Genomic DNA, 142202 nt, shown 5'->3' with positions numbered 1-142202 from the left:
GATGAGTCTCTACAACCAAAGTGGAGGTACAGTATGTAACATGTTACAGCCTGTTCTAATTTTTTACTGTCCTGCATCTTAGTTGTAAAGTGACCCAGGGCCTCAAGATACCAATCAGTTCAAACTATAACATCATTTTACACATAAGCTGAAATAGAGATTCATGTAAAGCAAACCATCATATCAGTTTGTCTTCAGTGGTCCAGCCACTACCTGTCATTCATCATGTCAACATTAATCAGCTGCTAGTTAGACTTGTTGCTGAAGCTGTTAAACACAAACTACTGATAATAATCTGATGATTCATGAACGCACACGACTAAAAAAATAGCAGTCGTCACACAATGTACAATGTTTTTAAGATCATCTTTCCACTGAATGTTTCATCTGCGAATCAGTGTTAATTACAGTCTCTGTCTCTGTCTCAGGTGTCCATGTTTTACAAGAGGCAGGAGGCTGTGAGTGGGATGATGAGACTGAAGAGGTCAAAGGTTTCGTTCAGTTTGGTTATGATGGAGACGACTTCTTGGCATTGGATCTGAATACATTGACATGGATCGCTCTGAGACCTGAGGCTGACATCGCCAAACCGATATGGGACGCTGATAAAAATTTAATCAAAGAATATAAGTCTGCTTTGACTCAAATTTTTCCAGAGTTGCTGAAGACATATGTGAAATATGGGAGGAGCTTTCCGCTGATAACAGGTAGAATCACCTGACCTGATGTAGTTTATTAAACAGTGATCTTCATATAGGCTGCTCAGACTGAACTGTCATTGTATTATTAATCCAACCTGTCTGACATCACCTTTTTTTGTAGTGGTTACATTTGTTTTAGTCCTGACCAATCACAGACATCTTTGAGTGACATTAGGAAAGGTTTTAGGGAAGTGAAGTTTACACAGTTTCAGTGTTTCAAAATAGAAATATTTCCCCTGAACATTGACACTGTGATTGACGACCTTACTGTGAATCATAAGAACAGACAGACATTGTTCTTCTCTGACTGTAGTGAGTGTCTTTAGTGGTGGTGTAGCTCCCTCCTCTGTCTGTATACAGATCATGTGGAGGCTGTGTAGCAGATGTGTTGTTATGTACCCTGTCATTATTACACTGTGGTCTGGATACATGGATCACATTACTTGGCCACCATCAACACTGTCCTTCTGCTTTTTAAAACATCAATATTTAGTCGGCCGACGCTATCACAAACTGTTGCAGGTGTAAATTTTAATTACAAAGTACAAAAAATATGAATACAGTTCAAGAAAAAGAGAAGATACAAACAAGATAAACTTTCCAAAATGTTGGTATTTATAGGCAAAATTCAAAGTATTCTGCTCTCATATCCTCATATTCTTCACATTTTAAGAGGAAGTGTATCTCTCTCTCCTCGCCTGTGGTGCAGTGACCACAGACTCTTTCCTCTGTTGGCAGCCACGACTTCTTGTGTCGTCCTTCCTCTGTGGTTGGACTGTGGTCACTGAGTCTGTTTGGTCAGGATCTGTCTCTGCTTTGTACCTCTGACAGTAAAGAGATTATCTGCTCATTTGTATTCATGGTTTAGCGACTGATAGCAATTAAGTTTGTTCTGAGTTTTAGTTGATTTGTCCAATGTTCAGAAGGCATCTTTTGTTAATTGAATAAGTTGATTTGCTCTGATTGGTGGCTGGAAAGCAGTGCTGGTCTGAGGTTGAACAGTGTTGGTTGATCAGTAAGTCTCTGGACCAGCTGACAGAAGGGGATCTTTTCTGGACTCAGTTCTTGGGTTTGGAGCCCTCAACACTGAAAGCTCAGTGCTGAGGGTCGGTTTAAAATGTGACCAAAATTCACAAGTTTTAATGTTAATAATCAATTGGTAACGGCCTAATTCTGCCCTGCATGAAATGGTTGGTGTTTTTCTGTGGAGGTTTAATTTGTCCCTACAGCATGTAGTTCTAGTGTCATCCTGATAACTGAGCAGAACCCAGAAGTCCCATTTAACTTAAAATGTGACCAGAGACAGGAGAGTTGACTGACGAGGACACGCATGCACATGGGCGACATGATTCACATCATGCTGCTGGTTTCACACTATTCCCCTGATCAACAGTTTGCAGCAGTGATGCCAAGAAACATAGTATTGTAACATAATAGTCAGTGCAGACGAAGCCTGCTAGCAAGTAAAAAAGGATGTATATGATGCATCATTTTTAATATTTTAAAAGGTTTGCAGATGTTTCTTGAGGAACAAAATGTATCCAATACATTTGTTCAACATTTGCTTGGAAGCACTTTCACACCTCCTGTTATTGATTCCAAATTGAATTTCTTCATCTTTCTTTTACCTTGTTTCTTTTCCTCTCTCTCCTCTTTAATATCTCTCTCTTTACTCTCCAGAGCTTCCCTCAGTGTCTCTCCTCCAGAAGACTCCCTCCTCTCCAGTCAGCTGCCACGCTACAGGTTTCTACCCTCACAGTGCCTCACTCTTCTGGAGGAAAGATGAAGAGGAGCTTCATGAGGAGGTGGACCACGGAGAGATCCTCCCCAACCACGATGGAACCTTCCAGATGAGTGTTGACCTGAACCTTTCATCAGTCACACCTGAAGACTGGACGAGGTACGACTGTGTGTTTCAGCTCTCTGGTGTGAAGGAGGACATTATCACCAAACTGGAGAAAGATCGGATCAGGACCAACTGGGGTAAGAGTGAGATCAGAGGGTGCTGAAGGGGAGTGCATGGGAATTCATCTTGAAAAAAACAATAACAGTAATAATAAACTATTATTGTATTCAACAGTGAAGCCCAGTGACATGACCGTCCTCGTCACTGCTGCAGTGGTTGTTGTTGCTCTCATTCTCATCGGTGCTGCTGGATTCATTGTTTACAAAAAGAAGAAAGGTGAGAGAGAAAAAGGAAAGATTTCACTACTTTGATTTCAGTCTGTGAGTTGATTTTTTTATTCAGGTTGCAAAATTAAAACAAGCATCAGGGAAAGTAAATACAGTCAGCACTAAACAGACTGAGTATAAACAGATACTCAGTCTGAGTGAGTAGAAGAGAGGAATAAAGTGACTAAAGATAATCTGGCATTTACAACTGTGACTGAAATGATTTGTCTTTTGTTTTGATTTCAGCCATTAGCCCTCCATCTTGTAAGTAAAACTTACTTTGGTTCTATTTCAGCTGATCTGACTCACACTTCGTGTTTTAGATTAACAAATGTTTCACATTATTGTGCAGATGAACCTTTTCAACACTGTTTCCTGTATTTATTGTTTCTAAAAGTTCAATATGGGATGTTTGTGTCTGACCTGCAGCTCCTGACAACAGCGCAGAGTTCTCTGAGCAGCTGAATCCAGAGACCTGAATGACAAACACACTCAGTGACTCTCCTGGTGTCACTTTATTTAGCTTTGCAGAACTAAAGACAGTAAAAGATGGCTTCTTGCACTTTAAGTACAGCTATATAAAAAGTACTGATTGAAGAGGTGGGACTGTTCTATGTTCTATGACTCTGATTGGTTGTTTTATTAATTGTCGTTTTCTGTCGAATTCATATTTCAAAACAATCAGGGGACATCCTATGACCAGACTTTAGTTACAAACTATTCTAACTCTAACTTTACAACTTGTATTAGCTTTTTACTAATAGAGATTTAATTTAATCACAAAAGTTGTGTTCATCTGTGAAGATTATATTGACGAACAAAACATTTAAGAATCATAAACTTGTGTTTGACACAGATTTCTTTTTGGCGATATTCCAAAATTAAATTCAAAAAACTCAGACTTCTTGTGGAGGGAACCAGGTCGATCCTAACTTCAGGGTTAGCCTCCAAAAATGTGTTATTGCTGCACCGCTCTATACATGGAGAATATGGAGTTTGGTCTCTGGAGTCATGCTATGCAGGGTCGAGGTGAAGTCTGAACAAGTGAGTCTTGAGTCTTTTGCCGAAGATAGCAAGTGACTCTGCTGTCCTGACATTGGTTGGGAGTTTGTTTCACCACTGAGGCGCCAGAACAGAGAAGAGCCATGACTTCGCTGAGCGACCTTTGTTAGCTCTCAGCAATGGCGGTACCAGCCGGCCAGCTGATGTAGTGGAGCAAAGTGCTAGTGCTGGGGCGTGTGGTCTGACCAGCGTTTGGAGGTAGATGGATGCGGATGCGGGCTGCAACAGGAAGCCAGTGGAGGTCACGGAGGAGGGGGTCACATGGGAGAATTTGGGTAGATTGAAAACAAGGCTTGCTGCAGCGTTCTGGATATGCTGCAGCGGTTTAGTCGCAGTGGTAAGAGAATCCATGTGATGTGATTGCAGGGCCTAGTGATCTAGTGTATAGTGAAAACAGAAGTGGTCCTAGTACTGAGCCTTGAGGGACACCAGTTTCCAGAAAGCAGGGTTTGGACAAGGAGCCATTGCATATGACCTGAAAGGTGCGATTTGTCAGGTATGATGTGAACCAGGTTGGAGCAGAGTCAGCGATGCCAAGTTCAGCCAGAGTGGAGAGGAGGATTTGGTGGTTGACTGTCAAACACAGAAGATAAGTCGAGGAGAATGAGGACTGACGAGTGGGACGAGGCTCTGGCGGCACAGAGCGACTCGGTCACTGTGAGGAGGGCCGTCTCAGTGGAGTGAGCAGTCCTGAAGCCTGACTGATTGGGGTCAAGGAGGTCGTTTTGTGAAAGATAGGAGGACAGTTGGTTGTAGACTGCACGTTCCAGGGTTTTAGAGAGGAACGAGAGAAGAGATACAGGTCTGTAGTTTTGGATGTCAGCTGAGTCTAGGGTGGGTTTCTTTAGGAGTGGCTTTACTGTAGCTGTCTTGAAAGGAGATGGAATAAAGCCTGAAGTGAGGGAGGAGTTGATCAGGGTGGTGAGGAATGGCAAATTTACTATGAACTATGAATTAACTATGAACTTATGAGACTAAACATGTAAATTACATTAATGAACATGAATAAATGTTAAACTCAAATGTATTGTTCTTTCTTTTTGTGCTGATGTTTGTCTTTTCAATAAAACCCTCACATTTTAAAAAGTTTGGTCCACATGCTCATTTGTGACGACACTTCAGTATATTACCTGAACATTCAGTATTCTCACAGAAGATTTGAATGAGGAGCTTGATATCAATGTTAACTCTGAGCAGAGTTAGCTCCCAGACAAGGTTAGCTTAGCTTAGCATGAACACTGAAATTAGAGATTAAACAGAGAGCCAGTATCTCTGTTAAAGGAGCCTCTGACAACTAAAAAGCTGACTGACTGATGTCCTGCAACGCTTCACCTCTGAGGAGGTCATAAGATACGTTTAGAAAGAAAGAGAAACAAACTGAGACTGAGAGACTCAGAGTGAGATACATGTTGAAACATGTTTATTCACAGTAGTGATTTGATCTGATGGTTAACACAGATGAAATGTTCAAGCAACATACAACAATAATAGAAATGACTTAAATACAGAGGTACCCTGAGAGAAAATGATTCAATGTTACTATATAATACTGTTTATATGGGTTTATTACATTTATTTCAGCTGGTAAAGTGTTCTGATGTGGGCCTTTAAATGTATTGCTGCTGTTAATATTTGTATGGTTAATGTGGCGAATGACACCAGAATGTCCTATGTTTTGAAAGGCCTTTGAACGCCTCAGGTTTCTGTGACTCGGGTTCTCATTTGTTTGGGCAGCTGTCAATCATTTTCTCTGTTATTGGGGATTAACCTGTCGGATTGTTAGAGGGGCGGGACTGGAGGGAAAGCGAGGGAAACGAGGAGAGAAAGAGCTGCGGAGAGAAGCGGAAAGACGTTAAGTCCGAGCAAACTGTCAAATAACTTCATGGAAAAGTGTTATTTACCGTCATCAAGCGGAAGTTTATGCGAGTGTTTGCTTATTTTGTTAAGAGTGTAACCGAGCGTGTTGTAGAAGTGACGGCTCGTTACTGGCGCAAGCTGAAGACCGCGATGGGACTGTTGCTAGCTGTTAGCATCGCTAGCTGCTAATCAGGAGACGCCGCGGACGAGGTTGGACATTGGACGTTGCCGCGGCTGCTGCAGGACGGAGGAGTCGGTGACGGACCGAGCCTCGGGACAGGACCGAGCCTCTGGACGGGTCTGTGGTCACGTCGCTGCCTCTGGGAAGAGGTGTTGGAGGAAATTGCTGGACCGCTTCTCCGTGGTTCGGGTGAGTATCCTGACCTGCGGTTTCAAGGTGGATTTCTATATGAGCTCCAGCTGCCGCCATCACTGGTACCGACTGAAACACTACACAAACCCCGGGCTGTTACTATGTAGAAGGTTCCTCATGTGAGTCATCATATATACATATTACATCAATTCAAACAAAGGCAGTGAGTCGCTGTAGGTGTATGATGCTATAAGACCAGAGCTGTGTTAAAATATGTTCAGATGAGTTTAAGTGAAGTCCGTCTGTGTTAGAATATAAGTTGATATATCCAATGTAAAGTTTGTCTGGACTTGAACGTGAAAAAGCCTGTTTTTACAGTTTGACACTGGTCCAGTGTTAAAGTCCTCCTCAGCCACTGAAACAGATTTACATTGTGTTTTGATACTGTACCTGTCAAAGACAAAGCCGGGCCAGTCCAAACCGGCACTGATGCTTCTCTGTTTCACTGTTAGGCTGTTTGATATTATGAAACTCTGTCAACATAAAGTGGAAAATGTGACTGTTCACTGTGGAGTGAGGCAGATTTTGAATGCATACGGGTAACAAAATGTCAGGTAATATAAAAAAAATAAGACAAACCATTATTTCTTTTACATTTTAAAGAAAAGCTTTTCTACCAGCCAATTTCCATTCTGAACTCACTCAGTTAATTCAGTTGATCTCATGCTACAACTGAAGGGTGGCGTAATAAAGACAAAGTTCAGACACACACGTACATTAATGTGTTAAGTTGTCCTTCATGAAGTTGAACTGACATCAAATAATATTTAGCACCTCTATCTATATCTATATCTATATACACCTCTATATCTGAAACTACATTATTTGAGTACAAGAACTTCAATTTATTTTGAGTTTACAAAGACCAGAGACCACAGGAAAACCTTCTGAAGAAGTTTTACCCGTCTAAACCTCTCATCCCCGCTGGGGGGAGCTAAAGACACAGTGAGGGAAGGAAGGAGGCGTGTTATCCAAATAGAAAACACTTCCTCCCTTTCGTCGCACCATGAAGACTCAACTCCACTGACTCAACTCAGCTGTTAAGTGGATGAAACTTACTTCTCATCAGAACATGAAGATCTTCATTCTCTTGCTTCTCTCGAGCCACTTTGCATCTTCAGGTAAGATAACTTTCCTTGAATTACTTCCTGAAAGCAGTTTATGAAACACAGAACAGTTCAGCAGTAAACTAGTGACCTGAAGATGGAGGCTGCCTATCTTTATATTTCAGATCAACGAGTCTGCCCAGCTCAGGGTTCAGATAATATGAAAATGAATTAGGATGTGCCTCTATAGCTCCTAAATAACTCTGATTTGTGTTTAACTTTGGAACAAGCACAGATCCAAGTCTATTGTCAGGAACATACTGTAGTCCTCAAGCCTGTATTACTGTGCTGTGTTACTGGAGGCTGTATGTTGTAAGTGTGGGGTAAAACATAGGAGACAGAGGACTTCAGAAGCCTACAGGCCTTAAGATAGTGCCACAATATTTTTACGCTTTTTCACTGTACACAATATATTATATATAAAGGATATTGTGATGACGTGGGTGAAGACAAGTATTAGAACAAGTAGAACAGTCTGGTAATTTCAGAAAATGACATCAAGTAATGTCGCCTTTAAAACCAGGATCATGATATAACAATATCCACAATCTAAGATGACATATAGTCTCTTATCAGAGGAAACGGTGTAATATCAATATGTTGCAGCCATAAAGGATGCTCATGTTCATCTTAGAAGGGGTACCTGATAGTTAAAAGTACTTTGAGTGTAACTTCTCTTTAAAGTCTGTCCAAACACCAAAATGCTTCTCAGTAGTTGGTGGGCCGTACTGAACCCTGTAATGATAGAATAGGTAATAGATAAGTTAGATAAGAAGATTCATGCTGTAGATGGCAGGCCATAACCTTAAGTGTTACCATGACATCATATTTATGATGAGTGTGATGATGATGTGTGTATTTATACTGAATGTATGAACCTCTTCTGTCCTGCAGTGAGACACTCCCTGAAGTATATCTACACTGGCTCTTCTGGACTCCCAGACTTCCCGGAGTTTGTTGCAGCTACAGTGGTTGATGATAATCTGGTGGGCTACTGCGACAGCAGCAAAAAGATAATCGAACCAAAACAAGACTGGGTGAAAAAATTATTGGAAGATGATCCTGACCACTTGGAGCTGTACAAAGGATTATGTTTTGAGCGGGAGCCAACTAATTTCGAAGCCACAATCAATAGTTTGAAACAGCGCTTCAACCAAAGTGGAGGTACAGTATGTACGATGTTATGTATCACCTTTTACTTCATGAGCTGTTCTTTATAATTATAGAAATAATTTTGTAAGATTTGTATCAGAAATCTTTGGAATTTATGTTATCGACCTCCCTCTGTCATAGTACTGTAAACACGGGGTGTTTCCACTGAGGTGGAGCAGCTGTATTTGGAGTTGGATCAATATTGAAGAGCAAATGCTTATATTGTAAATGTTAAAGCGCAGGCGACAGAGAAGACGTTTGCGGAGGTGGTCTGTACGACCAGAAAAAGCAACTGCCGGAAATTACGTTCTGAGCGGACCAATCACAGCGCTTGCGGTCCGCGTCAACGCGACGCGTAGTTAGGATTTTTTGGAGGTGCACGTCAGGCTACGGCGTAGGGGTCTGCGTCAACGGCGTAGCTACGGCGTAGGTACACCGTCGACCTGACGCAGAACCATAAATTAAGCTTGAGCCTCACCTTGGATTGCGCAATCCCTCACAAACTGTTCTCTGCCATGCAATGAGAGCGTGTCACTGTCTCTCTGTATGTCGCCAATCAAATGTTTCAAACACTTTTAATATATGCCCCCCCTGACTTCCCATAGTTTAGCTGATGTATATAATATATATGTATAACCTGTTCTATGTCGTCCCTACTGACCGGCAGAGGCGGTGCTTTAAGTACTGGATAACTCCGCCCGCGCTAGCGCATGTCGAGTACGAATAACAACAGTGTCACCTGTGACCCCTGCATGACCCCCGGGAGGCTATATCTTCCGGTGTCAGCAGGCAATCGGCTCCTTCATTCTTCTCGCGACCGCGCGTCGAGGTGTACGTAAGTAAAGCATGGCCATTTAAATGGCTCGGTACAATTGTTACTGACGTACTGCTGGCTTTGTGCAGTCTCGTGCCTCCGTGGCAGGAGTAACGGGCTGACGCTTGTCCTCCGAGAGGCTGTCACCAGCGTTTTGCGCGTTGTATGTTGTTACCTGCTCTGGTAGGGTGGCTTTGCTGGTTTGGTGGCGTCTCCGCCCCTCACCTTCCAGCATTGCACACAGCTGCTGAGGGCTGTGTTACTAGCAGGTTGATGCTGCTTTGAATGCTAATAACTGTTTTTTTGTGTGTGTTTCTATGTTTAGTGTTCAAAGTATTATTGAAGGATTCAACTGTGTTGTTGAGGTAGGGTTCCAGTCCCTCTTCAAGCTCAGTTGTGTGTTTTGTCAAACTAATAACCTTGTTGGCGAAGGTTGTGCACCTGCCCCCTCTCCCAACTTGACATTGTGTTTCAAAGAGTTGGCGTTCCCGTCCCGGCGGTGTCACACTTTGTTTTGTTTTTTTGGCTACCTCTCCACCTGGTTCCGGATGGAGCATGCCTGTGGCAGTTGTATGGCGTCCCTGGAGCCTGAGGATGGCCATGACCGGTGTGTGTCCTGTCTTGGCGTGGATCACCTGCGGGAGGCCATCACCGATGAAGCCTGCATAAATTGTAGCATCATGCCTCATTGTGGCAGACCGCTTCTGTGCACTGATGAACCATGTCGCATGCTCGTGCATCGTCCACCCATCTCCAGTATGAGAGCAAGTGGAGGAGGTTCTCTGCCTGGTGTGCTGACAGGGGGAAGGACCCCACTTCTTGTCTGGTGGCCACCGTTCTGGACTTTCTTCAGTCTCTCCTGGATGATGGCCGTGCACCTTCCTCTTTGAAGGTGCATGTGGCAGCCATTTCATGGCAGCATGACCTGATAGACAATGCTGCCATAGGGCACCAGCAGCTGGTGTCTCTATTTCTAAGGGGGGCATTGAGGCTGCGTCCCTAGGTGTCCCCCAGGGTTCCAGCGTGGGATCTCTCCCTGGTGCTGAAGGCCCTGTCTTTTTCACCTATCACCCAGGCTGACCTCAAGTGGCTGTCATTGAAGACAGCCTTTCTTCTGGCCATCACCTCAGCGAAACGGGTGGGGGAGTTGCATGCTTTGTCTGTCAGCGAGTCCTGCCTGCGTTGGGGGCCTAATGGTTCAGGGGTGACCCTGTGGCCTAATGATGCGTTTCTGGCCATGTCAACCGCCCTAGTCACCTGGTGTGGTTTGATCCCCAGCGGCTGATGATGAGTTGCGTACTTTGTGCCCTGTGCGGGCCCTGGTTGCCTATATCAGTGCCACTGCACATGTGTGGCAGACGGAACAGTTGTTTGTTTGCTATGGGGGTCATAACAGGGGTTGGGCCCTCTCCAAACAGTGCCTTTCTCATTGGATTGTGGACACCATCTCTTGTGCTTACAGGGTCAATGGTCAAGCATTGCCGATGGGGGTCAGATGCCATTCAACACGGGGTGTCTCCACATCCTGGGCTGCCCTGAGAGGCGTACCCCTGGATGACATCTGTGCTGCAGCCTCTTGGTCATCGCTGGGTACTTTCCATCAGTTTTACCGGCTTAATGTTGCTGCTCCCCACCCGTTGGGTGTGGTCCTTTTCCCTGGGTCTTCAATCTCTCATCAGTAAGGTGGGTTGTGGGATTCTTCATGACACTGTTGGTATATGTCATCCAGTGCTTAAAGCACCGCCTCTGGCGGTCAGTAGGGACGAAATAGAAGGAAAGTTACAGTTGTAACTACGATTCTATGAGTCCCGGATGACCGCCAGAGCGCTCTGTCACTCAGAATCCTTGCGCGTTCACGAGCAGATTTTGGGAGCCGATTGCCTGCTGACACTGGAAGATATAGCGTCCAGGCGGTCATGCAGGGGTCACAGGTGACGTTGTTGTTATTCGTGCTCGACATGCGCTAGCGTGGGCGGAGTTTTCCAGTGCTTAAAGCACCGCCTCTGGCGGTCATCCTGGACTCATAGAACCGTAGTTACAACTGTAACTTTATTTTCGTGTGCTCAGCGATCTTACAACGGCAGTGAAGAGGCACTGGGTGAGGCAGGCAGTTCTCTTGCCTCAAGGTAGGGGGCACTTGTGAGCCCAGAAGTTCTAAATGCTACCCCGCAGCTGCAGAGTAAGTGACAGCGAGCTAGCAACAATCTTAGAGGCCATGGTTACGAGCGAGTCAATTGCAGTGATATTTTTTTCCCCCCTCTCCCCCCGCCTGGATTTAAATGGAGGATTTTATATCCAAGCTCAAACAATTTTCCAAACTGGACTTTCAATCGAAACAGGAGGTAATAAATAAAGGAAGACCAACAGCGGTAACAGCAGCAGTTGACGTGGCAGGGCAGTGACTGCCTCAGACACCGGCAACTGGAGTGAAAGGCAGGAAGTGCCACTACTAGCTGCCACTGCCACGAATTGAGCCAGCCCTTGCTGTCAAATGGTGAAAAATCTACTCTGTTGGGTTCATATATTTGTAAATCTGATTCTGATGGAGTCAGTGCCTCACCAGCCATGAACCTCACTGCACGTCACTGGTGTCAACCCTATATGTACATTGTCCTAAATAAAAAATACACAATTATTATATGTTATTAACTAATGCTTTGTCACTCTGAAAAACTGCATCCTTCAGTACTAATGAATTAACAGTTAAAATGTTAAAAATAAATAGTGTTTTATTTAACATACTTTTGTCAGATGTATGAAGAGGCTGTTTCTGTGTGGATTCACTGTTTGGATTGTGTGACTGCTTTTCAGTACATAAGAGGCAGCTGACAATTATTTTAACCAATTCTGAGGGATACATCATCAATACAACATCAATATATCATCAATAGACATTAATACAATCAGGAAATAGTTCAATATAATATTGATTCATGATTTCATCAAAAAACAACTTGGATAGAAAGAAGAATCAATAAAAAAATACTATTAAATTCACACTGTTTATTGTAATATAGCAGGTTTTTCCTCACTTGAATCACCAAAACTAAGTCACACAAAAAGTGCATGAGAACAAAGGTAGCTTACATTATTAATGCATCCATGAAGGATGAGTCTTCTGTAATCCTTCACTGTGATTCTATTATTCAAAACAAAAAGTAAATCCAGAATAACAATACACAATGATTGTAAATCTAAATATACGCCGTGAGCCATATTTACAGGGTTAAGCTTCTCACAGGAGAGGAAGTAGGAATCAAACAACTCCAGATAATACACCACAGTCTGGTGGGAAGGCAGATACACATTATAAATACTGGCTGCATTTAAACATCACTTAAAAGATATAAACAACACGTCATCTGGATGCATGTACACATAACTTAAAGGACACAACAACAGCGTATCAGGAACATGTTGGCAGAATAAGTTCAAACAAACTAACATGTGGCAGCATGGTCTCACACAGAGAAACATACAGGACACACCCAGCATATATGTCCTCCCCTTACTAAACTCCTTCCCTGCACACAGGTAGGTGAATCTCTTCACCAGTCAAAGCCTCACACAACTGATGCTCGACTTGACATTTTTTAACCCACAGAATATAACTATTATACTACACAACTAGAGAAAACTGTTTTTGTGTTAGTCCTCTCTACAATAGTTTGGACTCAAACCAGGGACGCTGCATCACTGTTCATTGTTGGCATCTTAAACCTTAAAGTGATGAGGTGAGGTGTTTCTCTCTCTGTCTCTGTTTCAGGTGTCCACATTTTACAGAGGATGAGTGGCTGTGAGTGGGATGATGAGACCGGAGAGGTTAATGGTTATATTCAGTTTGGTTACGATGGAGAAGACTTCATATCAATGGACCTGAAGACAGAGACATGGATCGCTCCAAAACCACAGGCTGTCATCACCAAACTGAAATGGGATGCTGACAAAGCTGAAATTAAATTCTATCAGAATTTCCTCACTGTGATTTACCCTGAGTGGCTGAAGAGGTATTTGGCCTCTGGGAGGAGCTCTCTGCTGAGAACAGGTAGACTCACATGACCTGATGTAGTTTAATGGACACAATCATGTTCATACAGTCTGCTCAGACTGAACTGCTGTTGTGTTATCACTGCAGTCAGTCTGACATTACATTGTTTTCTCTGTTTATTTTCTGTAGCTGTAAGATTCGATGTTGTCCTAACCAATCAGTACACACTGACATTTTGGCTGTTCTGAAATTTCTTTCCATCGATGCTCAGACTGTGATAGCCAGTGTACACTTAGCATGAGTTCAGTAAGTTTGCTCAGTCTCAGTGTTTCAAAATAGAAATGGTTTCATTGAACTCTCTCCAGAGCTTCCCTCAGTGTCTCTCCTCCAGAAGACTCCCTCCTCTCCAGTCAGCTGCCACGCTACAGGTTTCTACCCTCACAGAGCCTCACTCGTCTGGAGGAAAGATGGAGAGGAGCTTCATGAGGAGGTGGACCACGGAGAGATCCTCCCCAACCACGATGGAACCTTCCAGATGAGTGTTGACCTGAACCTTTCATCAGTCAAACCTGAAGACTGGACGAGGTACGACTGTGTGTTTCAGTTCTCTGGTGTGAAGGAGGACATCATCACCAAACTGGAGAAAGATCGGATCAGGACCAACTGGGGTAAGAGTGAGATCAGAGAGTGCTGAAGGGGAGTGCATGTATGTGGTCTTTTGGGGGGTATTTTAGCTTTTGTGCTCCAGTTAAGCTGTGAAGTCACCTTCAAAATAACAAATGGTAACGCCAGAAAAAAAAACATTTAAATCAACCAATGTATGCTGCTCACCTGAGGATCACCGGCCAGAATACTTTGATTTTGTTAAAGGAGCACTATTTTGTTTTGTGGAAGAAATTTTAATCGGAAGAGAAAGTTCTTCATAGACTGATTTTTTTCATGTCTTAACAAACTAAATAAACAAACTTTGTTTTCATGACTGAATAAACTGATCTTAAAGGTGTTATGGTCCGGCTCCGAGGCCATAACAAAATAAGGGAAAAGCACGTGGGGAGTTACATCAAAAGTATATATTTATTTTAACAAAGGGCAACTCTCCAAAAGCAATCAATATAACAAGTTATACCACATTCAACAAAAGTAAAACTACCAACCTAGGAGAATGCAAACCAAATTTATACAACAACTTAAAAGAACTCAAAACAATGCAGCATGATGCCAGGGATCGAGAGAGAGTGGACTTCTATGAGGGAGGGGTTTTATAGTTCTGGAGACAGTAGCCAGCTGCCTCCAATCCCCTGATGGCCAACCAGCTACCAGCACCCTGAAAGACAGACAGACAGACACACAAACCCTGGCAGAGGCCCTGGGGCCATCACAAAGGACAACACAATATCATGCTGTTTCACTTTGTTTATATGTGGCGGACCCTGCCACCTTTCTTCTTCTAACAGTGTTCCTTGGACCTTATTTTCCTCTAAACAGCATGTTTATTCAGTTATGGAAAGAATAAATATTACTGAGATTGTTTTATTACATCATTTTTAGTGAGTTTGAATTTCTTCTCCAAAACTACAAAGTGCCACTTTAAAGTTTAAAAAAAAGGTTTGAAGCATTTTACAGACTGTATTTTTTTGTTTGTTTGTTTGTTTGTTTGTTTTACCACACATGACAGGTTTGTGCTGCCTGTCCACTTTTTACTCAACTCAGAATAATATAGAACAATGATAAAACAATAGGAACAGGGTTTTATTCTAATTAATCTACTTTTCTCCTTCAAACCCAACACATACAGGTATTACATTATTCACTCACCGCACCAGTCTTATTGTATTTTATTGAACAGTGAAGCCCAGTGACAAGACCGTCCTCGTCATTGCTGCAGTGGTTGTTGTTGCTCTCATTCTCATCGGTGCTGCTGGATTCATCGTTTGCAAAAAGAAGAAAGGTGAGAGAGAAAAAGGAAAGATTTCACTACTTTGATTTCAGTCTTTGAGTTGATTTCTTAATCAGAGAAAGTAAATACAGTCAGCACTAAACAGACTGAGTATAAACAGATACTCAGTCTGAGTGAGTAGAAGAGAGGAATAAAGTGACTAAAGATAATCTGGCATTTACAACTGTGACTGAAATGATTTGTCTTTTGTTTTGATTTCAGCCATTAGCCCTCCATCTTGTAAGTAAAACTTACTTTGGTTCTATTTCAGCTGATCTGACTCACACTTCATGTTTTAGATTAACAAATGTTTCACATTATTGTGCAGATGAACCTTTTCAACACTGTTTCCTGTATGTATTGTTTATAAAAGTTCAATATGGGATGTTTGTTTCTGACCTGCAGCTCCTGACAACAGCACAGAGCTCTCTGAGCAGCTGAATCCAGAGACCTGAATGACAAACACACTCAGTGACTCTCCTGGTGTCACTTTATTTAGCTTTGCAGAACTAAAGACAGTAAAAGATGGCTTCTTGCACTATAAGTACACTTATATAAAAAGAGCTGATTGAAAAGGTGGGACTGTTCTATGTTCTATGACTCTGATTGGTTGTTTTATTAAGAAGACACTTAGTGGTGCTGACGTTTAAATCATGTGACTGTGATGTCGTCTGTTTATAGTCTAACATCAGCTTTTTACTAATAGAGATTTAATTTAATCACAAAAGTTGTGTTCATCTGTGAAGATTATCTTGATGAACAAAACATGTAAGAATCATAAACTTGTGTTTGTCACAGAGATTATTTTTGGCTATTCCAAAATTAAATAAAAAAATCCCATAGACTTCTTGTGGAGGGAACCAGGTCGATGCTAACTTCAGGGTTATCCTCCAAAAATATTTTATTGCTGCACCACTCTATAGATGAGTGTGTCTCTCGTATGAGCGTTGAGCATAGTGGGAGATGTATATCGACAAATTTACAACTATGAACTTATGAGACTAAACATGTAAAATCCTTTACATTGATGAACATGACTGAATGTTAAACTCAAATGTATTGTTCTTTCTTTTTGTGCTGATGTTTGTCTTTTCAATAAAATCCTCACATTTTAAAAAGTTTGGTCCACATGCTCATTTGTGACGACACTTCAATATATTACCTGAACATTCAGTATTCTCAGAGGATTTGAATGAGGAGATTGATATCAATGTTAACTGTGAGTAGAGTTAGCTCCCAGACAAGGTTAGCTTAGCTTAGCATGGACACTGAAGTTAGAGATTAAACAGCGAGTATCTCTGTTAAAGGAGCCTTCTGACAATTAAAAAGCTGACTGACTGATGTCCTGTAATGCTTCACCTGTTGAAACATGTTTATTCACAGTAGTGATTTGAGCTGACGGTTAACACAGATGAAATGTACAAGCAACATACAACAATAATAGAAATGACTTAAATACAGAGGTAACCTGAGAGAAAATGATTAAATGTTACTATATAATACTCTAAATAATCAATATCACCCTTTCCTGTATGATTCCTGACTGTGTGGTGCTCATCCTTCACTAACATCTACATGGTAATTGCACTATAATTCTATAGAAAGATCCTTCTGACCGGTTGATAACTGGCTATTTGAATAAAAACGTGGAGTCTACTGATGTTGCTGAACAGGGTGTAACAATTGTGCCCAGTCGAATGAGGTCAAGCAGTTTAACACGAATACAAACAGCTGATGTGGGACTGACAGAGGTCGTCATCTGATCTGGAACACATGCTCAGTCTGTGTGAGAGGTTAAACGACTGTGTTGAGGGCAGGTCCCTCGGACAGCTCCAGGATCAGCACACTGGACAGCAGTCATGAGAGTCTGCCATGTTGAAACACCTCAGCTGTACATGTATGTAAAAATGAAAAACAAAGATCATGTTTGTCTATCCATTGCTAAAGCTATTAGAAAGCTGTTGCACAAGAATGGCAAAGGAAGTGCAGACAAAATTTCCCAATGCTAACATGCTAGTTTGACAGTGGTGAGCACCAACAGTAGCCATGTTTGTTACGTTACGTTCATCTAACTGTAGAGCAATGAATCTCTGTCTGTATGTAGGCTAGGCTATATGTTATTCACATCATCTACTTCATACTTGGCAGGTTTGTTGCTGAGGACTGAAGGAAGTGCAGTGTCAATTGTGTAACAATTTGGACAAAACACGTTCAATATCAATACGTTTTGAATAAACGGCAAACATCGCTCTGTGCAGCAGTGGGGGCGTGGATTCAGATCTCTGGCTTCATTGTTCTGCAGACTGATCTGATCTTTCTCAGGTGATCTCATGGGGAAGCAGATTTAAAAAGATGAGATGACAACTTCCTGGAGTGACACATTCCAGAAACAAAACATAACAAAGCAGAATGTTTGAGAGTCTGAATGAGTGGGGAGGTGCGGTGAGTGCAGGTTTTCTATCCTTCAGTGAGAACTGGTGGTGAGATTTTACGTTAAAGTAACAACAATAGCTGGCTAGCTAACATTAGCCTCGTGGGCCAGAATGTTTGTGGTTGTTTAGTAGATTAGAATTGATGGTGAGATTTTACATTACATTCGCACCATCAGCTGCTCGGGATGCCTCTCTCATTGATTGTTGTCCGGCTCAGAAAGTACAGATTGTAACTCGTGACCATCAAACATGTTTGATCTTATCGGAGTGGCCCTGATGAGTCTGTGAGCAGTTCAGTACAGCACATTATCAGATCATCTGTGTGGAACAGCTGGTTTATATAACTACTTTTGATAATGTTTCTTACATGTGAGCGAGACATGAGGTAGTTGTATGAGAAGCAGCTGAGGCCAATATTGAAAACTTAAAGGTGCAGTGTGAAGAATTGGCCATCTTTCGAATTCATACCCAAAACAACCAGGGGACAGCATATGACCAGAGTAACCGCTAACTTCTATTAGCTAGCTAGTTAGGTAGCAGTGCAACGAGCGGTTCGGACTGTGAACTCAGACCACTGGGGGAGTGTTGGTGTGTGTCTGGGGCTTTCTGGTTAGCGAGCTAACTCAACAAAGAGATCATAATGTCAAATCTGTCATTTCTTTACATCCTGTTGGTCATTTTATTTAGGTGTCTTTTTAAAAATGTTTCCAACAACAATTCTTACACATTGCACCTTTAACCTGGATACTGGTGGTATGAGTAACATTTCATAGATCATCATGAAAGGTTCCTCATACCACCAGGGCTCTTATCTATGGTAAGACTAGTTGAACCAGACAGACAGTGATGGTGGTTGGACTGCTCAGCGGGCCGAGGCATTCATGGGAAGTTGCCGATGAAAACAGTTGAGCCAGGCAATGTAGTTTAGACTGAGCAGTTCCAGTGTAGATATAAGGCCGGGTCATACTGCAGAGTTTCTGCTGTTTGTTGTTTGTTTGGCTGAGTGAAGGATTTAAAGGCAGCTTACAGATGTTTAGGTCAGGGTTAGAGAATAGTGTCTCCTGTGAGAGGGCTCAGTAGATTTGTAGTGGACCAGTCTGATACCCACTGCAGTTCAATGATGGGTCGAAACGTCATTTAACATGAATACTGTGCAACCAACTGTTGGTACATTTTACTGAGTATTGATTGTTGATGAATTTTCATTAATCTGATTAACCCAGGTGAAGAAGGAGATTCAGGAGATTCCCTGTCTGTGATTATTTAACCTGCCACAGAATACTCTGTGGAAATGTGCTTACCTGAGTCATGTTGTTACTGATGGGAGAATATGGAGTTTGATCTATCACAGAGCCAGTGCATCTGTCTTATGAGATATACTGATATATATATCTGCCCAGCTGCTTAATACAACCGTTTCTTCCACTACTAACAAGATCTAGTGTAGGGAGAGGAAAAGGACCCTCTGAGAATCAAGAACATGCAGAAAAGTAGCAGGCAATGCATTAGGTCCCAAACTCTTCACCAGGTCAGCAGCTGGGGGAAGTAAACTTTCCAGAATGCGTCTTGTGATATGTAATGGTGCAAGGCTTGGATCTGCATTCAAAAGTTCAATTTGAGACCTCCAGGAATCATAATCTGCTTCATGTTGTGGTTTTGGAAGCTTCCCTGAGAAGGTGCGTAGTCGGAGTGAAGACAGAGGTTGAATATTTACATCATCTCTGCGCACAATATGCTCAACTACAACTCTTTGTACCTCAGGGGGGTTCAAGTCATTTCCAGAGAGCGAAATTCTCGGTCCCAGATTTACAGGTGGGTTTGGCTGGGATTGAGGTTCTTGCTGGTCAGTGGAGGAATGACCTGCTTGCTGTGAGGAAAGTACCTCAACAGTGTCTTCCTATTCATACTCCTCTCCAGTAGCCGCTATTCCCAAATGTGCACTTATTTGATCAAAGACTCCCTTCAAGACGTTGTCAAAGGATTGGCCACTCTGCTTGGAAAGACGTCTCAGCACTTGGAGGTAGTCAGGGGATAGGGTAGTCCCCACTGTGACTGTGGCAGCGCGCTCACTTGAAAGTAATGAAATAACAAATTCAACGTCTGCAGGTACACGAGATGTGTAAGTATATAGCAAATGCGGTTTTAGCTGTGCCAAGGCAGCAGCGTTAATAAATTCGACGGCCAGGTTTTTGTTAAATGGACTTTCACGTTCTGTAACAGTAAATGATGTTTTAAGTTCACCGTAACTACGTAAATGATCAATAATCTCATTTTCTGCTTGAGTGTTTGTTACACCAGCAATGATAACAGAATGAGCAACATTGATACCAAGTTCCTCAAAGGGATCCATATTTCAACTCACCCTTTTTTTCTTAAGTGTAACACAACACAGACACAAAAACATTCACAATAACAGTCTCCTGGCTAGCTCGCCACACATGTAACGCATAGGGGCTAGGCGGTTGACTACGGCTACAATAGCGGCAACAGAAGTCTGTTCTTTAAAGGAGCCTGGATTGTGAATGAATGGATGAGACAGTAGTGCAGATTGAGTGTCTGTATTCAGAGAAATATTTACAAAAAAACAACCAATACAAACAATACACCATTCCAATATTCAAAAAATGGATTACCCACAATAAATCAAATGTTCTGTTGTTCACAATAAAGTTCTCAAGGAAAAAACGTTCAGTTCATATCCTTTTAATCCAAAAGGGTTTGTCCAGATCGGTAGGTGTGAGACTTTGTTCTACCGGTTCATTGATCTAGCTCGCCATGTAAGTTGAGATGAATGGATCAAGGTCCATGAGAAGAAAATCCAAAGTTGGTCCAAAAAAAACAACATGACCTAAAAAGGCCAAAAATACACATCAGTATTCCATTTGAAATAACCAAGTCAGTATCAAAAATAAAATCAATGTATGCTTAAACATTAGCAGCAGCAGAATTAATTATTTAATTCATTAATTGTCTTTAATAAATCAAAGTTACAATAGTAACCAAACCACCTTAACCTAGTACCCCAGTACCATGTTAATATTCAAGGTCAAAGTCAAAAATCAAAATCAAAGTCAAAATGCACCTTTTATAATTCATCAAAAACATTCAATATTAAATTTCAAACAAATCAAGCAGAGTAAGACTCAAGTGTTTCAATAATTGTGCAATACTCATTCATTCATTAAATACGTAGTTACGTTCACATAAATGTGTCAATGATGAACAAACCTCATAGCAGTTGTAGCGTCAATCAAAAAAGTGACATAACTGTTCAAAACAAGAATAACGCTCTAAACTACATGAGCGAGTAATTAAACTAAAATATCATCTACAATTCGGCTGTCTTATTTTAAACAAAAATAATTGTTTACTTTCGAACTGAGGGGTCAGAGCTTAGCTTCCATGCGCGGCCCAACGGGAAATCCACAGCGTTTTCCAGATGGATTAGTGAACGGGTTGAGTTCAATAACGACTCTGGTGAAACAGCGTGTTAGTGAGCAATTACACGGACACGGTTTCAAACGATCGATTCAGAGAGCTCCAGTCAAATGTTTGCGACGCTGACAATAGCATGCCACACTTACAGTGGAGACAGAGGAGGAAGTGAACTCCGTGACCCGTGATTAAAGGAAGTTTGAGGTCACGGGAAGTGGGCCCGCAAAATAAATTAATTAATTAATTAAATGAATAACTAAATGCGGGTTACATTTGCTTAGCATTGAAGTTAGAGATTAGACAGCGAGCCAGTATCTCTGTTAAAGGAGCCTTCTGACAGTTTAAGCAACATTATGTAACTTTTTCAGCTTCAAAATCATTTTGATGGTACAGTGTCTTGTAACAGGGTGAATGGTATCTCTGTCACTTGTTTCTGCACTATGTAACTTCAGTGAGAGGGTCGGATCACAGCGTTGTATACACGTTTACTTTAACATGCAAGTTTTCAACACACAACATTGTTATGACGTAATGACTTTTGTTTGTAGTTAGCACCCACATTACATCTGACAGATTGTTACAGACCTGAGATTTGTTATCGTTCTTTTGTACTTTCTGGGTTTTAATTACCGTATTCCTGTTTCAAGACTACATTGTCATTAATGTATTTATTTCTTACCACTGATATTTATGTTATTGGGTTTTGTCCTCTAATTTGTATTTACTAAGTTCTCCTTGTGGTTATAATAATCTCATTTCATTCATTACTGTTCTGCATATTGCCTGTTGCTCTTGCATTAATAAAGTCTAATGGTATTTTTCACATTAAAGGTGTTTTAATGTTTTCTTTGAACAGGAAGTAGATTTTGGAAGAAAAAAAAAGATGTCCTCATGTGGGGACGATGGTCTTGTTTTACTGTATAACATAATAAAGTCACCAGTGTGAAGCAAAGAATAAGAATTGCTTCCGACTCATCTTCTCATGGATGAAGACCTTCAGCTGCAGTGTTACCTGCGCTGATGAGGATTAGGGATGTGTAAAGTGAAGTTCTGTGTAGGGTTTCTTTAGCAGGATTTTCTGAGCCTCTGGGGAGTTGTGCTATGAAAACCCACATAGATCTTCAGAGGGCAGCACGGTGGCTCAGGGGTTAACACTGTGGCTTCACAGTAGAGGGTACTGGGTTTTTTCGGTCCTCTTTCTGTTCGTGTGAAGTCGCTCATTCTCCCCGTGTCTGCGTGGGTTTTCTCCGGGTGCTCCGGTTTTTCCCAAATTTAAAAAAATATGCAGCTCATTCAGGGAACATCTAATTTCAGTTGCTTGTAAAAGCCCCCATATCATCTGAATGCCCCATTACAGCACATTCCCTCCCATCAGGTGAGATTATTTCCTCTGGTTATAAAACTGATCCCTCAGATCGAAGGGAGACATTTCATATAAGATGTCAAGACAAAATTAGGAAAATGACCCTGTTTGTGTGTGTTTAGTTCGCAGATGAACGTCAGTGAGTCGTCAAGTGATGAAGCCTCGGCTTCTACAAGTGACGACTTTATCGACGAGACGGTCTACTGCACTCGAGAACTGAGATCACACTGCTGCTGGAAGATCAGGAGAGCGCAGTAAGGTGAGATGTCTTCCTCTGGTCTCAACAATCAGTTCTCAGATGAGAGAATACTTCAGTTCACCAGAATAACAGCAGATCTGAGAGGAAGTTTATATGATTCTTTCAGACTGATGTGGTCAACACATCAAGAAGTCGAGGATTCACATCTTCAAATCAGACTTTCAATATGAACCTCCTGCCGCTCCTCTGAAGAATGAAGACAGCATTAACATCCAACCTGCATGAAGTCTGCTCACTCTCTCTGTGTTTTTGTGTTGGTTTTCTCCGGGTGCTCCGGTTTCCTCCCACACTCATTCAGTCAATAAACAATCAGAATACATTTTAGGAAACTGTGTTATGACTTTCATTAGGCTAAGTAATACCACTAGTATTAAGTATTTCTTCAGTGTTGGTTTCAGGTTTAGTATTTAAAAATGAACTACTCAGTACTTTTATATTAATGATGGATCAAATCATGTGAAATCTGTCCGTTGTAGAGACAAGCTCACAGAGAAATAACAGCTTTCTTCAGCAAATAAAAGCCTAAAAAAACAAACAAACCACTGTACACTACCTGCTCCGCACCAAACAGCAGACAGACACCGTTAGAGACTAGCTGGTGAACATAGTGAAGCATTCAAACTTTAATATGATTACACACTCTTTCAAGTTTTGTCCTACAAATGCATTAAACAATCTGTCTGCTCTTGACAGAGAAATATGCCCTGTAGGTGTATCATATAAGGATAAAAACATAAAAATCAATATAGACTCATTTGTTCTATGTGCAAAAATGATTTAATCTTCTGTAAACTGTTCATTCCTTCTCAGATCTTCCCAAGCAGTCATCCTTCTTTAATTTGAACCATAATAAAATCCCAATGTCCTCAAACGAGTACCTTCCATTTAGATCCATCCTAGCTTGTTATTATTGCTCAGATTCATCCAATTTTCATCCCACACCAAACTACAGATGTTATTAAGCAAAAATTGGCAAGTTTCTATCACTAAAGGTAACAGTATCAGACACCTCGGGCAATGACCACTAACCAGCGACATCCAAAAAAGGAGCCATCAAAGACTATCAGTCATCCCAAAACTGAAAGGACTACATGTTGCCCCCCATCTCCTCCTGCTGTTGTACCTGGATACAACCAGGCCAAACTCACACACATAACCAACACAGCTGCCAGGATGATTGGTCTCCCCACACCCAACCTCACAGAGCTGAGCAATATGCCCATTACAACCTCAACTCAACCGGCTGGCATTGCTTTTAAACACATTAATGTATTGTGTTTTTTCGACCACTAGATGGCAGAAACAGGTGTCCAAGAATGAGAACAACAGGTCTAAGTAAAGCAGAATGAAGTGTAAGGTGCAGAAAACCCAAAATGTAATGTCCCTTATATGAGGACGCAGGGTCACAGGAGGTGAATCAAGTCTCAACACAGCAAATGTTACTATTAATGTGTGTTGTCTGTACTCGTGTTTTTCTGTTACAGGATTATCTTCAGCCTTGTGTATCAAACCAGCCGTACGACATGAATGTGGAAATTCTCAGGTCCTATTCATGTCACAGTAACTACAGACACAGATAGAGGATCTACGTGTATTTACATAAAGAGCCGAAGCTTTTTATTAAAAAACAAACATCAGTACAAAAGAAATGGAGTGCAAGTGAATCAGACTTTATATACATTCAGTATTCACAGAAATTCAACAGAGAAGAAACAGAAAAAGTAACTTTGCTTTCCCCTTCGTGTAGTTAATCAAAAATATGTATTCTAATATATTCTAATTCTGATATTTCTGTAGCCATAGTTAGAAGAATATTATATTGATGCACTGAGAGTTTGAAGAGAAAAGACATAGTCCATCATGAAATAGCAGAACATATTGTAAATCACTCTAAAATATTGTTGTATAGAAAATTAAATATCTTTCATAATCAGATGATTATTTCACACCAAATATAACATACTTGGCTGTGATTTCAACAAAAGCTGCTATCACAGATTAAATAAAACAAACACACAACAAAATACTTTGTTAAATGTATTCATGATTTGATCACAAAAAAAATGAAATGTCTTTTAAATTAAGCTTTACAGGCATGAATACTTCACATCAGAGCATTTTGTTTTCTTGTCATTGGATTGATTGTTCCACATGACGTCCCTGTGAGCAGGGCGGTGTATTTGTCAGTCATGTTTCTGGATCCAGTCTCTTAGAGAGCTCAGAGCTGTTGACAGCAGCTGAAAGGTCCGAAACATACTGTTAGTTCTCTCATCCTGCACCGAACCATCTCAAGCACGCACATTTAATAAGGTAAAAAGAGTTGGTTACATCACTGAGAAGTTGGAGGTGTTCAGCCTGTCGCCTTCAGCTCTTCATCTAACAACTCACTGAGGCTCCTTCTTGTTCCATTACTCCCTCCAATAATTCAGACTGATCAACTGATGACAGTGATGTTAAGCTAGCTGACAAAACCAGAGCCAATTCTTTCTTCTTTTCATCCCACAATAAAATGATACTTCATACACTAATGTTGCAAGATAGTGATATGATTACAGTAATAATAATGCTGATTTCTCCGGGGAGTGCCAAATTCCTGGATGGCGCGCCCATAACGCTGGGTCTGCAGGATGTACTGAATCAGAGCTCTTCGCAGGTGAGAGAAAAAATGTGGGAATCATCCGCCCACCTCCAGTCAAGACAGCCATCAAGTGTAGCTCACTTGAACTCAAAGATAGGCTCAGACAAAACAAATTGACCCAATCTCAGACTCGCATCTGTTTAGTCCTGTCTGGGCTCTGTGGTCGGGTCTGTTTTAAGAGAAGGACTTTTTTACGAACTAACTGTATTATTCACTGTTAACACTTTACTGTATGTGAGGTGTTGATGAGGACTGGACTACTTGGAGAGAGTCTGGACTATTTTTGTTCTCAGGACAGAAACACTCTCTCCTCCCTCTGCCCGGATAAACAACAGTAAACAGTTGAGCCTGAGTGAAGGACCAGCTTGGTCCTTCACTCAGGCGTCTTCATCAAATCAAGATGAGAACGTTATTGTTGTTGCTTCTCTTCTGTCACGTTTCATCACCAGTTAAGATCACATTTTAAATCTTTAAACTCTTTAAACTTCACAGTCCACTTGACTCTTTCCTCCGAGTTTAGTTTTACTTTCAGTGGAGTAGCAAGAAACTGTACTTTAGGTGGGCCAGTGCAGAATGAAGTGGGACATCTTTTCCCAGAACAAAAAAAGACTTACAAAAACTTAGAAGTCACAAAAAGGACAAACTGCGACAAATTAACTTTGCAACATTCTGCATCACAAAGACAATGAGAGCAAAACATTGCCTGTACAACATGATACAACCAAAAGAGCTCAGTCTATAAAGGCTGTACACAACAAAAACCTGTCTGAAAAAACAACAACACTAAAACATATTTGCACTGACAGAAAGAGCAGCACATCGTCTCTACAGCACACGGCACTGTTCATTAACCACTTTATTGCACAAAGTGATGAAGACAAAACCAAACAGCAGGGAAGGTGTTAACATGCTGCAGGACATAGCATACATCAGACAGAAATCACACATGTAACTTGCATTCATTACAGTTACTGTAAATCATGAATGATATTATCAATATAATATTGAACTATTTCCTGATTGTATTGATGATATGTTGATGTTGTATTGATGATATATTGATGTCATATTGATGATATATTGATGTCATATTGATGATATATTGATGTCGTATTGATGATATATTGATGTTGTATTGATGGCATATTGATGTTGTATTGATGTTGTATCCCTCAGAATTGGCTAAAATAATTGTCAGCTGCCTCTTATGTACTGAAAAGTAGTCACACAATCCAAACAGTGAATCCACACAGAAACAGCCTCTTCATACATGTGAGAAAAGTATAGTAAATAAAACACTATTTATTTTTAACATTTTAACTGTTAATTCATTAGTACTGAAGGATGCAGTTTTTCAGAGTAATAAAGCATTAGTTAATAACATAATAATTGTGTATTTTCTTCACATCGAGGGCAATACATTTATATTGATTCATATTTAAATGAATCAGTGTTTATGCATCACATAGTCTACTACTGAGGCCAGTCCACATGAGGGCACGGCCACCTCAGGGACTGAGATGTAACCAGGAAATCAGCCCCTTGTATGTTATGTGATAAATTTATTTGCTAGTAAATACAGCCAGAGATGAAATATAATCTGAATAGAAGGACATGTCCCATCATAGAAGTGATTAAGAAACTTACTGTAGCAGCTTCAGGAGACGCTTGGGATACGAAGAGCTCTGAGACTGCTGTTTGGTTTTTGTTGGTCCTGACACTGCAGGAAAGCCAAGCATCTTCCCCCTCACATCTGTATTTCTGCATCCGTTTTCATTTGAGTGGTGTACATGTTGGAGTATTGGGCACAGCCCGATGTAATATAACTACCTTGGGGCAGCTGCAGACATGTCCCAACTGGCTTCCTGTGAGGAGACCCGCCGCTGCAAGGCCCCCACTCTCTTGTCCTATCTCTGTCGATCTCTCATTCCTCATGCCTAAAACTACAAACTACAAACAAATATCCAATATTTCCGTGGGGGATGGAAATACAAGCCCGCTGGGTACTTTCCGATGCAGTTGCTAAATGAATAGTGCTGTTAATTCAGCATCCTGAACCGAGATGAGATAGTGATCACACGGGTCCACAGAGACTCCTACTGTGTAAATGTCTTCGACTGTACTGATCCTCCTGGAAACAAGTGTCCAGCTCTGTCAGCTGCCTGTCAAGGATATCATTCCAGATGTGTTTGAGTTCATCATTATTTCACACACTTGTTGCTTTTCCCAAACTAGTTGTGGGCACAGATCCATCAAGCCTTCTCTCTCTGGTCGCAGCTCTTGATTTCATTTTTCTGCATCAGCTGTTCTGTTGGCTTCATAACTTGTTCAAAATCACACTCTGAATTGTCTCTAAACTGAGCATGGCTCTCTTTTAGTCCCTCAACTAGGTCAATGCACTCAGAAACTGATAATGTTGGGCTTTGTAAACCCTGTGTGTCAAAATGGTTCAACTTAAATAATTTCTCAAATGTGACGCTGCTTTCAACACACTCTGCAAACACTTCTAATATTACATCGAGTAAGGTCAGTATTTTGCTCACTGCTCCAGATTTGGAGCTCCAGTTTGTGTCCACGTAGGGAGATGTGTGGTGATGCTTAATAGATTTTTTTAAATAATAACATATAGCTATTAGCTATATGTTATTATATTATTATATATATATTATTGTGATTAATATATAATTAATATTATATATATATATATATCGACCTCCAATCCAAATAGAAAACACCTCCTCCCTTTAGTCGCACCGTGAAGACTCAACTCCACTGACTCAACTCAGCTGTTAAGTGCATGAAACTTACTTCTCATCAGAACATGAAGATCTTCATTCTCTTGCTTCTCTCGAGCCACTTTGCATTTTCAGGTGAGATAACTTTCCTTAAACATTATTTGTGCAAAACTGAGGCGTCTCTAAAATATCTGATATCTTTATCATCATGGTTAATGTGTAAAATTAGGCAATTATTGATGTATGGTTCAGTGCTGAGGGTGATTTATAACTAATTCACTTTTAAAAGATGCCAGCATGAATGTAAGTCTTACCATCAAGTGTCCCTCACTTGAACTCAAAGACAGGCTCAGACAAATCAAATTCTTTAGTCTGATTCAATCTCTGACTCGCATCTGTTTAGTCCTGTTTTCTTTGGGTTTTTTGTCATCATAGTTATGTGCAAAACAAAGTCAGAGATTTCACTGCAGAAGCTGATCCCCGGGCTCTGTGGTCGGGTCTATTTTAAGAGAAGGACTTTGCCAAACTAACTGTATTATTCACTGTTAACACTTTACTGTATGTGAGGGATGTTGGTGAGGACTGGATCACTTGTAGGCGGTCTGGACTATTTTTGTTCTCAGGACAGAAACACTCTCACTTCCCTCTGCAAGGACAAATAACAGTAAACAGCTGATCCAGCTCGGTCCTTCACTCACTCGTCTTCATCAAATCAAGATGAGAACGTTATTGTTGTTGCTTCTCTTCTGTCACGTTTCATCACCAGGTAAGATCACATTTTAAATCTTTAAACTGTTTAAACTTCACAGTCCACTCGACTCTTTTGCTCCAATTTTAGTTTCACTTCTGGTTCAACTTGATCAGACTGTTTTAACTGAATCATACTGATTTCATCATATTTCTGAGTGTGTATTCATACTGAATGGAGGCTGTTTGTCCTGCACATTTAAAACTTTTGCATTTTGTTCCTTCAGAGCAAACACACACACTTCATATCATATTTATATTTTCACTTAACATTATATTTATGATTAGTGTTATTTATAAGCTCCTTTGTTTGTCCTGCAGTGCTACACTCACTGAAGGTTTTCATAACTGTATCAACTGTAATCCCAAACATCCCAGAACTTGTGGCAACACTACAAGTGGATGAACTTCTCACGGGGTCCTGTGACAGCAACAAAAGGCCACAATATTTGTATGCTGCTTTACTACACAAAATATATCTTGATATTTAAAAAAATGTCCTCAAAAGCACATTAATGTGAGGACTGGATAACAAAATGAAGTATCACAGTATATTTCACTAAATGCCTTGATATCAATATTGCAACAATATTTTTAAAAAATAAACACAATGAGATTTGTGATCAATAATCAGCAGTAATGTGGATATAATGACGACGTGGGTGAAGACAAGTATTAGAACAAGTAGAACAGTCTGGTAAGTTCAGAAAATGACATCAAGTAATGTCGCCTTTAAAACCAGGAAAAGACAACACTTATATCATGATATAACAATATCCACAATCTAAGATGACATATAGTCTCTTATCATAGTAACGGTGTAATATCAATATGTTGCAGCCATAAAGGATGCTCACGTTCATATTAGAAGGGGTACCTGATAGTTAAAAGTACTTTGAGTGTAACTTCTCTTTAAAGTCTGTCCAAACACCAAAATGCTTCTCAGTAGTTGGTGGGCCGTACTGAACCCTGTAATGATAGAATAGGTAATAGATAAGTTAGATAAGATTCATGCTGTAGATGGCAGGCCATAACCTTAAGTGTTATCATGACATCATATTTATGATGAGTGTGATGATGATGTGTGTATTTATACTGAATGTATGAACCTCTTCTGTCCTGCAGTGAGACACTCCCTGAGGTTTATCTTAACTGGCTCTTCTGGACTCCCAGACCTCCCGGAGTTTGTTGCAGCTACAGTGGTTGATGAAAATCTGTTGGGCTACTGCGACGGCAGCAAAAAGATAATCGATCCAAAACACGACTGGGTGAAAAAATTATTGGAAGATGATCCGAACCAGTTGGAGAACTACAAAGGATTATGTTTTGAGTTAGGCCCAACTTTGTTTAAAGCCACAATCAATAGTTTGAAACAGCGCTTCAACCAAAGTGGAGGTACAGTATGTACGATGTTATATTTCACCTTTTACTTCATGAACTGTTCTTTATAATTATAAAAATAATTTGGTAATATTTGTATCAGAAATATTTGGAATTGATGTCATCAGCCTCCCTGGGCTGAAAGAAAGTTTTCATCATGCACAGTGAAAAAGACTGAACACTTTACTGACTAATACTGCTTCAGGGGATGACTGGACCACAGAACATCTGATTGGTGTGCACATTGAAACACGAGGATCCAAGAACCTTTAAATCATTTATTGAGTTGGGAATGCTCCATCAGATGGATGGATGAATGACAGGATGGATGATTTCTGTACAACAGCAAATATAGATCAATATATATGAATACATGCCAAAACTAAGTAACACAAAAAGTGCATGAGAACAAAGGTAGCTTACATTATTAATGCATCCATGAAGGATGAGTCTTCTGTAATCCTTCACTGTGATTCTGTTATTCAAAACAAAAAGTAAATACACAATAACAATACACAATGATTGTAAATCTAAATATGCGCCGTGAGCCATATTTACAGGGTTAAGCTTCTCACAGGAGAGGAAGTAGGAATCAAACAACTCCAGATAATACACCACGGTCTGGTGGGAAGGCAGATACACATTATAAATACTGGCTGCATTTAAACATCACTTAAAAGATATAAACAATACGTCATCTGGATGCATGTACACATAACTTAAAGGATACAACAACCAGAGGTGTCAAGTAACAAAGTACAAATACTTCGTTACCTTACTTAAGTAGAAATTTTGGGTATCTATACTTTACTGGAGTAATTATTTTTCAGCCAACTTTTTACTTCTACTCCTTACATTTTAAAAATAGCCTAGTTACTCGTGAAATTTCGCTGCACCTCTGATGCGCCTCCGGAGAGGCACAGTATTGGCGAACCGAATCAGTGTGAACGGATGAGCCGGCGGCGCGGAGCGGGGGTGTGTCGGTCTGGTGTTCACTGTCTGATAACTGTACAGATCCTTCACTCAACAAAATATAGATACAAAGCAACATTACATGACCATACAACAGTAACGTAGTAACTGGTTGTGTCTTTGGAACTTATATGAGGAAAAAAATACCGCAGTTATTCGTGGAGAAGTCCGACCGACTCTTTGTTACATTTCTGCCCGAAAAACAGCGTCCCAAGCAAAAAACTTTAACTCGCCAACTGTTTGTTGCGGTGAAGACTTAAGTGAACTTTCCCCATAAACAGCCTCCCTCCCCGCAAGTGATAGAGTCAGACAGCATCCCGTTTACTGATGGCGATTATGTAATTAAGAGAAAAACGTAACTTTGTCATTTTCCAGGATGTTTGGTGGGTCAGGATCCCAACCACAACACATTATAACAGCATACATATGATTATAAACAGTCAGCAGATACATGTTTAGATTAACAGGAGGACACCGGGGAAAACACGTTGAAAAAAACCCACACGTCATCATCATGACGTGTACCGTCACGCCTCTTTTGGAGCCGCGGCGCCGACTTTCTGTGTGAATTACACTCTTTTACACTCTTTTTTGTATGTACTTTAGAAAAACTGTTTTCTAATGTAACATTAACTTGATATTGACATTAAAAAATGTTTTAATACATAATCCATGTCTTATTATAAATTAGGTTGTTATGGTATCAATCTGAAAGGTAAAACCATGGAATTTTACTCAATGGCCTTGGTGCCCCTAAAATGACGAAATTCCAACCCTGTCCGACACCCTATTGGTTTGTACGCGATCCATCGCCCCATAACATTATAGTCATTATGGCCTTTAGAAAAATGTTTTTCTGGGGAGGTGGGGTAGTATAGGCTCCTGTGGCGCGGCCTAAGCTTTTGTCCTTAATGGCATTTTTTCCCCTTACATTACTTTTACTTTTATACTTTAAGTAGTTTTGAAACCAGTACTTTTACACTTTTACTTGAGTGAAAAGCTTGAGTTGATACTTCAACTTCTACAGAAGTATTTTTAAACCCTAGTATCTATACTTCTACCTGAGTAATGAATGTGAATACTTTTGACACCTCTGACAACAACAGCGTATCAGGAACATGTTGGCAGAATAAGTTCAAACAAACTAACATGTGGCAGCATGGTCTCACACAGAGAAACATACAGGACACACCCAGCATATATGTCCTCCCCTTACTAAACTCCTTCCCTGCACACAGGTAGGTGAATCTCTTCACCAGTCAAAGCCTCACACAACTGACGCTCGACTTGACTTTTTTTAACACACAGAATATAACTATTATACTACACAACTAGAGAAAACTGTTTTTGTGTCAGTCCTCTCTACAATAGTTTGGACTCAAACCAGGGACGCTGCATCACTGTTCATTGTTGGCATCTTAAACCTTAAAGTGATGAGGTGAGGTGTTTCTCTCTCTGTCTCTGTCTCAGGTGTCCACATTTTGCAGAATATGAATGGCTGTGAGTGGGATGATGAGACCAGAGAGGTTATTGGTTTTAGTCAGTTTGGTTATGATGGAGAAGACTTCCTATCAATCGACTTGAAGACAGAGACATGGATCGCTCCAAAACCACAGGCTGTCATCACCAAACTGAGATGGGATGCTGACAAAGCTAGAATAAAAAACATTCAGAATTACCTCACAGTGATTTTCCCTCAGTGGCTGAAGAAGATTCTGGACTATGGGAGGAGCTTTCTGCTGAGAACAGGTAGAATCACATGACCTGATGTAGTTTAATGGACACAATCATGTTCATACAGTCTGCTCAGACTGAACTGCTGTTGTGTTATCACTGCAGTCAGTCTGACATCACATTGTTTTCTCTGTTAGTTTTCTGTAGCTGTAAGATTCAATGTTGTCCTAACCAATCAGTACACACTGACATTTTGGCTGTTCTGAAATTTCTTTCCATCGATGCTCAGACTGTGATAGCCAGTGTACACTTAGCATGAGTGAAGTAAGTTTGCTCAGTCTCAGTGTTTCAAAATAGAAATAGTTTCATTGAACTCTCTCCAGAGCTTCCCTCAGTGTCTCTCCTCCAGAAGACTCCCTCCTCTCCAGTCAGCTGCCACGCTACAGGTTTCTACCCTCACAGAGCCTCACTCGTCTGGAGGAAAGATGGAGAGGAGCTTCATGAGGAGGTGGACCACGGAGAGATCCTCCCCAACCACGATGGAACCTTCCAGATGAGTGTTGACCTGAACCTTTCATCAGTCACACCTGAAGACTGGACGAGGTACGACTGTGTGTTTCAGCTCTATGGTGTGAAGGAGGACATCATCACCAAACTGGAGAAAGATCGGATCAGGAGCAACTGGGGTAAGAGTGAGATCAGAGGGTGCTGAAGGGGAGTGCATGGGAATTGATCTAGAAAAAAACCAAAACAGTAATAATAAACAACTTAAATGTTTTAAATGTTTCTAACCTGCTTCATCTGCACCAGTCTTAATTTATTGTATTCAACAGTGAAGCCCAGTGACATGACCGTCCTCGTCACTGCTGCAGTGGTTGTTCTTGCTCTCATTCTCATTGGTGCTGCTGGATTCATCGTTTACAAAAAGAAGAAAGGTGAGAGAGAAAGGAAAGATTTCACTACTTTGATTTCAGTCTTTGAGTTGATTTTTTTATTCAGGTTGCAAAATTAAAACAAGCATCAGAGAAAGTAAATCCAGTCAGCACTAAACAGACTGAGTATAAACAGATACTCAGTTTGAGTGAGTAGAAGAGGAATAAAGTGACTAAAGATAATCTGGCATTTACAACTGTGACTGAAATGATTTGTCTTTTGTTTTGATTTCAGCCATTAGCCCTCCATCTTGTAAGTAAAACTTACTTTGGTTCTATTTCAGCTGATCTGACTCACACTTCATGTTTTAGATTAAAAAATGTTTCATATTATTGTGCAGATGAACCTTTTCAACACTGTTTCCTGTATTTATTGTTTATAAAAGTTCAATATGGGATGTTTGTTTCTGACCTGCAGCTCCTGACAACAGCACAGAGCTCTCTGAGCAGCTGAATCCAGAGACCTGAATGACAAACACACTCAGTGACTCTCCTGGTGTCACTTTATTTAGCTTTGCAGAACTAAAAGACAGTAAAAGATGGCTTCTTGCACTATAAGTACAGTTATATAAAAAGGACTGATTGAAAAGGTGGGGCGACTGTTCCATGACTCTGATCGATTGTTTTATTGATTGTCGTTTTTGTCCTCTAATGATGTACAGCTGAGGTGATGCCAGATGATGCAGCTCTAATTATCATTAAGTAAGAGAGAGTCAGCAAAGCGCTACACCTCACCATGTGAAGAAACAGTAATGTAAGATAGTTTGGTTTTGGGACTTCTAATACCTGATTTGTTGGTGTGCTGTCAGTTGTCTGCGTAGAGGAAATGGAAGAACTGAAGCGTTCTGTGTTCTTTCTGTTAAAAAGGAGTTGATAATTAACAATTTAAGCTAAAAAGAGATGCCCATCCAACCGTTTCATTTGACCCGTATGAAATAATCAGACAGGCTACATCGGACCTCTTCAACTACTTTTTTAGAAGGACTGGATTTTTTTTTAAAAATCAAGTGTCAAGGCGCCAGACTTTTTCGTTCCATGTGTCTGAAGGGTTAGAGAATAGTGTCTCCTGTCAGAGGGCTCAGTAGATTTGTAGTGGACCAGTCTGATACCCACTGCAGTTCAATGATGGGTCGAAACGTCATTTAAAATGAATACTGTGCAACCAACTGTTGGTACATTTTACTGAGTATTGATTGTTGATGAATTTTCATTAATCTGATTAACCCAGGTGAGGAAGGAGATTCAGGAGATTCCCTGTCTGTGATTATTTAACCTGCCACAGAATACTCTGTGGAAATGTGCTTACCTGAGTCATGTTGTTACTGATGGGAGAATATGGAGTTTGATCTATCACAGAGCCAGTGCGTCTCTCTTATGAGATATAGTGATATATATATCTGCCCAGCTGCTTAATACAACCGTTTCTTCCACTACTAACAAGATCTGGTGTAGGGAGAGGAAAAGGACCCTCTGAGAATCAAGAACATGCAGAAAAGTAGCAGGCAATGCATTAGGTCCCAAACTCTTCACCAGGTCAGCAGCTGGGGGAAGTAAACTTTCCAGAATGCATCTTGTGATATGTAATGGTGCAAGGCTTGGATCTGCATTCAGAAGTTCAATTTGAGACTTCCAGGAATCGTAATCTGCTTCATGTTGTTCAAGTCATTTCCAGAGAGCGAAATTCTCGGTCCCAGATTTACAGGTGGGTTTGGCTGGGATTGTGGTTCTTGCTGGTCAGTGGAGGAATGACCTGCTTGCTGTGAGGACAGTACCTCAACAGTGTCTTCCTCTTCATACTCCTTTCCAGTAGCTGCTATTCCCAAATGTGCACTTATTTGATCAAAGACTCCCTTCAAGACGTTGTCAAAGGATTGGCCACTCTGCTGGGAAAGATGTCTCAGCACTTGGAGGTAGTCAGGGGATGGGGTAGTCCCCACTGTGACTGTGGCAGCGCGCTCACTTGAAAGTAATGAAGCATAAAATTCAACGTCTGCAGCTACACGAGATGTGTAAGTATATGGCAAATGCGGTTTTAGCTGTGCCAAGGCAGCAGCGTTAATAAATTTGACGGCCAGGTTTTTGTAAAATGGACTTTCACGTTCTGTAACAGTAAACAACATTTTAAGTTCACCGTAACTACGTAAATGATCAATAATCTCATTTTCTGCTTGAGTGTTTGTTTCACCAGTTATGATAACAGAATGAGCAACATTGATACCAAGTTCCTCAAAGGCATCCATATTTCAACTCACCCTTTTTTTCTTAAGTGTAACACATCGGTAAGTACACACAGACACAAAAACATTCACAATAACAGTCTCCTGGCTAGCTCGCCACACATGTAACGCATATGGGCTAGGCGGTTGACTACGGCTACAATAGCGGCAACAGAAGTCTGTTCTTTCAAGGAGCCTGGATTGTGAATGAATGGATGAGACAGTAGTGCAGTTTGAGTGTCTGTATTCAGAGAAATATTTACAAAAAAACAACCAATACAAACAATGCACCATTCCAATATTCAAAAAATGGATTACCCACAATAAATCAAATGTTCTGTTGTAAACAATAAAGTTCTTGAGGAAAAAATGTTCAGTTCATATCCTTTTAATCCAAAAACGTTTGTCCAGATCGGTAGGTGTGAGACTTTGTCCTACCGGTTCGTTGATCTAGCTCGCCATGTAAGTTGAGATGAATGGATCAAGGTCGATGAGAAGAAAATCCAAAGTTGGTCAAAAAAAAAATCAATGTATACTTAAACATTAGCAGCAGAATTAATTATTTAATTCATTAATTGTCTTTAATAAATCAAAGTTACAATAGTAACCAAACCACCTTAACCTAGTACCCCAGTACCATGTTAATATTCAAGGTCAAAGTCAACAATCAAAATCAAAGTCAAAATGCACCTTTTTAAAATTCATCAAAAACATTCAATATTAAATTTCAAACTACTTAAGCAGAGTAAGACTCAAGTGTTTCAATAATTGCGCAATACTCATTCATTCATTAAATATGTAGCCACGTTCACATAAATGTGTCAATGATGACCAAACCTCATAGCCGTTGTAGCGTCAATCAAAAAAGTGACATAACTGTTCAAAACAAGAATTACGCTCTAAACTACATGAGTGAGTAATTAAACTATTTTAGTTTAATTACATTACATCTACAATTCGGCTGTCTTATTTTAAACAAAAATCATCGTTTACCTTCGAACCGAGTGGTCAGAGCTTAGCTTCCATGCGCGACCCAACAGGAAATCCACAGCGTTTTCCAGATGGAGTATTGAACGGGTTGAGTTCAATAATGACTCTGGTGAAACAGCGCGTTAGTGAGCAATTACACGGTATTTGGTTTAAACAATGGGAACCTTGACGGCAAAAGACTCACCAGTGGCTAACGGTTTCAAACGATCGATTCAGAGAGCTCCAGTCAAATGTTTGCGACGCTGACAATAGCATGCCACAGTCACAGTGGAGACGGAGGAGGAAGTGAACTCCATGACCCGTGATTAAAGGAAGTTTGAGGTCACGGGAAGTGGGCCCACAAAATAAAAAAAATAATTAATTAAATGAATAACTAAATGCAGGTTACATTAGCTTAGCATTGAAGTTAGAGATTAGACAGCAAGCCAGTATCTCTGTTAAAGGAGCCTTCTGACAGTTTAAGCAACATTATGTAACTTTATCAGCTTCAAAATCATTTTGATGGTACAGTGTCTTGTAACAGGGTGAATGGTGTCTGTCACTTGTTTCTGCACTATGTAACTTCAGTGAGAGGGTCGGATCACAGCGTTGTATACACGTTTACTTTAACATGCAAGTTTTCAACACACAACATTGTTATGACGTAATGACTTTTGTTTGTAGTTAGCACCCACATTACATCTGACAGATTGTTACAGACCTGAGATTTGTATTTATGAAAGTGGTGTTGCACTCAGAAGCTTCAGCATGTCAGAGCAAAGCTGTTATTCTTTGCCTCCGAGGTGGTCAGAGGATCAGTTTAGAAAGAAAGTGAAACAAATGATGAAATAGAAAACTGAGAGACTCAAAGTGAAATACATGATGAAACATGTTCATTCACAGTAGTGATTTGGGTTGGGAGTAAAAAAAACATTAAATGTACGAGCAACATTCAACAATAATGAAATCACATATACAGAGGTAACACCTGAAGAGTAAAAAGAAAAAATACATATAATCACGTTTTTTCACCCATTAGAGCTCTGCCCACTTCAAACAGTGAGAAAAGCACTGAAAAAAAAAAGCCAACAGAAATCTCTCATGTGAAATAACCAGGACTGGTCTAACTGTGGCAGAAAGTATTGTGTTCATTACATTTATTGACAAGATGAGTGAGGAAATGTCTTTTCAGGGCCTTTAGTTAAACATGCAGTACGTGATTCTGGACAAACATAGTTGATTGTTGAGTCTCATTCCCAGGTCATCAGATACCAGTGCTTTGGGTCGGGCAGCTGTGAAACTCTCAGCCTCTATTTCATACATGTCTTTTGCTGCCATCTAACGGGTGTTTAGTGGTATTATATACAGTATTACAAACAGGGCCGTGACAATTGTATTGTATAGCCTGATTCCCTTTCAAGCAGATAAAAGAAATATTTCACACACACTTGGATATGCATATTGACCTGATAGTTGTGGAGCTATTTTTGGGTATGTTCATCCAGACAAGCCACACCTACCAGCACCATGTTTACTTCAAAATACTTTTAAAGAATAAATGCTTTTACACTTTACATTTTTAAGAATATATTTTTTTCCTCTCTGTTGAGTTTTTGTCCCATTACTCTTGTTCTTTTGCTTTTTAATGAAACAAAAAGTCAAAAAGATGAAGTCAAAAAAAGAGTTTTCTCTTAAATCACTGAGATTAAATCAATGGGCTCCAAACTGTGGAGCTATAAAGAATGGACAAAATCATTGATGACATGTTGCTGGTACATGAGGGTGAATGTAATCCCTAAAACTGTAGAGCTAAAAGGGAAGTTCAGTACTTTATAGTAACGTTTGCTGTGTGGAGACATTGTTCACCTGCTGTCTGTTTTTAAAATGTTTCTTCTTAACATATATGACATCACTTGTTATCGTTCTTTTGTACTTTCTGGGTTTTAATTACTGTATTACTGTTTCAAGACTACATTGTCATTAATGTATTTATTTCTTACCACTGATATTTATGTTATTGGGTTTTGTCCTCTAATTTGTATTTACTAAATTCTCCTTGTGGTTATAATAATCTCATTCCATTCATTACTGTTCTGCATATTGCCTGTTGCTCTTGCATTAATAAAGTCTAATTGTATTTTTCACATTAAAGGTGTTTTTAATGTTTTCTTTGAACAGGAAGTAGATTTAGAAGAAAAAAAAGATGTCCTCATGTGGGGACGATGGTCTTGTTTTACTGTATAACATAATAAAGTCACCAATGTGAAGCAAAGAATAAGAATAGCTTCCGACTCATCTTCTCATGGATGAAGACCTTCAGCTGCAGTGTTACCTGCGCTGATGAGGATTAGGGATGTGTAAAGTGAAGTTCTGTGTAGGGTTTCTTTAGCAGGATTTTCTGAGCCTCTGGGGAGTTGTGCTATGAAAACCCACATAGATCTTCAGAGGGCAGCGCGGTGGCTCAGGGGTTAACACTGTGGCTTCACAGCAGAGGGTACTGGGTTTTTTCGGTCCTCTTTCTGTCCGTGTGAAGTCGCTCATTCTCCCCGTGTCTGCGTGGGTTTTCTCTGGGTGCTCCGTTTTTCCCCAAATTTAAAAAATATGCAGCTCATTCAGGGCAGATCTGATTCCAGTTGCTTGTAAAAGCCCCCATATCATCTGAATGCCCCATTACAGCACATTCCCTCCCATCAGGTGAGATTATTTCCTCTGGTTATAAAACTCATCCCTCAGTTCAAAGGGAGACATTTCTCTGAAGACGTCAAGACAATTATAGGAAAATGACCCTGTTTGTGTGTGTTTAGTTCGCAGATGAACGTCAGTTGTCAAGTGATGAAGCCTCGACTTCTACAAGTGACAACTTTGTCGACGAGACGGTCTACTGCACTCGAGAGCTGAGATCACACTGCTGCTGGAAGATCAGGAGAGCGCAGTAAGGTGAGATGTCTTCCTATTTAAGAGACCCATGGGAATGAGTAAAATATCATTAGATCTCCCGCAGAGATTATTAGATGGTCTTTATAATCATTTACCAAAAAGTGGCTCAATTCAGCTGATTCACTGTTAAACACAGTTTAACCACAAAACCCAGGGTGGAGGAAGAAGAAAGCAGAGAAAGTCGCCGGACTCCCTTTTAAAAGCTCAGTTTTGAAACATGTTGCGTTGGGAGAAACTGTATACATTTTGTGAAACGCTGTATACAACACATTCTTGAATATTTGAGCCTACTTGTTCATTCGGCAAATGTTATACATGAAGATATTTCTTTCTTTGTGTAATGAACGTGTATCCGTTTGTTCTAATGAGCTCTGGTCACTCAAGACGAAGCCAGAACACATGATGAGCCAACAGTGACAATGGGCTCAACTACACCAATAAGACACATTAGAAATTTCGTGTCAGCGATTTTTCACAGGCTTGTTGGACATGTATTCATTATTTTACTGTAACATATTGCACAATAATATCTACATGTAATGCAACAGTATGACAGGTTTGATGATGACACACAGGCTTCTTGGACTTTTATTGCTCAAACTGTTCAAATCAAAGAGGTGTTGTGGTGCTTAGACTCCAGTCATAAAGGGCTGCTGTATCTTTACAAGCCACCAGATGTCAATATGCTGCAGCGTTTGAAGCCCAAAAGCTCCATAAGGCTTCATCCGCCTCTCTCTAGTTCAGACTCAACTGAATCAGTGACTGTACAGAATGTATTGGGGTGGGGAGGGGGTGAATCTACCGTCTCATCTGATAAGAAAGCGAGACCATCCAGCATTACTAATGTTTTTCTTTGGACCCTCCCCCAATATCTCAAAACAGTGTATTTATGACAAGAATGACAACATGGTGAAAATACAGCAGCTCTATTTTTGAATAAACAGCTGTTGAATAAATGATTATTAAAGGCCCCAGATGTGCAAACAGAAGTTTTGTTATGTGGGCTATTCACTCCACACACCAAAGAGGAACAATTAGATATGAGTTGGATCGAGTGATGTTGAGGGCTGATATGTTTGAAATCCAGTGTTTGTCATTATCAAAATATTAAATGATGTTGATGGTCAGAAACCCAGAGTGTGACCTGTGGAGGAGCTTGACTTGACACGAGCTTCTCTCTCAAATATTGACAGGATGCTATTTTTTTCTCATGAATTTCTATTTTTCTGTATCTTTATCATCATGGTTAATGTGTAAAATTAGACAATAATTGATGTTGGTTCATTCATGAGGGTGATTTATAACTGATTCACTTTTAAAAGATACCAGCATGAATGCAAGTCTTACCATCAAGTGTCGCTCACTTGAACTCAAAGACAGACTCATACAAAACAAAGTCTTCAGTCAGACTCAATCTCTGACTCGAAGCTGTTTTGATCTGTTTTTTGTTTTTTTTTAAATCACCATTGTTTTAAAAAAGAAGGAAGTGAGAGAGTTCACTAGAAAAGCTGATGACACTGTTAACACTTTACTGTATGTGAGGGGTGTTGGTGAGGACTGGATCACTTGTAGGCGGTCTGGACTATTTTTCTTCTCAGGACAGAAACTCCCTCACTTCCCTCTGCGAGGACAAACAACAGTAAACAGTTGATCCAGCTCGGTGCTTCACTCACTCATCTTCATCAAATCAAGATGAGAACGTTATTGTTGTTGCTTCTCTTCTGTCACGTTTCATCACCAGGTAAGATCACATTTTAAATCTTTAAACTCTTTAAACTTCACAGTCCACTTGACTCTTCAGGGGAAAATTATGTTGGCCATCTTTTCACAGAACAAAAAAGGACTTATTAAAACTTAGACAAACTGCGACAATTTAACTTTGCAACATTCTGCATCACAAAGACAATGAGAGCAAAACATTGCCTGTACAACATGATACAACCAAAAGAGCTCAGGCTATAAAGGCTGTACACAACAAAATCCTGTTACTTCCTAATTCTGACTAAAACATATTGCACCGACAGAAAGAGCAGCACATCGTCTCTACAGCACACGGCACTGTTCATTAACCACTTTATTGCACAAAGTGATGAAGACAAAACCAAACAGCAGGGAAGGTGTTAACATGCTGCAGGACATAGCATACATCAGACAGAAATCACACATGTAACATATCCCTTTGCATTCATTACAGTTACTGTAGCTTCAGTATTGATCAGCTCAGCTGTTTACACAAATGAGCAGTAAAATGAATTCAAAGACTGAAAACAGCCAGCAGAGCAATGTTTGAATTAAGAAAGAACAACAAGCTCCTTTATTACTGTTAAATCAACCACATACTGTACAATGAACTCTGGTTGAAATGTAATGAGCATCTCATTTCAAATAAACAATGTAGCCTATTAACAGCAGGCCTATGTGGCTAATACACATTACTTCAGGTGAAATCCCTTCAGGAGCAAATATGAAGCATCGAACAGGCCTAGCTTTGTTGTTTTCATGGCCTACAAATAATGTTGACACCTTCCAAGCAGAAAGTAAAGTTCACCCCCCACAGGGGCCCGACCACCACCGGCCCAAGGGTGGGGTGGTATAATGTTCACCTGTGTTCACAGTAGGATGACAGATTTTAAATGAGATAAATCAAATCAGTTTTATTTATATAACCCAAAATCACAATCACATTGCCTCAGTGGACTTTACAATCTGTACAGTGAACGACTTCCTCTGTCTTTAGACCCTCATATCAGCATCACCTGTTCTGTTGGCTTCACAACTTGTTCACACCGAGCATGCCTCTCTTTTAGTCCCTCAATTAGGTCAATGCACTCAGAAACTGATAATGTTTGGATAATATTACATCAAGTAATATGGTATCGAGACCCTGCATGTCTGCTGCTGCTGCCTGTCATGAAACTGTGTATATTGTTCACTGTATCAAAGAATGTGCTAACGTGCTGAGAGACACCTTTGATGCTGCACAGAGTCCCAAATTCAGTCTGTGAGAGTTTCAGTGGACATTCACGTCTCGAGGAGAAGATTGTTTGAGAATCACATGCACACCTCCCTGTTTCCTGACACAACAGAGGCGCCGTCAAAACTGAAGCCAACGCGCAGAGATGGGTCAAGTCACTTTGATTTTCCATTCTTGACACTGCAGGGAAATACCTCCAAATTTGGCTGTGAAGGTGGTTCATCAATTGCAGATAACTCGGCAGGTAAACCTGCATCAGGCTCTGGCTCAGGGGAGCAAACGGCCGGGCTAACATCTCCTGAGTGATTTAGGCTGAAGAACTGAGCTGGGTGGACTTGGTCGATGTAGGCAGTGGCGTGTTTTCTTCCTCAACTCTTTCTTTTTTTAAATAACTCATTAAAGAACTTTGGTTAGCCATTGTTGTGGCAGTAACGTTACATCGACTGAAATCCATCCATTTTGATCAAACTTGGCTGGGTGGCCCATTACTGACTACACACCTGCTTCAACTTGATCAGACTGTTTTAACTGAATCATACTGATTTCATCATATTTCTGAGTGTGTATTCATACTGAATGGAGGCTGTTTGTCCTGCACATTACATTTAAAACTTTTGCATTTTGCTCCTTTGCAGCAAACACACACACTTCATATCATATTTATATTTTCACTCAGCATCATATTTATGATTAGTGTTATTTATAAGTTCCTTTGTTTGTCCTGCAGTGCTATTCTCCCTGAAGTTTTTCATAACTGCATCAACTGGAATCCCAAAACTCCCAGAAGTTTTGGTGACTCTAGAAATTGATGAACTTCTGGTGGGGTCCTGTGACAGCAACAAAAGGCTGGAAGTAAAACTGGACATTGCTAAATCATTCTGCACAGAGTATCCTCAGGAGTTGGAGTGGTACAGACAACAGTGTTACCACTTTTTGCCAAACTCCATCAAAGCCTACATTTACATTATGATGCGTCTCCTCGACCAACATGGAGGTACAGTATGTAACATGTTACAGCCTGTTTAACTTGTTACTGTTCTGCATCTTAGTTGTAAAGTGACCCAGGGCCTCAAGATACTAATCAGTTCAAACTCTAACATCATTTTACACATAAGCTGAAATAGAGATTCATGTAAAGCAAACCATCATATCAGTTTGTCTTCAGTGGTCCAGCCACTACCTGTCATTCATCATGTCAACATTAACCAGCTGCTAGTTAGACTTGTTGCTGAAGCTGTTAAACACAAACTACTGATAATAATCTGATGATTCATGAACGCACACGACTAAAAAAATAGCAGTCATCACACAATGTACAATGTTTTTAAGATCATCTTTCCACTGAATGTTTCATCTGTGAATCAATGTTAATTACAGTCTCTGTCTCTGTCTCAGGTGTCCATGTTTTACAGGCGGTGGGAGGCTGTGAGTGGGATGATGAGACTGGAGAGGTCAAAGGTTTCCTTCAGTATGGTTATGATGGAGAAGACCTCTTGGCATTGGATCTGAATACATTGACATGGATCGCTTTTAGACCTGAGGCTGTCCCCGCCAAACTTTTATTGGATGCCAATAAAGAATTAGGAAAAGAATGTAAGACTGTTTTGACTCAGATTTTTCCTGAGCAGCTGAAGAAGGCTGTGGACTATGGGAGGAGCTTTCTGCTGAGAACAGGTAGAATCACCTGACCTGATGTAGTTTATTAGACACAGTGATCTTCATATAGGCTGCTCAGACTGAACTGTCATTGTATTATTAATCCAACCTGTCTGACATCACCTTTTTTTGTAGTGGTTACATTTGTTTTAGTCCTGACCAATCACAGACATCTTTGGGTGACATTACTCACCATCAAAGCTCAGACTGTGATGCCACAGTTTGTGGTTTAGTTTAAGGAAAAGTTTTAGGGAAGTGAAGTTAACACAGTTTCAGTGTTTCGAAATAGTAATATTTCCCCTGAACATTGACACTGTGATTGACGACCTTACTGTGAATCATAAGAACAGACAGACATTGTTCTTCTCTGACTGTAGTGAGTGTCTTTAGTGGTGGTGTAGCTCCCTCCTCTGTCTGTATACAGATCATGTGGAGGCTGTGTAGCAGATGTGTTGTTATGTACCCTGTCATTATTACACTGTGGTCTGGATACATAGATCACATTACTTGGCCACCATCAACACTGTCCTTCTGCTTTTTTAAAATCAGTATTTAGTCGGCCGACGCTATTACAAACTGTCACAAGCACATGGACGACATGATTCACATCATGCTGCTGGTTTCACACTATTCCTCTGATCAACAGTTTGCAGCAGTGATGTGCCAAGAAACATAGTATTGTAACAAAATAGTCAGCGCAGACGAAGCCTGCTAGCAATTAAAAAAGGATGTATATGATGCATCATTTTTAATATTTAAAAAGGTTTGCAGATGTTTCTTGAGGAACAAAATGTATCCAATACATTTGTTCAACATTTGCTTGGAAGCACTTTCACACCTTCTGTTATTGATTCCAAATTTAATTTCTTCATCTTTCTTTTACCTTGTTTCTTTTCCTCTCTCTCCTCTTTAATATCTCTCTCTTTACTCTCCAGAGCTTCCCTCAGTGTCTCTCCTCCAGAAGACTCCCTCCTCTCCAGTCAGCTGCCACGCTACAGGTTTCTACCCTCACAGAGCCTCACTCGTCTGGAGGAAAGATGGAGAGGAGCTTCATGAGGAGGTGGACCACGGAGAGATCCTCCCCAACCACGATGGAACCTTCCAGATGAGTGTTGACCTGAACCTTTCATCAGTCACACCTGAAGACTGGACGAGGTACGACTGTGTGTTTCAGTTCTCTGCTGTGAAGGAGGACATCATCACCAAACTGGAGAAAGATCGGATCAGGACCAACTGGGGTAAGAGTGAGACCAGAGGGTGCTGAAGGGGAGTGCATGGGAATTCATGTTGGAAAAAAAACGCACCAAAAAAAACAGTAATAATTAGCTAATTAAATGTTAGAATTATTTATTTGTATCATTATTTATGTTTTATTTAACGAATGCATGTCTGAGGATCACTGTTCAGACCATGTGAACCTAACAAGATTATCAGGTGACTCTATAATTTTCTAAAAGCCAGAGACAGTTTTAAAGCATTTAACAGAACATGTTGTTTTTGCTACACAAATGACAGGTTTGTGCTGCCTGTCCACTTTTTACTTAACTTCATGGTTAAGTTACATAACTTTGGATGGATGGATGGATGGATGGATGGATGGATGGATGACAGACATGCTGTTCTAACCTGCTTCCTCTGCACCGCTCTTATTGTCTATTGTTAACAAAATCAGTAAAAATAAACTATTATTGTCTTCACCAGTGAAGCCCAGTGACATGATCGTCCTCGTCACTGCTGCAGTGGTTGTTGTTGCTCTCATTCTCATCGGTGCTGCTGGATTCATCATTTACAAAAAGAAGAAAGGTGAGAGAGAAAAAGGAAAGATTTCACTACTTTGATTTCAGTCTTTGAGTTTCAGTTGAAAAATTGAAACGAGCATCAGTTGCCTGCATTTCACCATTTAACAACAGTAAACTCTGTGAGGCTCAGAGCCTTTGAGTCATGATAATGTCACTACTGAGTTGATGCTGAAGAGAAGAGATCAGAAAATAAACTACCGACCATCTTGCAATGGTGTCAAACCTCCTCTTCTGTTTCACTTGAAGTCTTATGTCAGTCTTTTCTGATGTTGTGGATTGTCGCCAAAGTCTGTAGCAACTTCGCCACATCCTCTTTAGCTGTTGCTTTCTGGCCCTATGACCACTTCCTCATCAGACTTCTGCCACTCAGCACACTCTTGCAGGCTTGGGGCCGTGTGATCCTTCTCTCCTTTGACTTTCACTAGCATTAAAAGTACCATGGTGGCGCATACAGATGCAGCAGCTGGTGGCTCATTCAAACTGTTACTTATTCAGCTGTTGTTCTGAGACACATATTGCCTTTGGCAGAAATATATTCATTATCATTGGAGAAGTGTGGGGTTTTGGACTAAGAGCAGCAGACTTTGAGACAAACACTGACCATAGCATCTTTCAATCATCCAACCTGACCGGGTCTGTTGCCCCAGGGAATAAGAGCCATGCTCATCCATCTTGGTCTGTGGCTGCTCCTGGGTAATGTCTGGTCACAGGACAATAAAATGAACAAATGGGACTTGAGTTAATCAGAGACTGTTGTGCCCACCTCTTTACAGATACCTGTCTCCAGCACGACGTCATGGCTCAAGCTGCTGCACTCGAGGGGCGGACCGTGTCCCGAACAGACAGACCTCCTCTTGTTTCAGCCAGATGCCCTCCATGTTGTGAGTAGACCTTGTTTTATTCTATTTTATCTGGTGTGACATGCACTTGTGTCAGGATTTGTTATAGGAAAATACAGTAAATGGAAACTGATAATAGATCGATTTTATCGTCAGGGAATAAAACAGTTGATCTGAAGCTCTATAATCATTTTCCCGTCGTCACTGATATCTCTTCTGGAAAAAACAATGACTGTTTGACATAATGTGGAACTAATCCCGGAAAATATTAATAAACAAATTCATGAATGAATTAGATATTTGTGTGACAGCAATAACACATTATTGAGTTTACATACATGGATTGTGGATTTTAATTATATTAATTATTATAAATAATCATAAAATAAAAGATGGCATCATCAAAGACAGGTGACATCACCGTGCTGCTGTTTAGGCTGAAGCTGTTGGGGTTGGCTGCTGCAGGTTGCAAATGTCAGCAGGTTGTAGTTGTTTCTTAAAGGCATGTCAGTGCAGGATAAGTGGACTAACAGTGTGTTTTTCCTTACAGCTCCTGACAACAGCTCTGAGCTCTCTGACAAACTGAATGAAGAAACTTGATTTACACACACGTTCTGGATGACTTCAGATGAGACGGTAAAACTATAAGTGATGATACAAAATGACATGGTGTGATTGGAAGCAGCAAGTTATATGATTGACAGCGACCAAGCAACCCAAAACCTGTAGCCTGTTCCTGATAGGTGCATGGAAACATGTGACATCACATGTTTTTTCCCCATTAGAGCACTTCCTACTTCAAACGGTGAGAAAAGCACTGGGGCAAAAAAAAAGCCAACAGAAATCTCTCATGTGAAATAACCAGGACTGGTCTAACTGTGGCAGAAAGTATTGTGTTCATTACTTTTATTGACAAGATGAGTGAGGAAATGTGTTTTCAGGGCCTTTAGTTAAACATGCAGTACGTGATTCTGGAGAAACATAGTTGACTGTTGAGTCTCATTCCCAGGTCATCAGATACCAGTGCTTTGAGTCGGGCAGCTGTGAAACTCTCAGCCTCTATTTCATACATGTCTTTTGCTGCCATCTAACGGGTGTTTAGTGGTATTATATACAGTATTACAAACAGGGCCCTGACAATTGTATTGTATAGCCTGATTCCCTTTCAAGCAGATAAAAGAAATATTTCACACACACTGGGTACTTTAAGGAATCCAAGTTTGACTGGTTCTGTCCAAACTGAAACCTTTGTAAAATATATGTGCTCTGTGGTATTTCTATCCACTTTGGTTCAGTTGTAGTCGAGGAGCTGCTGAATGATTTCAGTGGCATCTCTGTGCAAAGGATCATCGCTATCATGGTGTTATCTACTGTCTGATTTAGAATAAGTTATAGGTGATGATAAAAATGTACATGGGGATACATTCTCTGAGCTCTTAACTATCCACTGAGACCAAGATCATGTATATTGACCTGATAGTTGTGGAGCTATTTTTGGGTTTGTCCGTCTACACAAGCCACACCTACCAGCACCATGTTTACTTCAAAATATGTTTAAAAAATAAATACTTTTGCACTTTACATGTTTACAGTAACTACAAGAATTTAAAGAATATATTTTTTTCCTCTCTGTTGAGTTTTTGTAAACGCTGAAAAGATTGAATGTCTGAATAATTCTGCACTGTCCCATTACTCTTGTTCTTTTGATTTTTAATGAAACAAGTCAAGAAAAGAGTTTTCTCTTAAATCGCTGAGATTAAATCAATGGGCTCCAAACTGTGGAGCTATAAAGAAGGGACAGAATCATTGATATGTTGCTGGTACATGAGGGTGAATGTAATCCCTAAAACTGTAGAGCTAAAAGGGAAGTTCAGTACTTAATAGTAACGTTTGCTGTGTGGAGACATTGTTCACCTGCTGTCTGTTTTTAAAATGTTTCTTCTTAACATATATGACATCACTTGTTATCGTTCTTTTGTACTTTCTGGGTTTTAATGACTGTATTACTGTTTCAAGACTACATTGTCATTAATGTATTTATTTCTTACCACTGATATTTATGTTATTGGGTTTTGTCCTCTAATTTGTATTTCCTAAGTTCTCCTTGTGGTTATAATAATCTCATTTCATTCATTACTGTTCTGCATATTGCCTGTTGCTCTTGCATTAATAAAGTCTAATGGTATTTTTCACATTAAAGGTGTTTTAATGTTTTCTTTGAACAGGAAGTAGATTTAGAAGGGAAAAAAAGATGTCCTCATGTGGGGACGATGGTCTTGTTTTACTGTATAACATAATAAAGTCACCAATGTGAAGCAAAGAATAAGAATTGCTTCCAACTCATCTTCTCATGGATGAAGACCTTCAGCTGCAGTTTGAAGCCCAAAAGCTCCATAAGGCTTCGTCCGCCTCTCTCTAGTTCAGACTCAACTGAATTAGTGACAGAATCTATTGGGGTGGGGAGGGGGTGAATCTACCGTCTCATCTGATAAGAAAGCGAGACCATCCAGCATTACTAATGTTTTTCTTTGGACCCTCCCCCAATATCTCAAAACAGTGTATTTATGACAAACATGACAACATGGTGAAAATACAGCAGCTCTATTTCTGAATAAACAGCTGTTGAATAAATGATTATTAAAGGCCCCAGATGTGCAAACAGAAGCTTTGTTATATGGGCTATTCACTCCACACAGGACACCAAAGAGGAACAATCAGATATGAGTTGGATCAAGTGATGTCGAACTTAAAGACAGTATCAAACAAAACAAAGTCTTCAGTCAGACTCAATCTCTGACTCGAAGCTCTTTTGATCCGTTTTTTGTTTTTTTTAATCACCATAGTTATTTGAAAAAAGGAAGTGAGGGAGTTCAGTGGAAAAGCTGACGACACTGTTAACACTTTACTGTATGTGAGGGGTGTTGGTGAGGACTGGATCACTTGTAGGCGGTCTGGACTATTTTTCTTCTCAGGACAGAAACACTCTCACTTCCCTCTGCGAGGACAAATAACAGGAAACAGCTGATCCAGCTCGGTCCTTCACTCACTCGTCTTCATCAAATCAAGATGAGAACGTTATTGTTGTTGCTTCTCTTCTGTCACGTTTCATCACCAGGTAAGATCACATTTTAAATCTTTAAACTGTTTAAACTTCACAGTCCACTCGACTCTTTTGCTCCAAGTTTAGTTTCACTTCTGCTTCAACTTGATCAGACTGTTTTAAGTGAATCATACTGATTTCATCATATTTCTGAGTGTGTATTCATACTGAATGGAGGCTGTTTGTCCTGCACATTTAAAACTTTTGCATTGTGTTCCTTCACAGCAAACACACACACTTCATATCATATTTATATTTTCACTTAGTATCATATTTATATTAGTGTTATTTACACACACTTAGTTTTACTTTTACTCGCCTGTGTTTAGACTCAGAGTGAGATACATGTTGAAACATGTTTATTCACAGTAGTGATTTGAGCTGACGGTTATCACGAATTAAATGTACAAGCAACATACAACAATAACAGAAATGACTTAAATACAGAGGTACCCTGAGAGAAAATGATTAAATGTTACTATGTAATACTCTAAGTAATCAATATCACCTGTTTCTGTGTGATTCCTGACTGTGTGGTGCTCATCGTTCACTAACAACTTTCAGCAGGGTAAAAATAAATTACGTCATCATATGTTTCTATAATTATCTAGAAAGTCAAACACTCCTTGTAAACAGACAGAGCAGGCAGGAGCAACGCAGCTGCCTCACAGTACACAGGCATCCAGTGTGTCCAGCCTGTTAGGTGGTTCAGGTAGATGTGGACTGACATTGTTGTTACACAGAGTTGTTCTTAGTTTTTTATGAAAGTCATTGCACAATAGCAATCATACAGTATGAAAGGACAAACCACAGTTCATTTTATAACTTTCAAACTCAGTGTGTTTCTTCTAACAGTAAACTCACTTCACCTCGCCAACAAATGTTGGTGGTGGACACTGGTTTGTGACCTCTGTGTGTCTCTCATGGATGGTAGGGCTGATGTGAGCTTAAAATAATGCCACGATATTTGTAGGCTGTTACTATACACTATATATATCTTGATATTTTTAAAAAATGTCCTCAAAAGCACATTAATGCGAGGACTGGATAACAAAATGAAGTATCACAATATTTTTAACTAAATACCTTGATATCAATATTGCAACAATATTTTAGAAAAATAAACACAATGAGATTTCTGATCAATAATCAGCAGTAATGTGGATATAATGACGCTGTGGGTGAAGACAAGTATTAGAACAAGTAGAAGTAGTAGTAAGTTCAGAAAATGACATCAAGTAATGTCGCCTTTAAAACCAGGAAAAGACAACACTTATATCATGATATAACAATATCCACAATCTAAGATGACATATAGTCTCTTATCATAGTAACGGTGTAATATCAATATATTGCAGCCATAAAGGATGCTCACGTTCATATTAGAAGGGGAACCCGATCGTTAAAAGTACTTAGTACTAGTACTAGTGTAACTTCTCTTTAAAGTCTGTCCAAACACCAAAATGCTTCTCAGTAGTTGGTGGGCCGTACTGAACCCTGTAATGATAGAATAGGTAATAGATCAGTTAGATAAGAAGATTCATGCTGTAGATGGCAGGCCATAACCTTAAGTGTTACCATGACATCATATTTATGATGAGTGTGATGATGATGTGTGTATTTATACTGAATGTATGAACCTCTTCTGTCCTGCAGTGAAACACTCCCTGAAGTATATCTTCACTGCATCTTCTGGACTCCCAGACTTCCCGGAGTTTGTTGCAGCTGCATTGGTTGATGATAATCTGGTGGTTTACTGCGACAGCAGCAAAAAGATAATCGAATTAAAACACGACTGGGTGAAAAAATTATTGGAAGATGATCCGAAACACATGGAGCACTACAAAGGATTATGTTTTGAGCGGGAGCCAACTAAATTCAAAAACAGAATCAATAGTTTGATGCAGCACTTCAACCAAAGTGGAGGTACAGTATGTACGATGTTATATTTCACCTTTTACTTCATGAACTGTTCTTTATAATTACAGGGTTTCCTCTACATGTAATTGATTGTGTCGCACTGCCACAGCAAAATAAAAGCCGCCACACCTTCAGAATAATGTTTTTTTTTGTTGTTGGTTTTACCTTGTTTTTATGTTGTTTTATGTTTATATTAATGTAAATTATTGTATGAAATGTGAATTTTGGCACAAAACATGGTGTTTTTCATGAAATGTGACGCTACGCTGCAAATACCCTTATTTTGAAAAACCAACACCGGAGTCACAACCTGCCTGTCTGGCTGCGGCGCGCAAAAGACGAAAAAGAGAGTCGAGACGACAGTCCGACGTGGAGGCATAGACGGATTACCGCATGGGCAATGTGGGCGTGTCCCCAGGGCCCCAGAGCCAATAGGGGCCCTTGGCCTTCAGGGTTTTTTTGGGGGGGGTTTTTTGGTACAATTTAAAAAAGTATTGGAATGAATGTGGTTTTGAATATGTAGTATGATAATACAATCATTTGAATGTTTTAGAAATTATAAGATTAAATCAGTAATGTGTGATGACACAATGACTACCTACGCTGGGGGTCAAACGTACAGTGCGTTTTCAAAATGGAGAAGCGGGCCCTCAGTGGATCAGCTAAACGAAAACAAAGGAAAGAAAAAGAAGCCAAAAATGCTGCTTTGGTGCAGCAAATTCCATCCATCTCAACATTTTTCACCAGAGAAATGAGGCAAGACGATGGTACTCATAGCAGCGGTGCCAGTACTACAACTCACCGGGACGACCTGCAGGATGCTAACACTGCTAGCGCACCGGAGACGTTTGGTAGTGGTGGAGCGGCGCTGCCTCCTACAGACACCTTAGCAGTCAATGCTAGCAGTAGGCTACTATGGTGGGCAGCAGCCGGGCAGCCGAGCCAGGTCAGCCTGAGCTAAGTCCTCTCACATCGCCAGCGGAGGATGAGATGTTGGTGGCCGGGAACGAACCTGAGAATGCCGTACAGCAGAGGGATGACCGGACCACAGAACATCTGATTGGTGTGCACATTGAAGCACGAGGATCCAAGAACCTTTAAATCATTTATTGAGTTGGGAATGCTCCATCAGATGGATGGATGAATGACAGGATGGATGATTTCTGTACAACAGCAAATATAGATCAATATATATGAATACATGCCAAAACTAAGTAACACAAAAAGTGCATGAGAACAAAGGTAGCTTACATTATTAATGCATCCATGAAGGATGAGTCTTCTGTAATCCTTCACTGTGATTCTGTTATTCAAAACAAAAGTAAATACACAATAACAATACACAATGATTGTAAATCTAAATATGCGCCGTGGGTTAGGGTTAGGGTTAAATATGAGCCATATTTACAGGGTTAAGCTTCTCACAGGAGAGGAAGTAGGAATCGAACAACTCCAGATAATACACCACGGTCTGGTGGGAAGGCAGATACACATTATAAATACTGGCTGCATTTAAACATCACTTAAAAGATATAAACAATACGTCATCTGGATGCATGTACACATAACTTAAAGGATACAACAACAGCGTATCAGGAACATGTTGGCAGAATAAGTTCAAACAAACTAACATGTGGCAGCATGGTCTCACACAGAGAAACATACAGGACACACCCAGCATATATGTCCTCCCCTTACTAAACTCCTTCCCTGCACACAGGTAGGTGAATCTCTTCACCAGTCAAAGCCTCACACAACTGACGCTCGACTTGACTTTTTTTAACTCACAGAATATAACTACTATACAACACAACTAGATAAAACTGTTTTTGTGTTAGTCCTCTCTATAATAGTTTGGACTCAAACCAGGGACGCTGCATCACTGTTCATTGTTGGCATCTTAAACCTTAAAGTGATGAGGTGAGGTGTTTCTCTCTCTGTCTCTGTCTCAGGTGTCCACATTTTACAGAAGATGAATGGCTGTGAGTGGGATGATGAGACCGGAGAGGTTGTTGGTTTTAATCAGTATGGTTATGATGGAGAAGACTTCATATCAATTGACCTGAAGACAGAGACATGGATCGCTCTAAAACCACAGGCTTTCAACACCAAACTGAAATGGGATGCTGACAAAGCTAGAATGAAGTTCAATCAGTATATCCTCACAGTGATTTTCCCTGAGTGGCTGAAGAAGTATTTGGCCTATGGGAGGAGCTCTCTGCTGAGAACAGGTAGAATCACATGACCTGATGTTGTTTAATGGACACAATCATGTTCATACAGTCTGCTCAGACTGAACTGCTGTTGTGTTATCACTGCAGTCAGTCTGACATTACATTGTATTCTCTGTTTATTCTCTGTAGCTGTAAGATTCAATGTTGTCCTAACCAATCAGTACACACTGACATTTTGGCTGTTCTGAAATTTCTTTCCATCGATGCTCAGACTGTGATAGCCAGTGTACACTTAGTATGAGTTAAGTAAGTTTGCTCACTCTCAGTGTTTCAAAATGGAAATTGTTTCATTGAACTCTCTCCAGCGCTTCCCTCAGTGTCTCTCCTCCAGAAGACTCCCTCCTCTCCAGTCGGCTGCCACGCTACAGGTTTCTACCCTCACAGAGCCTCACTCGTCTGGAGGAAAGATGGAGAGGAGCTTCATGAGGAGGTGGACCACGGAGAGATCCTCCCCAACCTCGATGGAACCTTCCAGATGAGTGTTGACCTGAACCTTTCATCAGTCACACCTGAAGACTGGACGAGGTACGACTGTGTGTTTCAGCTCTCTGGTGTGAAGGAGGACATCATCACCAAACTGGAGAAAGATCGGATCAGGACCAACTGGGGTAAGAGTGAGATCAGAGGGTGCTGAAGGGGAGTGCATGGGAATTCATGTTGAAAAAAACAAAAACAGTAAAAATAAACTGTTATTGTATTCAACAGTGAAGCCCAGTGACATGACCGTCCTCGTCACTGCTGCAGTGGTTGTTCTTGCTCTCATTCTCATCGGTGCTGCTGGATTCCTCGTTTACAAAGAGAAGAAAGGTGAGAGAGAAAAAGGAAAGATTTCACTACTTTGATTTCAGTCTTTGAGTTGATTTTTTTATTCAGGTTGCAAAATTAAAACAAGCATCAGAGAAAGTAAATACAGTCAGCACTAAACAGACTGAGTATAAACAGATACTCAGTTTGAGTGAGTAGAAGAGAGGAATAAAGTGACTAAAGATAATCTGGCATTTACAACTGTGACTGAAATGATTTGTCTTTTGTTTTGATTTCAGCCATTAGCCCTCCATCTTGTAAGTAAAACTTACTTTGATTCTATTTCAGCTGATCTGACTCACACTTCATGTTTTAGATTAAAGAAAGTTTCACATTATTGTGCAGATGAACCTTTTCAACACTGTTTCCTGTATTTATTGTTTCTAAAAGTTCAATATTGGATGTTTGTTTCTGACCTGCAGCTCCTGACAACAGCACAGAGCTCTCTGAGCAGCTGAATCCAGAGACCTGAATGACAAACACACTCAGCGACTCTCCTGGTGTCACTTTATTTAGCTTTGCAGAACTAAAAGACAGTAAAAGATGGCTTCTTGCACTATAAGTACAGTTATATAAAAAGTACTGATTGAAAAGGTGGGACTGTTCTATGTTCTATGACTCTGATTGGTTGTTTTATTAATTGTTGTTTTCTGTCGAATTCATACTCAAAACAATCAGGGGACAACATATGACCAGACTTTAGTTACAAACAAAACATGTAAGAATCATAAACTTGTGTTTGTCACAGAGATTATTTTCAGCGATATTCAAAAATCCAATTAAAAAATCCCATAGACTTCTTGTGGAGGGAACCAGGTCGATGCTAACTTCAGGGTTAGCCTCCAAAAACATGTTATTGCAGCACCACTCTATAGATGGAGAATATGGAGTTTGGTCTATCATGGAGCCAGTGCGTCTCTCGTATGAGCGGTGAGCAGAGTGGGAGATGTATATCCACAAATTTACAACTATGAACTTATGAGACTAAACATGTAAATTCCTTTACATTAATGAACATGAATAAATGTTAAACTCAAATGTATTGTTCTTTCTTTTTGTGCTGATGTTTGTCTTTTCAATAAAACCCTCACATTTTAAAAAGTTTGGTCCACATGCTCATTTGTGACGACACTTCAGTATATTACCTGAACGTTCAGTATTCTCACAGAGGATTTGAATGAGGAGATTGATATCAATGTTAACTCTGAGCAGAGTTAGCTCCCAGACAAGGTTAGCTTAGCTTAGCATGAACACTGAAGTTAGAGATTAAACAGCGAGCCAGTATCTCTGTTAAAGGAGCCTTCTGACAACTAAAAAGCTGACTGACTGATGTCCTGTAACGCTTCACCTCTGAGGAGGTCATAAGATACGTTTAGAAAGAAAGAGAAACAAACTGAGACTGAGAGACTCAGAGTGAGATACATGTTGAAACATGTTTATTCACAGTAGTGATTTGAGCTGACGGTTAACACAAATTAAATGTACAAGCAACATACAACAATAATAGAAATGACTTAAATTCAGAGGTACCCTGAGAGAAAATGATTAAATGTTACTATATAATACTGTTTATATGGGTTTATTACATTTATTTCAGCTGGTAAAGTGTCCTGATGTGGGCCTTTAAATGTATTGCTGCTGTTAATATTTGTATGGTTAATGTGGCGAATGACACCAGAATGTCCTATATTTTGAAAGGCCTTTGAACGCCTCAGGTTTCTGTGACTCGGGTTCTCATTTGTTTGGGCAGCTGTCAATCATTTTCTCTGTTATTGGGGATTAACCTGTCGCATTGTTAGAGGGGCGGGACTGGAGGGAAAGCGAGGGAAACGAGGAGAGAAAGAGCTGCGGAGAGAAGCGGAAAGACGTTAAGTCCGAGCAAACTGTCAGATAACTTCATGGAAAAGTGTTATTTACCGTCATCAAGCGGAAGTTTATGCGAGTGTTTGCTTTATTTTGTTAAAAGTGTAACCGAGCGTGTTGTAGAAGTGACGGCTCGTTACTGGCGCAAGCTGAAGACCGCGATGGGACTGTTGCTAGCTGTTAGCATCGCTAGCTGCTAATCAGGAGACGCCGCGGACGAGGTTGGACGTTGGACGTTGCCGCGGCTGCTGCAGGACGGAGGAGTCGGTGACGGACCGAGCCTCGGGACAGGACCGAGCCTCTGGACGGGTCTGTGGTCACGTCGCTGCCTCTGGGAAGAGGTGTTGGAGGAAATTGCTGGATCGCTTCTCCGTGGTTCGGGTGAGTATCCTGACCTGCGGTTTCAAGGTGGATTTCTATATGAGCTCCAGCTGCCGCCATCACTGGTACCGACTGAAACACTACACAAACCCCGGGCTGTTACTATGTAGAAGGTTTCTCATGTGACTGTATTTCTTGGTTATGAGCTGATTCAGAACAATTAACATAACATAACTTAACATTAAAACTGTTTATTATTGCTAAATCCTTGTTTGAAGGTGTTTTTCATGCTGATGCTGTATATATTGAATAAGAGCTGTAGTTACGGTTAAAGTCAACTGCATGGGAAAATTAATGCTCATTAACAGTATAGTTGCAATTAATACACTAACCAGGCCTCTCTGCAGTTTAGCCAGACTCATTTTCAATGTGTGTTAATTATTGTAAAACGTCCCAAATTATACATTTTAGTAGCTCTCATCAATTCACTCCCATGCAGTCTGATACATAAAGGGGGTTTTCATGAAAATCATAAAACAGAGTTGAGTGAGAGGGCTACAATAGAAAATGTCTTTATACAGTATAGAAATTTAGTTCTTTATATGATTAAATGTGTTGCAACTAGGCCTGTCACGATAACAAATTTTGCTGGACGATAAATTGACCTAGAAATTATTGCGATAAACGATAATATTGTCGCTTTGAGACCATTTTTCAACTAATATAATGATAATGGCATAATAACGCAAGTACACCCTTTCAAAGATCAATAAACCTTTATTTCTAAAGAATATTTAACATTGGAATGTGAAAAAGACATTTTAAATATCCAAAATAAATAAAGATGGAGGCTGTGGCCAAAGCAATTGAGCCATGGCCAGCCACTGTTCCTTACTGCAGCAACAATGTTAGCACCATTGTCTGTAGTGATGCGGAGGCGTGACGGTACACGTGATGATGATGACGTATGTGTTTTTTTTCAAGGTGTTTCCCCGGTGTCCTCCTGTTAATCTAAACATGTACCAGCTGTCTGTTTATAATCATATGGATGCTGTTATAATGTGTTGTGATTGAGATCCTGACACACCAAACATCCTGGAAAGTGACAAAGTTACGTTTTTCTATCATTTACATAATTACATAATCGCCATCAGTAAACTGGACGCTGTCTGACTATTTCACTCTCGGGAGGGCTGACCGTCACCATGACAACAGTAACTGACCGTCGCGCGACTAACACTTGGTGAGTATAAGTTTTTTGCCGGGGACAGACGCTGTTTTTCGGGCAGAAATGTGACGAAGAGTCGGTCAGACCGACAGGCTGACAGACACTTCTTCACGAATAACTTTGGTATTTTTTTCCTCATAAGTTGCCAAAGACACGACCAGTTACTACGTTCCTGTTGTTTGGTCCTGTAACGTTGCTTTGTGGGACATTTATTTTTATTTTGTTGAGTGAAGGATCTGTAGAGTTATCAGACACCAACACCATCAGATCGACACGCCCTCGCTCCGCGCCGCCGGCTCGGTTCGCCTCTGATACTACCTCCGGAGGCGCAGCGAAATTTCACCCGTCACCGCATCTGAAACGTTCACACAAAGGCGGATGCGGAGAATTGGCGCAGTATCCCCGCATGCAAACGGCTGCGTGAATGGGGCTAGTGACTGACAAGAGGGTTCTAGTGAGAGACACGAGGAAAACAAACAAGCATGCAAATGGAAATTATCGAGGCCTGCAAAATTATCGAGCTCATTTTAATTTATCGTATGATTAATTGATTTATTGATTATCGTGACAGGCCTAGTTGCAACAAAAGGGACAAAAACTTCTTGAACACATTTTTAAAAAGATAATTATCTCAGGTGTGTTTAGACTCCTCTGAATAATGTTTAACACCTCTATCTATATCTATATCTATATACACCTCTACCTGAAAATACATTATTTTTAGTACAAGAACTTCAATTTATTTTGAGTTCACAAAGACCAAAGACCACAGGAAAACCTTCTGCAGAAGTTTTACCCCTGTCTAAACCTCTCATCCCCGCTGGGGGGAGCTAAAGACACAGTGAGGGAAGGAAGGAGGCGTGTTATCCAAATAGAAAACACCTCCTCCCTTTAGTCGCACCATGAAGACTCAACTCCACTGACTCAACTCAGCTGTTAAGTGGATGAAACTTACTTCTCATCAGAACATGAAGATCTTCATTCTCTTGCTTCTCTCGAGCCACTTTGCATCTTCAGGTAAGATAACTTTCCTTGAATTACTTCCTGAAAGCAGTTTATGAAACACAGAACAGTTCAGCAGTGAACTAGTGACCTGAAGATGGAGGCTGCTTATCTTTATATTTCAGATCAACGAGTCTGCCCAGCTCAGGGTTCAGATAATATGAAAATGAATTAGGATGTGCCTCTATAGCTCCTAAATAACTTTGATTTGTGTTTAACTTTGGAACAAGCACAGATCCAAGTCATTGTCAGGAACATACTGTAGTCCTAAAGCCTGTATTACTGTGCTGTTTTACTGGAGGCTGTATGTTGTAAGTGTGGGGTAAAACATAGGAGACAGAGGACTTCAGAAGCCTACAGGCCTTAAGATAGTGCCACAATATTTTTACGCTTTTTCACTGTACACAATATAATATTTATATAATGGATATTGTGATGACGTGGGTGAAGACAAGTATTAGAACAAGTAGAACAGTCTGGTAAGTTCAGAAAATGACATCAAGTAATGTCGCCTTTAAAACCAGGAAAAGACAACACTTATATCATGATATAACAATATCCACAATCTAAGATGACATATAGTCTCTTATCATAGTAACGGTGTAATATCAATATGTTGCAGCCATAAAGGATGCTCACGTTCATATTAGAAGGGGTACCCGATAGTTAAAAGTACTTTGAGTATAACTTCTCTTTAAAGTCTGTCCAAACACCAAAATGCTTCTCAGTAGTTGGTGGGCCGTACTGAACCCTGTAATGATAGAATAGGTAATAGATAAGTTAGATAAGAAGATTCATGCTGTAGATGGCAGGCCATAACCTTAAGTGTTACCATCAGGGTCCGAAATTAACTTTTTGACTCACCAGCCAAGTGGACTGGTAGATGAAAAAATCCACCGGCCAAGCGTATTTTTTACCGGCCAAAATAATAAATTGCCTTGTTGTGTTACATAAACATTCATTTCCATACATTTCATTGAGATAAAGTATTATGTTGAATACAAACTTAAAGAAGAGGCCAGAGCAAAGTTGAAGCGTAATTATTTTTAACATATTGATGAATGTATTTGCTATCAACAGGAGTTAAAGCAAGAAAATCTATCTATCTATCAATTGTACTATGTCTCGGTTTTTTTCTTTGGTATACTGGCGACACACCGAACAGCTCATCACCAGAGCTGAGGCCTTTTCACACAGAGTCTCCGCATTATCGCCGCAGCGGCGGTTCGCCAATTCTCCGCCGTTGGTTGTTCACACAGAGCCGAGCAGCTCCGCCGTAAAAGATGAACCAGAGTATAATTCACACAGCAAGCCGGCGCTGCGGCTTCAAAGGAGGCGTGACGGTACGCGTCATGGTTATGACGGGGACAGACGCTGTTTTTCGGGCAGAAATGTGACGAAGAGTCAGTAGGACAGACACTTCTCCACTAATAACTGCGGTATTTTTCCCTCATATAAGTTGCCAAAGACACGACCAGTTACTACGTTACTGTTGTTTGGTCCTGTAACGTTGCTTTGTCGGACATTTCTCTATATTTTGTTGAGTGATGGACCTAGTACCTCTGATACTACCTCCGGAGGCGCATCAGAGGCGGAGGGAAATTTCACCCCTTGCCGCATCTGAGACTTTCACACAGTTTGTGTGTGTGTGTGTGCGCGCGTCCCAAAATGCAGTAGACTCTTAGTTTTACGTACTGTTGTGGTACAAACATTTACCTGCCAGAGTGGCGGATAACCTCCGTGATTTACTCGCCAAACAGAAAATTTACCCGCCATTGGCGCTTGGCAGGTGTTAATTTCGGACCCTGGTTACCATGACATCATATTTCTGATGAGTGTGATGATGATGTGTGTATTTATACTGAATGTATGAACCTCTTCTGTCCTGCAGTGAAACACTCCCTGAAGTTTATCTCCACTGGCTCTTCTGGACTCCCAGACTTCCCGGAGTTTGTTGGAGCTGTAGTGGTTGATGATAATCTGGTGGGCTACTGCGACAACAGCAAAAAGATAATCGAATTAAAACACGACTGGGTGAAAAAATTATTGGAAGATGATCCTCACCAGTTGGAGGAATACAAAAGAACATGTTTTGAGCGGGAGCCAAGTTATTTCAAAGCCGAAATCAATAGTTTGAAACAGCGCTTCAACCAAAGTGGAGGTACAGTATGTACGATGTTATATTTCACCTTTTACTTCATGAACTGTTCTTTATAATTACAGGGTTTCCTCTACATGTAATTGATTGTGGCGCTCCACTACGGCAAAGTAAAAGCCGCCACACCTTCAGAATAATGTTTGGGGGTTTTTTTGTTTTTTTTTACCTTGTTTTTATGTTGTTTTATGTTTATATTAATGTAAATTATTGTATGAAATGTGAATTTTGGCACAAAACGTATTTTTCATGAAATGTGACGCTACGCTGCAAATACCCTTATTTTGAAAAGCCAACACCAGAGTCACCACCTGCCTGTCTGGCTGCGGCGCGTGAAAGACGAAGAGAGTCGAGACGACAGTCCGACGTGGAGGCATAGACGGATTACCGCATGGGCAATGTGGGCGTGTGCCCAGGGCCCCAGAGCCAATAGGGGCCCTTGGCCTTCAGGGTTTTTTTTTTTGGTACAATTTTAAAAAATATTGGAATGAATGTGGTTTTGAATATGTAGTATGATAATACAATCATTTGAATGTTTTAGAAATTATAAGATTAAATCAGTAATGTGTGATGACACAATGACTACGTACGCTGGGGGTCAAACGTACAGTGCGTTTTCAAAATGGAGAAGCGGGCGCTCAGTGGATCAGCTAAATGAAAACAAAGGAAAGAAAAAGAAGCCAAAAATGCCGCTTTGGTGCAGCAAATTCCATCCATCTCAACATTTTTCACCAGAAAAGTGAGGCAAGATGATGGTACTCATAGCAGCGGTGCCAGTACTACAACTCACCAGGACGACCTGCAGGATGCTAACACTGCTAACGCACCGGAGACGTTTGGTAGTGGTGGAGCGGCGCTGCCTCCTACGGACACCGTAGCAGACAATGCTAGCAGTAGGCTACTATGGCGGGCAGCAGCCAGGTGGCCGAGCCAGGTCAGCCTGAGCTAAGTCCTTTCACTTCGCCAGCGGAGGATGAGATGTTGGTGGCCGGGAACGAACCTGAGAGTGCCGTACAGCAGAGGGATGACCGGACCACAGAACATCTGATTGGTGTGCACATTGAAACACGAGGATCCAAGAACCTTTAAATCATTTATTGAGTTGGGAATGCTCCATCAGATGGATGGATGAATGACAGGATGGATGATTTCTGTACAACAGCAAATATAGATCAATATATGTGAATACATGCCAAAACTAATTAACACAAAAAGTGCATGAGAACAAAGGTAGCTCACATTATTAATGCATCCATGAAGGATGAGTCTTCTGTAATCCTTCACTGTGATTCTGTTATTCAAAACAAAAAGTAAATACACAATAATAATACACAATGATTGTTAATCTAAATATACGCCGTGAGCCCTATTTACAGGGTTAAGCTTCTCACAGGAGAGGAAGTAGGAATCGAACAACTCCAGATAATACACCACGGTCTGGTGGGAAGGCAGATACACATTATAAATACTGGCTGCATTTAAACATCACTTAAAAGATATAAACAACATGTCATCTGGATGCACGTACAGATAACTTAAAGGATACAACAACAACGTATCAGGAACATGTTGGCAGAATAAGTTCAAACAAACTAACATGTGGCAGCATGGTCTCACACAGAGAAACATACAAGACACACCCAGCATATATGTCCTCCCCTTACTAAACTCCTTCCCTGCACACAGGTAGGTGAATCTCTTCACCAGTCAAAGCCTCACACAACTGACGCTCGACTTGACTTTTTGTAACTCACAGAATATAACTATTATACTACACAACTAGAGAAAACTGTGTTTGTGTCAGTCCTATCTATAATAGTTTGGACTCAAACCAGGGACGCTGCATCACTGTTCATTGTTGGCATCTTAAACCTTGAAGTGATGAGGTGAGGTGTTTCTCTCTCTGTCTCTGTCTCAGGTGTCCACATTTTGCAGAAGATGGATGGCTGTGAGTGGGATGATGAGACCAGAGAGGTTATTGGATTTGGTCAGTATGGTTATGATGGAGAAGACTTCATATCATTTGACCTGAAGACAGAGACATGGATCGCTCTAAAACCACAGGCTTTCATCACCAAACTGAAATGGGATGCTGACAAAGCTAGAATGAAATTAAATCAGTATTACCTCACAGTGATTTACCCTGAGAGGCTGAAGATGTATTTGGACTATGGGAGGAGCTTTCTGCTGAGAACAGGTAGAATCACATGACCTGATGTAGTTTAATGGACACAATCATGTTCATACAGTCTGCTCAGACTGAACTGCTGTTGTGTTATCACTGCAGTCAGTCTGACATTACATTGTTTTCTCTGTTTATTTTCTGTAGCTGTAAGATTCGATGTTGTCCTAACCAATCAGTACACACTGACATTTTGGCTGTTCTGAAATTTCTTTCCATCGATGCTCAGACTGTGATAGCCAGTGTACACTTAGCATGAGTTAAGTTAGTTTGCTCAGTCTCAGTGTTTCAAAATAGAAATAGTTTCATTGAACTCTCTCCAGAGCTTCCCTCAGTGTCTCTCCTCCAGAAGACTCCCTCCTCTCCAGTCAGCTGCCACGCTACAGGTTTCTACCCTCACAGAGCCGCACTCGTCTGGAGGAAAGATGGAGAGGAGCTTCATGAGGAGGTGGACCACGGAGAGATCCTCCCCAACCACGATGGAACCTTCCAGTTGAGTGTTGACCTGAACCTTTCATCAGTCACACCTGAAGACTGGACGAGGTACGACTGTGTGTTTCAGCTCTCTGGTGTGGAGGAGGACATCATCACCAAACTGGAGAAAGATCGGATCAGGACCAACAAAGGTAAGAGTGAGATCAGAGGGTGCTGAAGGGGAGTGCATGGGAATTGATCTAGAAAAAAACCAAAACAGTAATAATAAACAAATTAAATGTTTTAAATGTTTCTAACCTGCTTCATCTGCACCAGTCTTAATTTATTGTATTCAACAGTGAAGCCCAGTGACATGACCATCCTCGTCACTGCTGCAGTGGTTGTTCTTGCTCTCATTCTCATCAGTGTTGCTGGATTCATCGTTTACAAAAAGAAGAAAGGTGAGAGAGAAAAAGGAAAGATTTCACTACTTTGATTTCAGTCTTTCAGTAGATTTTTTTATTCAGGTTGCAAAATTAAAACAAGCATCAGAGAAAGTAAATACAGTCAGCACTAAACAGACTGAGTATAAACAGATACTCAGTTTGAGTGAGTAGAAGAGAGGAATAAAGTGACTAAAGATAATCTGGCATCTACAACTGTGACTGAAATGATTTGTCTTTTGTTTTGATTTCAGCCATTCGCCCTCCATCTTGTAAGTAAAACTTACTTTGGTTCTATTTCAGCTGATCTGACTCACACTTCATGTTTTAGATTAAATCACATTATTGTGCAGATGAACCTTTTCAACACTGTTTCCTGTATTTATTGTTTCTAAAAGTTCAATATGGGATGTTTGTTTCTGACCTGCAGCTCCTGACAACAGCGCAGAGCTCTCTGAGCAGCTGAATCCAGAGACCTGAATGACAAACACACTCAGTGACTCTCCTGGTGACACTTTATTTAGCTTTGCAGAACTAAAAGACAGTAAAAGATGGCTTCTTGCACTATAAGTACAGTTATATAAAAAGGACTGATTGAAAAGGTGGGACTGTTCTATGTTCTATGACTCTGATTGGCTGTTTTATTGATGATTTTATTATTGTGTCATTTTCTGTCGAATTCATACTCAAAACAACCAGGGGACAGTATATGATCAGTGTAACTGCTAACTGCTGCTTAATGTGGCTGCCATTAGCTAGTTAGCTCAGTTAGCAGTGCAGCTAGTGGTTTGGACTGTGAACTCAGGGAGTGTTGGTGTGTGTCTGGGGCTTTCTGGTTAGTGAGCTACTAAACAAAGATCATAATGTCAAATCTGTCATTTCTTTACATCCTGTTGGTTATTTTATTCAGGCGTCTTTTTAAAAAATCTTTCCAACAACAATTCTTACACATTGCACCTTTAACTTGGACCCTGGTGGTATGAGGAACATTTCACGGATCATCATGAAAGGTTCCTCATACCACCAGGGCTGTTATCTATGGTAAGACTAGTTGAACCATACAGACAGTGATGGTGGTTGGACTGCTCAGTGGGCCATGTGATTCGCTTGAAGTTGCCAGTTGAACCAGTTTGGCCAGGCAATGTAGTTTAGACTGAGCAGTTACAGTGTAGATATAAGGCTGAGTACTGCACAGTCTGTTTGTTTGGCTGAGTGAAGTGTACTTATGATGAATTTTAGTTCTGATCTGATCAGATTAACCCAGGCGAGGAAGGAGATTCAGGAGACGTGATGCCTTACTTTGAAGAATTCGATGAAGTGTGACAGTACATGTAGTAACAGCGTCATTCTGTGCCAGTTCTGCCGGAAAACTTCCCTGTCTGTGAATATTTAACCTGCTGCAGAATACTCTGGAAACGTATTTACCTAAGTCACATTGTAATAGAGTAGTGTAGTCTGTAGTCCTCTCAAAGTCTGAATAATCAATATCACCTGTTTCTGTGTGACTCATGACTGTGTGGTGCTCATCCTTCACTAACATCTACATGGTAATTGCACTATAATTCTATAGAAAGATCCTTCTGACCGGTTGGTAACTGGCTATTTGAATAAAAACATGTGGAATGTACTGATGTTGCTGAACAGGGTGTAACACTTGTGCCCAGTCGAATGAGGTCAAGAAGTTTAACACTAATACAAACAGCTGATGTGGGACTGACAGAGGTCGTCATCTGATCTGGAACACATACTCAGTCTGTGTGAGAGGTTAAACGACCCACCATGTTGACGGCGGGTACCCCGGACAGCTCCAGGATCAGCACACTGGACAGCAGTCATGATAGTCTGCCATGTTGAAACACCTCAGCTGTACATATATGTAAAAAAGAAAAACAAAGATCATGTTTGTCTACCCATTGCAAAAGCTATTAGAAAGCTGTTGCACAAGAATGGCAAAGGAAGTGCAGACAAAATTTCCCAATGCCAACATGCTAGTTTGACAGTGGTGAGCACCAACAGTAGCCATGTTTGTTACGTTACGTTCATCTAACTGTAGAGCAAGGAATCTCTTTCTGTCTGTATGTAGGCTAGGCTATATGTTATTCACATCATCTACTTCATAATCAGCAGGTTTGTTGCTGAGGACTGAAGGAAGTGCAGTGTCAAATTTGTAGAAATTTGGACAAACAACATGTTCAATATCAATACATTTTGAATATACAGTAAACACAGCTCTGTGCAGCAGCGGGGGGCGTGGATTCAGATCTCTGGCTTCATTGTTCTGCAGACTGAAACTGGCTCACACATGATCTTTCTCAGGTGATCTCATGGGGAAGAAGATGTAAAAAAGATGAGATTAGATGATGAATGATGACATTAGTGTGGTGCAACAACTTTCTGTATCACATTACAGAAGGACAAAAAACAAAGCGGAATGTAAAAGTCTGAATGAGTGGGGAGGTGCGGTGAGTGCAGGTTTTCTATCCTTCATGGAGCACTGGTGGTGAGATTTTAATGTAAGGTGACAACAATAGCTGGCTCGCTAACATTAGCCTCAAGGGCTAGAATGTTTGTGTTTGCTTAGTCGCACCATCAGCTGCTCGGGATGCCTCTCTCGTTGGTTGTTGTCCGGCTCAGAAAGTACAGATTGTAACTCGTGACCATCAAATATGTTTGATCTTATGGGAGCGGCCCTGATGAGTCTGTGAGCAGTTCAGTACAGCACATTATCAGATCATCTGTGTGGAACAGCTGGTTTATATAACTACTTTTGATAATGTTTCTTACAGGTGAGCGAGACATGAGGTAGTTGTATGAGAAGTAGCCGAGGACAATATTGAAAACTTAAAGGTGCAGTGTGAAGAATTGGCCATCTGTTGAATTCATACTCAAAACAACCAGGGGCCAGCATATGACCACAGTAATCGCTAACTGCTATTAGCTTGCCAGTTAGGTAGCAGTGCAGCGAGCGGTTCGGACTGTGAACTCAGACCACTGGGGGAGTGTTGGTGTGTCTCGGGCTTTCTGGTTAGCAAGCTAACTAAACAAAGAGATCATAATGTCAAATCTGTCATTTATTTGTTCTTTCTTCTGTTGGTAATTTTATTTAGGTGTTTTTTTTTTTAAATGTTTCCAACAACAATTCTTACACATTGCACCTTTAACTTGGACACTGGTGGTATGAGGAACATTTCACGGATCATCATGAAAGGTTCCTCATACCACCAGGGCTGTTATCTATGGTAAGACTAGTTGAACCAGACAGCAGTGATGGTGGTTGGACTGCTCAGCGAGCATTCCTGTGAAGTTGGCTATTAAATTAGTTGACCCAGGCAATGTAGTTTCGACTGAGCAGTTCCAGTGTAGATATAAGGCCGGGTCATACTGCAGAGTTTCTGCTGTTTGTTGTGTGTTTGGCTGAGTGAAGGATTTAAAGGCAGCTTACAGATGTTTAGGTCAGGGTTAGAGAATAGTGTCTCCTGTCAGAGGGCTCAGTAGATTTGTAGTGGACCAGTCTGATACCCACTGCAGTTCAATGATGGGTCAAAACGTCGTTTAACATGAATACTGTGCAACTGACTGTTGGTATATTTTACTGTGTATTGGTTGTTGATGAATTTTCATTAATCTGATTAACCCAGGTGAGGAAGCCGATTCAAGAGATTCCCTGTCTGTGATTATTTAACCTGCCACAGAATACTCTGTGGAAATGTGCTTACCTGAGTCATGTTGTTACTGATGGGAGAATATGGAGTTTGATCTATCACAGAGCCAGTGCGTCTCTCTTATGAGATATAGTGATATATATATCTGCCCAGCTGCTTAATACAACCGTTTCTTCCACTACTAACAAGATCTGGTGTAGGGAGAGGAAAAGGACCCTCTGAGAATCAAGAACATGCAGAAAAGTAGCAGGCAATGCATTAGGTCCCAAACTCTTCACCAGGTCAGCAGCTGGGGGAAGTAAACTTTCCAGAATGCGTCTTGTGATATGTAATGGTGCAAGGCTTGGATCTGCATTCAAAAGTTCAATTTCAGACTTCCAGGAATCATAATCTGCTTCGTGTTGTGGTTTTGGAAGCTTCCCTGAGAAGGTGCGGAGTCGGAGTGAAGAAAGAGGTTGAATATTTACATCATCTCTGCGCACAATATGCTCAACTACAACTCTTTGTACCTCAGGGGGGTTCAAGTCATTTCCAGAGAGCGAAATTCTCGGTCCCAGATTTACAGGTGGGTTTGGCTGGGATTGAGGTTCTTGCTGGTCAGTGAAGGAATGGCCTGCTTGCTGTGAGGAAAGTACCTCAACAGTGTCTTCCTCTTCATACTCCTCTCCAGACAGAATGAGCAACATTGATACCAAGTTCCTCAAAGGGATCCATATTTATATAACAGTCTCCTGGCTAGCTCGCCACATATGTAACACATATGGGCTAGGCGGTTGACTACGGCTACAATAGCGGTAACAGAAGTCTGTTCTTTAAAGGAGCCTGGATTGTGAATGAATGGATGAGACAGTAGTGCAGTTTGAGTGTCTGTATTCAGAGAAATATTTACAAAAAAACAACCAATACAAATAATACACCATTCCAATATTCAAAAAATGGATTACCCACAATAAATCAAATGTTCTGTTGTTCACAATAAAGTTCTCAAGGAAAAAACGTTCAGTTCATATCCTTTTAATCCAAAAAGGTTTGTCCAGATCGGTAGGTGTGAGACTTTGTCCTACCGGTTCGTTGATCTAGCTCGCCATGTAAGTTGAGATGAATGGATCAAGGTCCATGAGAAGAAAATCCAAAGTTGGTCCAAAAAAAAAACCTGACCTAAAAAGGCCAAAAATACACATAATTATTCCATTTGAAGTAACCAATTCAGTATCAAAAATAAAATCAATGTATGCTTAAACATTAGCAGCAGAATTAATTATTTAATTCATTAATTGTCTTTAATAAATCAAAGTTACAATAGTAACCAAACCACCTTAACCTAGTACCCCAGTACCATGTTAATATTCACAGTCAAAGTCAAAAATCAAACTCAAAGTCAAAATGCACCTTTTATAATTCATCAAAAACATTCAATATTAAATTTCAAACTACTCAAGCAGAGTAAGACTCAAGTCTTTCAAAAATTGTGCAATACGCATTCATTCATTAAATACGTAGCTACGTTCACATAAATGTGTCAATGATGACCAAACCTCATAACTGTTGTAGCGTCAATCAAAAAAGTGACATAACTGTTCAAAACAAGAATAACGCTCTAAACTACATGAGCGAGTAATTAAACTAAAATATCATCTACAATTCGGCTGTCTTATTTTAAATAAAAATCAAAGCTTCCATGCACGGCCCAACAGGAAATCCACAGCGTTTTCCAGATGGAGTATTGAACGTGTTGAGTTCAATAATGACTCTGGTGAAACAGAGTGTTAGTGAGCAATTACACGGACAGTATATGGTTTAAACAATGGGAACCTTGACGACTCACCAGTGGCTAACGGTTTCAAACGATCGATTCAGAGAGCTCCAGTCAAATGTTTGCGACGCTGACAATAGCATGCCACACTTACAGTGGAGACAGAGGAGGAAGTGAACTCCGTGACCCGTGATGAAAGGAAGTTTGAGGTCACGGGAAGTGGGCCCACAAAATAAATAAATAAATAAATAAAATGAATAACTAAATGCGGGTTACATTAGCTTAGCACTGAAGTTAGAGATTAGACAGCGAGCCAGTATCTCTGTTAAAGGAGCCTTCTGACAGTTTAAGCAACATTATGTAACTTTATCAGCTTCAAAATCATTTTGATGGTACAGTGTCTTGTAACAGGGTGAATGGTGTCTGTCACTTGTTTCTGCACTATGTAACTTCAGTGAGAGGGTCGGATCACAGCGTTGTATACACGTTTACTTTAACATGCAAGTTTTCAACACACAACATTGTTATGACGTAATGACTTTTGTTTGTAGTTAGCACCCACATTACATCTGACAGATTGTTGCAGACCTGAGATTTGTATTTGTGAACGTGGTGTTGCACTCAGAAGCTTCAGCATGTCAGAGCAAAGCTGTAATTCTTTGCCTCCGAGGTGGTCAGAGGATCAGTTTAGAAAGAAAGTGAAACAAATGATGAAGTAGAAAACTGAGAGAGTCAAAGTGAAATACATGATGAAACATGTTCATTCACAGTAGTGATTTGGGTTGGGAGTAAAAAAAACATTAAATGTACGAGCAACATTCAACAATAATGAAATCACATATACAGAGGTAACACCTGAAGAGTAAAAAGAAAAAATACATATAATCACATGTTTTTTCACCCATTAGAGCTCTGCCCACTTCAAACGGTGAGAAAAGCACTGAAAAAAAAAGCCAACAGAAATCTCTCATGTGAAATAACCAGGACTGGTCTAACTGTGGCAGAAAGTATTGTGTTCATTACATTTATTGACAAGATGAGTGAGGAAATGTGTTTTCAGAGCCTTTAGTTAAACATGCAGTACGTGATTCTGGAGAAACATAGTTGATTGTTGAGTCTCATTCCCAGGTCATCAGATACCAGTGCTTTGGGTCCGGCAGCTGTGAAACTCTCAGCCTCTATTTCATACATGTCTTTTGCTGCCATCTAACGGGTGTTTAGTGGTATTATATACAGTATTACAAACAGGGCCATGACAATTGTGTTGTATAGCCTGATTCCCTTTCAAGCAGATAAAAGAAATATTTCACACACACTTGGATATGCATATTGACCTGATAGTTGTGGAGCCATTTTTAGTCATGTTTGTCCAGACAAGCCACACCTACCAGCACCATGTTTACTTCAAAATACTTTTAAAGAATAAATGCATTTACACTTTACATTTTTAAGAATTTTTTTTTTTTCCTCTCTGTTGAGTTTTTGTCCTATTACTCTTGTTCTTTTGCTTTTTAATGAAACAAAAAATCAAAAAGATGAAGTCAAAAAAAGAGTTTTCTCTTAAATCACTGAGATTAAATCAATGGGCTCCAAACTGTGGAGCTATAAAGAAGGGACAAAATCATTGATGACATGTTGCTGGTACATGAGGTTGAATGTAATCCCTAAAACTGTAGAGCTAAAAGGGAAGTTCAGTACTTAATAGTAACGTTTGCTGTGTGGAGACATTGTTCACTTGCTGTCTGTTTTTAAAATGTTTCTTCTTAACATATATGACATCACTTGTTATCGTTCTTTTGTACTTTCTGGGTTTTAATTACTGTATTACTGTTTCAAGACTAAATTGTCATTAATGTATTTATTTCTTACCACTGATATTTATGTTATTGGGTTTTGTCCTCTAATTTGTATTTACTAAGTTCTCCTTGTGGTTATAATAATCTCATCTCATTCATTACTGTTCTGCATATTGCCTGTTGCTCTTGCATTAATAAAGTCTAATGGTTTTTTCACATTAAAGGTGTTTTGATGTTTTCTTTGAACAGGAAGTAGATTTTGGAAGGAAAAAAAAGAAGTCCTCATGTGGGGACGATGGTCTTGTTTTACTGTATAACATAATAAAGTCACCAATGTGAAGCTAAGAATAAGAATTGCTTCCGACTCATGAGGATGAGGATTAGGGATGTGTAAAGTGAAGTTCTGTGTAGGGTTTCTTTAGCAGGATTTTCTGAGCCTCTGGGGAGTTGTGCTATGAAAACCCACATAGATCTTCAGAGGGCAGCACGGTGGCTCAGGGGTTAACACTGTGGCTTCACAGCAGAGGGTACTGGTTTTTTTTCGGGCCTCTTTCTGTCCGTGTGAAGTTGCTCATTCTCCCCGTGTCTGCGTGGGTTTTCTCCGGGTGCTCCGGTTTTTCCCAAATTTAAAAAATATGCAGCTCATTCAGGGCAGATCTGATTCCAGTTGCTTGTTAAAGCCCCCATATCATCTGAATGCCCCATTACAGCACATTCCCTCCCATCAGGTGAGATTATTTGCTCTGGTTATAAAACTCATCCCTCAGATCGAAGGGAGACATTTCTTTGAAGACGTCAAGACAATTATGGGAAAATGACCCTGTTTGTGTGTGTTTACTTCACAGGTGAACATCAGTGAGTCGTCAAGTGATGAAGCCTCGGCTTCTACAAGTGACGACTTTGTCGACGAGACGGTCTACTGCACTCGAGAACTGAGATCATACTGCTGCTGGAAGATCAGGAGAGCACAGTAAGGTGAGATGTATTCCTATTTAAGAGACACATGGGAATGAGTAAAATATCATTAGATCTCCTGCATAGATTATTAGATGGTCTTTATAATCATTTACCAAGAAGTGGTTCAATTCAGCTGATTCACTGTTAAACGCAGTGAATCCTCCACACAAAACCCAGGGTGGAGGAAGAAGAAAGTGGAGAAAGTCGCCGGACTCCCTTTTAAAAAGCTCAGTTTTGAAACATGTTGCATTTTGTGAAAACGCTGTATACAACACATTCTTGAATATTTGAATCTACTTGTTCATTCGGCAAATGTTATACATGAAGATATTTCTTTCTTTGTGTAAAAAACGTGTATCCGTTTGTTCTGATGAGCTCTGGTCACTCAAGATGAAGTCAGAACACATGATGAGCCAACAGTGACAATGGGCTCAACTACACCAATAAGACACATTAGAAATTTCAGCTTTAGGCTTGTTGGACATTTATTCATTATTTTACTGTAACATATTGAACAATAATATCTACATGTAATGCAACAGTATGACAGGTTTGATGATAACACACAGGCTTCTTGGAATTTTATTGCTCAAACTGTTCAAATCAAAGAGGTGTTGTGGTGCTTAGACTCCAGTCACAAAGGGCTGCTGTATCTTTACAAGCCACCAGATGTCAATATGCTGCAGCGTTTGAAGCCCAAAAGCTCCATAAGGCTTCATCCGCCTCTCTCTAGTTCAGACTCAACTGAATTAGTGACTGTACAGAATGTATTGGGGTGGGGAGGGGGTGAATCTACCGTCACATTTGATAAGAAAGCGAGACCATCCAGCATTACTAATGTTTTTCTTTGGACCCTCCCCCAATATCTCAAAACAGTGTATTTACGACAAGAATGACAACATGGTGAAAATACAGCAGCTCTACTTTTTAATAAACAGCTGTTGAATAAATGATTATTAAATGCCCAAGATGTGCAAACAGAAGCTTTGTTATATGGGCTATTCACTCCACACAGGACACCAAAGAGGAACAATTAGATATGAGTTGGATCGAGTGATGTTGAAGGCTGATATGTTTGAAATCCAGTGTTTGTCAGATGCAAAGAAGCAGTTGAAGAAAAAGAAGCGTCATTTTACAGACCGTGAACTTAAACTAATGATGGATCAAACTGACAGACAACAAAGAGTATTTTCTGCTTCAACAACAAAATGAATGAACTTGAATGGCAGAAAGTGACAGAAGCTTTAAGCGCTGTGAGTTCAGAGCTGCAGACTTTGGAAGAGTTTAAAAAAAGCGATCTGATTTCAGGCGAGAGGTCAAGAGAAGCATCTCTGCCCACAGTGAGTGTACGAGCTCCTGGAGGAGGAGAGGGGATCCCTGCGCTCCCTCCGCCTGATGAGCGGTCATCATCATCATCATGGACCAGAACATCAGTACGTCCCTGAAGAAAACTCGCTCTCACCTAAATTGTGCATTGGCGCCGAAGCAGCTGTTGTATCATGTGGCACAGCCATTACGCACGGCTACAGCCCTTAGTGCCGTTTAAAGGACCTGATAACAGGTCACACCTGAAGGTATTCTTACTCCCCAACTATACAGGAATGACTTTGTCATATTTTTACATTAAACATATATTTAAGAGAACCATGGGAATGAGTAAAATACCATTAGATCTCCTGCAGAGATTATTAGATGGTCTTTTGAATAATTTACCAAAAAGTGGCTCAATTCAGTTGATTCTACCATCACACAGTTTAACCACAAACCCAGAGTGTGACCTGTGGAGGAGCTTCACTTGACACGAGCTTCTGTTAAACATGATTTGTGCAAAATTGAGGAGTCTCTAAAATTTTGACAGGATGCTATGTTTTGCCATGAATTTCTATTTTTCTGTATCTTTTCATTCATGGGGGTGATTTATAACTAATTCACTTTTAAAAGATACCAGCATGAATGTAAGTCTTACCATCAAGTGTCACTTGAACTCAAAGACAGGCTCAGACAAAACAAATTCTTTTAGTCAGACTCAATCTCTGACTCGAAGCTGTTTTGATCCGTTTTTTTTTTTTTTTAATCACCATAGTTATGTGAAAAAGGAAGGAAGTGAGTGAGTTCACTGGAAAAACTGTTCCCTGGGGCTCAGTTGGGTGTGTCTAAAGTTAAGACTTTGCCGAACTAACTGTATTATTCACTGTTAACACTTGATTGTATGTGAGGGGTGTTGGTGAGGACTGGATCACTTGTAGGCGGTTTGGACTATTTTTATTCTCAGGACAGAAACACTCTCACTTCTCTCTGCGAGGACAAACAACAGTAAACACCTGATCCAGCTCGGTGCTTCACTCACTCGTCTTCATCAAATCAAGATGAGAACGTTATTGTTGTTGCTTCTCTTCTGTCACGTTTCATCACCAGGTAAGATCACATTTTAAATCTTTAAACTGTTTAAACTTCACAGTCCACTCGACTCTTTTGCTCCAAGTTTAGTTTCACCTCCAGTGGAGTAGCAAGAAACTATTATGTTTGGGCCAGTGCAGAATGATGTGGGCCATCTTTATCCAGAACAAAAAACGACTTATAAAAACGTACAAGTATCAACATGCAACATTCTGCAAAAATGTCTGTCAAGGATATCATTCTGGATGTGTTTGAGTTCATCATTATTTCGCACACTTGTTGCTTTTCCCAAACTAGAAATCTCAAAATCACACTTTGAATTGTCTCTAAACTGAGCATGGCTCTCTTTTAGTCCCTCAAATATACTTCATATACTATTTATATTTCCACTTAGCATCATATTTATGTTTAGTGTTATTTATAAGCTCCTTTGTTTGTCCTGCAGTGCTACACTCACTGAAGTTTTTCATAACTTCATCAACTGGAATCCCAAACCTCCCAGAACTTGTGACAACACTAGAAGTTGATGAACTTCTGACGGGGTACTGTGACAGAAACAGGATGGATCTAAAACATGACATTGTTAAATCATACTTCATAAAGTATCCTGAGCAGTTGGAGTGGTACACACAGAGGTGTTTCCAGTCTTTTCCAAACTTCTTCAAAGCCTTGACTAACAGTTTGATGCATCTCTACAACCAAAGTGGAGGTACAGTATGTAACATGTTATAGCCTGTTTAACTTTTTACTGTTCTGCATCTTAGTTGTAAAGTGACCCAGGGCCTCAAGATACCAATCAGTTCAAACTCTAACATCATTTTACACATAAGCTGAAATAGAGATTCATGTAAAGCAAACCATCATATCAGTTTGTCATTCATCATGTCAATATTAACCAGCTGCTAGTTAGACTTGTTGCTGAAGCTGTTAAACACAATCTACTGATAATAATCTGACGATTCATGAACGCACACGACTAAAAAAATAGCAGTCGTCACACAATGTACAATGTTTTTAAGATCATCTTTCCACTGAATGTTTCATCTGTGAATCAGTAGCCCCTTTTAGTTAGAAAAAGCGCCACATTTGCAGCCAGGTAAAGGCTGCAATCTGCCGCCTTGTCTATGTGAAACAGAGGTGTAATATTCCACCTTTGCAAAAAAGCCGCCACTGGGGTAGGTGTAAATATGTGACATGACGTGAAGCACGAAGTTGGGCGTGAACAGTGATGGGTGATCTGGTTATTGACGATTCTCTCGGCTGTGATGGTTAGCATCTCCCGGATCTCAGCGGCTTTCCAGTTGCAGTTCATCTTGACGTCCGCGGATGAAGTGATGAACTGACTGCTGTGATCAGCTGTTTCCTGCTTTTAAAACTCCCGGCTGTGGGTCGCACAACAGTGCACGTTGATGCCTTGGATTTACATAGCAATGGAGGCGGCAAAAAGTGTACCCTCCGAGGCGTCATACTGGCGGACCAAAACAGACCCCCAATATGCCACGGTCTGTCTAAATGTGCGGCCCTAGCCGCAAGAAGGACAGCCAAATTGGCGGGTATCTGTCAAGTATAAAAACGGCTAGTGTTAAAGCTGGAGTTTGTAGAATAGGTGAAAAATGCATGAGACTGGGATGGAAACAACTGCGCCCCCCCCCCCCCCCCCTCCCTGTTTCGACTCCGTAGCTCCACACGTTCTTGTGGACGCACGTGACTGTAGCGCTTGGAATATTCACATAGGGATTTTTCTGTCATACACTTGCCATGGCCGAATTACAGGTAAGAAAGTACTTTACCTTTCTCTCATGAACAAATTGAACGTATGAACAAACAAACATTACTTTTGCATTGTTTAGAAGAGCGATAGAGACCAACAACAATTATTTCTTGCTAACGTCTCAGCATGACATAGCCTACATGTCTGGCACTAATAAAGCTAAGAATAATAAAACAACATATAACGCTAAAACAATTACCCCCACATGCACGGACTATCACACAACCACTTTATTCAAACACTTATTTCTTTTCACCGTAACCTGACAATAAATAATAACTGTCACATCCATATTTACACAGCACACGTCCTCTGTATGTCCTGTATATATAACGGTATTGACAATACATTTGATGTTGACTTTGACTTGCTTGTAGCTGTCGTGAGCCTTTGGCTACGGATAGCATAAAGCTAATCAACTCACAACATTACTCATCAATTGTGACCACAAACCGCCTGCTTTATTAGATTCCCAGTCATTCCAACTACACAGCCAATTACTACCACACATTTAGATTATCAGCTAAGTAAAACTTGCATTGGAGGCTCACCTGTCCAGAGAAGAACAGCAAGCTCAGAATCCAACTTCAGCCCGATGCTATGGCTAAGCTCTCTCCACCTCGGATATGCCTGTCCAATGTTTACACGCGATTTATCCTGTCTATTGTCACTCTCCCTCTTAGATTCTCATTTCTCTACATCGGTCTTCCTTTTTTTGGCTTGCTAAGCTGTGTACGCTTTTGTTGGTAATGCCGGGATAGCGGCTTTTCCTGCCGGGACGTCCGCCTTCACGGAATGTGAATGCGCATCGACTTTGGTCGAGCAACCAATAGGAACACCCAAAACAGCTTGCTCTGTAAAATGAACTGTGATTGGCTGAACACTGCCGTTACGGCACTGATTTTTTAAAGCCTGAATACAGAGCCAAGAGGAGACACAGAAGTCCAGTGTTCTGTCATAACACTGTGAATTACAATATGCTGAAAGGTTATTATTGATTTTTGACCAAATGACGCCAGAAATAACTTACACTCTCCAGCTTTAATTACAGTCTCTGTCTCTGTCTCAGGTGTCCATATTTTACAAGAGGCGGGAGGCTGTGAGTGGGATGATGAGACTGGAGAGGTCAAAGGTTTCGTTCAGTATGGTTATGATGGAGAAGACCTCTTGGTATTGGATCTGAATACATTTACATGGATCGCTCTTAGACCTGAGGCTGACATCGCCAAACCGATATGGGAAGCTGATAAAGACTTAGGAAAAAAATGTAAGACTGTTTTGACTCAGAATTATCCAGAGCGGCTGAAGAAGTATTTGGACTATGGGAGGAGCTTTCTGCTGAGAACAGGTAGAATCACCTGACCTGATGTAGTTTATTAGACACTGATCTTCATATAGGCTGCTCAGACTGAACTGTCATTGTATTATTAATCCAACCTGTCTGACATCACCTTTTTTTGTAGTGGTTACATTTGTTTTAGTCCTGACCAATCACAGACATCTTTGGGTGACATTACTCACCATCAAAGCTCAGACTGTCATCAACACTGTCCTTCTGCTTTTTTTAAAATCAATGTTTAGTCGGCCGACACTATTACAAACTGTCGCAAGCACATGGGCGACGTGATTCACATCATGCTGCTGGTTTCACACTATTCCCCTGATCAACAGTTTGCAGCAGTGATGTGCCAAGAAACATAGTATTGTAACAAAATAGTCAGTGCAGACGAAGCCTGCCAGCAAGTAAAAAACGATGTATATAATGCATCATTTTTAATATTTTAAAAGGTTTGCAGATGTTTCTTGAGGAACAAAATGTATCCAATACATTTGTTCAACATTTGCTTGGAAGCACTTTCACACCTTCTGTTATTGATTCCAAATTTAATTTCTTCATCTTTCTTTTACCTTGTTTCTTTTCCTCTCTCTCCTCTTTAATATCTCTCTCTTTACTCTCAAGAGCTTCCCTCAGTGTCTCTCCTCCAGAAGACTCCCTCCTCTCCAGTCAGCTGCCACGCTACAGGTTTCTACCCTCACAGAGCCTCACTCTTCTGGAGGAAAGATGGAGAGGAGCTTCATGAGGAGGTGGACCACGGAGAGATCCTCCCCAACCACGATGGAACCTTCCAGATGAGTGTTGACCTGAACCTTTCATCAGTCACACCTGAAGACTGGACGAGGTACGACTGTGTGTTTCAGTTCTCTGGTGAGAAGGAGGACATCATCACCAAACTGGAGAAAGATCGGATCAGGACCAACTGGGGTAAGAGTGAGATCAGAGGGTGCTGAAGGGGAGTGCATGGGAATTCATGTTGGAAAAAACAAAAACGGTAATAATAAACTATTATTGTATTCAACAGTGAAGCCCAGTGACATGACCATCCCCGTCACTGCTGCAGTGGTTGTTCTTGCTCTCATTCTCATCGGTGCTGCTGGATTCATCGTTTACAAAAAGAAGAAAGGTGAGAGAGAAAAAGGAAAGATTTCACTACTTTGATTTCAGTCTTTGAGTAGATTTTTTTATTCAGGTTGCAAAATTAAAACAAGCATCAGAGAAAGTAAATACAGTCAGCACTAAACAGACTGAGTATAAACAGATACTCAGTTTGAGTGAGTAGAAGAGAGGAATAAAGTGACTAAAGATAATCTGGCATTTACAACTGTGACTGAAATGATTTGTCTTTTGTTTTGATTTCAGCCATTCGCCCTCCATCTTGTAAGTAAAACTTACTTTGGTTCTATTTCAGCTGATCTGACTCACACTTCATGTTTTAGATTAAAAAAAGTTTCACATTATTGTGCGGATGAACCTTTCAACACTGTTTCCTGTATTTATTGTTTCTAAAAGTTCAATATGGGATGTTTGTTTCTGACCTGCAGTTCCTGACAACAGCAAAGAGCTCTCTGAGCAGCTGAATCCAGAGACCTGAATGACAAACACACTCAGTGACTCTCCTGGTGACACTTTATTTAGCTTTGCAGAACTAAAAGACAGTAAAAGATGGCTTCTTGCACTATAAGTACAGTTATATAAAAAGGACTGATTGAAGAGGTGGGACTGTTCTATGACTCTGATTGGTTGTTTTATTGATTGTCGTTTTTGTCCTCTAATGATGTACAGCTGAGGTGATGTCAGATGATGCAGCTCTAATTATCATTAAGTAAGAGAGAGTTAGCAAAGCGCTACACCTCACCATGTGAAGAGACAGTAATGTAAGATAGTTTGGTTTTGGGACTTCTAATACCTGATTTGTTGGTGTGCTGTCAGTTGTCTGTGTAGAGTAAATGGAAGAACTGAACCGTTCTGTTCCCTTTGTCTGCACTTTTTAAAAAAACTTTTTTCTCCACTTTGTTGTTATCTATGGTAAGACTAGTTGAACCAGACGGCAGTGGTGGTGGTTGGACTGCTCAGCGGGCCGTGGGATTCTCGTGAAGTTGCCAGTTGAACCAGTTGGGACAGGCAATGTAGTTTCGACTGAGCAGTCCCAGTGTAGATGTAAGGCCGGGTCTTACTGCAGAGTTTCTGCTGTTTGTTGTTTGTTTGTTTGGCTGAATGAAGGATTTAAAGGCAGCTTACAGATGTTTAGGTCAGGGTTAGAGAATAGTGTCTCCTGTCAGAGGGCTCAGTAGATTTGTAGTGGACCAGTCTGATACCCACTGCCGTTCAATGATGGGTCGAAACGTCATTTAACATGAATACTGTGCAACCAACTGTTGGTACATTTTACTGAGTATTGATTGTTGATGAATTTTCATTAATCTGATTAACCCAGGTGAGGAAGAAGATTCAGGAGATTCCCTGTCTGTGATTATTTAACCTGCCACAGAATACTCTGTGGAAATGTGCTTACCTGAGTCATGTTGTTACTGATGGGAGAATATGGAGTTTGATCTATCACAGAGCCAGTGCGTCTCTCTTATGAGATATAGTGATATATATATCTGCCCAGCTGCTTAATACAACCGTTTCTTCCACTACTAACAAGATCTGGTGTAGGGAGAGGAAAAGGACCCTCTGAGAATCAAGAACATGCAGAAAAGTAGCAGGCAATGCATTAGGTCCCAAACTCTTCACCAGGTCAGCAGCTGGGGGAAGTAAACTTTCCAGAATGTGTCTTGTGATATGTAATGGTGCAAGGCTTGGATCTGCATTCAAAAGTTCAATTTGAGACTTCCAGGAATCGTACTCTGCTTCATGTTGTTCAAGTCATTTCCAGAGAGCGAAATTCTCGGTCCCAGATTTACAGGTGGGTTTGGCTGGGATTGTGGTTCTTGCTGGTCAGTGGAGGAATGACCTGCTTGCTGTGAGGACAGTACCTCAACAGTGTCTTCCTCTTCATACTCCTCTCCAGTAGCCGCTATTCCCAAATGTGCACTTATTTGATCAAAGACTCCCTTCAAGACATTGTCAAAGGATTGGCCACTCTGCTGGGAAAGACGTCTCAGCACTTGGAGGTAGTCAGGGGATGGGGTAGTCCCCACTGTGACTGTGGCAGCGCGCTCACTTGAAAGTAATGAAACAACAATTTCAACGTCTGCAGCTACACGAGATGTGTAAGTAGATGGCAAATGCGGTTTTAGCTGTGCCAAGGCAGCAGTGTTAATAAATTCGACGGCCAGGTTTTTGTAAAATGGACTTTCACGTTCTGTAAGAGTAAACGATGTTTTAAGTTCAGCGTAACTACGTAAATGATCAATAATCTCATTTTCTGCTTGAGTGTTTGTTTCACCAGTAATGATAATAGAATGAGCAACATTGATACCAAGTTCCTCAAAGGGATCCATATTTCAACTCACCCTTTTTTTCTTAAGTGTAAAACATTGGTAAGTACACACAGACACAAAAACATTCACAATAACAGTCTCCTGGCTAGCTCGCCACACATGTAACGCATATGGGCTAGGCGGTTGACTACGGCTACAATAGCGGCAACAGAAGTCTGTTCTTTAAAGGAGCCTGGATTGTGAATGAATGGATGAGACAGTAGTGCAGTTTGAGTGTCTGTATTCAGAGAAATATTTACAAAAAAACAACCAATAAAAAACAATACACCATTCCAATATTCAAAAAATGGATTACCCACAATAAATCAAATGTTCTGTTGTTCACAATAAAGTTCTCAAGGAAAAAACGTTCAGTTCATATCGTTTTAATCCAAAAGGTTTGTCCAGATCGGTAGGTGTGAGACTTTGTCCTACTCGTTGATCTAGCTCGCCATGTAAGTTGAGATGAATGGATCAAGGACCATGAGAAGAAAATCCAAAGTTGGTCAAAAAAAAAAACCTGACCTAAAAAGGCCAAAAATACACATCAGTATTCCATTTGAAATAACCAAGTCAGTATCAAAAATAAAATCAATGTATGCTTAAACATTAGCAGCAGCAGAATTAATTATTTAATTCATTAATTGTCTTTAATAAATCAAAGTTACAATAGTAACCAAACCACCTTAACCTAGTACCCCAGTACCATGTTAATATTCACAGTCAAAGTCAAAAATCAAAGTCAAAATGCACCTTTTATAATTCATCAAAAACATTCAATATTAAATTTCAAACTACTCAAGCAGAGTAAGACTCGAGTGTTTCAATAATTGCGCAATACTCATTCATTCATTAAATACGTAGCTACGTTCACATAAATGTGTCAATGATGACCAAACCTCATAGCCGTTGTAGCGTCAATCAAAAAAGTGACATAACTGTTCAAAACAAGAATAACGCTCTAAACTACATGAGCGAGTAATTAAACTAAAATATCATCTACAATTCGGCTGTCTTATTTTAAACAAAAATCATCATTTACCTTCGAACCGAGTGTTCAGAGCTTAGCTTCCATGCGCGGCCCAACAGGAAATCCACAGCATTTTCCAGATGGAGTATTGAACAGGTTGAGTTCAGTAACGACTCTGGTGAAACAGCGCGTTAGTGAACAATTACACGGTATATGGTTTAAACAATCACAGCCTTGACGGCAAAAGACTCACCAGTGGCTAACGGTTTCAAACGATCGATTCAGAGAGCTACAGTCAAATGTTTGCGACGCTGACAATAGCATGCCACAGTCACAGTGGAGACGGAGGAGGAAGTGAACTCCGTGACCCGTGATTAAAGGAAGTTTGAGGTCACGGGAAGTGGGCTCGCAAAATAAATGAATAAATAAATAAAATGAATAACTAAATGCGGGTTACATTAGCTTAGCATTGAAGTTAGAGATTAGACAGCGAGCCAGTATCTCTGTTAAAGGAGCCTTCTGACAGTTTAAGCAACATTATGTAACTTTTTCAGCTTCAAAATCATTTTGATGGTACAGTGTCTTGTAACAGGGTGAATGGTGTCTCTGTCACTTGTTTCTGCACTATGTAACTTCAGAGAGAGGGTCGGATCACAGCGTTGTATACACGTTTACTTTAACATGCAAGTTTTCAACACACAACATTGTTATGACGTAATGACTTTTGTTTGTAGTTAGCACCCACATTACATCTGACAGATTGTTACAGACCTGAGATTTGTATTTATGAAAGTGGTGTTGCACTCAGAAGCTTCAGCATGTCAGAGCAAAGCTGTAATTCTTTGCCTCCGAGGTGGTCAGAGGATCAGTTTAGAAAGAAAGTGAAACAAATGATGACGTAGAAAACTGAGAGACTCAAAGTGAAATACATGATGAAACATGTTCATTCACAGTAGTGATTTGGGTTGGGAGTAAAAAACACATTAAATGTACGAGCAACATTCAACAATAATGAAATCACATATACAGAGGTAACACCTGAAGGGTAAAAAGAAAAAATACATATAATCACATGTTTTTTCACCCATTACAGCTCTGCCCACTTCAAACGGTGAGAAAAGCACTGAAAAAAAAAGCCAACAGAAATCTCTCATGTGAAATAACTAGGACTGGTCTAACTGTGGCAAAAAGTATTGTGTTCATTACTTTTATTGACAAGATGAGTGAGGAAATGTGTTTTCAGGGCCTTTAGTTAAACATGCAGTACGTGATTCTGGACAAACATAGTTGATTGTTGAGTCTCATTCCCAGGTCATCAGATACCAGTGCTTTGGGTCGGGCAGCTGAGAAACTCTCAGCCTCTATTTCATACATGTCTTTTGCTGCCATCTAACGGGTGTTTAGTGGTATTATATACAGTATTACAAACAGGGCCGTGACAATTGTATTGTATAGCCTGATTCCCTTTCAAGCAGATAAAAGAAATATTTCACACACACTGGGTACTTTAAGGAATCCAAGTTTGACTGGTTCTATCCAAACTGAAACCTTTGTAAAATATATGTGCTCTGTGGTATTTCTATCCACTTTGGTTCAGTTGTAGTCGAGAAGCTGCTGAATGATTTCAGTGGCATCTCTGTGCATAGGATCATCGCTATCATGGTGTTATCTACTTTCTGATCTAGAATAAGTTATAGGTGGTGATAAAAATGTACATGGGGATACATTCTCTGAGCTCTTAACTATCCATTGAGACCAAGATCATGTATATTGACCTCATAGTTGTGGAGCTATTTTTGGGTTTGTCCGTCTAGACAAGCCACACCTACCAGCACCATGTTTACTTCAAAATATGTTTAAAAAATAAATACTTTTACACTTTTTTACACTTTACATTTTTAGAATAACTACAAGAATTTGAAGAATATATGTCTTTCCTCTTTGTTGAGTTTTTGTAAACGCTGAAAAGATTGAATGTCTGAATAATTCTGCACTGTCCCATTACTCTTGTTCTTTTGATTTTTAATAAAACAACAAGTCAAAAAGATGAAGTCAAGAAAAGAGTTTTCTCTTAAATCACTGAGATTAAATCAGTGGGCTCCAAACTGTGGAGCTATAAAGAACGGACAAAATCATTGATGACATGTTGCTGGTACATGAGGGTGAATGTAATCCCTAAAACTGTAGAGCTAAAAGGGAAGTTCAGTACTTAATAGTAACGTTTGCTGTGTGGAGACATTGTTCACCTGCTGTCTGTTTTTAAAATGTTTCTTCTTAACATATATGACATCACTTGTTATCGTTCTTTTGTACTTTCTGGCTTTTAATTACTGTATTACTGTTTCAAGACTAAATTGTCATAAATGTATTTATTTCTTACCACTGATATTTATGTTATTGGGTTTTGTCCTCTAATTTGTATTTACTAAGTTCTCCTTGTGGTTATAATAATCTCATTTCATTCATTACTGTTCTGCATATTGCCTGTTGCTCTTGCATTAATAAAGTCTAATGGTATTTTTCACATTAAAGGTGTTTTTAATGTTTTCTTTGAACAGGAAGTAGATTTAGAAGAAAAAAAAGATGTCCTCATGTGGGGACGATGGGCTTGTTTTACTGTATAACATAAATTATACAAAGCAAAGAATAAGAATTGCTTCCGACTCATCTTCTCATGGATGAAGACCTTCAGCTGCAGTGTTACCTGCGCTGATGAGGATTAGGGATGTGTAAAGTGAAGTTCTGTGTAGGGTTTCTTTAGCAGGATTTTCTGAGCCTCTGGGGAGTTGTGCTGTGAAAACCGACATAGATCTTCAGAGGGCAGCACGGTGGCTCAGGGGTTAACACTGTGGCTTCACAGCAGAGGGTACTGGGTTTTTTCGGTCCTCTTTCTGTCCGTGTGAAGTCGCTCATTCTCCCCGTGTCTGCGTGGGTTTTCTCCGGGTGCTCCGGTTTTTGCCCCATTACAGCACATTCCCTCCCATCAGGTGAGATTATATCCTCTGGTTATAAAACTCATCCCTCAGTTCAAAGGGAGACATTTCTTTGAAGACGTTTAGACAAAATTAGGAAAATGACCCTGTTTGTGTTTGTTTAGTTCGCAGATGAACATCGGTGAGTCGTCAAGTGATGAAGCCTCGACTTCTACAAGTGACAACTTTGTCGACGAGACGGTCTACTGCACTCGAGAGCTGAGATCACACTGCTGCTGGAAGATCAGGAGAGCGCAGTAAGGTGAGATGTCTTCGTATTTAAGAGACCCATGGGAATGAGTAAAATATCATTAGATCTCCTGCAGAGATTATTAGATGGTCTTTATAATCATTTACCAAAAAGTGGTTCAATTCAGCTGATTCACTGTTAAACACAGTTTAACCACAAAACCCAGGGTGGAGAAAGAAGAAAGCAGAGAAAGTCGCCGGACTCCCTTTAAAAAAGCTCAGTTTTGAAACATGTTGCGTTGGGAGAAACTGTATACATTTTGGGAAACGCTGTATACAACACATTCTTGAATATTTGAATCTACTTGTTCATTCGGCAAATGTTAAACATGAAGATATTTCTTTCTTTGTGTAATGAACGTGTATCCGTTTGTTCTAATGAGCTCTGGTCACTCAAGACGAAGCCAGAACACATGATGAGCCAACAGTGACAATGGGCTCAACTACACCAATAAGACACATTAGAAATTTCGGCTTTAGGCTTGTTGGACATGTATTCATTATTTTACTGTAACATATTGCACAATAATACCTACATGTAATGCAACAGTATGACAGGTTTGATGATAACACACAGGCTTCTTGGACTTTTATTGCTCAAATTGTTCAAATCAAAGAGGTGTTGTGGTGCTTAGACTCCAGTCATAAAGGGCTGCTGTATCTTTACAAGCCACCAGATGTCAATATGCTGCAGCGTTTGAAGCCCAAAAGCTCCATAAGGCTTCATCCGCCTCGCTCTAGTTCAGACTCAACTGAATTAGTGACTGTACAGAATGTATTGGGGTGGGGAGGGGGTGAATCTACCGTCTCATCTGATAAGAAAGCGAGACCATCCAGCATTACTAATGTTTTTCTTTGGACCCTCCCCCAATATCTCAAATCAGTGTATTTATGACAAGAATGACAACATGGTGAAAATACAGCAGCTCTATTTTTGAATAAACAGCTGTTGAATAAATGATTATTAAAGGCCCCAGATGTGCAAACAGAAGCTTTGTTATATGGGCTATTCACTCCACACAGGACACCAAAGAGGAACAATCAGATATGAGTTGGATCAAGTGATGTTGAAGGCTGATATGTTTGAAATCCAGTGTTTGTCATTATCAAAATATTAAATGATGTTGATGGTCAGAAACCCAGAGTGTGACCTGTGGAGGAGCTTGACTTGACACGAGCTTCTCTTAAACATGATTAGTGCAAAATTGAGGAGTCTCTTCAAATATTGACAGGATGCTATTTTTTTCTTTTTATAACTAATTCACTTTTAAAAGATACCAGCATGAATGCAAGTCTTACCATCAAGTGTCGCTCACTTGAACTCAAAAACAGACTCAGACAAAACAAAGTCTTCAGTCAGACTCAATCTCTGACTCGAAGCTGTTTTGATCTGTTTTTTTGTTTTTTTTAAATCACCATTGTTTTAAAAAAGAAGGAAGTGAGGGAGTTCACTACAAAAGCTGATGATACTGTTAACCCTTTACTGTATGTGAGGGGTGTTGGTGAGGACTGGATCACTTGTAGGCGGTCTGGACTATTTTTCTTCTCAGGACAGAAACTCCCTCACTTCCCTCTGCGAGGACAAACAACAGTAAACAGTTGATCCAGCTCGGTGCTTCACTCACTCGTCTTCATCAAATCAAGATGAGAACGTTATTGTTGTTGCTTCTCTTCTGTCACGTTTCATCACCAGGTAAGATCACATTTTAAATCTTTAAACTGTTTAAACTTCACAGTCCACTCGACTCTTTCCTCCGAGTTTAGTTTTACTTCTGTTTCTGACTCTTCAGGGGAAAATTATGTTGGCCATCTTTTCCCAGAACAAAAAAGGACTTATTAAAACTTAGACAAACTGCGACAATTTAACTTTGCAACATTCTGCATCACAAAGACAATGAGAGCAAAACGTTGCCTGTACAACATGATACAACCAAAAGAGCTCAGTCTATAAAGACTGTACACAACAAAATCCTGTTACTTCCTAATTCTGACTAAAACATATTTGCACCGACAGAAAGAGCAGCACATCGTCTCTACAGCGTACGGCACTGTTCATTAACCACTTTATTGCACAAAGTGATGAAGACAAAACCAAACAGCAGAGAAGGTGTTAACATGCTGCAGGACATAGCATACATCAGACAGAAATCACACATGTAACATATCCCTTTGCATTCATTACAGTTACTGTAGCTTCAGTATTGATCAGCTCAGCTGTTTACACAAATGAGCAGTAAAATGAAATCAAAGAATGGAAACAGCCAGCAGAGCAATGTTTGAATCAAGAAAGAACAACACGCTCCTTTATTACTGTTAAATCAACCACATACTGTACAATGAACTCTGGTTGAAATGTAATGAGCAACTCATTTCAAATAAACAATGTAGCCTATTAACAGCAGGCCTATGTGGCTAATACACATTACTTCAGGTGAAATCCCTTCAGGAGCAAATATGAAGCATGGAACAGGCCTAGCTTTGTTGTTTTCATGGCCTACAAATAATGTTGACACCTTCCAAGCAGAAAGTAAAGTTCACCCCCCACAGGGGCCCGACCACCACCGGCCCAAGGGTGGGGTGGTATAATGTTCACCTGTGTTCACAGTAGGATGACAGATTTTAAATGAGATAAATCAAAATCAGTTTTATTTATATAACCCAAAATCACAATCACATTGCCTCAGTGGACTTTACAATCTGTACAGTGAGCGACTTCCTCTGTCTTAAGACCCTCATATCAGCATCAGCTGTTCTGTTGGCTTCACAACTTGTTCACACCGAGCATGGCTCTCTTTTAGTCCCTCAATTAGGTCAATGCACTCAGAAACTGATAATGTTTGGATAATATTACATCGAGTAATATGGTATCGAGTACCCTGCATGTCTGCTGCTGCTGCCTGTCATGAAACTGTGTATATAGTTCACTGTATCAAAGAATGTGCTAACGTGCTGAGAGACACCTTTGATGCTGCCAGAGTCCCAAATTCAGTCTGTGAGAGTTTCAGTGGACATTCACGGCTCGAGGAGAAGATTGTTTTAGAATCACATGCACACCTCCCTGTTTCCTGACACAACAGAGGCGCCATCAAAACTGAAGCCAACGCACAGAGATGGGTCAAGTCACTTTGATTTTCCATTCTTGACAGTGCAGGGAAATACCTCCAAATTTGGCTGTGAAGGTGGTTCATCAATTGCAGATAACTCGGCAGATAAACCTGCATCAGGCTCTGGCTCAGGGGAGCAAACGGCCGGGCTAACATCTCCTGAGTGATTTAGGCTGAAGAACTGGGCTGGGTGGACTCGGTCGATGGAGGCAGTGGCGTGTTTTCTTCCTCAACTCTTTCTTTTTTAAAATAACTCATTAAAGAACTTTGGTTAGCCAGTGTTGTGGCAGTAACGTTACATCGACTGAAATCCATCCATTTTGATCAAACTTGGCTGGGTGGCCCATTACTGACTACACACCTGCTTCAACTTGATCAGACTGTTTTAACTGAATCATACTGATTTCATCATATTTCTGAGTGTGTATTCATACTGAATGGAGGCTGTTTGTCCTGCACATTACATTTAAAACTTTTGCATTTTGTTCCTTTGCAGCAAACACACACACTTCATATCATATTTATATTTTCACTTAGCATCATATTTATGATAAGTGTTATTTATAAGTTCCTTTGTTTGTCCTGCAGTGCTACACTCACTGAAGTTTTTCATAACTGCATCAACTGGAATCCCAAACCTCCCAGAAGTTTTGGTGACTCTAGAAATTGATGAACTTCTGATGGGGTACTGTGACAGCAACAAAAGGCTGGAAGTAAAACTGGACATTGCTAAATCATTCTGCACAGAGTATCCTCAGGAGTTGGAGTGGTACAGACAACAGTGTTACCACTTTTTGCCAAACTCCATCAAAGCCTACATTTACATTATGATGCGTCTCCTCGACCAACATGGAGGTACAGTATGTAACATGTTACAGCCTGTTTAACTTGTTACTGTTCTGCATCTTAGTTGTAAAGTGACCCAGGGCCTCAAGATACCAATCAGTTCAAACTCTAACATCATTTTACACATAAGCTGAAATAGAGATTCATGTAAAGCAAACCATCATATCAGTTTGTCTTCAGTGGTCCAGCCACTACCTGTCATTCATCATGTCAACATTAATCAGCTGCTAGTTAGACTTGTTGCTGAAGCTGTTAAACACAAACTACTGATAATAATCTGATGATTCATGAACGCACACGACTAAAAAAATAGCAGTCATCACACAATGTACAATGTTTTTAAGATCATCTTTCCACTGAATGTTTCATCTGTGAATCAATGTTAATTACAGTCTCTGTCTCTGTCTCAGGTCTCCATGTTTTACAGGCGGTGGGAGGTTGTGAGTGGGATGATGAGACTGGAGAGGTCAAAGGTTTCCTTCAGTTTGGTTATGATGGAGAAGGCCTCATGGAATTGGATCTGAATACATTGACATGGATCGCTTTTAGACCTGAGGCTGTCCCCGCCAAACTTTTATTGGACGCCAATAAAGAATTAGGAAAAGAATGTAAAACTGTTTTGACTCAGATTTTTCCTGAGCAGCTGAAGAAGGCTGTGGACTATGGGAGGAGCTTTCTGCTGAGAACAGGTAGAATCACCTGACCTGATGTAGTTTATTAGACACAATGATCTTCATATAGGCTGCTCAGACTGAACTGTCATTGTATTATTAATCCAACCTGTCTGACATCACCTTTTTTTGTAGTGGCTACATTTGTTTTAGTCCTGACCAATCACAGACATCTTGGGTGACATTACTCACCATCAAAGTTCAGACTGTGATGCCACAGTTAGTTTAAGAAAAGTGATTTTACAGTTTCAGTGTTTCGAAATAGTAATATTTCCCCTGAACATTGACACTGTGATTGACGACCTTACTGTGAATCATAGGAACAGACAGACATTGTTCTTCTCTGACTGTAGTGAGTGTCTTTAGTGGTGGTGTAGCTCCCTCCTCTGTCTGTATACAGATCATGTGGAGGCTGTGTAGCAGATGTGTTGTTATGTACCCTGTCATTATTACACTGTGGTCTGGATACATAGATCACATTACTTGGCCACCATCAACACTGTCCTTCTGCTTTTTTAAAATCAGTATTTAGTCGGCCGACACTATTACAAACTGTCACAAGCACATGGACGACGTGATTCACATCATGCTGCTGGTTTCACACTATTCCCCTGATCAACAGTTTGCAGCAGTGATGTGCCAAGAAACATAGTATTGTAACAAAATAGTCAGTGCAGACGAAGCCTGCTAGCAAGTAAAAAAGGATGTATATGATGCATCATTTGTAATATTTTAAAAGGTTTGCAGATGTTTCTTGAGGAACAAAATGTATCCAATACATTTGTTCAACATTTGCTTGGAAGCACTTTCACACCTTCTGTTATTGATTCCAAATTTAATTTCTTCATCTTTCTTTTACCTTGTTTCTTTTCCTCTCTCTCCTCTTTAATATCTCTCTCTTTACTCTCCAGAGCTTCCCTCAGTGTCTCTCCTCCAGAAGACTCCCTCCTCTCCAGTCAGCTGCCACGCTACAGGTTTCTACCCTCACAGAGCCGCACTCGTCTGGAGGAAAGATGGAGAGGAGCTTCATGAGGAGGTGGACCACGGAGAGATCCTCCCCAACCACGATGGAACCTTCCAGATGAGTGTTGACCTGAACCTTTCATCAGTCACACCTGAAGACTGGACGAGGTACGACTGTGTGTTTCAGTTCTCTGGTGTGAAGGAGGACATCATCACCAAACTGGAGAAAGATCGGATCAGGACCAACTGGGGTAAGAGTGAGATCAGAGGGTGCTGAAGGGGAGTGCATGGGAATTCATGTTGGAAAAAAAACGCACCAAAAAAAACAGTAATAATTAGCTAATTAAATGTTAGAATTATTTATTTGTATCATTATTTATGTTTTATTTAACCAATGCATGTCTGAGGATCACTGTTCAGACCATGTGAGCCTAACAAGATTATCAGGTGACTCTATAATTTTCTAAAAGCCAGAGACAGTTTTAAAGCATTTAACAGAACATGTTGTTTTTGCTACACAAATGACAGGTTTGTGCTGCCTGTCCACTTTTTACTTAACTTCATGGTTAAGTTACATAACTTTGGATGGATGGATGGATGGATGGATGGATGGATGGATGGATGGATGGATGGATGGATGACAGACATGCTGTTCTAACCTGCTTCCTCTGCACCGCTCTTATTGTCTATTGTTAACAAAATCAGTAAAAATAAACTATTATTGTCTTCACCAGTGAAGCCCAGTGACATGATCGTCCCCGTCACTGCTGCAGTGGTTGTTGTTGCTCTCATTCTCATCGGTGCTGCTGGATTCATCATTTACAAAAAGAAGAAAGGTGAGAGAGAAAAAGGAAAGATTTCACTACTTTGATTTCAGTCTTTGAGTTTCAGTTGAAAAATTGAAACGAGCATCAGTTGCCTGCATTTCACCATTTAACAACAGTAAACTCTGTGAGGCTCAGAGCCTTTGAGTCATGATAATGTCACTACTGAGTTGATGCTGAAGAGAAGAGATCAGAAAATAAACTACCGACCATCTTGCAATGGTGTCAAACCTCCTCTTCTGTTTCACTTGAAGTCTCATGTCAGTCTTTTCTGATGTTGTGGATTGTCGCCAAAGTCTGTAGCAACTTCGCCACATCCTCTTTAGCTGTTGCTTTCTGGCCCTATGACCACTTCCTCATCAGACTTCTGCCACTCAGCACACTCTTGCAGGCTTGGGGCCGTGTGATCCTTGTCTCCATTGACTTTCACTAGCATTAAAAGTACCATGGTGGCACATACAGATGCAGCAGCTGGTGGCTCATTCAAACTGTTACTTATTCAGCTGTTGTTCTGAGACACATTGTCTTTGGCAAAAGTAAATTCATTATCATTGGAGAAGTGTGGGGTTTTGGACTAAGAGCAGCAGACTTTGAGACAAACACTGACCATAGCATCTTTCAATCATCCAACCTGACCGGGTCTGTTGCCCCAGGGAATAAGAGCCATGCTCATCCATCTTGGTCTGTGGCTGCTCCTGGGTAATGTCTGGTCACAGGACAATAAAATGAACAAATGGGACTTGAGTTAATCAGAGACTGTTGTGCCCACCTCTTTACAGATACCTGTCCCCAGCACAACATCATGGCTCAAGCTGCTGCACTCGACGGGCGGACCGTGTCCCGAACAGACAGACCTCTTCTTGTTTCAGCCAGATGCCCTCCATGTTGTGAGTAGACCTTGTTTTATTCTATCTCATCTGGTGTGACATGCACTTGTGTCAGGATTTGTTATAGGAAAATACAGTAAATGCAAACTGATAATAGATCGATTTTATCGTCAGGGAATAAAACAGTTGATCTGAAGCTCAATAATCGTCACTGATATCTCTTCTGGAAAAAACAATGACTGTTTGACATAATGTGGAACTAATCCCAGAAAATATTAATAAACAAATGTATGAATGAATTAGATATTTGTGTGACAGCAATAACACATTATTGAGTTTACATACATGGATTGTGGATTTTAATTATATTAATTATTATTAATAATCATAAAATAAAAGATGGCATCATCAAAGACAGGTTACATCACCGGGCTGCTGTTTAGGCTGAAGCTGTTGGGGTTGGCTGCTGCAGGTTGCAAATGTCAACGGGTTGTAGTTGTTTCTTGAAGGCATGTCAGTGCAGGATAAGTGGACTAACAGTGTGTTTTTACCTTACAGCTCCTGACAACAGCTCTGAGCTCTCTGACAAATTGAATGAAGAAACTTGATTTACACACACGTTCTGGATGACTTCAAATGAGACGGCAAAACTATAAATTCTGTGACATGAACTGTTCACATCTCCAGGTGAACAACACTGACATTATAAGATAGAGCCCAATTGTTTCTAAATTCATTCCAGAATTTTGAAGAAAATCTTTGCTAAAGTTTCTTTCCAACAGCAAAGTGAAGTAGCTTTGTGTTAAAGCCCTGAGAAATCTCACGTGTTTCTCTATAACAATCACAAGACATGGGGGAAAAAAAGAGGAAGTCAACATAAAAAAAGTCATATGATATTATTATGAGGAATTAAGTCTTAAAAACTCATCTTAATCCTCATCAGGATTGAGTGGATGTGGTTTTATAAGATAGAAAAAGTAAGCACGAATAAAAATTGAAACAGGATAGATGAAGATAAATATACATTAATAATGAAATAAAAATAGGAGGTAACTACAATTGTTAAAATGGTAAGTGATGATACAAAATAACATGGTGTGATTGGTAGCAGCAAGTTTTATGATTGACAGAAACCCAAAACCTGTAGCCTGTTCCTGATAGGTGCATGGAAATATGTGACGTCACATGTTTTTTTCCGCATTAGAGCTCTGCCCACTTCAAACGGTGAGAAAAGCACTGAAAAAAGAAATCTCTCATGGGAAATAACCAGGACTGGTCTAACTGTGGCAGAAAGTATTGTGTTCATTACTTTTATTGACAAGATGAGTGAGGAAATGTGTTTTCAGGGCCTTTAGTTAAACATGCAGTACGTGATTCTGGAGAAACATAGTTGATTGTTGAGTCTCATTCCCAGGTCATCAGATACCAGTGCTTTGGGTCGGGCAGCTGGGAAACTCTCAGCCTCTATTTCATACATGTCTTTTGCTGCCATCTAACGGGTGTTTAGTGGTATTATATACAGTATTACAAACAGGGCCGTGACAATTGTATTGTATAGCCTGATTCCTTTTCAAGTGGATAAAAGAAATATTTCACACACACTTGGATATGCATATTGACCTGATAGTTGTGGAGCTATTTTTGGTCGTGTTTGTCTAGACAAGCCACACCTACCAGCACCATGTTTACTTCAAAATACTTTTAAATAATAAATGCTTTTACACTTTACATTTTTAAGAATATATTTTTTTCCTCTCTGTTGAGTTTTTGTAAACACTGAAAAGATTGAATGTCTGAATAATTCTGCACTGTCTCATTACTCTTGTTCTTTTGCTTTTTAATAAAACAAAAACAAAAAGTTGAAGTCAAAAAAAGAGTTTTCTCTTAAATCACTGAGATTAAATCAATGGGCTCCAAACTGTGGAGCTATAAAGAACGGACAGAATCATTGATGACATGTTGCTGGTACATGAGGGTGAATGTAATCCCTAAAACTGTAGAGCTAAAAGGGAAGTTCAGTACTTAATAGTAACGTTTGCTGTGTGGAGACATTGTTCACCTGCTGTCTGTTTTTAAAATGTTTCTTCTTAACATATATGACATCACTTGTTATCGTTCTTTTGTACTTTCTGGGTTTTAATGACTGTATTACTGTTTCAAGACTAAATTGTCACTAATGTATTTATTTCTTACCACTGATATTTATGTTATTGGGTTTTGTCCTCTAATTTGTATTTCCTAAGTTCTCCTTGTGGTTATAATAATCTCATTTCATTCATTACTGTTCTGCATATTGCCTGTTGCTCTTGCATTAATAAAGTCTAATGGTATTTTTCACATTAAAGGTGTTTTTAATGTTTTCTTTGAACAGGAAGTAGATTTAGAAGGGAAAAAAAGATGTCCTCATGTGGGGACGATGGGCTTGTTTTACTGTATAACATAATAAAGTCACCAATGTGAAGCAAAGAATAAGAATTGCTTCCAACTCATCTTCTCATGGATGAAGACCTTCAGCTGCAGCGTTTGAAGCCCAAAAGCTCCATAAGGCTTCATCCGCCTCTCTCTAGTTCAGACTCAACTGAATTAGTGACTGTACAGAATGTATTGGGGTGGGGAGGGGGTGAATCTACCGTCTCATCTGATAAGAAAGGGAGACCATCCAGCATTACTAATGTTTTTCTTTGGACCCTCCCCCAATATCTCAAAACAGTGTATTTATGACAAGAATGACAACATGGTGAAAATACAGCAGCTCTATTTTTGAATAAACAGCTGTTGAATAAATGATTATTAAAGGCCTCAGATGTGCAAACAGAAGCTTTGTTATATGGGCTATTCACTCCACACAGGACACCAAAGAGGAACAATCAGATATGAGTTGGATCAAGTGATGTTGAAGGCTGATATGTTTGAAATCCAGTGTTTGTCATTATCAAAATATTAAATGATGTTGATGGTCAGAAACCCAGAGTGTGACCTGTGGAGGAGCTTGACTTGACACGAGCTTCTCTCTCAAATATTGACAGGATGCTATTTTTTTCTCATGAATTTCTATTTTTCTGTATCTTTATCATCATGGTTAATGTGTAAAATTAGACCGTTATTGATGTTGGTTCATTCATGAGGGTGATTTAGTCTTCAGTCAGACTCAATCTCTGACTCAAAGCTGTTTTGATCTGTTTTTTGTTTTTTTTTAAATCACCATAGTTATGTGAAAAAAGGAAGGAAGTGAGGGAGTTCACTAGAAAAGCTGATGACACTGTTCACACTTTACTGTATGTGAGGGGTGTTGGTGAGGACTGGATCACTTGTAGGCGGTCTGGACTATTTTTGTTCTCAGGACAGAAACACTCACTTTTCTCTGCCAGGACAAATAACAGTAAACAGCTGATCCAGCTCGGTCCTTCACTCACTCGTCTTCATCAAATCAAGATGAGAACGTTATTGTTGTTGCTTCTCTTGTGTCACGTTTCATCACCAGGTAAGATCACATTTTAAATCTTTAAACTCTTTAAACTTCACAGTCCACTCGACTCTTTTGCTCCAAGTTTAATTTTGCTTTTGCTTCAACTTGATCAGACTGTTTTAACTGAATCATACTGATTTCATCATATTTCTGAGTGTGTATTCATACTGAATGGAGGCTGTTTGTCCTGCACATTACATTTAAATTTTTTGCATTTTGCTCCTTCGCAGCAAACACACACACTTCATATCATATTTATATTTCCACTTAGCATCATATTTATGATTAGTGTTATTTATAAGCTCCTTTGTTTGTCCTGCAGTGCTACACTCACTGAAGTTTTTCATAACTGTATCAACTGTAATCCCAAACCTCCCAGAACTTGTGGCAACACTAGAAGTTGATGAACTTCTCACGGGGTCCTGTGACAGCAACAAAAGGCCACGATATTTGTAGGCTGTTTTATTACACAAAATATATCTTGATATTTAAAAAAATGTCCTCAAAAGCACATTAATGCGAGGACTGGATAACAAAATGAAGTATCACAGTATATTTCACTAAATACCTTGATATCAATATTGCAACAATATTTTAGAAAAATGAACAAAATGAGATTTCTGATCAATAATCAGCAATAATGTGGATATAATGACGCTGTGGGTGAAGACAAGTATTAGAACAAGTAGAACAGTCTGGTAAGTTCAGAAAATGACATCAAGTAATGTCGCCTTTAAAACCAGGAAAAGACAACACTTATATCATGATATAACAATATCCACAATCTAAGATGACATATAGTCTCTTATCATAGTAACGGTGTAATATCAATATGTTGCAGCCATAAAGGATGCTCACGTTCATATTAGAAGGGGTACCCGATAGTTAAAAGTACTTTGAGTGTAACTTCTCTTTAAAGTTTGTCCAAACACCAAAATGCTTCTCAGTAGTTGGTGGGCCGTACTGAACCCTGTAATGATAGAATAGGTAATAGATAAGTTAGATAAGAAGATTCATGCTGTAGATGGCAGGCCATAACCTTAAGTGTTACCATGACATCATATTTCTGATGAGTGTGATGATGATGTGTGTATTTATACTAAATGTATGAACCTCTTCTGTCCTGCAGTGAAACACTCCCTGAAGTATATCTTAACTGCATCTTCTGGACTCCCAGACTTCCCGGAGTTTGTTTCAGCTGCAGTGGTTGATGAAAATCTGTTGGTTTACTGCGACAGCAGCAAAAAGATAATCGAATTAAATCATGACTTTGCGAAAAAAGTATTGGAAGATGATCTGAACCACTTGGAGCGGTACAAAGCAGCATGTTTTGTGTGGTACCCAACTGATTTCAAAGCCACAATCAATAGTTTGAAACAGCGCTTCAACCAAAGTGGAGGTACAGTATGTACGATGTTATATTTCACCTTTTACTTCATGAACTGTTCTTTATAATTACAAAAATAATTTAGTAAGATTTGTATCAGAAATATTTTGAATTGATGTTATCAGCCTCCCTGGGCTGAAAGAAAGTTTTCATCATGCACAGTGAAAAAGACTGAATACTTTACTGACTAATACTGCTTCAGGGGATGACTGGACCACAGAACATCTGATTGGTGTGCACATTGAAACACGAGGATCCAAGAACCTTTAAATCATTTATTGAGTTGGGAATGCTCCATCAGATGGATGGATGAATGACAGGATGGATGATTTCTGTACAACAGCAAATATAGATCAATATATATGAATACATGCCAAAACTAAGTAAGACAAAAAGTGCATGAGAACAAAGGTAGCTGACATTATTAATGCATCCATGAAGGATGAGTCTTCTGTAATCCTTCACTGTGATTCTGTTATTCAAAACAAAAAGTAAATACACAATAACAATACACAATGATTGTGAACCTAAATATACGCCGTGAGCCATATTTACAGGGTTAAGCTTCTCACAGGAGAGGAAGTAGGAATCAAACACCTCCAGATAATACACCACGGTCTGGTGGGAAGGCAGATACACATTATAAATACTTGGACTCAAACCAGGGACGCTGCATCACTGGTCATTGTTGGCTTCTTAAACCTGAAAGTGATGAGGTGAGGTGTTTCTCTCTCTGTCTCTGTCTCAGGTGTCCACATTTTGCAGAGGTTGAGTGGCTATGAGTGGGATGATGAGACCGGAGAGGTTAATGGTTTTTATCGGTTTGGTTATGATGGAGAAGACTTCCTATCAATGGACCTGAAGACAGAGACATGGATCGCTCCAAAACCACAGGCTGTCATCACCAAACTGAAATGGGATGCTGACAAACCTAGAATGAAATTCTATCAGCATTACCTCACAGTGCTTTACCCTGAGTGGCTGAAGAAGTATTTGGACTATGGGAGGAGCTTTCTGCTGAGAACAGGTAGAATCACATGACCTGATGTAGTTTAATGGACACAATCATGTTCATACAGTCTGCTCAGACTGAACTGCTGTTGTGTTATCACTGCAGTCAGTCTGACATTACATTGTTTTCTTTGTTAAAACTAGAAATGGTTTCATTGAACTCTCTCCAGAGCTTCCCTCAGTGTCTCTCCTCCAGAAGACTCCCTCCTCTCCAGTCAGCTGCCACGCTACAGGTTTCTACCCTCACAGAGCCTCACTCGTCTGGAGGAAAGATGGAGAGGAGCTTCATGAGGAGGTGGACCACGGAGAGATCCTCCCCAACCACGATGAAACCTTTCAGATGAGTGTTGACCTGAACCTTTCATCAGTCACACCTGAAAACTGGACGAGGTACGACTGTGTGTTTCAGTTCTCTGGTGTGAAGGAGGACATCATCACCAAACTGGAGAAAGATCGGATCAGGACCAACTGGGGTAAGAGCGAGATCATCTTGGGGAAAAAAACCCAGTAATAATTTAATGTTTTGCTTTGTTCTAACCTGCTTCATCTGCACCGCTCTTATTGTATTCAACAGTGAAGCCCAGTGACATGACCGTCCTCGTCACTGCTGCAGTGGTTGTTCTTGCTCTCATTCTCATTGGTGCTGCTGGATTCATCGTTTACAAAAAGAAGAAAGGTGAGAGAGAAAAAGGAAAGATTTCACTACTTTGATTTCAGTCTTTGAGTTGATTTTTTTTATTCAGGTTGCAAAATTAAAACCAGCATCAGAGAAAGTAAATACAGTCAGCACTAAACAGACTGAGTATAAATGGATACTCAGTTTGAGTGAGTAGAAGAGAGGAATAAAGTGACTAAAGATAATCTGGCATTTACAACTGTGACTGAAATGATTTGTCTTTTGTTTTGATTTCAGCCATTAGCCCTCCATCTTGTTAGTAAAACTTACTTTGGTTCTATTTCAGCTGATCTGACTCACACTTCATGTTTTAGATTAACAAATGTTTCACATTATTGTGCAGATGAACCTTTTCAACACTGTTTCCTGTATTTATTGTTTCTAAAAGTTCAATATGGGATGTTTGTTTCTGACCTGCAGCTCCTGACAACAGCACAGAGCTCTCTGAGCGAGTGAATCCAGAGACCTGAATGACAAACACACTCAGTGACTCTCCTGGTGACACTTTATTTAGCTTTACAGAACTAAAAGACAGTAAAAGATGGCTTCTTGCACTATAAGTACAGTTATATAAAAAGGACTAATTGAAAAGGTGGGACTGTTCTATGTTCTATGACTCTGATTGGTTGTTTTATTGATTGTCATTTTTGTCCTCTAATGATGAACAGCTGAGGTGATGCCAGATGATGCAGCTCTAATTATCATTAAGTAAGAGAGAGTCAGCAAAGCGCTACACCTCACCATGTGAAGAGACAGTAATGTAAGATAGTTTGGTTTTGGGGCTTCTAATACCTGATTTGTTGGTGTGCTGTCAGTTGTCTGCGTAGAGTAAATGGAAGTACTGAACCGTTCCAGTGTAGATATAAGTCTGGGTCTTACTGCAGAGTTTCTGCTGTTTGTTGTTTCTTTGTCTGTTTGTTGTTTGTTTGGCTGAGTGAGGCAGCTCACAGATGTTTAGGTCAGGGTGAGAGAATAGTGTCAGTAGATTTGTAGTGGACCAGTCTGATACCCACTGCAGTTCAATGATGGGTCGAAACGTCATATAACATGAATACTGTGCAACCAACTGTTGGTACATTTTACTGTGTGTTGATTGTTGATTAATTTTCATTAATCTGATTAACCCAGGTGAGGAAGCAGATTCAGGAGATTCCTTGTCTGTGATTATTTAACCTGCCACAGAATACTCTGTGGAAATGTGCTTACCTGAGTCATGTTGTTATTGATGGGAGAATATGGAGTTTGATCCATCACAGAGCCAGTGCGTCTCTCTTATGAGATAAAAAACTGAAACCTTTGTAAAATATATGTGCTCTGTGGTATTTCTATCTACTTTGGTTCAGTTGTAGTCGAGGAGCTGCTGAATGACTTCAGTGGCATCTCTGTGCAAAGGATCATCGCTATCATGGTGTTATCTACTGTCTGATCTAGAATAAGTTATAGGTGATGATAAAAATGTACATTGGGATACATTCTCTGAGCTCTTAACTATCCACTGAGACCAAGATCATGTATATTGACCTCATAGTTGTGGAGCTATTTTTGGGTTTGTCCGTCTAGACAAGCCACACCTACCAGCACCATGTTTACTTCAAATATGTTTAAAAAATAAATACTTTTGCACTTTACATGTTTAGAGTAACTACAAGAATTTAAAGAATATATTTTTTTCCTCTCTGTTGAGTTTTTGTAAACGCTGAAAAGATTGAATGTCTGAATAATTCTGCACTGTCCCATTACTCTTGTTCTTTTGCTTTTTAATGAAACAAGTCAAGAAAATAGTTTTCTCTTAAATCACTGAGATTAAATCAATGGGCTCCAAACTGTGGAGCTATAAAGAAGGGACAAAATCATTGATGACATGTTGCTGGTACATGAGGGTGAATGTAATCCCTAAAACTGTAGAGCTAAAAGGGAAGTTCAGTACTTAATAGTGACGTTTGCTGTGTGGAGACATTGTTCACCTGCTGTCTGTTTTTAAAATGTTTCTTCTTAACATATATGACATCACTTGTTATCGTTCTTTTGTACTTTCTGGCTTTTAATTACTGTATTACTGTTTCAAGACTAAATTGTCATAAATGTATTTATTTCTTACCACTGATATTTATGTTATTGGGTTTTGTCCTCTAATTTGTATTTACTAAGTTCTCTTTGTGGTTATAATAATCTCATTTCATTCATTACTGTTCTGCATATTGCCTGTTGCTCTTGCATTAATAAAGTCTAATTGTATTTTTCACATTAAAGGTGTTTTTAATGTTTTCTTTGAACAGGAAGTAGATTTAGAAGAAAAAAAAGATGTCCTCATGTGGGGACGATGGTCTTGTTTTACTGTATAACATAATAAAGTCACCAATGTGAAGCAAAGAATAAGAATAGCTTCCGACTCATCTTCTCATGGATGAAGACCTTCAGCTGCAGTGTTACCTGCGCTGATGAGGATTAGGGATGTGTAAAGTGAAGTTCTGTGTAGGGTTTCTTTAGCAGGATTTTCTGAGCCTCTGGGGAGTTGTGCTATGAAAACCCACATAGATCTTCAGAGGGCAGCGCGGTGGCTCAGGGGTTAACACTGTGGCTTCACAGCAGAGGGTACTGGGTTTTTTCGGTCCTCTTTCTGTCCGTGTGAAGTCGCTCATTCTCCCCGTGTCTGCGTGGGTTTTCTCTGGGTGCTCCGTTTTTCCCCAAATTTAAAAAATATGCAGCTCATTCAGGGCAGATCTGATTCCAGTTGCTTGTAAAAGCCCCCATATCATCTGAATGCCCCATTACAGCACATTCCCTCCCATCAGGTGAGATTATTTCCTCTGGTTATAAAACTCATCCCTCAGTTCAAAGGGAGACATTTCTCTGAAGACGTCAAGACAATTATAGGAAAATGACCCTGTTTGTGTGTGTTTAGTTCGCAGATGAACGTCAGTTGTCAAGTGATGAAGCCTCGACTTCTACAAGTGACAGCTTTGTCGACGAGACGGTCTACTGCACTCGAGAGCTGAGATCACACTGCTGCTGGAAGATCAGGAGAGCGCAGTAAGGTGAGATGTCTTCCTATTTAAGAGACCCATGGGAATGAGTAAAATATCATTAGATCTCCCGCAGAGATTATTAGATGGTCTTTATAATCATTTACCAAAAAGTGGCTCAATTCAGCTGATTCACTGTTAAACACAGTTTAACCACAAAACCCAGGGTGGAGGAAGAAGAAAGCAGAGAAAGTCGCCGGACTCCCTTTTAAAAGCTCAGTTTTGAAACATGTTGCGTTGGGAGAAACTGTATACATTTTGTGAAACGCTGTATACAACACATTCTTGAATATTTGAGCCTACTTGTTCATTCGGCAAATGTTATACATGAAGATATTTCTTTCTTTGTGTAATGAACGTGTATCCGTTTGTTCTAATGAGCTCTGGTCACTCAAGACGAAGCCAGAACACATGATGAGCCAACAGTGACAATGGGCTCAACTACACCAATAAGACACATTAGAAATTTCGTGTCAGCGATTTTTCACAGGCTTGTTGGACATGTATTCATTATTTTACTGTAACATATTGCACAATAATATCTACATGTAATGCAACAGTATGACAGGTTTGATGATGACACACAGGCTTCTTGGACTTTTATTGCTCAAACTGTTCAAATCAAAGAGGTGTTGTGGTGCTTAGACTCCAGTCATAAAGGGCTGCTGTATCTTTACAAGCCACCAGATGTCAATATGCTGCAGCGTTTGAAGCCCAAAAGCTCCATAAGGCTTCATCCGCCTCTCTCTAGTTCAGACTCAACTGAATCAGTGACTGTACAGAATGTATTGGGGTGGGGAGGGGGTGAATCTACCATCTCATCTGATAAGAAAGCGAGACCATCCAGCATTCCTAATGTTTTTCTTTGGACCCTCCCCCAATATCTCAAAACAGTGTATTTATGACAAGAATGACAACATGGTGAAAATACAGCAGCTCTATTTTTGAATAAACAGCTGTTGAATAAATGATTATTAAAGGCCCCAGATGTGCAAACAGAAGCTTTGTTATATGGGCTATTCACTCCACACAGGACACCAAAGAGGAACAATCAGATATGAGTTGGATCAAGTGATGTTGAAGGCTGATATGTTTGAAATCCAGTGTTTGTCAGATGCAAAGAAGCAGTTGAAGAAGAAGAAGCGTCCTTTTACAGACCGTGAACTTAAACTAATGATGGATCAAACTGACAGACGACAAAGAGCATTTTCTGGCTTTAGCAACAAAATGAATGAACTTGAATGGCAGAAGTGACAGAAGCTTTAAGCGCTGTGAGTTCAGAGCCGCAGACTTTGAAAGAGTTTAAAAAAAGCGGTCTGATTTCAGGCGAGACGTCAAGAGGAGCATCTCTGCCCACAGTGAGTGTACAAGCTCCTGGAAGAGGAGAGGGGATCCCTGCGCTCCCTCCGCCTGATGAGGGGTCATCATCATCATCATGGACCAGAACATCAGTACGTCCCTGAAGAAAACTCGCTCTCACCTAAATTGTGCATTGGCAATGTCCTCCAGCAACGCCAAAGCAGCTGTTGTATCATGTGGCACAGCCATTACGCACGGCTACAGCCCTTAGTGCCGTTTAAAGGACCTGATAACAGGTCACACCTGAAGGTATTCTTACTCCCAAACTATACAGGAATGACTTTGTCATATTTTTACATTAAACATATATTTAAGAGACCCATGGGAATGACTTAAATACCATTAGATCTCATGCAGAGATTATTAGATGGTCTTTTGAATAATTTACCAAAAAGTGGCTCAATTCAGTTGATTCTACCATCACACAGTTTAACCACAAAACCAGACCACAGACCTGTGGAGGAGCTTCACTTGACACGAGCTTCTCTTCAACATGATTTGTGCAAAATTGAGGAGTTTTTCAAATATTGACAGGATGCTATTTTTTGCCATGCATTTCTATTTTTCTGTATCTTTATCATCATGGTTAATGAGTAAAATTAGACAATTATTGATGTTGGTTCATTCATGAGGGTGATTTATAACTAATTCACTTTTAAAAGATACCAGCATGAATGTAAGTCTTACAATCAAGTGTCCCTCACTTGAACTCAAAAACAGACTCAGACAAAACAAATTCTTTTAGTCACTCAATCTCTGACTCGAAGCTGTTTTGATCTGTTGTTTTTTCTTCTCACCATAGTTGTGTGAAAAAGGAAGGAAGTGAGTGAGTTCACTGGAAAAACTGTTCCCTGTGGCTCTGGTTGGGTGTGTCTAAATTTAAGACTTTGCCGAACTAACTGTATTATTCACTGTTAACACTTTACTTTATGTGAGGGGTGTTGGTGAGGACTGGATCACTTGTAGGCGGTCAGGACTATTTTTATTCTCTGGACAGAAACACTCACTTTTCTCTGCGAGGACAAATAACAGGAAACAGCTGATCCAGCTCGGTCCTTCACTCACTCGTCTTCATCAAATCAAAATGAAAGCGTCATTGTTGTTGCTTCTCTTCTGTCACGTTTCATCACCAGGTAAGATCACATTTTAAATCTTTAAACTGTTTAAACTTCACAGTCCACTCGACTCTTTTGCTCCAAGTTTAGTTTCACTTCTGCTTCAACTTGATCAGACTGTTTTAACTGAATCATACTGATTTCATCATATTTCTGAGTGTGTATTCAGACTGAATGGAGGCTGTTTGTCCTGCACATTACATTTAAAACTTTTGCATTTTGCTCCTTCGCAGCAAACACACACACTTCATATCATATTTATATTTTCACTTAGCATCATATTTATGATTAGTGTTATTTATAAGCTCCTTTGTTTGTCCTGCAGTGCTACACTCACTGAAGTTTTTCATAACTGTATCAACTATAATCCCAAACCTCCCAGAACTTGTGGCAACACTAGACGTTGATGAACTTCTGATTGGGTCCTGTGACAGCAACAAAAGGCCACAATATTTGAAGGCTGCTTTACTACACAATATATATCTTGATATTTAAAAAATTGTCCTCAAAAGCACATTAATGCGAGGACTGGACAACAAAATGAAGTATCACAGTATATTTCACTAAATACCTTGATATACTTATTGCAACAATATTTCAGAAAAATTAACAATATTAACACAATGAGATTTCTGATCAATAATCAGCAATAATGTGGATATAATGACGACGTGGGTGAAGACAAGTATTAGAACAAGTAGAACAGTCTGGTGAGTTCAGAAAATGACATCAAGTAATGTCGCCTTTAAAACCAGGAAAAGACAACACTTATATCATGATATAACAATATCCACAATCTAAGATGACATATAGTCTCTTATCATAGTAACGGTGTAATATCAATATGTTGCAGCCATAAAGGATGCTCACGTTCATATTAGAAGGGGTACCCGATAGTTAAAAGTACTTTGAGTGTAACTTCTCTTTAAAGTCTGTCCAAACACCAAAATGCTTCTCAGTAGTTGGTGGGCCGTACTGAACCCTGGAATGATAGAATAGGTAATAGATAAGTTAGATAAGAAGATTCATGCTGTAGATGGCAGGCCATAACCTTAAGTGTTACCATGACATCATATTTATGAGGAGTGTGATGATGATGTGTGTATTTATACTGAATGTATGAACCTCTTCTGTCCTGCAGTGAAACACTCCCTGAAGTATATCTTCACTGCATCTTCTGGACTCCCAGACTTCCCGGAGTTTGTTGCAGCTGCAGTGGTTGATGATAATCTGGTGGTTTACTGCGACAGCAGCAAAAAGATAATCGAATTAAAACATGACTGGGTGAAAAAAGTATTGGAAGATGATCCGGCACAGTTGGAGGAGTACAATTGGGGATGTTTTGTGCGGGAGCCAATTTTTTTCAAAGCCACAATCAATAGTTTGATGCAGCGCTTCAACCAAAGTGGAGGTACAGTATGTACGATGTTATATTTCACCTTTTACTTCATGAACTGTTCTTTATAATTATAAAAATAATTTAGTAAGATTTGTATCAGAAATATTTGGAATTGATGTCATCAGCCTCCCTGGGCTGAAAGAAAGTTTTCATCATGCACAGTGAAAAAGACTGAATACTTTACTGACTAATACTGCTTCAGGGGATGACTGGACCACAGAACATCTGATTGGTGTGCACATTGAAACACGAGGATCCAAGAACCTTTAAATCATTTATTGAGTTGGGAATGCTCCATCAGATGGATGGATGAATGACAGGATGGATGATTTCTGTACAACAGCAAATATAGATCAATATATATCAATACATGCCAAAACTAAGTAAGACAAAAAGTGCATGAGAACAAAGGTAGCTGACATTATTAATGCATCCATGAAGGATGAGTCTTCTGTAATCCTTCACTGTGATTCTGTTATTCATAACAAAAAGTAAATACACAATAACAATACACAATGATTGTAAATCTAAATATACGCCGTGAGCCATATTTACAGGGTTAAGCTTCTCACAGGAGAGGAAGTAGGAATCAAACAACTCCAGATAATACACCACGGTCTGGTGGGAAGGCAGATACACATTATAAATACTGGCTGCATTTAAACATCACTTAAAAGATATAAACAATACATCATCTGGATGCATGTACACATAACTTAAAGGACACAACAACAGCGTATCAGGAACATGTTGGCAGAATAAGTTCAAACAAACTAACATGTGGCAGCATGGTCTCACACAGAGAAACATACAGGACACACCCAGCATATATGTCCTCCCCTTACTAAACTCCTTCCCTGCAGACAGGTAGGTGAATCTCTTCACCAGTCAAAGCCTCACACAACTGACGCTCGACTTGACTTTTTTTAACTCACAGAATATAACTATTATACTACACAACTAGAGAAAACTGTGTTTGTGTTAGTCCTCTCTATAATAGTGTGGACTCAAACCAGGGACGCTGCATCACTGTTCATTGTTGGCATCTTAAACCTTAAAGTGATGAGGTGAGGTGTTTCTCTCTCTATCTCTCTCTCAGGTGTCCACATTTTACAGAGGGTGAATGGCTGTGAGTGGGATGATGAGACCGGAGAGGTTATTGGTTTTAGTCAGTATGGTTATGATGGAGAAGACTTCATATCAATTGACCTGAAGACAGAGACATGGATCGCTCTAAAACCACAGGCTGTCATCACCAAACTGAGATGGGATGCTGACAAAGCTAGAATGAAAAGCATTCAGAATTACCTCACAGTGATTCACCCTGAGAGGCTGAAGAAGTTTTTGTATTATGGGAGGAGCTTTCTGCTGAGAACAGGTAGAATCACATGACCTGATGTAGTTTAATGGACACAATCATGTTCATACAGTCTGCTCAGACTGAACTGCTGTTGTGTTATCACTGCAGTCAGTCTGACATTACATTGTTTTCTCTGTTTATTTTCTGTAGCTGTAAGATTCAATGTTGTCCTAACCAATCAGTACACAATGACATTTTGGCTGTTCTGAAATTTCTTTCCATCGATGCTCAGACTGTGATAGCCAGTGTACACTTAGCATGAGTGAAGTAAGTTTCTGTGTTTCTGTGTGTCTGTGTTTCAAACTAGAAATAGTTTCACTGAACTCTCTCCAGAGCTTCCCTCAGTGTCTCTCCTCCAGAAGACTCCCTCCTCTCCAGTCAGCTGCCACGCTACAGGTTTCTACCCTCACAGAGCCTCACTCGTCTGGAGGAAAGATGAAGAGGAGCTTCATGAGGAGGTGGACCACGGAGAGATCCTCCCCAACCACGATGGAACCTTCCAGATGAGTGTTGACCTGAACCTTTCATCAGTCACACCTGAAAACTGGACGAGGTACTACTGTGTGTTTCAGCTCTATGGTGTGGAGGAGGACATCATCACCAAACTGGAGAAAGATCGGATCAGGACCAACTGGGGTAAGAGTGAGATCAGAGGGTGCTGAAGGGGAGTGCATGGGAATTCATGTTGAAAAAAACAAAAACAGTAATAATAAACTATTATTGTATTCAACAGTGAAGCCCAGTGACATGACCGTCCTCGTCACTGCTGCAGTGGTTGTTCTTGCTCTTGCTCTCATTCTCATCGGTGCTGCTGGATTCATCGTTTACAAAAAGAAGAAAGGTGAGAGAGAAAAAGGAAAGATTTCACTACTTTGATTTCAGTCTTTGAGTTGATTTTTTTTATTCAGGTTGCAAAATTAAAACCAGCATCAGAGAAAGTAAATACAGTCAGCACTAAACAGACTGAGTATAAACAGATACTCAGTCTGAGTGAGTAGAAGAGAGGAATAAAGTGACTAAAGATAATCTGGCATTTACAACTGTATCTGAAATGATTTGTCTTTTGTTTTGATTTCAGCCATTCGCCCTCCATCTTGTAAGTAAAACTTACTTTGGTTCTATTTCAGCTGATCTGAGTCACACTTCATGTTTTAGATTAAAAAAGTTTGACATTATTGTGCTGACGAACCTTTTCAACACTGTTTCCTGTATTTATTGTTTATAAAAGTTCAATATGGGATGTTTGTTTCTGACCTGCAGCTCCTGACAACAGCACAGAGTTCTCTGAGCGAGTGAATCCAGAGACCTGAATGACAAACACACTCAGTGACTCTCCTGGTGTCACTTTATTTAGCTTTGCAGAACTAAAGACAGTAAAAGATGGCTTCTTGCACTATAAGTACAGTTATATAAAAAGGACTGATTGAAAAGGTGGGACTGTTCTATGTTCTATGACTCTGATTGGTTGTTTTATTAATTGTCGTTTTCTGTCGAATTCATATTCAAAACAATCAGGGGACATCCTATGACCAGACTTTAGTTACAAACTATTTTAACTCTAACTTTACAACTTGTATTAGCTTTTTACTAATAGAGATTTAATTTAATCACAAAAGTTGTGTTCATCTGTGAAGATTATCTTGACGAACAAAACATTTAAGAATCATAAACTTGTGTTTGACACAGATTTCTTTTTGGCGATATTCCAAAATTAAATTAAAAAAACTCAGACTTCTTGTGGAGGGAACCAGGTCGATGCTAACTTCAGGGTTAGACTCCAAAAATGTGTTATTGCTGCACCACTCTATAGATGGAGAATACAGAGTTTGGTCTCTGGAGTCATGCTATGCAGGGTCGAAGTGAAGTCTGAACAAGTGAGTCTTGAGTCTTTTGCCGAAGATAGCAAGTGACTCTGCTGTCCTGACATTGGTTGGGAGTTTGTTTCACCACTGAGGCGCCAGAACAGAGAAGAGCCATGACTTCGCTGAGCGACCTTTGTTAGCTCTCAGCAATGGCGGTACCAGCCGGCCAGCTGATGTAGTGGAGCAAAGTGCTAGTGCTGGGGCGTGTGGTCTGACCAGCGTTTGGAGGTAGATGGGTGCAGTTCCGTTGACGGCCTTGAAGGCCAGTACCATCGTCTTGAATCGGATGCGGGCTGCAACAGGAAGCCAGTGGAGGTCACGGAGGAGGGGGGTCACATGGGAGAATTTGAGTAGATTGAAAACAAGGCTTGCTGCAGCGTTCTGGATATGCTGCAGCGGTTTAGTCGCAGTGGTAAGAGAATCCATGTGATGTGATTGCAGGGCCTAGTGATCTAGTGTATAGTGAAAACAGAAGTGGTCCTAGTACTGAGCCTTGAGGGACACCAGTTTCCAGAAAGCAGGGTTTGGACAAGGAGCCATTGCATATGACCTGAAAGGTGCGATTTGTCAGGTATGATGTGAACCAGGTTAGAGCAGAGTCAGCGATGCCAAGTTCAGCCAGAGTGGAGAGGAGGATTTGGTGGTTGACTGTCAAACACAGAAGATAAGTCGAGGAGAATGAGGACTGACGAGTGGGATGAGGCTTTGGCGGCACTGAGCGACTCGGTCACTGTGAGGAGGGCCGTCTCAGTGGAGTGAGCAGTCCTGAAGCCTGACTGATTTGGGTCAAGGAGGTTGTTTTGTGAAAGATAGGAGGACAGTTGGTTGTAGACTGCACGTTCCAGGGTTTTAGAGAGGAACGAGAGAAGAGATACAGGTCTGTAGTTTTGGATGTCAGCTGAGTCTAGGGTGGGTTTCTTTAGGAGTGGCTTTACTGTAGCTGTCTTGAAAGGAGATGGAATAAAGCCTGAAGTGAGGGAGGAGTTGATCAGGGTGGTGAGGAATGGCAAATTTACTATGAACTATGAATTAACTATGAACTTATGAGACTAAACATGTAAAATCCTTTACATTGATGAACATGAATGAATGTTAAACTCAAATGTGTTGTTCTTTCTTTTTGTGCTGATGTTTGTCTTTTCAATAAAACCCTCACATTTTAAAAAGTTTGGTCCACATGCTCATTTGTGACGACACTTCAATATATTACCTGAACATTCAGTATTCTCACAGGGGATTTGAATGAGGAGATTGATATCAATGTTAACTCTGAGCAGAGTTAGCTCCCAGACAAGGTTAGCTTAGCTTAGCATGAACACTGAAGTTAGAGATTAAACAGAGAGCCAGTATCTCTGTTAAAGGAGCCTTCTGACAACTAAAAAGCTGACTGACTGATGTCCTGTAACGCTTCACCTCTGAGGAGGTCACAAGATACGTTTAGAAAGAAAGAGAAACAAACTGAGACTGAGAGACTCAGAGTGAGATACATGTTGAAACATGTTTATTCACAGTAGTGATTTGATCTGATGGTTAACACAGATGAAATGTTCAAGCAACATACAACAATAATAGAAATGACTTAAATACAGAGGTACCCTGAGAGAAAATGATTAAATGTTACTATATAATACTGTTTATATGGGTTTATTACATTTATTTCAGCTGGTAAAGTGTCCTGATGTGGGCCTTTAAATGTATTGCTGCTGTTAATATTTGTATGGTTAATGTGGCGAATGACACCAGAATGTCCTATGTTTTGAAAGGCCTTTGAACGCCTCAGGTTTCTGTGACTCGGGTTCTCATTTGTTTGGGCAGCTGTCAATCATTTTCTCTGTTATTGGGGATTAACCTGTCGCATTGTTAGAGGGGCGGGACTGGAGGGAAAGCGAGGGAAACGAGGAGAGAAAGAGCTGCGGAGAGAAGCGGAAAGACGTTAAGTCCGAGCAAACTGTCAAATAACTTCATGGAAAAGTGTTATTTACCGTCATCAAGCGGAAGTTTATGCGAGTGTTTGCTTTATTTTGTTAAGAGTGTAACCGAGCGTGTTGTAGAAGTGACGGCTCGTTACTGGCGCAAGCTGAAGACCGCGATGGGACTGTTGCTAGCTGTTAGCATCGCTAGCTGCTAATCAGGAGACGCCGCGGACGAGGTTGGACATTGGACGTTGCCGCGGCTGCTGCAGGACGGAGGAGTCGGTGACGGACCGAGCCTCGGGACAGGACCGAGCCTCTGGACGGGTCTGTGGTCACGTCGCTGCCTCTGGGAAGAGGTTTTGGAGGAAATTGCTGGACCGCTTTTCCGTGGTTCGGGTGAGTATCCTGACCTGCGGTTTCAAGGTGGATTTCTATATGAGCTCCAGCTGCCACCATCACTGGTACCGACTGAAACACTACACAAACCCCGGGCTGTTACTATGTAGAAGGTTCCTCATGTGACTGTATTTCTTGGTTATGAGCTGATTCAAAACAAAGGAAAAAGATATGAGCCACAAGGTTTAGACATTAAAACTGTTTATTATTGCTAAATCCTTGTTTGAAGGTGTTTTTCATGCTGATGATGTTTATATGGAATAAGCTGTAGTTACGGTTAAAGTCAACTGCATGGGAAAATTAATGCTCATTAACAGTATAGTTGCAATTAAAAAACTAACCAGGCCTCTCTGCAATTTAGCCAGAGTCATTTTCAATGTGTGTTAATTATTGTAAAACATCCCAAATTACACATTTTAGTATCTCTCATCAATTCACTCCCATGCAGTCTGATACATAAATGGGGTTTTCATGAAAATCATGAAACAGAGTTGAGTGAGAGGGCTACAATAGAAAATGTCTTTATACAGTATAGAAATTTAGTTCTTTATGTGATTAAATGTGTTGCAACAAAAGGGACAAAAACTTCTTGAACACATTTTTAAAAAGATAATCATCTCAGGTGTGTTCAGACTCCTCTAAATAATGTTTAACACCTCTATCTATATCTATATACACCTCTATATCTGAAAATACATTATTTGAGTACAAGAACTTCAATTTATTTTGAGTTTACAAAGACCAAAGACCACAGGAAAACCTTCTGAAGAAGTTTTACCCCTGTCTAAACCTCTCATCCCCGCTGGGGGGAGCTAAAGACACAGTGAGGGAAGGAAGGAGGCGTGTTATCCAAATAGAAAACACTTCCTCCCTTTAGTCGCACCATGAAGACTCAACTCCACTGACTCAACTCAGCTGTTAAGTGGATGAAACTTACTTCTCATCAGAACATGAAGATCTTCATTCTCTTGCTTCTCTCGAGCCACTTTGCATCTTCAGGTAAGATAACTTTCCTTGAATTACTTCCTGAAAGCAGTTTATGAAACACAGAACAGTTCAGCAGTAAACTAGTGACCTGAAGCAGGAGGCTGCTTAACTTTATATTTCAGATCAACGAGTCTGCCCAGCTCAGGGTTCAGATAATATGAAAATGAATTAGGATGTGCCTCTATAGTTCCTAAATAACTTTGATTTGTGTTTAACTTTGGAACAAGCACAGATCCAAGTCTGTTGTCAGGAACATACTGTAGTCCTAAAGCCTGTATTACTGTGCTGTGTTACTGGAGGCTGTATGTTGTAAGTGTGGGGTAAAACATAGGAGACAGAGGACTTCAGACATCATACCAGCATTTTACTACAGTTTTAATATCTGAATATGTCACAGACACGAAGACACTCTTTCTTTTACTTTTACTTTGTCTTAGTCACTCCTTCTCGTTCCACCTCCGGCTATCTCGCTCTTTCAGCGGTGTTAAAACAAATAACGTCATCATATGTTTCTATAATTATCAAAGTCAAACACTCCATGTAAACAGACAGAGCAGGCAGGAGCAACGCAGCTGCCACACAGTACACAGGCATCCAGTGTGTCCAGCCTGTTAGGTGGTTCAGGTAGATGTGGACTGACATTGATGTTTCACAGAGTTGTTCTTTGTTTTTTATTGAGTGCAGGAAGAAGATAAGCTTCTTAATGATGAGGCAGTTATAGAAGATGATCAGTTTTATTGCCCTGTCACAGGATCAGAACAACTGTCATGAACAGTAGAGGACTGAAAAACAACAGTCAGTGAGAAACTTTATTGAAAGTCATTCCAACAATATTTGAGAAAATAAAATGAACAAAATGAGATTTCTGATCAATAATCAGCAATGTGGATATAATGAAGATGTGGGTGAAGACAAGTATTAGAACAAGTAGAACAGTCTGGTAAGTTCAGAAAATGACATCAAGTAATGTCGCCTTTAAAACCAGGAAAAGACAACACTTATATCATGATATAACAATATCCACAATCTAAGATGACATATAGTCTCTTATCATAGTAACGGTGTAATATCAATATGTTGCAGCCATAAAGGATGCTCACGTTCATATTAGAAGGGGTACCCGATAGTTAAAAGTACTTTGAGTATAACTTCTCTTTAAAGTCTGTCCAAACACCAAAATGCTTCTCAGTAGTTGGTGGGCCGTACTGAACCCTGTAATGATAGAATAGGTAATAGATAAGTTAGATAAGAAGATTCATGCTGTAGATGGCAGGCCATAACCTTAAGTGTTACCATGACATATTTATGATGAGTGTGATGATGTGTGTATTTATACTGAATGTATGAACCTCTTCTGTCCTGCAGTGAAACACTCCCTGAAGTATATCACCACTGCATCTTCTGGACTCCAAGACTTCCCGGAGATGGTTGCAGTTGCAATGGTTAATGAAAATCTGGTGGCTCACTGCGACAACAGCAAAAAGATAATCGAATTAAAACAGGAATGGGTGAAAAAATTATTGGAAAATGATCCTCACCAGTTGGAGGAGTACAAAAGAACATGTTTTGAGTGGAGCCCACCTTTTTTCAAAGCCCAAATCAATAGTTTGAAACAGCGCTTCAACCAAAGTGGAGGTACAGTATGTACGATGTTATATTTCACCTTTTACTTCATGAACTGTTCTTTATAATTATAAAAATAATTTAGTAAGATTTGTACCAGAAATATTTGGAATTGATGTTATCAGCCTCCCTGGGCTGAAAGAAAGTTTTCATCATGCACAGTGACAAAGACTGAATACTTTACTGACTAATACTGCTTCAGGGGATGACTGGACCACAGAACATCTGATTGGTGTGCACATTGAAACACGAGGATCCAAGAACCTTTAAATCATTTATTGAGTTGGGAATGCTCCATCAGATGGATGGATGAATGACAGGATGGATGATTTCTGTACAACAGCAAATATAGATCAATATATATGAATACATGCCAAAACTAAGTAACACAAAAAGTGCATGAGAACAAAGGTAGCTTACATTATTATTGCATCCATGAAGGATGAGTCTTCTGTAATCCTTCACTGTGATTCTGTTATTCAAAACAAAAAGTAAATACACAATAACAATACACAATGATTGTTAATCTAAATATACGCCGTGAGCCATATTTACAGGGTTAAGCTTCTCACAGGAGAGGAAGTAGGAATCGAACAACTCCAGATAATACACCACGGTCTGGTGGGAAGACAGATACACATTATAAATACTGGCTGCATTTAAACATCACTTAAAAGATATAAACAACACGTCATCTGGATGCATGTACACATAACTTAAAGGACACAACAACAACATATCAGGAACATGTTGGCAAAATAAGTTCAAACAAACTAACATGTGGCAGCATGGTCTCACACAGAGAAACATACAGGACACACCCAGCATATATGTCCTCCCCTTACTAAACTCCTTCCCTGCACACAGGTAGGTGAATCTCTTCACCAGTCAAAGCCTCACACAACTGACGCTCGACTTGACTTTTTTTAACTCACAGAATATAACTATTATACTACACAACTAGAGAAAACTGTGTTTGTGTTAGTCCTCTCTATAATAGTTTGGACTCAAACCAGGGACGCTGCATCACTGTTCATTGTTGAAATCTCAAACCTTAAAGGTGACATATTATGCTCATTTCTGCTTGTTGACATGGTTCCTTGATGTCTAAATGGAATGATAGTAACATGCTTTGGTCGAAAAAACCGAAGGATTGAGCACAGCAGGGGTGTTTACACGCCAGTTTCACAGCCCTGTTTTAAGCGGCTGGTTTGAGTGCCTTTCCCTTTTATGCTAATGAGCTACTGCGTGCGCCGCCCACCTCTTCCTGCCGGGCGGAAGACGTGAGGACGGCATCGCGTGACCATGGCAACGAGCTATACACATTTGCGAAGCAACTTTTCTGTGTCCATGCCTGCATATAACTGATAGTAGCACAGCAGACATGTAGCAGCTGACCCCTGTCTCCGGCTCCAAAACAAAGTAGTGATTGCTTTACTGCAGGTAACGTGCAGGTCACTGTCCTTTAGCACAACATGCTAATGAATTAACTTAGCTCACCATCCGCGAACAACTGAGACATTTCACCCCGTCTCCTCTGCTTTTTTTTTTTTTAATTATACTGTTTTAATCCCACAAGGGGAAATTCTTTTTATCACTCACGTTATACATGCATGCACACCCACACACACACACAGTGTATAGAGGAGAACGAGTGAATGGGCAGCCATCTGCAACGGCGCCCAACGAGCAGTGTTAGGGGTCGGTGCCTTGCTCAAGGGCACCTCGGCAATGCCCAGGATGTGAACTAGTATTCTCCATTACAGGTCCATATCATACTCTTTTTTTTGGTCCGAGTGGGACTTGAACCGGCCACCTTTGAGTCCCCAAGCCAAGTCCCTACGGACTGAGCTATTGCCGCCCCACGGATATTGCTGCTTGTTCACGGAGGAACAGTACCTCACCGTCCGCTAACAACCGAGACATTTCACCCCGTCTCCTCTGCTTGTTCACGGAGGAACAGCAGCCCAACGTCCGCTAACAACCGAGACGATTTCATACAATCTCCTCTGCTTGTTTACGGTAGAGCAGTGGTTCACCGGCCGGTTAGAAGCGATAAAATCTCAATATCCTAATTCATTTTCTCAATTCACTGTCATGTTTTAAAAGAGTGCTGATATGACAAATCGTGAATCCTACGGCCAGTAAGCCCAACGTTGATAACTTCGCGTTAGCCTCATATTTACATCGACGGTTAGCATTAGCATTAGCATTAGCGTTAGCGTTAGCTCATGTGCTAAACGGCCAAAGTAACACAAACTACACTGTTTTTTAAATACTTACAGTTCCATCATTGACAGTGGGTATGAATCCATCTTTTAAGGGACAATCTTGTTGCCAGTCCAGCTTCCAGCCCTGACCTGGTTGCTGAAGCAGTCCGACGTGAAGTGACTGGCACAGACGTAACACTTTTACTCACTGAAGCTGGGACGTTTCCCTGATAAATAAAATGTAGCCACTTCGCTCTGATATCCTCTTTGGTAGGGAGGCCATGTAGCGAAACAGGAGGATCCGTGCATCCGACAACAGAGCAGCAGTGCTCGGCTTTCGGGTTGTACATGGTAGCGGTCAGGCTGTCGTGTAGAAGTTAAGCGAGAACGAGAAAAATGGCGGATCTTCGTCCAGGTAGCTGGCCAAGTGTGGGAGGAGATAGCCAGCGCCAGGACTGGAGTATGCAAAAGACCGGATTGTGACGTCACAATCCGGTCGAAATCCAAACGGCTCGTTTAGAGACCCAATCCCTGACTCCAGTAATTTACGAAATATTGACTTAGTTGTCGAAAAATCATGCTTAAGGGGTGGGGAGGCACTCCGGATACGCAAATATACATACTAAAGCAAGGAAAAAGTGAGTTTTGCATAATATGTCCCCTTTAAAGTGATGAGGTGAGGTGTTTCTCTCTCTGTCTCTGTCTCAGGTGTCCACATTTTACAGAGGATGAGTGGCTGTGAGTGGGATGATGAGACCGGAGAGGTTATTGGTTTTAATCAGTATGGTTATGATGGAGAAGACTTCCTATCAGTTGACCTGAAGACAGAGACATGGATCGCTCCAAAACCACAGGCTTTCATCTCCAAACTGAGATGGGATGCTGACAAAGCTAGAATGAAATTAAATCAGTATCACCTCACAGTGCTTTTCCCTGAGTGGTTGAAGAAGTTTTTGGACTATGGGAGGAGCTTTCTGCTGAGAACAGGTAGAATCACATGACCTGATGTAGTTTAATGGACACAATCATGTTCATACAGTCTGCTCAGACTGAACTGCTGTTGTGTTATCACTGCAGTCAGTCTGACATTACATTGTTTTCTCTGTTTATTCTCTGTAGCTGTAAGATTCGATGTTGTCCTAACCAATCAGTACACACTGACATTTTGGCTGATCTGAAATTTCTTTCCATCGATGCTCAGACTGTGATAGCCAGTGTGCACTTAGCATGAGTTAAGTAAGTCTGCTCAGTCTCAGTGTTTGAAACTAGAAATTGTTTCATTGAACTCTCTCCAGAGCTTCCCTCAGTGTCTCTCCTCCAGAAGACTCCCTCCTCTCCAGTCAGCTGCCACGCTACAGGTTTCTACCCTCACAGAGCCTCACTCTTCTGGAGGAAAGATGGAGAGGAGCTTCATGAGGAGGTGGACCACGGAGAGATCCTCCCCAACCACGATGGAACCTTCCAGATGAGTGTTGACCTGGACCTTTCATCAGTCACACCTGAAGACTGGACGAGGTACGACTGTGTGTTTCAGTTCTCTGGTGTGAAGGAGGACATCATCACCAAACTGGAGAAAGATCGGATCAGGACCAACGAAGGTAAGAGTGAGATCAGAGGGTGCTGAAGGGGAGTGCATGGGAATTCATCTTGAAAAAAACAAAAACAGTAAAAAATAAACTATTATTGTCTTCAACAGTGAAGCCCAGTGACATGACCGTCCTCGTCACTGCTGCAGTGGTTGTTCTTGCTCTTGCTCTCATTCTCATCGGTGTTGCTGGATTCATCGTTTACAAAAAGAAGAAAGGTGAGAGAGAAAAAGGAAAGATTTCACTACTTTGATTTCAGTCTTGGAGTTGATTTTTTTTATTCAGGTTGCAAAATTAAAACAAGCATCAGAGAAAGTATATACAGTCAGCACTAAACAGACTGAGTATAAATAGATACTCAGTTTGAGTGAGTAGAAGAGAGGAATAAAGTGACTAAAGATAATCTGGCATTTACAACTGTGACTGAAATGATTTGTCTTTTGTTTTGATTTCAGCCATTAGCCCTCCATCTTGTAAGTAAAACTTACTTTGGTTCTATTTCATCTGATCTGACTCACACTTCATGTTTTAGATTAAAAATGTTTCACATTATTGTGCAGATGAACCTTTTCAACACTGTTTCCTGTATTTATTGTTTCTAAAAGTTCAATATGGGATGTTTGTTTCTGACCTGCAGCTCCTGACAACAGCGCAGAGCTCTCTGAGCAGCTGAATCCAGAGACCTGAATGACAAACACACTCAGTGACTCTCCTGGTGACACTTTATTTCGCTTTGCAGAACCAAAAGATAGTAAAAGATGGCTTCTTGCACTATAAGTACAGTTATTTAAAAAGAGCTGATTGAAAAGGTGGGACTGTTCTATGTTCTATGACTCTGATTGGTTGTTTTGATTGTCGTTTTCCTCCTCTAATGATGTACAGCTGAGGTGATGCCAGATGATGCAGCTCTAATTATCATTCAGTGAGAGAGAGTTAGCAAAGCGCTACACCCCACCATGTGAAGAGACAGTAATGTAAGATAGTTTGGTTTTGGGAAGCCAGAATTTCCCAATGCTAACATGCTAGCTTGTCAATGGTGAGTACTGACATCTGCAATGTTTGTTGTTTACGTTCATCTAACTGTAGAGCAAGTCTGTATTTATGTAGGCTAGGTTATATGCTATTCACATCATCTACTTCATGATTAGCAGGTTTGTTGCTGAGGACTGAAGGAAGTGCAGATATAAAAAAGATGCGAGACAACTTTCTGGAGTATCACGTTGCAGAAAGACAAAAAAGAATATTAAAGAGTCTGAATGAGTGGGGAGGTGCAGGTTTTCTGTCCTTCAGTGAGAACTGGTGGTGAGATTTTACGTTAACGTTAACGTAACAATAGCTGGCTAGCCAACATTAGCCTCGAGGGCTAGAATGTTTGTGGTTGCTTAGTCGCACCATCAGCTGCTCGGGATGCCTCTCTCATTGGTTGTTGTCCGGCTCAGAAAGTACAGATTGTAACTCGTGACCATCAAACATGTTTGATCTTATGGGAGCGGCCCTGATGAGTCTGTGAGCAGTTCAGTACAGCACATTACCAGATCATCTGTGTGGAACAGCTGGTTTATATAACTACTTTTGATAATGTTAGGTGTTTTTTTACAGGGAGTGAGACATGGGGAGACTGGGGCTTTCTGGTTAGCGAGCTAACTAAACAAAGAGATCATAATGTCAAATCTGTCATTTCTTTACATCCTGTTGGTAATTTTATTTAGGTCTTTTTAAAAATGTTTCCAACAACAATTATTATACATTGCACCTTTAACCTGGACCCTGGTGGTATGAGAAACCTTTCATGGATTATCATGCGGGCCGCAACAGGAAGCCAGTGGAGGTCACGGAGTAGGGGGGTTGCATGAGAGAATTTGGGTAGATTGAAAACAAGACGCGCTTCAGCGTTCTGGATACGTTGCAAGGGTTTAGTTGCAGAGGCTGGGAGTCCAGCCAAGAGAGAGTTGCAGTAGTCCAGGCGGGAAATGACCAGCGATTGGACCAGGAGTTGGACCAGGAGTTGCGTCGCGTCCTTTGTGAGGAAAGACCGGATCCTGCGGATGTTGTAGAGGGCAAATCCGCAGGATCGGGCCACCGCGGTGATGTTGGAGGTGCAGGATAGTCCGTCATCGAGAATCACGCCCAGGTTTCTCGCAGTCGATGAAGGCGATACCGTGATGTTCTCAACAGTAACTGCCAGGTCCACGTGAGGGCAGTCTTTCCCCGGGATGAAGAGGAGTTCGGTTTTACTGAGGTTGAGCTTGAGATGATGTGCAGTCGTCCAAGCGGAGATGTCCCCAGTTCACATAGGAGAATTTGGGTAGATTGAAACGCGTTGCAATGTGGGTGTCGGAGGATGGGGTAAAAGAGAGGAACAGTTGGGTGTCTTCTGCATAACAGTGGTAAGAGAATCCATGTGATGTGATTGCAGAGCCTAGTGATCTAGTGTATAATGAAAACAGAAGCAGTCCGAGTACCGAGCCTTGAGGGACACCAGTTTCCAGAAAGCAGGGTTTGGACAAGGAGCCATTCCACATGACCTGAAAGGTGCGATTTGTCAGGTATGATGTGAACCAGGTTAGAGCAGAGACAGCGATGCCAAGTTCAGCCAGAGTGGAGAAGAGGATTTGGTGGTTGACTGTCAAATGCAGAGGATAAATCCTCTGCTGACGAGTGGGATGAGGCTCTGGCGGCACAGAGTGACTCAGTCACTGTGAGGAGGGCTGTCTCAGTGGAGTGAGCAGTCCTGAAGCCTGACTGATTAGGGTCAAGGAGGTCATTTTGCGAAAGGTAGGAGGACAGGTGGTTGTAGACTGCACGTTCCAGGGTGAGGAGCGAAGAGAATATGGAGAATAGTTTCCTGGGGTTGGAGGCAGAGGGGTTGATCTTTGACAGGTAGAAAGCAGATTTGGCTGCTGAAAGCGTTGACGAGAAGTCGGACAGGAGGAGATGGTAGTGAGCAAGGTCATCAGGATGATGTGATTTTTTTCCATTTTCTCTCTGCTGCTCGTAGCACCGATCTGTTATCGAGGTTAGCTTAGCTTAGCATGAACACTGAAGTTAGCGATGAGACACCGAGCCAGTATCTCTGTTAACGGAGCCTTCTCACAGTTTAAGCAACATTATGTAACTTTTTCAGCTTCAAAATCATTTGATGGTACAGTGTCTTGTAACAGGGTGAATGGTATCTCTGTCACTTGTTTCTGCACTATGTAACTTCAGTGAGAGGGTCGGATCACAGCGTTGTACACACGTTTACTTTAACATGCAAGTTTTCAACACACAACATTGTTATGACGTAATGACTTTTGTTTGTAGTTAGCACCCACATTACATCTGACAGATTGTAACAGACCTGACATTTGTATTTATGAAAGTGGTGTTGCACTCAGAAGCTTCAGCATGTCAGAGCAAAGCTGTAATTCTTTGCCTCCGAGGTGGTCAGAGGATCAGTTTAGAAAGAAAGTGAAACAAATGATGAAGTCGAAAACTGAGAGACTCAAAGTGAAATACATGATGAAACATGTTCATTCACAGTAGTGATTTGGGTTGAGAGTAAAAAAACATTAAATGTACGAGCAACATTCAACAATAATGAAATCACATATAGAGAGGTAACACCTGAAGGGTAAAAAGAAAAAATACATGTAAGCGCAGTTACCATATAATACTGCACATTATTAATATCACTCCGTTCTGTGTGATCCCTGACAATAAGCTTGTTTGTGCACATGAGATCAGTCAGATTTTAAACTTAATTAAACTTTGGTCGAAGTTAGATGATAACTTGAAACGCTTTCTAATCCTTCAACACAATCCCCAGCTCTAATAGACAAAAGGAAAGGTGAACTACAAATAGAAACAGGTTAAGCAGGTTTTTACTTCCAGGTAAAGTTGAGAGAGAGGTTGAAGCTGTTGGGGTTGGCTGCTGCAGGTTGCAAATGTCAACAAGTTGTAGTTGTGGCATGTCAGTGCAGGATAAGTTGACTAACAGTGTGTTCTTCCTTACAACTCCTGACAACAGCTCTGAGCTCTCTGACAAACTGAATCCAGAAACTTGATTTACACACACATTCTGGATGACTTCAAATGAGACGGCAAAACTATAAGTGATGATACAAAATGACATGGTGTGATTGGTAGCAGCAAGTTTTATGATTGACAGCGACCTAGCAACCCAAAACCTGTAGCCTGTTCCTGATAGGTGCATGGAAATGTGTGGTGTCACATGTTTTTTCCCCTTTAGAGATCTTCCTACTTCAAACGGTGAGAAAAGCACTGGGGCAAAAAAAAAGCCAACAGAAATCTCTCATGTGAAATAACCAGGACTGGTCTAACTGTGGCAGAAAGTATTGTGTTCATTACTTTTATTGACAAGATGAGTGAGGAAATGTGTTTTCAGGGCCTTTAGTTAAACATGCAGTACGTGATTCTGGACAAACATAGTTGATTGTTGAGTCTCATTCCCAGGTCATCAGATACCAGTGCTTTGGGTCGGGCAGATGTGAAACTCTCAGCCTCTATTTCATACGTGTCTTTTGCTGCCATCTAACGGGTGTTTAGTGGTATTATATACAATATTACAAACAGGGCCGTGACAATTGTACTGTATAGCCTGATTCCCTTTCAAGTGGATAAAAGAAATATTTCACACACACTTGGATATTTATTTTGACCTGATAGTTGTGGAGCTATTTTTGGTCGTGTTTGTCTAGACAAGCCACACCTACCAGCACCATGTTTACTTCAAAATACTTTTAAATAATAAATGCTTTTACACTTTACATTTTTAAGAATATATTTTTTTCCTCTGTTGAGTTTTTGTAAACGCTGAAAAGATTGAATGTCTGAATAATTCTGCACTGTCCCATTACTCTTGTTCTTTTGATTTTTAATAAAACAAAAACAAAAAGTTGAAGTCAAAAAGAGTTTTCTCTTAAATCACTGAGATTAAATCAATGGGCTCCAAACTGTGGAGCTATAAAGAAGGGACAAAATCATTGATGACATGTTGCTGGTACATGAGGGTGAATGTAATCCCTAAAACTGTAGAGCTAAAAGGGAAGTTCAGTACTTAATAGTAACATTTGCTGTGTGGAGACATTGTTCACCTGCTGTCTGTTTTTAAAATGTTTCTTCTTAACATATATGACATCACTTGTTATCGTTCTTTTGTACTTTCTGGGTTTTAATGACTGTATTACTGTTTCAAGACTAAATTGTCATTAATGTATTTATTTCTTACCACTGATATTTATGTTATTGGGTTTTGTCCTCTAATTTGTATTTACTAAGTTCTCCTTGTGGTTATAATAATCTCATTTCATTCATTACTGTTCTGCATATTGCCTGTTGCTCTTGCATTAATAAAGTCTAATGGTATTTTTCACATTAAAGGTGTTTTAACGTTTCTTTGAACAGGATGTAGATTTTTGAAGAAAAAAAAAGATGTCCTCATGTGGGGACGATGGGCTTGTTTTACTGTATAACATAATAAAGTCACCAATGTGAAGCTAAGAATAAGAATTGCTTCTGACTCATCTTCTCATGGATGAAGACCTTCAGCTGCAGTGTTACCTGCGCTGATGAGGATTAGGGATGTGTAAAGTGAAGTTCTGTGTAGGGTTTCTTTAGCAGGATTTTCTGAGCCTCTGGGGAGTTGTGCTATGAAAACCCACATAGATCTTCAGAGGGCAGCACGGTGGCTCAGGGGTTAACACTGTGGCTTCACAGCAGAGGGTACTGGGTTTTTTCGGTCCTCTTTCTGTCCGTGTCTGCGTGGGTTTTCTCCGGGTGCTCCGGTTTTTGCCCCATTACAGCACATTCCCTCCCATCAGGTGAGATTATTTCCTCTGGTTATAAAACTCATCCCTCAGTTCGAAGGGAGACATTTCTTTGAAGACGTCAAGACAATTATAGGAAAATGACCCTGTTTGTGTGTGTTTAGTTCGCAGATGAACGTCAGTTGTCAAGTGATGAAGCCTCGACTTCTACAAGTGACAACTTTGTCGACGAGACGGTCTACTGCACTCGAGAACTGAGATCACACTGCTGCTGGAAGATCAGGAGAGCGCAGTAAGGTGAGATGTCTTCCTATTTAAGAGACGCATGGGAATGAGTAAAATATCATTAGATCTCCTGCAGAGATTATTAGATGGTCTTTATAATCATTTACCAAAAAGTGGTTCAATTCAGCTGATTCACTGTTAAACACAGTTTAACCACAAAACCCAGGGTGGAGAAAGAAGAAAGCGGAGAAAGTCGCCGGACTCCCTTTAAAAAAGCTCAGTTTTGAAACATGTTGCATTGGGAGAAACTGTTTACATTTTGTGAAACGCTGTATACAACACATTCTTGAATATTTGAATCTACTTGTTCATTCAGCAAATGTTAAACATGAAGATATTTCTTTCTTTGTGTAATGAATGTGTATCTGTTTGTTCTAATGAGCTTTGGTCACTCAAGACGAAACCAGAACACATGATGAGCCAACAGTGACAATGGGCTCAACTACACCAATAAGACACATTAGAAATTTTGGCTTTAGGCTTGTTGGACATTTATTCATTATTTTACTGTAACATATTGCACAATAATATCTACATGTAATGCAACAGTATGACAGGTTTGATGATAACACACAGGCTTCTTGGACTTTTATTGCTCAAACTGTTCAAATCAAAGAGGTGTTGTGGTGCTTAGACTCCAGTCATAAAGGGCTGCTGTATCTTTACAAGCCACCAGATGTCAATATGCTGCAGCGTTTGAAGCCCAAAAGCTCCATAAGGCTTCATCCGCCTCTCTGTAGTTCAGACTCAACTGAATCAGTGACTGTACAGAATGTATTGGGGTGGGGAGGGGGTGAATCTACCGTCTCATCTGATAAGAAAGCGAGACCATCCAGCATCACTAATGTTTTTCTTTGGACCCTCCCCCAATATCTCAAATCAGTGTATTTATGACAAGAATGACAACATGGTGAAAATACAGCAGCTCTATTTTTGAATAAACAGCTGTTGAATAAATGATTATTAAAGGCCCCAGATGTGCAAACAGAAGCTTTGTTATATGGGCTATTCACTCCACACAGGACACCAAAGAGGAACAATCAGATATGAGTTGGATCAAGTGATGTTGAAGGCTGATATGTTTGAAATCCAGTGTTTGTCAGATGCAAAGAAGCAGTTGAAGAAGAAGAAGCGTCCTTTTACAGACCGTGAACTTAAACTAATGATGGATCAAACTGACAGACGACAAAGAGTATTTTCTGGCTTTAGCAACAAAATGAATGAACTTGAATGGCAGAAGTGACAGAAGCTTTAAGCGCTGTGAGTTCAGAGCCGCAGACTTTGGAAGAGTTTAAAAAAAGCGGTCTGATTTCAAGCGAGAGGTCAAGAGGACCATCTCTGCCCACAGTGAGTGTACGAGCTCCTGGAGGAGGAGAGGGGATCCCTGCGCTCCCTCCGCCTGATGAGGGGTCATCATCATCATCATGGACCAGAACATCAGTACGTCCCTGAAGAAAACTCGCTCTCACCTAAATTGTGCATTGGCAATGTCCTCTAGCAACGCCAAAGCAGCTGTTGTATCATGTGGCACAGCCATTACGCACGGCTACAGCCCTTAGTGCCGTTTAAAGGACCTGATAACAGGTCACACCTGAAGGTATTCTTACTCCCCAACTATACAGGAATGACTTTGTCATATTTTTACATTAAACATATATTTAAGAGAACCATGGGAATGAGTAAAATATCATTAGATCTCCTGCAGAGATTATTAGATGGTCTTTAGACTCATTTACCAAAAAGTGGCTCAATTCAGCTGATTCACTGTTAAACAAATTTTAACCACAAAACCAGAGTGTGACCTGTGGAGGAGCTTCACTTGACACGAGCTTCCTTTAAACATGATTTGTGCAAAATTGAGGAGTCTCTAAAATATTGACAGGATGCTATGTTTTGCCATGAATTTCTATTTTTCTGTATCTTTTCATTCGTGAGGGTGATTTATAACTAATTCACTTTTAAAAGATACCAGCATGAATGTAAGTCTTACCATCAAGTGTCGCTCACTTGAACTAAAAGACAGGCTCAGACAAAACAAATTCTTTTAGTCAGACTCAATCTGTCATTTGATATAACAATAGGTATGAACAATAAAGTGAGGGAGTTCCCTGGAAAGCTGATCAAGTCTGTTTGAAGATAAGGCATTTTCTCAGTTAATATTTATTCACTGTTAACACTTTACTTTATGTGAGGGGTGTTGGTGAGGACTGGATCACTTGTAGGCGGTCTGGACAATTTTTCTTCTCAGGACAGAAACACTCTCACTTCCCTCTGCGAGTACAAATAACAGTAAACAGCTGATCCAGCTCGGTCCTTCACTCACTCGTCTTCATCAAATCAAGATGAGAACGTTACTGTTGTTGCTTCTCTTCTGTCACGTTTCATCACCAGGTAAGATCACATTTTAAATCTTTAAACTCTTTAAACTTCACAGTCCACTCGACTCTTTTGCTCCAAGTTTAGTTTCACTTCTGCTTCAACTTGATCAGACTGTTTTAACTGAATCATACTGATTTTATCATATTTCTGAGTGTGTATTCATACTGAATGGAGGCTGTTTGTCCTGCACATTACATTTAAAACTTTTGCATTTTGTTCCTTCGCAGCAAACACACACACTTCATATCATATTTATATTTTCACTTAGTATCATATTTATATTAGTGTTATTTATAAGCTCCTTTGTTTGTCCTGCAGTGCTACACTCACTGAAGGTTTTCTTAACTGCATCAACTGGAATCCCAAACCTCCCAGAATTTGTGGCAACAGCAGAAATTGATGAACTTCTGGTGGGGTACTGTGACAGCAACAAAACGATGGAAGTAAAACATGACATTGCTAAATCATTCTTCACAAAGAATCCTGAGCGGTTGGAGTGGTACAGACAACAGTGTTACCAGGTTTTACCAAACTACGTCAAAGACTTGAATAACCTTTTGATGCGTCTCTTCAACCAACATGGAGGTACAGTATGTAACATGTTACAGCCTGTTTAACGTTTTACTGTTCTGCATCTTCAAGATACCAATCAGTTCAAACTCTAACATCATTTTACACATAACCTGAAATAGAGATTCATGTAAAGCAAACCATCATATCAGTTTGTCTTCAGTGGTCCAGCCATTACCTGTCATTCATCATGTCAACATTAACCAGCTGCTAGTTAGACTTGTTGCTGAAGCTGTTAAACACAAACTACTGATAATAATCTGATGATTCATGAATGCACACGACTAAAAAAATAGCAGTCATCACACAATGTACAATGTTTTTAAGATCATCTTTCCACTGAATGTTTCAGCTGCGAATCAGTGTTAATTACAGTCTCTGTCTCTGTCTCAGGTCTCCATGTTGTACAGCCGATGGGAGGTTGTGAGTGGGATGATGAGACTGAAGAGGTCAAAGGTTTCGCTCAGTTTGGTTATGATGGAGAAGACTTCTTGGAATGGGATCTGAAAACATTGACATGGATCGCTTTTAGACCCGAGGCTGTCATCCCCAAACTATTATTGGATGCCAATAAAGCAATAGGAAAAGAATTTAAGTTTGCTTTAACTCAGATTTTTCCAGAGCAGCTGAAGAAGTTTGTGGACTATGGGAGGAGCTTTCTGCTGAGAACAGGTAGAATCACCTGACCTGATGTAGTTTATTCGACACAGTGATCTTCATATAGGCTGCTCAGACTGAACTGTCATTGTATTATTAATCCAACCTGTCTGACATCACCTTTTTTTGTGCTGGTTACATTTGTTTTAGTCCTGACCAATCACAGACATCTTTGGGTGACATTACTCACCATCAAAGCTCAGACTGTGATGCCACAGTTTGTGGTTTAGTTTAAGGAAAAGTTTTAAGGGAAGTGATTTTACAGTTTCAGTGTTTCGAAATAGAAATATTTCCCCTGAACATTGACACTGTGATTGACGACCTTACTGTGAATCATAAGAACAGACAGACATTGTTCTTCTTTGACTGTAGTGAGTGTCTTTAGTGGTGGTGTAGCTCCCTCCTCTGTCTGTATACAGATCATGTGGAGGCTGTGTAGCAGATGTGTTGTTATGTACCCTGTCATTATTACACAGTACAATATTTAGTCTGCTGACAGTATTACAAACTGTTGCAGGTGTAAATTTTAAGGACAATATACAAGAAATATGAATACAACCAATGAATACATTTCAAGAAAAAAAAGTAAGAAGCAAACAAGACAAACTGTCCAAAATGTTGGTATTTATAGGCAAAATTCAAAGTATTCTGCTCTCATATCCTCATATTCTTCACATTTTAAGAGGAAGTGTATCTCTCTCTCCTCGCCTGTGGTGCAGTGACCACAGACTCTTTCCTCTGTTGGCAGCCAAGACTTCTTGTGTCGTCCTTCCTCTGTGGTTGGACTGTGGTCACTGAGTCTGTGTTTGTTCAGGATCTGTCTCTGCTTTGTACCTCTGACAGTAAAGAGATTATCTGCCCATTTGTATTCATGGTTTAGCGACTGATAGCAATTAAGTTTGTTCTGAGTTTTAGTTTGATTTGTCCAATGTTCAGATAGGCATCTTTTGTTAATTCTCCTGATAATTGAGCAGGACGCCCATTTAACTTAAAATGTGACCAGAGAGTTGACTGACGAGGACACGCATGCATGTGGGCGACATGATTCAGATCATGCTGCTGGTTTCACACTGATCAACAGTTTGCAGCAGTGATGTGGCAAGAAACATAGTATTGTAACAAAATAGTCAGTGCAGACGAAGCCTGCTAGCAAGTAAAAAAGGATGTATATGATGCATCATTTTTAATATCTTAAAAGGTTTGCAGATGTTTCTTGAGGAAGAAAATTCATCTAATACATTTGTTCAACATTTGCTTGGAAGCACTTTCACACCTTCTGTTATTGATTCCAAATTTAATTTCATCATCTTTCTTTTACCTTGTTTCTTTTCCTCTCTCTCCTCTTTAATATCTGTCTCTTTACTCTCCAGAGCTTCCCTCAGTGTCTCTCCTCCAGAAGACTCCCTCCTCTCCAGTCAGCTGCCACGCTACAGGTTTCTACCCTCACAGAGCCTCACTCATCTGGAGGAAAGATGGAGAGGAGCTTCATGAGGAGGTGGACCACGGAGAGATCCTCCCCAACCACGATGGAACCTTCCAGATGAGTGTTGACCTGAACCTTTCATCAGTCACACCTGAAGACTGGACGAGGTACGACTGTGTGTTTCAGCTCTCTGGTGTGAAGGAGGACATCATCACCAAACTGGAGAAAGATCGGATCAGGACCAACGAAGGTAAGAGTGAGATCAGAGGGTGCTGAAGGGGAGCGCATGGGAATTCATGTTGAAAAAAGTAAAAACAGTAATAATAAACTATTATTGTATTCAACAGTGAAGCCCAGTGACATGACCGTCCTCGTCACTGCTGCAGTGGTTGTTCTTGCTCTCATTCTCATCGGTGCTGCTGGATTCATCGTTTACAAAAAGAAGAAAGGTGAGAGAGAAAAAGGAAAGATTTCACTACTTTGATTTCAGTCTTTGAGATGATCTTCTTATTCAGGTTGCAAAATTAAAACCAGCATCAGAGAAAGTAAATACAGTCAGCACTAAACAGACTGAGTATAAACAGATACTCAGTTTGAGTGAGTAGAAGAGAGGAATAAAGTGACTAAAGATAATCTGGCATTTACAACTGTGACTGAAATGATTTGTCTTTTGTTTTGATTTCAGCCATTAGCCCTCCATCTTGTAAGTAAAACTTACTTTGGTTCTATTTCAGCTGATCTGACTCACACTTTCCTGTATTTATTGTTTCTAAAAGTTCAATATGGGATGTTTGTTTCTGACCTGCAGATCCTGACAACAGCACAGAGCTCTCTGAGCGAGTGAATCCAGAGACCTGAATGACAAACACACTCAGTGACTCTCCTGTTGTCACTTTATTTAGCTTTGCAGAACTAAAAGACAGTAAAAGATGACTTCTTGCACTATAAGTACAGTTATATAAAAAGGACTGATTGAAGAGGTGGGACTGTTCTATGATCTATGACTCTGATTGGTTGTTTTATTAATTGTTGTTTTCTGTCGAATTCATACTCAAAACAATCAGGGGACATCGTATGACCAGACTTTAGTTACAAACTATTCAAACTCTAACTTTACAACTTGTATTAGCTTTTTACTAATAGAGATTTAATTTAATCACAAAAGTTGTGTTCATCTTTGAAGATTATCTTGACGAACAAAACATGTAAGAATCGTAAACTTGTGTTTGACACAGATAATATTTTTGGCGATATTCCAAAATTAAATTCAAAAAACTCATAGACTTCTTCTGGAGGGAACCAGGTCGATGCTAACATCAGGGTTAGCCTCCAAAAATATGTTATTGCTGCACCACTCTATAGATGGAGAATATGGAGTTTGGTCTCTGGAGCCATGCTATGCAGGGTCGAGGTGAAGTCTGAACAAGTGAGTCTTGAGTCTTTTGCCGAAGATAGCGAGTGACTCTGCCGTCCTGATATTGGTCGGGAGTTTGTTTCACCACTGAGGCACCAGAACAGAGAAAAGTCGTGACTTCGCTGAGCGACCTTTGTTAGCTCACAGCAATGGCGGTACCAGCCGACCAGCTGATGTAGTGGAGCAAAGTGCTGGTGCTGGGTCGTGTGGTCTGACCAGCGTTTGGAGGTAGATGGGTGCAGTTCCGTTGACGGCCTTGAAGGCCAGTACCATCGTCTTGAATCGGATGCGGGCTGCAACAGGAAGCCAGTGGAGGTCACGGAGGTGGGGGGGTCACATGGGAGAATTTGGGTAGATTGAAAACAAGGCGTGCTGCAGCGTTCTGGATATGCTGCAATGGTTTAGTCGCAGAGGCTGGGAGTTCAGCCAAGAGTGAGTTGCAGTAGTCCAGATGGGAGATGACCAGCGCTTGGACCAGGAGTTGCGTTGCGTCCTCTGTGAGGAAAGACTGGATCCTGCGGATGTTGTAGAGGGCAAATCTGCATGATTGGGCCACAGCAGTGATGTTGGGGGTGCAGGATAGTCTGTCGTCGAGGATTACACCCAGGTTCCTCTCAGTCGATGAAGGCGATACTGTGACGTCCTCCACAGTGACTGACAGGTCCATGCGAGGGCAGTCTTTCCCCCGGGGGATGAAGAGGAGTTCAGTTTTATGAAGGTTGAGCTTGAGGTGGTGAGCAGTTGTCCAAGCGAAGATGTCTGCCAGACATTCCGAGATGCACTTTGCAATGTGGGTGTCGGAGGATGGGGGAAAAGAGAGGAAATGTTGGGTGTCGTCTGTATAACAGTGGTAAGAGAATCCATGTGATGTGATTGCAGAGCCTAGTGATCTAGTGTAATAAATGTGGGATTTTCCTTTTAGCTATAAAAGCTAAGAATGTCAGAACCTTTAAACAAACACGCAGACAGGGGCGATGTACAAAAGGAAGACAATCTTTATTAATAATTAACAGTTCATAAACCACATGGGGGGCTTTGATCTGGCGGAGAGAGATGCCGGTCGGGGCGCAGACTTCCTTGGGTCATAACACACGACAGGCTCGCCTCTTAAATGGCACACCGTGACAACCCACTACACATCAGGCTAGCTTCACTAGCTCTTAAGGCACACTTTAACCACAGCATGCAGAGTCAACACACCACCCCACACACGGCTAACCTGCAGCATATGGCACCTGTAGACCGCCCACCCGCAGACCCGGCACTCCTCCCCAGGCAACCCCGCCACTTAACACTTATAAAACATAAAAATAGGCCGACCTATACACAACACTAATAAATACGTAGAAAACTAAATAGAAGAGTACCCTTCCGAGACCCTCCCCCAGGGTCTGAGCTTGTGCCACCGTCCAACTCCCGGGGTAGCGGCGTCGCTGGACGGTGAGGACAGGAACTGCTGGCGGCTGGTGGTGCGCTGGCACGGCCGCACAGGGAGCAATGACAGCACAGCACTCTCTATTTGGACCTCCCCTCCTAACACCTGAGCTACTAACTCCCCCTGGCTACCTGTCTTCATCGCCGTCAGCCGGACGTGTTGCTCCTCTCTCCTCCCACGCTACCTCTGCCACACTCCTCTATCAGACCGTCTCTCTGCCATCAGTCACAGCTGCACCTTATCAGTCATTAAGAAGCCCCTGCTCCTGACGCCACACACCAAGTGTCTCCCCTAATCTCACCACATAGTGTACAGTGAAAACAGAAGTGGTCTTAGTACTGAGCCTTGAGGGACACCAGTTTCCAGAAAGCAGGGTTTGGACAAGGAGCCATTGCATATGACATGAAAGGTGCCATTTGTCAGGTATGATGTGAACCAGGTTAGAGCACAGTCAGCGATGCCAAGTTCAGCCAGAGTGGAGAGGAGGATTTGGCGGTTAAATGTGTCAAACACAGAAGATAAGTCGAGGAGAATGAGGACTGACGAGTGGGACGAGGCTTTGGCGGCACTGAACGACTTGGTCACTGTGAGGAGGCCCGTCTCAGTGGAGAGAGCAGTCCTGAAGCCTGACTGATTGGGGTCAAGGAGGTCGTTTTGTGAAAGATAGGAGGACAGTTGGTTGTAGACTGTGCGTTCCAGGGTTTTAGAGAGGAATGAAAGAAGAGATACGGGTCTGTAGTTTCGGATGTCAGCTGAGTCTAGGGTGGGTTTCTTTAGGAGTGGCTTTACTGTAGCTGTCTTGAAAGGAGATGGAATAAAGTCTGAAGTGAGGGAGGAGTTGATCAGGGTGGTGAGGAATGGCAAGATGTCGTGTGAGATGTCTTGGAGAAGAGAGGTGGGAGATGTATATCGACAAATTTACAACTATGAACTTATGAGACTAAACATGTAAAATCCTTTACATTGATGAACACGAATGAATGTTAAACTCAAATGTGTTGTTCTTTCTTTTTGTGCTGATGTTTGTCTTTTCAATAAAATCCTCACATTTTAAAAAGTTTGGTCCACATGCTCATTTGTGACGACACTTCAATATATTACCTGAACATTCAGTATTCTCACAGAGGATTTGAATGAGGAGATTGATATCAATGTTAACTCTGAGCAGAGTTAGCTCCCAGACAAGGTTAGCTTAGCTTAGCATGGACACTGAAGTTAGAGATTAAACAGAGAGCCAGTATCTCTGTTAAAGGAGCCTTCTGACAACTAAAAAGCTGATTGACTGATGTCCTGTAACGCTTCACCTCTGAGGAGGTCACAAGATACGTTTAGAAAGAAAGAGAAACAAACTGAGACTGAGAGACTCAGAGTGAGATACATGTTGAAACATGTTTATTCACAATAGTGATTTGAGCTGACGGTTAACACAAATTAAATGTACAAGCAACATACAACAATAATAGAAATGACTTAAATACAGAGGTACCCTGAGAGAAAATGATTAAAGGTTACTATATAATACTGTTTATATGGGTTTATTACATTTATTTCAGCTGGTAAAGTGTCCTGATGTGGGCCTTTAAATGTATTGCTGCTGTTAATATTTGTATGGTTAATGTGGCGAATGACACCAGAATGTCCTATGTTTTGAAAGGCCTTTGAACGCCTCAGGTTTCTGTGACTCAGGTTCTCATTTGTTTGGGCAGCTGTCAATCATTTTCTCTGTTATTGGGGATTAACCTGTCGGATTGTTAGAGGGGCGGGACTGGAGGGAAAGCGAGGGAAACGAGGAGAGAAAGAGCTGCGGAGAGAAGCGGAAAGACGTTAAGTCCGAGCAAACTGTCAGATAACTTCATGGAAAAGTGTTATTTACCGTCATCAAGCGGAAGTTTATGCGAGTGTTTGCTTTATTTTGTTAAGAGTGTAACCGAGCGTGTTGTAGAAGTGACGGCTCGTTACTGGCGCAAGCTGAAGGCCGCGATGGGACTGTTGCTAGCTGTTAGCATCGCTAGCTGCTAATCAGGAGACGCCGCGGACGAGGTTGGACATTGGACGTTGCCGCGGCTGCTGCAGGACGGAGGAGTCGGTGACGGACCGAGCCTCGGGACAGGACCGAGCCTCGGGACAGGACCGAGCCTCTGGACGGGTCTGTGGTCACGTCGCTGCCTCTGGGAAGAGGTTTTGGAGGAAATTGCTGGACCGCTTCTCCGTGGTTTGGGTGAGTATCCTGACCTGCGGTTTCAAGGTGGATTTCTATATGAGCTCCAGCTGCCGCCATCACTGGTACCGACTGAAACACTACACAAACCCCGGGCTGTTACTATGTAGAAGGTTCCTCATGTGACTGTATTTCTTGGTTATGTGGTGATTCAAAACAAAGGAAAAAGATATGAGCCACAAGGTTTAGACATTGAAACTGTTTATTGTTGCTAAATCCTTGTTTGAAGGTGTTTTTCATGCCGATGATGTTTATATGGAATAAGAGCTGTAGTTACGGTTAAAGTCAACTGCATGGGAAAATTAATGCTCATTAACAGTATAGTTGCAATTAATACACTAACCAGGCCTCTCTGCAGTTTAGCCAGAGTCATTTTCAATGTGTGTTAATTATTGTAAAACATCCCAAATTATACATTTTAGTAGCTCTCATCAATTCACTCCCATGCAGTCTGATACATAAAAGGAGTATTCATGAAAATCATAAAACAGAGTTGAGTGAGAGGGCCACAATAGAAAATGTCTTTATACAGTATATAAATTTAGTTCTTTATATGATTAAATGTGTTGCAACAAAAGGGACAAAAACTTCTTGAACACATTTTTAAAAAGATAATCATCTCAGGTGTGTTTAGACTCCTCTAAATAATGTTTAACACCTCTATCTATATCTATATCTATATACACCTCTCTATCTGAAAATACATTATTTGAGTACAAGAACTTCAATTTATTTTGAGTTCACAAAGACCAAAGACCACAGGAAAACCTTCTGAAGAAGTTTTACCCGTCTAAACCTCTCATCCCCGCTGGGGGGAGCTAAAGACACAGTGAGGGAAGGAAGGAGGCGTGTTATGCAAATAGAAAACACTTCCTCCCTTTAGTCGCACCGTGAAGACTCAACTCCACTGACTCAACTCAGCTGTTAAGTGGATGAAACTTACTTCTCATCAAAACATGAAGATCTTCATTCTCTTGCTTCTCTCGAGCCACTTTGCATCTTCAGGTAAGATAACTTTCCTTGAATTACTTCCTGAAAGCAGTTTATGAAACACAGAACAGTTCAGCAGTAAACTAGTGACCTGAAGATGGAGGCTGCCATCTTTATATTTCAGATCAACGAGTCTGCCCAGCTCAGGGTTCAGATAATATGAAAATGAACTTGTCACTGGAGGCTGTATGTTGTAAGTGTCGGGTAAAACATAGGAGACAGAGGAATTCAGACATCATACCAGCATTTTACTAAAGTTTTAGTATCTGTATATGTCACAGACACGCAGACACTCTCTTTTACTTTCACTTTCTCTCCGTCGCTCCCTCTCGTTCCCCCTCCGGCTATCTCACTCTTTCAGGGTAAAAACAAATTACGTCATCATATGTTTCTATAATTATCTAGAAAGTCAAACACTCCATGTAAACAGACAGAGCAGGCAGGAGCAACACAGCTGCCACACAGTACACAGGCATCCAGTGTGTCCAGCCTGTTAGGTGGTTCAGGTAGAGGTGGACTGACATTGTTGTTACACAGAGTTGTTCTTTGTTTTTTACCGAGTGCATGAAGAAAAAAAGCTTCTTTATGATGAGGCAGTCATAGAAGATGATCAGTTTTTTTGCCCTGTCACAGGATCAGAACAACTGTCATGAACAGTAGAGGACTGAAAAACAACAGTCATTGAGAAAACTTTAGTGGAAGTCATGGCAAAGTAGCTAACATACAGTATGAAAGGACAAACCACAGTTCATTTTACAACTTTCAAACTCAGTGTGTGTCTTCTAACTGTAAACTCACTTCACTTCACCTACAAATGTTGGTGGTGGACACTGGTTTGTGACCTCTGTGCGTCTCTCAAGGATGGTAGGGCTGATATGAGCTTAAAATAATGCCACGATATTTGTAGGCTGTTTAACTACACAATATATATATCTTGATATTTAAAAAAATGTCCTCAAAACACATAATGCAAGGACTGGACAACAAAATAAAGTATCACGGTATATTTAACTAAATACCTTGATATCAATATTGCAACAATATTAACACAATGAGATTTCTGATCAATAATCACCAGTAATGTGGAGATAATGAAGACATGGGTGAAGACAAGTATTAGAACAAGTAGAACAGTCTGGTAAGTTCAGAAAATGACATCAAGTAATGTCGCCTTTAAAACCAGGAAAAGACAACACTTATATCATGATATAACAATATCCACAATCTAAGATGACATATAGTCTCTTATCATAGTAACGGTGTAATATCAATATGTTGCAGCCATAAAGGATGCTGACATTCATATTAGAAGGGGGAACTCAATAGTTAAAAGTACTTTGAGTGTAACTTCTCTTTAAAGTCTGTCCAAACACCAAAATGCTTCTCAGTAGTTGGTGGGCCGTACTGAACCCTGTAATGATAGAATAGGTAATAGATAAGTTAGATAAGAAGATTCATGCTGTAGATGGCAGGCCATAACCTTAAGTGTTACCATGACATCATATTCTGATGAGGAGTGTGATGATGATGTGTGTATTTATACTGAATGTGTGAACCTCTTCTGTCCTGCAGTGAAACACTCCCTGAACTATATCTACACTGCATCTTCTGGACTCCCCGACTTCCCGGAGTTTGTTGGAGCTGCAGTGGTTGATGATAATCTGTTGGGCAACTGCGACAGCAGCAAAAAGATAATCGAATTAAAACATGACTGGGTGAAAAAAATATACGAAAATGACCCTCACCAGTTGGAGGAGTACAAACGATTATGTTTTGTGGAGGAGCCAAATTTTTTCAAAGCCGAAATCAATAGTTTGAAACAGCGCTTCAACCAAAGTGGAGGTACAGTATGTACAATGTTATATTTCACCTTTTACTTCATGAACTCTTCTTTATAATTATAAAAATAATTTAGTAAGATTTGTATCAGAAATATTTGGAACTGATGTTATCAGCCTCCCTGGGCTGAAAGAAAGTTTTCATCATGCACAGTGAAAAAGACTGAATACTTTACTGACTAATACTGCTTCAGGGGATGACTGGACCACAGAACATCTGATTGGTGTGCACATTGAAACACGAGGATCCAAGAACCTTTAAATCATTTATTGAGTTGGGAATGCTCCATCAGATGGATGGATGAATGACAGGATGGATGATTTCTGTACAACAGCAAATATAGATCAATATATATGAATACATGCCAAAACTAAGTAACACAAAAAGTGCATGAGAACAAAGGTAGCTCACATTATTAATGCATCCATGAAGGATGAGTCTTCTGTAATCCTTCACTGTGATTCTGTTATTCAAAACAAAAAGTAAATACACAATAACAATACACAATGATTGTAAATCTAAATATACGCCATGAGCCATATTTACAGGGTTAAGCTTCTCACAGGAGAGGAAGTAGGAATCAAACAACTCCAGATAATACACCACGGTCTGGTGGGAAGGCAGATACACATTATAAATACTGGCTGCATTTAAACATCACTTAAAAGATATAAACAACACGTCATCTGGATGCATGTACACATAACTTAAAGGATACAACAACAGCGTATCAGGAACATGTTGGCAGAATAAGTTCAAACAAACTAACATGTGGCAGCATGGTCTCACACAGAGAAACATACAAGACACACCCAGCATATATGTCCTCCCCTTACTAAACTCCTCCTCTGCACACAGGTAGGTGAATCTCTTCACCAGTCAAAGCCTCACACAACTGATGCTCGACTTGACTTTTTTTAACACACAGAATATAACTATTATACTACACAACTAGAGAAAACTGTGTTTGTGTTAGTCCTCTCTATAATAGTTTGGACTCAAACCAGTGACACTGCATCACTGTTCATTGTTGGCATCTTAAACCTTAAAGTGATGAGGTGAGGTGTTTCTCTCTCTGTCTCTGTCTCAGGTGTCCACATTTTACAGAGGATGATTGGCTGTGAGTGGGATGATGAGACCGGAGAGGTTATTGGTTATAATCATTATGGTTATGATGGAGAAGACTTCATATCAGTCGACCTGAAGACAGAGACATGGATCGCTCCAAAACCACAGGCTTTCATCACCAAACTGAAATGGGATGCTGACAAAGCTAGAATGAAATTAAATCAGTATTCCCTCACAGTGATTTACCCTGAGTGGCTGAAGAAGTATTTGGCCTATGGGAGGAGCTTTCTGCTGAGAACAGGTAGAATCACATGACCTGATGTAGTTTAATGGACACAATCATGTTCATACAGTCTGCTCAGACTGAACTGCTGTTGTGTTATCACTGCAGTCAGTCTGACATTACATTGTTTTCTCTGTTAGTTTTCTGTAGCTCTAAGATTCAATGTTGTCCTAACCAATCAGTACACACTGACATTTTGGCTGTTCTGAAATACATTTCCATCGATGCTCAGACTGTGATAGCCAGTGTACACTTAGCATGAGTTAAGTGAGTTTGCTCAGTCTCAGTGTTTCAAACTAGAAATAGTTTCATTGAACTCTCTCCAGAGCTTCCCTCAGTGTCTCTCCTCCAGAAGACTCCCTCCTCTCCAGTCAGCTGCCACGCTACAGGTTTCTACCCTCACAGAGCCGCACTCGTCTGGAGGAAAGATGGAGAGGAGCTTCATGAGGAGGTGGACCACGGAGAGATCCTCCCCAACCACGATGGAACCTTCCAGATGAGTGTTGACCTGAACCTTTCATCAGTCACACCTGAAGACTGGACGAGGTACGACTGTGTGTTTCAGTTCTCTGGTGTGAAGGAGGACATCATCACCAAACTGGAGAAAGATCGGATCAGGACCAACTGGGGTAAGAGTGAGATCAGAGGGTGCTGAAGGGGAGTGCATGGGAATTCATGTTGAAAAAAACAAAAACAGTAAAAATAAACTATTATTGTTTTCAACAGTGAAGCCCAGTGACATGACCGTCCCCGTCACTGCTGCAGTGGTTGTTCTTGCTCTCATTCTCATCGGTGCTGCTGGATTCATCGTTTACAAAAAGAAGAAAGGTGAGAGAGAAAAAGGAAAGATTTCACTACTTTGATTTCAGTCTTTGAGTTGATTTTTTTATTCAGGTTGCAAAATTAAAACCAGCATCAGAGAAAGCAAATACAGTCAGCACTAAACAGACTGAGTATAAATAGATACTCAGTTTGAGTGAGTAGAAGAGAGGAATAAAGTGACTAAAGATAATCTGGCATTTACAACTGTGACTGAAATGATTTGTCTTTTGTTTTGATTTCAGCCATTCGCCCTCCATCTTGTAAGTAAAACTTACTTTGGTTCTATTTCAGCTGATCTGACTCACACTTCATGTTTTAGATTAAAAAATGTTTCACATTATTGTGCAGATGAACCTTTTCAACACTGTTTCCTGTATTTATTGTTTCTAAAAGTTCAATATGGGATGTTTGTTTCTGACCTGCAGCTCCTGACAACAGCGCAGAGTTCTCTGAGCAGCTGAATCCAGAGACCTGAATGACAAACACACTCAGTGACTCTCCTGGTGTCGCTTTATTTAGCTTTGCAGAACTAAAGACAGTAAAAGATGGCTTCTTGCAATTAAAATGAAGTAACATATAAAAAAGGACTGATTGAAAAGGTGGGACTGTTCTATGTTCTATGACTCTGATTGGTTGTTTTATTGATTGTCGTTTTTGTCCTCTAATGATACAGCGTTTTTGTCCACTAATGGTACAGCTGAGGTGATGCCAGATGATGCAGCTCTAATTAACATTAAGTAAGAGAGAGTTAGCAAAGCGCTACACCTCACCATGTGAAGAGACAGTAATGTAAGATAGTTTGGTTTTGGGACTTCTAATACTTGATTTGTTGGTGTGCTGTCAGTTGTCTGCGTAGAGGAAATGGAAGTACTGAACCGTTCTGTGTTAAAGGGCCACATCTGGCCCACGGGCCACCAGTTAAATAGGTCCAGGCTACATTTTTGTCTACCCACTGCTAAAGCTATAAGCAAGCGAGCAAGAATGGCAAAGAAGGCAAAGAAACAGAAGTTTTAATTATTGGTCCTGAAGCCAAGAGAGAGAAACTTTTACCAAAACTACAAGACTTTAAACCTTCACAATGTGTCAAGAACCTGGGCGTCATTTTTTATTCTGAGCTTGACTTTATTCCTCATATTAAAAATGCTACAAAGATAGGGTTTTATCATCTCAAGAACATGAGAGAATCCGCCCATTTCCCTCTCGGTGAAACACGGAGGTGCTGATGCGTGCTTTTATCTCATGTCGTATAGATTACTGCAACGCCCTGCTTTCCCATAAAGAGTACTTCCAAACTCCAGCTACTTCAAAATTCAGCCACACGTGTGCTGACGAGGACCAGAAGGCAGGAGCACATTACACCTGTTTTAAAATCACTGCATTGGCTCCCCGTGCGTTTCAGGATCGATTTTAAGGTTCTTTTATTCGTTTTTAAGTGTCTTAACGGTCCTGGGCCTTCTTATCTATCTGATTTGCTTTTACATTACCAACCCTCGCGGACCCTGAGGTCCTCCGGCTCCAACCTTTTAGTCATCCCAAGTGTTCGGACAAAAACCCACGGTGAGGCATCCTTTTATTACTACGGCCCACGTCTGTGGAATTGCCTGCTGGAGAGCCTCAGGGCCGCAGAGACTGTTGATGTTTTTAAAAGCAGGCTCAAGACACACCTTTTTAACTTGGCTTTTAATTGATTTCTTCTTATCCTTGTTCTAAACTCCTTTTAACTAGTCATTTATGGTGTTTAACTCTGCTCTTAGGTTTGTTTTTTAGGAACTTTTAGGCTAAGCTTTAAGAATGGTATCTTAGCTTTTTTCTTTTAGTCTCTTTCTTAATATTCTTAACTACTTTTAACTTCTTTTAATGTTGATTTTATCCTGTTTTCTTCTTATCTTCTAGCTCCAGTGTTTTCCTCACGGGGGGCCCTCCACGCTGGGAGTAGTTTGATCCGCCTATGGGGGTGCTGCCCTGGGGGCTGTCCTGGCCTGGATGGATGGGGTGGCACTGCACCACGGCCATCTCCACAGCCGTGGTGTGGGCTCCTCTGCCTGTCCTGGTTGGATTGTTCCTGTAGCGGTGCCCCCTTGTGGCCATGGATCTACATGACTTCCCGGCGTGGATGGCTCCCCAACGATGCTTACCTTACCTGGACCCTCAGTGCCCAGCCATATCATATCATATCATATCATATCTTAACGAGTGTATGTTTGCGGCTGTGTGTGCATGCCTAAGTGAGTGAGTAGGTGCGTGTACTTCTGTATATGTGTGTACTTGCATGTGTGTGTGTGCGTTTGTGTGTGTGGGGGGTGGTGGGGTCGGGTCTTTTAACTTGTAAGCACTTTGTGTTGCATTTTATATGTATGAAAGGTGCTAT

General features: G+C 40.5%; 12 protein-coding genes and 1 pseudogene across 13 annotated transcripts in view; all 13 read left to right on the top strand.

Annotated features, from left to right (window-relative positions):
* The window catches only part of LOC140994125 (major histocompatibility complex class I-related gene protein-like), a 1346-nt gene extending 625 nt beyond the window's left edge, over positions 1-721 (top strand). The window contains exons 2-3 of the mRNA XM_073463696.1: positions 1-26; positions 429-721. The exon at positions 1-26 is cut by the window's left edge and continues 241 nt beyond it. Of these exons, the coding sequence (XP_073319797.1) occupies positions 1-26; positions 429-721 (319 nt within the window). The remainder of the gene's footprint in view (positions 27-428) is intronic.
* Positions 722-2368: 1647 nt separating this feature from the next.
* On the top strand, positions 2369-3407 carry LOC140994124 (major histocompatibility complex class I-related gene protein-like; the record flags this gene model as incomplete). The annotated part of the gene is made up of 3 exons (XM_073463695.1): positions 2369-2684; positions 2782-2883; positions 3303-3407. Coding segments are annotated over 3 exons (468 nt in total), but the record flags the coding sequence as incomplete, so codon positions are not given.
* Positions 3408-7184: 3777 nt separating this feature from the next.
* On the top strand, positions 7185-15698 carry LOC140993673 (major histocompatibility complex class I-related gene protein-like). The gene is made up of 6 exons (XM_073463182.1): positions 7185-7286; positions 8166-8435; positions 13004-13282; positions 13591-13893; positions 15072-15179; positions 15558-15698. The coding sequence occupies exons 1-6, from the start codon at positions 7214-7216 to the stop codon at positions 15614-15616; spliced, it is 1092 nt and encodes a 363-aa protein (XP_073319283.1). The 5' UTR covers positions 7185-7213; the 3' UTR covers positions 15617-15698.
* Positions 15699-28086: 12388 nt separating this feature from the next.
* LOC140993672 (major histocompatibility complex class I-related gene protein-like) lies at positions 28087-56277 on the top strand. 2 transcript variants are annotated; one of them, XM_073463180.1, is made up of 7 exons: positions 28087-28158; positions 51875-52144; positions 54091-54369; positions 54678-54980; positions 55078-55179; positions 55416-55433; positions 55599-56277. In XM_073463180.1, the coding sequence occupies exons 1-7, from the start codon at positions 28110-28112 to the stop codon at positions 55646-55648; spliced, it is 1071 nt and encodes a 356-aa protein (XP_073319281.1). In that variant the 5' UTR covers positions 28087-28109; the 3' UTR covers positions 55649-56277. The 2 variants fall into 2 exon arrangements, with proteins under 2 accessions (XP_073319281.1, XP_073319282.1); XM_073463181.1 differs by lacking the exon at positions 28087-28158 and adding an exon at positions 50148-50233.
* On the top strand, positions 28705-47762 carry LOC140993669 (major histocompatibility complex class I-related gene protein-like). The gene is made up of 7 exons (XM_073463177.1): positions 28705-28789; positions 29896-30165; positions 32593-32871; positions 33180-33482; positions 33630-33731; positions 47053-47160; positions 47669-47762. The coding sequence occupies exons 1-7, from the start codon at positions 28741-28743 to the stop codon at positions 47716-47718; spliced, it is 1161 nt and encodes a 386-aa protein (XP_073319278.1). The 5' UTR covers positions 28705-28740; the 3' UTR covers positions 47719-47762.
* A 3220-nt stretch (positions 56278-59497) lies between the features above and the next one.
* Positions 59498-111114, top strand: LOC140993671 (major histocompatibility complex class I-related gene protein-like). Its single transcript, XM_073463179.1, has 7 exons — positions 59498-59605; positions 106489-106758; positions 107846-108124; positions 108440-108742; positions 108840-108947; positions 109185-109202; positions 109367-111114. The coding sequence occupies exons 1-7, from the start codon at positions 59533-59535 to the stop codon at positions 109414-109416; spliced, it is 1101 nt and encodes a 366-aa protein (XP_073319280.1). The 5' UTR covers positions 59498-59532; the 3' UTR covers positions 109417-111114.
* LOC140994074 (major histocompatibility complex class I-related gene protein-like) lies at positions 60874-64579 on the top strand (annotated as a pseudogene).
* Positions 64715-86087, top strand: LOC140994073 (major histocompatibility complex class I-related gene protein-like). Its single transcript, XM_073463653.1, has 7 exons — positions 64715-64802; positions 78190-78468; positions 79081-79383; positions 79481-79582; positions 79819-79836; positions 85760-85841; positions 85952-86087. The coding sequence occupies exons 1-7, from the start codon at positions 64715-64717 to the stop codon at positions 86085-86087; spliced, it is 1008 nt and encodes a 335-aa protein (XP_073319754.1).
* On the top strand, positions 89845-95654 carry LOC140993863 (class I histocompatibility antigen, F10 alpha chain-like). The gene is made up of 6 exons (XM_073463418.1): positions 89845-90034; positions 90436-90714; positions 91608-91910; positions 92394-92495; positions 93263-93370; positions 93869-95654. Exons 1-6 carry the CDS (start codon positions 89860-89862, stop codon positions 93916-93918), a joined length of 1017 nt encoding a protein of 338 aa, XP_073319519.1. The 5' UTR covers positions 89845-89859; the 3' UTR covers positions 93919-95654.
* Positions 97884-100351, top strand: LOC140994072 (major histocompatibility complex class I-related gene protein-like). Its single transcript, XM_073463652.1, has 6 exons — positions 97884-98175; positions 98912-99190; positions 99345-99647; positions 99749-99850; positions 100088-100105; positions 100271-100351. The coding sequence occupies exons 1-6, from the start codon at positions 97884-97886 to the stop codon at positions 100318-100320; spliced, it is 1044 nt and encodes a 347-aa protein (XP_073319753.1). The 3' UTR covers positions 100321-100351.
* Positions 111115-113175: 2061 nt separating the features above from the next.
* Positions 113176-119413, top strand: LOC140993670 (major histocompatibility complex class I-related gene protein-like). Its single transcript, XM_073463178.1, has 7 exons — positions 113176-113276; positions 114630-114899; positions 117806-118084; positions 118393-118695; positions 118794-118901; positions 119139-119156; positions 119321-119413. The coding sequence occupies exons 1-7, from the start codon at positions 113204-113206 to the stop codon at positions 119368-119370; spliced, it is 1101 nt and encodes a 366-aa protein (XP_073319279.1). The 5' UTR covers positions 113176-113203; the 3' UTR covers positions 119371-119413.
* Positions 119414-127537: 8124 nt separating this feature from the next.
* Positions 127538-130638, top strand: LOC140993668 (major histocompatibility complex class I-related gene protein-like). Its single transcript, XM_073463176.1, has 6 exons — positions 127538-127700; positions 128079-128357; positions 129713-130015; positions 130113-130214; positions 130451-130468; positions 130574-130638. Exons 1-6 carry the CDS (start codon positions 127553-127555, stop codon positions 130621-130623), a joined length of 900 nt encoding a protein of 299 aa, XP_073319277.1. The 5' UTR covers positions 127538-127552; the 3' UTR covers positions 130624-130638.
* A 5075-nt stretch (positions 130639-135713) lies between these two features.
* Positions 135714-142202, top strand: part of LOC140993667 (major histocompatibility complex class I-related gene protein-like) — a 6515-nt gene continuing 26 nt past the window's right edge. The window contains exons 1-7 of the mRNA XM_073463174.1: positions 135714-135837; positions 137395-137664; positions 138752-139030; positions 139339-139641; positions 139739-139840; positions 140077-140094; positions 140260-142202. The exon at positions 140260-142202 is cut by the window's right edge and continues 26 nt beyond it. Of these exons, the coding sequence (XP_073319275.1) occupies positions 135765-135837; positions 137395-137664; positions 138752-139030; positions 139339-139641; positions 139739-139840; positions 140077-140094; positions 140260-140309 (1095 nt within the window). The 5' untranslated portion in view covers positions 135714-135764 and the 3' untranslated portion in view covers positions 140310-142202. The remainder of the gene's footprint in view (positions 135838-137394; positions 137665-138751; positions 139031-139338; positions 139642-139738; positions 139841-140076; positions 140095-140259) is intronic.

This window comes from Pagrus major, chromosome 3 (genome assembly GCF_040436345.1).
Source record: "Pagrus major chromosome 3, Pma_NU_1.0".
Taxonomy (NCBI): Eukaryota; Metazoa; Chordata; class Actinopteri; order Spariformes; family Sparidae; genus Pagrus; species Pagrus major.
This window is presented reverse-complemented; position numbering and strand designations above follow the sequence as displayed.

What these genes read in the sequence shown, in the direction of transcription:
- LOC140993673 (XM_073463182.1), top strand. Translation starts at nt 7,214, where the DNA reads ATGAAACTTACTTCTCATCAGAACATGAAGATCTTCATTCTCTTGCTT. An exon ending in GAGCTCTCTGCTGAGAACAG is followed by an intron (nt 13,283 to 13,590) that starts GTAGACTCACAT and finishes AACTCTCTCCAG; the next exon opens with AGCTTCCCTCAGTGTCTCTC. An exon ending in CAAAAAGAAGAAAGGTGAGA is followed by an intron (nt 15,180 to 15,557) that starts GAGAAAAAGGAA and finishes ATGTTTGTTTCT; the next exon opens with GACCTGCAGCTCCTGACAAC.
- LOC140993672 (XM_073463180.1), top strand. Translation starts at nt 28,110, where the DNA reads ATGAAGATCTTCATTCTCTTGCTTCTCTCGAGCCACTTTGCATTTTCA. An exon ending in GCACTTCAACCAAAGTGGAG is followed by an intron (nt 52,145 to 54,090) that starts GTACAGTATGTA and finishes TCTCTGTCTCAG; the next exon opens with GTGTCCACATTTTACAGAAG. An exon ending in TCGGATCAGGACCAACTGGG is followed by an intron (nt 54,981 to 55,077) that starts GTAAGAGTGAGA and finishes TGTATTCAACAG; the next exon opens with TGAAGCCCAGTGACATGACC.
- LOC140993669 (XM_073463177.1), top strand. Translation starts at nt 28,741, where the DNA reads ATGAGAACGTTATTGTTGTTGCTTCTCTTCTGTCACGTTTCATCACCA. An exon ending in CGTTTACAAAAAGAAGAAAG is followed by an intron (nt 33,732 to 47,052) that starts GTGAGAGAGAAA and finishes ACCTCTTTACAG; the next exon opens with ATACCTGTCTCCAGCACGAC. An exon ending in AGCCAGATGCCCTCCATGTT is followed by an intron (nt 47,161 to 47,668) that starts GTGAGTAGACCT and finishes TTTTCCTTACAG; the next exon opens with CTCCTGACAACAGCTCTGAG.
- LOC140993671 (XM_073463179.1), top strand. Translation starts at nt 59,533, where the DNA reads ATGAAACTTACTTCTCATCAGAACATGAAGATCTTCATTCTCTTGCTT. An exon ending in GAGCCACTTTGCATCTTCAG is followed by an intron (nt 59,606 to 106,488) that starts GTAAGATAACTT and finishes TCTGTCCTGCAG; the next exon opens with TGAAACACTCCCTGAAGTAT. An exon ending in GAGCTTTCTGCTGAGAACAG is followed by an intron (nt 108,125 to 108,439) that starts GTAGAATCACAT and finishes AACTCTCTCCAG; the next exon opens with AGCTTCCCTCAGTGTCTCTC.
- LOC140994073 (XM_073463653.1), top strand. Translation starts at nt 64,715, where the DNA reads ATGACCATCCTCGTCACTGCTGCAGTGGTTGTTCTTGCTCTCATTCTC. An exon ending in TCGGATCAGGACCAACTGGG is followed by an intron (nt 79,384 to 79,480) that starts GTAAGAGTGAGA and finishes TGTATTCAACAG; the next exon opens with TGAAGCCCAGTGACATGACC. An exon ending in AGCACATTCCCTCCCATCAG is followed by an intron (nt 85,842 to 85,951) that starts GTGAGATTATAT and finishes GTGTTTGTTTAG; the next exon opens with TTCGCAGATGAACATCGGTG.
- LOC140993863 (XM_073463418.1), top strand. Translation starts at nt 89,860, where the DNA reads ATGGGGTACTGTGACAGCAACAAAAGGCTGGAAGTAAAACTGGACATT. An exon ending in GAGCTTTCTGCTGAGAACAG is followed by an intron (nt 90,715 to 91,607) that starts GTAGAATCACCT and finishes TTTACTCTCCAG; the next exon opens with AGCTTCCCTCAGTGTCTCTC. An exon ending in AGCCAGATGCCCTCCATGTT is followed by an intron (nt 93,371 to 93,868) that starts GTGAGTAGACCT and finishes TTTACCTTACAG; the next exon opens with CTCCTGACAACAGCTCTGAG.
- LOC140994072 (XM_073463652.1), top strand. Translation starts at nt 97,884, where the DNA reads ATGAACCTCTTCTGTCCTGCAGTGAAACACTCCCTGAAGTATATCTTA. An exon ending in GAGCTTTCTGCTGAGAACAG is followed by an intron (nt 99,191 to 99,344) that starts GTAGAATCACAT and finishes AACTCTCTCCAG; the next exon opens with AGCTTCCCTCAGTGTCTCTC. An exon ending in TCGGATCAGGACCAACTGGG is followed by an intron (nt 99,648 to 99,748) that starts GTAAGAGCGAGA and finishes TGTATTCAACAG; the next exon opens with TGAAGCCCAGTGACATGACC.
- LOC140993670 (XM_073463178.1), top strand. Translation starts at nt 113,204, where the DNA reads ATGAAACTTACTTCTCATCAGAACATGAAGATCTTCATTCTCTTGCTT. An exon ending in GAGCTTTCTGCTGAGAACAG is followed by an intron (nt 118,085 to 118,392) that starts GTAGAATCACAT and finishes AACTCTCTCCAG; the next exon opens with AGCTTCCCTCAGTGTCTCTC. An exon ending in TCGGATCAGGACCAACGAAG is followed by an intron (nt 118,696 to 118,793) that starts GTAAGAGTGAGA and finishes TGTCTTCAACAG; the next exon opens with TGAAGCCCAGTGACATGACC.
- LOC140993668 (XM_073463176.1), top strand. Translation starts at nt 127,553, where the DNA reads ATGGAAGTAAAACATGACATTGCTAAATCATTCTTCACAAAGAATCCT. An exon ending in TCTCTTCAACCAACATGGAG is followed by an intron (nt 127,701 to 128,078) that starts GTACAGTATGTA and finishes TCTCTGTCTCAG; the next exon opens with GTCTCCATGTTGTACAGCCG. An exon ending in TCGGATCAGGACCAACGAAG is followed by an intron (nt 130,016 to 130,112) that starts GTAAGAGTGAGA and finishes TGTATTCAACAG; the next exon opens with TGAAGCCCAGTGACATGACC.